The sequence below is a fragment of the Dipodomys merriami genome, unplaced genomic scaffold (assembly GCF_024711535.1).
Source record: "Dipodomys merriami isolate MVZ:Mamm:240054 unplaced genomic scaffold, mDipMer1.0.p SCAF_45, whole genome shotgun sequence".
Lineage (NCBI taxonomy): Eukaryota > Metazoa > Chordata > Mammalia > Rodentia > Heteromyidae > Dipodomys > Dipodomys merriami.
In genome coordinates, this window is record NW_027206013.1 from 11,703,679 (window position 1) to 11,824,901 (window position 121,223).

Genomic DNA, 121,223 nt, shown 5'->3' on the forward strand with positions numbered 1-121,223 from the left:
CTTTATTCATAATAGCCAAAACTTGAAAGCAACCAAGATGTCCTTCAGAAGGTGAATGGATAAACTGGAAAGCATCCAGCCAATGGAATACTATTCAGCACTAAAAAGAGGTGAGCTATCGAGCCCTGAGAAACCATGAAGAGATCGTAAATGCATATTACTGGGTGAGGAAGCCCATTTGAAAAAGTCCATGCTTCCAACTGTATGGAATGAAAAAACAAAACAAAACAAAAAACTATAGAGACAGCGAGAAGACCTGACGGTTGCTGAGGGCTAGGATGGGGCAGGTAAAGAATGGATGAACAGAGAATTCCTAGGGCAGTGAAATCATGTGTATGTCACTATAATGGTGGACACGTGTCACGGTATGTTTTTCTGGTCCCATGGAATGTACACCGCCAACAGTGAACCCTAATGTAAAGTATGGTCAAGTGACAATAATACAGGGAAACTATTTGTGTGTGGTTGCTAGAGGTAATCAGGAAATCTCTGGACCTTCTGACCAATTTCATTGTGAACTTAAAACTATTCTAAATATGATTTTTAAGTGAGGGGAAGTTTCTAAAATGGGATGATTATTAATGGAGGTTCCCAAGCAGCTTATAATCGAATTTTCTTGCTCCTGTACAGGTAAGAATTGAGACGTTCTGGGTAATCCAGGGCTTTGCCTTATATTGTATTTTCAAAGAACGAGAACAGAGTGAAATACTTCCAACACTCAAGCCACACATACCCTAATTTGATCTTCAGGGTTTTTTGTTTGTTTGTTTGTTTGTTTGTTCTCAAAGTCACTAGTAACTTTTCAAGCAGTGTTTCTCTAAGAGTAATCCAAACAAAACCCCAGTCAGGAGTATCAACTGATAGAGAGGAGTTTGTTTACAAAATGCGGTGTTGGGAGCCCATTTGCATATTTAGGCACACCAAAATTTGAGAACCAGTTTTAGTGTAGTGAAAGTCAAATTCAACTAGCAGTGTTTGCATTCAAGAGATGGCAGGAGTTTGCTGAATGGATAATTCAGCAGAACGGCATATATACATATGTCCTCCCCTTCAAGTCTTTGCTAATAATCATATTCCATATGAGCAATTTCCTGACCTAAAATTGCATATATCACCCTTCCCCTGAGCCTCCTGCCCTTCCCACCTCCCCCACCCTCATTGCCCTATTCCCTCTCCTTCTGAACTGCTTTGTATTTACTTCTCTGACTTTTGTCCCTAGAAATTAAGCTGTGTGATGATAAATGCTGAAAATAAAGCACCCAGGACAGTGTGTGCAATGAAGAAGGTGTTTCATAAATATGTGTGATGGATGATTCTTATCATCTTGGTTGGTTGGGCATAATGTCATTTGTCCATGGTCTTTCTCAAGATGATTTTTTTTAAGTTACAAAGTTTTGTTCCTCACACAATGTGCTGTGTATGTAGTCCACGAGAGAAAGAGCTGGAATGCATCTCCAATATCTGGGGAAAAGGATTCGTTTTCCTGAATACACATGAGAGTCTCAGTTCGCTATGAGGATAATGCATTTACAACTGCCTTGTCCTGTGAGGGCTACCCCTATCTAGAAGGACTCGCTGCCCACTTTGTTGAACAAATCAAAATGAAGCCTCAGTTTGAGCTAGGTGCACCTGCCTGAGGAAGGAACTTCCCTGAAGTCTTTCCCTGAGTCACTGGGCTACAAATCAGGCATTGGCAAAAAGGAAGTAGATGCCAATAAATGGAGCCTAGCTCAAGCCACTTCTGACACAATCTCCGCTACCTCCGATCAGATGACCCTCACCGTTTCCCAGTCAAACCACCTTCCAACGGCACCAACACACATGAGTGATTCTGGACACTTGGAATTTCGCTCTCCCAGCCGTGACTCTCCATGAACACAAGGAACCTAGCTTCAACCCAGCGTCGTGGGAATCCCTCACACTTGGGGATTACCACCTTGCCAACCTTCATCTGTGTTTCTCCCAGGACACACATCTCTCTCACACACACACACATCTGGGAGGGAATGCCCTGGGTGGGATGCTCCCCGCCCCCACCCCTGGGGATGCTGAGGAAGTGTGGAATAGAGTAGGAGGACACAAACAAGAAAAAGCTAGTTGGTTGTGTGTTGTGCTCAGAGGGCGGCAGGATGAGCCTGCTGAGCATCTCCGCCAGGTCCCCAAGGAGACCATTATGGAGAGTCTCTCACGTTCTCCTACGTGTGCTGGTTGGGGGTCTGGGGGTGGGGAGGGATGGGAAGTGTGCTACCAGGCGGAGGGTGGTCTCCAGACCTGGAGCCGGACGGTCATCGAAGGTGGCTGAACACTGGACAGGTGTGAAGGTGCGTCGTGTGTCTGGTTATCTGGCTGGGCTGAGGGAAGGAGTGGGAGGTGAGGGAGGGGCGGGGTGGCACTGACACCAGCCCCCTCCCCCAGCAGGTACAGGGGTAGGGGGTCAGTAGTAACTGTCTCAGACCCCCAGCTTTCACCCTCTCTTGGCTGGATTTCAACCAGGGATCTTTGAGGTCTTCAGGCTCGGACACAGAGAGAGGCAAGGTGGCCTCCGCCCCTTTGAACATCCTTTCTCAGAATCATTCTTTCCTGGCTGACCTGAGCCGGTTTGAGGTGTTAGGGGAGATGGCTTTGGGTAAGGATCTCAGTGAACCCAGAAGTTAGGGGGTGGGGCGGGGCTGTGGGAGAGATGAAGAGAGAAGTTTGTCTTCTTGGGGAAGTGGTCTCAGGATGAGATCGACCCGGGGACGTAACTGAGCACGCAGTGGGGAGGGAGCTCGGCTTCTCCCAACGCGGTTCCACCGAGCTAGAACTCTGCTCTGGGGGTGGGGTGGGGTGCGGCGATCCGGAGGGGAAGGGTCCCAGTGGGGGGGGGGGGGACACCGGGCTCCCCAGCTGGAAGCGGGGAGGAGGGTCTGCAGGGCCCCGCCTTCCTCCCCAGCTTCCTCGGCCCGGGTGGGGAGCGGGCGGCGGTGCCTGGGACCCGGAGTCGGAATGGGGCAGGCAGCGCGAAGCAGGCGGAGCTGCACACACGGAGTTGGGGACGCCCCCCCCCAAAGTGGAGACCAAGGCTCGGGACGGGGGGGGGGTTCTTTTTCTCAATGGACTGTAGAGGGACCACGAGTGTGGAAAGATAGGTTGTGGGGGAGTTCGGAGGACAGCCGAGGCATGGGGGGACTAAGCGACTCCTACCGGGGTGCTGCCGCTGTCGGACGCGAGGCGCTGAGAGGGCTCCCCCAAACCGGATACCAGAGCCGCCGGAGAGGGACCCTAAATCAGGCTCAGAAGAAAACTGGGGGTGGGGGGTGCTCCCAAGGCGGCCTCGGGTTCTGACAGGGGGGAGGGAGGAGGGACTGTCACCAGTTGGAATGGGTGGGGGTTGGGGCGCACCGGGGCGACCTCCAACCTGACCCCAAGCAGATTGTGGGGAGGTCCCGTCCATGCTGGCTAGTGGGGACCTGAGAGAGAGAGGGGGCTAGGAGGGGTGGGGGGGTCCCGATCCCCGGAACCGAGCTACCTTGAAGGCACGGGGCAGCGCTTCATCCCGGGAGGGCGTTCCCGCGGCCCGGCCCCCGCGCCGGTGTGGGTGGGGGCGCGCGGCCGCGCCCCGACCCCGGCCCGCACCAGGGGGGGGTCTCGAGGGGGGAGGGACCCGCGATCACGGCGGGAGGGGGGTCCCGGCGCTGCCGCCTCCGCGGGCGCCCGGGCGCGCGGGTGAGCGCGGGGCTTTATGCGCGCAGGGCGGCGGGGGGAGGAGCCGGCAGGTCGGCCCCCGGCGGGCCCTCCCCTCGGCCGTCCCCGCCCGCCCGCCCGCCCGAGCGGGGTCGGGGGAGGGGGCAGCATGGCCTGTCCGTCCGGCCCCCTTCGCCGCGCTCCTCATCTGCCCCGCGCCGAGCGCCGCCGCCGCCGCCGCCGCCGCCGCTCCGCTGCCCGCGCCGCCCGCGGCTCCCGATGGAGACTGACGCGCCCCAGCCCGGCCTCGCCTCCCCGGACTCGCCGCACGACCCCTGGTACTGCCCGGCCCGGCCCGGCCCGGCCTGCCCGGCCCGCGCCCGCCCCAGCCCCGCCAACATGGCCGATCCGGGTCGGGCCGGGCCTCCCCGGGGCCCGGGCCCGCGCCCCCCTGCGCCCGGGCGCCCGGCGCTCACGCGGGCCCTTTGTGTCTCTCCTCTCCCCGCAGCAAGATGTTCATCGGGGGACTCAGTTGGCAGACCACGCAGGGTGAGCCAGCCCGGGAGCGCCTGCCGGCCCCGCCGGGCGCCCCGGAGCCCCCCCACCCCACCCCCAAGCCTGAGCCCGGGCCCCGGGCACCCCGGCCCGGCCCTCCGCCCCCGCTGACCCCGGGCGCCCTCGTGCCCGGGGGACCCCGGGGGCGCAGGGAGATCGCAGAGCGCGCACGGCCCAGCGGGCGAAGGGGAGCAGCAGGAAGGGGTTCGGGGGGGGCGTCGTGGGGGTGGGCTTGGCCCCCGGGACCCGCCGGCGGGAGCGCCAACTCCGCTCGCACCTGCGGCTCAAACTTTTGTAAGGCGGCTCCCGGGGCGGCGGGAACCCGGCCGGAGCGGTGTCCCCCCCACCCCCTTTACACCCTCCAGCCCCATTCGGGCCCTTGGTCTCCCGGGGGGGGGGGAGCCCGGTGGGCTCGGGGAGGCGCCCGGGGAGCCCAGCGCGTGCAGGGTGGCGGCGGAGGGGGCAGTGTGGAGCGCGCGGGCAGCTTGGCGCGGGGGCGGCCGGGCCGCGCCGGGGTCACCGGGGGCAAAGGACAAGGGGAGAGGGAAAGGGGGGGGCAGGGGAAGGAGGGCGCAGGGGCCGGGGCCGGTCCGAAGGCGGGGTGTGTGGTTTACAGAAGGGCTGCGCGAATACTTCGGCCAGTTCGGGGAGGTGAAGGAGTGTCTGGTGATGCGGGACCCCCTGACCAAGAGATCCAGGTGAGCCCTTCACCCCCTGCTCCTGCGCCCTCCCGCCTCGCCCGCCTCGGCCCCCCCCTCTCCACCACCGCCACTCGCAACCATCTGCCTCTCTCTCCCTAACGCGGGCGCAGGGGTTTCGGCTTCGTCACTTTCATGGACCAGGCGGGGGTGGATAAAGTACTGGCGCAATCGCGGCACGAGCTCGACTCCAAAACAGTGAGTGGCCTTGGGGGGGGGGGGAAGGGGGGTTCCTTAGAGAGAAAGAAAAGGGAGAGAGAGAGAGAGAAGGCTGCGGAGAGGGAGATGATCCTGATTCCCCCCACCCCCATGGCCCCTGAGGGGACAGTTGAATAAGAAGGCTGCCATGCTCTGAAACTTTTTCACTTGAGTTGGGGGGGAGGTGTGTTGCAGAAGAAGGAAGAAAGATTCCCAGGCCGGGGGTGAGCTGTGACCGCCTCCTCCCCCTCCCAGCACCCACCCACCCTCCCCGCAGTATGGGTGAGGGCATAAGCCAGCTAGCACCTCTGGCCTTCTAAAGTACTAATCTTGGTGCCTCGCAGTGTGGGGTGGGGCCGCCTGCCTCCCCTAACCCCAAGTGAGTGAGTCAGGGCTAGAGTGACCCCGCCGGGTGACTTCTCTGAACTTCTAACTAGTATGTGGCTCTTGCTGACGCCCCCCCACCCCTTTCCATTCCAGACCAATGGCAAAGCATCAGTGAGTCTCTCTGCCTCCTTTGCTCCCTTCCTCCCTCCCTCAGCCCCTGACTTTGGTCAATGAGCTTCTTGCTTTGTGTAGAAGACCCGACCCTGCTTCACTCACTCTCGCAGGAGTTTTATGAGAAGGGAGCTAGATGGTTTGAAGGGGTGCAGAAGGGGAGGTGGAGTGGGGGGAACCTTCTGAAGACTAGACCTTAGGAGAAACTCTTTGCCATTCAAACTCCTGGAACATTTTGCTCCTGCCCCACTGTTCCCCAGTGTCTTGGACCCTGCAGGGGGCGCTGGTGGAGGCCAGTTCTAGGGGGAGAAGGCAAAGGGGTGTATGGGGGGGAATCAAGTGATGGGGGTGTCTGTCTGCGAGGGGAGGCCTGGGACAGAGTGAGCTCCTGTCTCCACACACCCCTTCTTTCCCCTGGCCTGGGCCTCCCTTGCTTAGGTCAATCACTGGCTCCTGTTTACCTGCAACAATGGCTGGTTGTGCCCAAGAATTTGTTCAATTACCGCCTGTCCCGAGCGCCTGTTATCTCTGCCCAGTGGCTCCCACTTCTGCTTACAGTAATGAGCAAATGAGGCCAGGCCTCGACTTTGCCCGCTCTGAAAGGATCTTCTTGGCGCAGCCCGAGTGACCCAGGCTGGGAAGGGAGAGACAGTGGCCTATTGTTTTTTGGTGATTATCTGCCATCAAGCTGCCTGTTCTCCTACCATCCCCTGTCCTCAGAATGCACTGATGGCTCCTGCCGAACTCAGGAAGCCTGAGTTTAGGAGCTGGGGCCTGGAAGGGGGGGAGTGAAAGATTGATAAGGACAAGAGAGAGCAGGAGGAAGGATGGGGAGATGGGTATCCTTAGGATACCAGGACTGGCTAAGGGCAAGGGCTTTGTCTGTGTTTGGCATCTTTGGGTTGGAGAAGGGGGTGGGAGGGAGATTTGCTGTGGGGAGTCTATTTTGGGTTCTGACTTCCACCTTTTATTTACTTGTTGGGTTTTATTTATGTTGCCAGCTGTGAGTCAGAGTGGGCGGTGGGGAGTGTCCACGGCTGGCTACAGGTGAGTCAGGGGGAATGTGGCTTGGATACCATCTCCCTATTGGGGCCTGTGCAGAGGGACCGTCTGAAGTACATAGGTGTCTGAGGACGCTGCATCTGGGAGAAACAGACTGAAAATGTCCATAAAAGTGTGAAATCAAAACTTCCGACAGGGACCATAGGCATCTTGGATTTTTTTTTCTTTCCTTTAGCCCAGGGGGCTTTTGCTGGAGGAGGCATTGCCCTGGGCATGGATTTGGGAGGTACTGTCTTTATGGGAAGATTGCAGTAGGAAACTGGCAGAGGGCTCCTTCCCGGTCTGTGCCATTTTGAACAGAAGGAACTTTGGGAAAAGACACATCTTCCTTGTGATTGGCTACTCAACTTCTGAATGATGTGCATTCCTATGAGTGACAAGAAACTGTCTAGAATGACCCTGCCTTTAGGTCTTGTGTTGGTCACAATGTCTCATGCCCTGTCTCTTGCTGTTTGTCAGTTTCGCTGGAGTACCCAGGTCCAAGTGCATCTTGATTTTTCCCTCTGGTTGTTCCCAGCCAAGGGCAAAGGTGGCCTCCTGGTAATAGCTCTTTTGTTTGTGAAATGAAGGGCAGTTCACAAAGGGCTGCTTTCACCTGTGTGTGTGTGTGTGTGTGTGTGTGTGTGTGTGTGTGTGTGTGTGTGTGTACTGGGGCTTGAACTCAGGGCCTTATGCTCTCAATTGGCTTTTTCCACTCAAGGCCTAGTGCTCTACCAACTTGAGCTACACCTCTATTTCTGACTTTTTGGTGGTTAATTGGAGCTAAGAGTTTCACAGACTTTTCTGCCCAGGCTGGCTTCAAACCAAGATCCTCAGATCTCAGCCTCCTGAGGAGTTAGGATGACAGGTGCCTAGCTCCTCACCTATGTTATCTTATTTAAGGCCTCACAGCTGTCCCTGGGGAGAATGGCAGTGATTGTCCCCACTTTGCAGATGTGGGTACTGAGGCTGGGGGGGGGGTGAATGAAGTTACTAAGATCACAGACTTGGCAAGCAGCCCAAAGTTACTAAAGTCCAAGTCCTATGCCCTTTCATGTCATCAAAGACTTGAGGCACCCTGCCTCGCCCCAAGCCTGGCTTCATTATCGGGAGCTGTTTGCTTACCGCTTCTAGGAGGGTTGCTAGAGGCTGGAAGGATTGAGGAAACAGAACTAAGTCTATTCCTGGTAGTTCTGAACTCTCATCTTGTAGCTCTCTCTCTTTCTCTCTCTCTCTCTCTCTCTCTCTCTCTCTCTCTTTCTCTCTCTCTCTCTCCCAGGCAAAGTATATTTCCATTTGCAAGGCTTCTAAAGTCAGAGTTGAATGCCTTCCCTAGACAGATAGCTGTGTGAAGTCATTTAACCAAGGGAGGCTCTTGATGACCTGATACTTGAAGGAAAAAGATTTGGCTTACATCATTTCTGGTTCTTACTGTGAGTTAGACACCATGTCAAGTGCTTTGAATGTATTATCTCTGGTAATCCGCAAATGACCTTTTGAGGTGGGTATTATTCATTCGTCTATTTTGCAGGTAAGCTTGACTCTCAGGCTCGGAGAGGTTAGATCAACTTGCCCCAGGTCTCACAGCTGGGATGTGCTATAAGTGGGATTTGAACATAGTACCTTGTTTAACCACTGTGCTTTCCTGCCTGAGGCTGTTGTTGGTTCCTGTGCCTTCTGGGTTCCAGAATGAGAGAGGTGCTCAGAATGGAAAGCTGTAGGATGAGGACCAGAAGAAATGTGATAACGAAGACTTGTAAACGTCCCCCTTGTCTTTCAGATTGACCCCAAGGTGGCCTTTCCTCGGAGAGCACAGCCTAAGGTATGTGTTGCATCTGAGATTTGGGAATCACCTCGGGCGACTCTGGACATTTTTTCCCAGCATCACCTTCAGTGGCAGATGCTTCTGGATCTTGCGTGTGGAGTGTTTCTAGAATAGGCTGGGGTAGGAAGAGGGAGTGTCCCTGGCCCTGTGCGTGTGAACATCTGTGCTCTGGGGTAGACTGCAAGGGGGAGAGGGGGCGCTGAATGTGTGGGACCTCATGGGTCTTTCTGTATTTGAAGTTAGTACAGTCTGGGGCCCTGAGTCTTAATTCTGACCTCATAGATCACAGTCTTTATGCCTAGAGCTTCTGGGGGTCAAAAATAGGACAGGATTGCCCCCTGAAGCTGGGTTAGATTTTGACCAGGAGCCTACTCTGATGCCCCCTCCCACTTCCTGTCACCTCCTCCCTCTCCTGGGAGGTGTGCTGGGCTTGCAGAGGGGGAAGGTAACCAAGAAGCTGGTCACCTGTTATCCTTTGACTTAGGTTATCTGTGTCTGCTCCCTTTCTCTGGTGTTCCTGAGGAGAAGGGGCAGTGTAGACGGAAAGTGGATTTCTGAGCAGTTGAATGACGTAGCACTCCAAACTTGTGCTACAGGGCAGGTACCACAGATTCCAGGCCTATGGCAACTAGCCAGATCTTTCTTTCTTTCCTTTTTAATGCATTGCCTCTCTGGGACAGAAAGAAAAGCCAATTACAGGCCAGGGAGTCAGGATCCCCGGGTTTGTGGACATTATCACATGGTCTTCCCCAGGAAATGTCAGTTTCCCCCTTTGTAAAGGGGTGGTGAGAATGAGAGGGCTTGGAGATTTGGAGCCACTGGACTCCATCAAGGCCTCCGGGGTCCTGACAAGATGAAGGGACAGGAACAGTTTTAGGAGACAGGAAAGGGACATCTCTGGAAGGGGTCCAGCAGAGAGCCTGAAAGCAATTACCGAGCAGGTATCCGAAGGAAGCCGTACCAGGGAGCACATGGTCGGAATTGGGTTAATTCCATTAAGCAGTTTGGTGACAGAAGGTGCTTTAGTGTTAGGATGGGGTTGGGAATTGCTGTGGATTAGCCATGCGCTCCTGGGGTAATTAGGACCATGTGTTCTTCCTAAAACAGGACTGGGGCCACGGGGCTGCCAGAGGTTGGGTGGGGAGGAGGAGGCTGATGGGGAAAATGTCGGAGTTAAGTTCAGGGACACCCCCTCCTTTCCCCATGGCCTTGGCATCTCCCAGGAGGGCGGGTGGGGCTTTGGAGGTAGGCTGTGGATCTGGGTCATTAGTCCACCCCCCCTTCCCTTGTAGATGAGGACTTAAGGGAGGTTATTTTCCAGGCCCAGACCCCAGAGGGGGAGGGGGGAGAGGGGGCAAGAAGGAGGCCTGAGTGAGGACTCGTGTGCCACGGTGTGGGGTACACAGCTGCCTGTGTTCCAAGCGGGAGCTTGGCGGGGGAGGGGGTTCCCTTCTGAGAGGCTGGGGTCACAGAGAGCTTGTCAGCTGGCATCCTGGCGGGGGTGGGAGGGAGGCGCGAGCCCCTGCTGGTGGCGGTGGGCCACAGGACTCAGATGCCCACTCTCGCCTTCCCTGCCTTTAACAGATGGTGACTCGGACGAAGAAGATCTTTGTTGGGGGCCTCTCGGTGAACACCACGGTGGAAGATGTGAAGCAATATTTTGAGCAGTTTGGGAAGGTGGGTCTTTGCGGAGGGAGGGGACATGCTTGCTGGGATTGTGAACATGCTGGGGAGTACAGTAGCAAGGAGGGGACTGGAGCCAGGCTACCTCCCTCCAACCCCCACCCCGCCATCCTACCAAAGGTGAAAGAGGCACTAGGTATATTCTGTGGGTTGAGATCAGGCCAGGCCACTGTTCAGGCTCCTGGCCCATCTGTGGGCCTCTGACTGGACATCCCCAGGGGAAGGATGCCACACAGTAGTGTTCTTTTGTTGTCCTTCCCCGGTCTTTTTCTCCTGCTTATCTTCATTCTCCCAGGGGAGGACATGCTCCTGTAGCCAGTTCAATCTAGTCACCACCCCCACCACCCCCACTTTGGTCTCCTGAGAGTTTGCACCTGTCCAGGCCACGGGCAGCTGTACCTCCCCACCACCCCTTCCTAGTGGTGGATGATAAGGAGACAATAAATATGATTTTCCCGGGCTGGGAATGTGGCTTAGTGGTAGAGTGCTTGCCTAGCATGCATGAAGCATTGGGCTCAACTCCTCGGTACCACATACACAGAAAAAGCCAGGAGTTATGCTGTGGGCTCAAGTAGTAGCCTTGAGCACGAAGAAGCTCAGGAACAGTGTGCAGGCCTTGAGTTCAAGCCCCAGAATGGCAAAATAAATAAATAAACAATATGACTTCCCCATTGCACCCAGTACCCTGTGTGCACAGATGGAGAGACTTGCAAAGCAGGATCTGGGAAGGTTGATAACCCCCCCCCTTGTCCCCTAGCTTATGGGTGGGAAGTGAAGAAAACACCCCAGATTCTGATCTTGTCCAGAGGATTGGCTCTGAACTGTGAGGTGCATGGATCTTTTAACTTCTGGGTCAGTGAAGAGGTAGAGTATGAAAAGGTTAGGAGGCGTGGCACTGGCCGGACAATCAGGTGTCCTCAGACCAGGTGAGCAGTGTGAACGTCAAAGTCCTCTAGGGAGATGGCAAAGAGCCATCCGAATGTCAAGGTTAAAGGAGGTGGAGGCTCCATTTTCCCATGGAGGCATTTCAGGTTTCCCAGTAGGCCAAGGCTGGAAAAAGGTCTGGGGAAATGGGCGGCTGTTTGGGGCCAAGAGGCCTATGGACTCAGATCACTTCCATGGGGACCTGGCACCCCCTGACTTGGTCAGGTCGGGCCTGGGCCCCAGAGACACACGGACACATACACACGGACACACACACACACACACGGACACACACACACACACACACACACACACACACGGAGAGACCGAGAGAGACAGAGAGAAGGGCGCTCCTGGGAAGCAGCAGGCCCGGGCTGGGCTCCGGCGGGGTGTCTTTGTGTCTGAGCGCCGAGCATTAGAGCTCACACTAATCTGATCCAGCAGCTGTGATTGGAGGCCGCCTGCCCCCGGGGCCGGCGTTGCCACGGCAACCGGGCCCCAGGAGAAGCCGTCAGCGGCCGCGTCTTTTGTTCGGGCCTAAATCGGCGTTGGCATGTGAAACCGGCCCGGGGAGGCCAGGGGGAGCCGGAGAATAGGCTGCCAGGGAGCGAGGGGGACAGCCGGGAATGCCAAGGGCCCCGCGGCAGGGGGCCACCCACCACCTCCCTCCCTGGCCCGGATCGAGGGGCCCCTGCCGCCGCCGGGGTTGGGGAGGTGGGGGGGTGGGGGGGAAACAATGGTCAGCCGCCATGGCTGCCACTCAGGCTTAGTGGTCGCCGAACTTGGCGGCTCCCACTGGTCAGCAGGCCTCGGTCGCCTCCCCTCCCCCCTGCATGAGCCCCCCTGCCCTTGGGTTCCCATGGAGACCAAAGCTTATTAAGGACACTGGGCTGAGAGCCCTCCCTCCTCTCAGCTGGCCCCAGGAGGATGGGGGGGGGGTGAGGGTGGAGGGGGGACACCGATGGAGGTACCCTGGATCCCTGCCATTTTCCTTCCTCTCTGCCCTGGCTTCAACCCCAGTACCACCCGTTACCACCCCAATGGGGTGTAGGCCCAGATCTGTCCAGCCAAGGCCCCAGTTGGAGGATGTTAAAAGATCCAGGTACATACTGAGTTTGGAAGATTGCATAGAAAGAGGGGAGGTTTAAAAAAAAAAAAAAAAAGAGGGCCGGAAAGACTGGATTTGGCCTCCATCAGTTTGTGGGTCGGGCAAGAACTCAAAAGCTGTGGGATTAGGGATAAAGGTGTGGCTGTTGCTTCTGTTCATTCCCTTGCGTCCATTCAAGAAATAATTAATGGAGCCCAAGGTGCTCCATCGAGCAGTGACCACAGATCTTCTCACAGAACCTTGAAGCCATTCAGCCCTCTAAGCTTTGCCAGCCTCCTCCATGTGATTGTGGGCCAAGTCCCTCCACGTATAAAAGAAAAAACAGCAGCTGTTAGTTATTAAGCATTCACTAAATCCCAGGTACTTTTTAAAGAGTGTTGCGTGCACTATCTCATTTAACACCTTGCTAGGAGATAGTTGCTGTTCATACCCATTTCACAGATGAAGAATCCAAGTCTTGGAGACCTAAAGCTACTTGCCTTGCCTCAGGTCACCTAACCTGCCAGTGTACAACCAGGATTCCAACTCAGGCCTGCTCTACTGAAAAACCTGAGCTTTGATCAAAAGCCGCCTCTGTGTCTGTTTTCCAGGGGGTTTAAACAGATAGGCAGAAGCCTGAAGTGCTGGGGTGGGGGTGAAGGTGGTGCTGTGCTGTAGGGCCCAGGGCTGGAAGTTCCTTGGGGCAGGGGAAAGGGGGCCATCATTTCCCTCTAAGATGCTCCTGGGATCTGGCTTGATGCTAAAGGCGAGCTGGAGGAGCATTGTAGCTCAGGGTCAGCACCGTCCACTTTTAACAGGGTACAGGAAGGTCGGTCTGGAGATGGGAGGAAGGGAAGCCAGGGATAGACTGTGCCCACAGTCTGAGGAGTTGACCTTTGGTGAATCAGACAAAAAGGCCAGAAGGGCTAGTGGTTCACTCCTGTCATCCTAACTGCTCGAGAAGCTAGGTGAGATCTGAGGATCGAGATTCAAAGGCAGCCTGGAAAGGAAGGTTTCTGAGACTTAGCTCCAGTTCACCACCAAAAAGCTGGAGGCCAAGCTATGGCGTAAGTGGTTGAGCATGAGCCTTGAGCAAAAAGTTAAAAGTCACCCAGATCCCGAGTTGAAGCCCTAGTGTTGGCACAACAAAAGAAAAGAAAAAAAGAGGCAAGAAGTGCTGGAGGAAGTAGCAAGGAGCTATGACTGGCATTTAAGAGAGGGAAACTGTAGATCTTCCCTCGTCCCTTCCCCACCCCACCCCCCAAGTCAGTGGAAGGCAGGCAGCCCAGGCACTGAGCTCTACTTGCTTTAATTACAGCCTCTAGCGAAAGGAAACCTCAATTAGAGAAAAGATCTGTACCAGGAGAGGGGAGTTGAGTCTGACTGCTGTCCTGTTGGCCTTGCCTTTTTGCATTTCATAATCTTGCTCCCCGTATTTCCTTCTCTTTAACATCCATTCCTTCTTGGTTTGGTTCAGGATGGGCTGTGTGACCTTGGGCAGGCAATGGCACCTCTCTGTGCCATTTTTTTTTTTTAATGTACACCATGGGGGATTTTTTTCCCTACAAGGAAAGTGCAGATCATGGGGACAAAGTAGCCGGCACATATTGGGAGCTGAAGAATGATGGACTGCGAATGTTGAGTCAGGGTACTGAGGGGAAACTTGTCCACTGAACCGAGAGCGGATATAGAAGGCCCTGGTGGCTCACACCTGTAATCCTAGCTACTCACAAGGCCTAGATCTGCAGATCATGGTTCAAAGCCAGCCCGGACAGGAAAGTCCGTGAGAGTCTTATCTCCAATAAACCACCAGAAAGCCAGAAATGGCTCTGTGGTTCAAGCGGTAGAGTGCTCGCCTTGAGCTGAAGAGTTCAGGGACAGCGCCCAGGCCCAGAGTTCAAGCCCCACGACTGATTAAAAAAAAATAATAATAAAGAAGGCTGGTGTGGGCCGGGAGCGGGTTGTGGGGGCTCTGGTGTCTGGTGGATCCCCCACGGCAGGGCTGTATTTCAGGTGGACGATGCCATGCTGATGTTTGACAAAACCACCAACCGGCACCGAGGTGAGTGTGCCCCCTCCCCCTTCTGCAGGCTGGGCCAGGGGGCCTGTGGTCAGCCAGGGGGGCAGGTCACAGCTGCCCTTTCATCTTTGCCTCCTGACATTCTATCCCCAAGGATCTGCATCCTCTCCAGGGCCTGGCCTTACAGAAGGCTTTTGTCCCGCCATTTCCTGTGCTAGAAACTTGCCCAATTACAGACACTGAGAGGAGCAGGGGACTGCCTCCCCCCTCCTCATCGGAACCCTCCACCACCCACCGCTGCCCCCCACCCCCCTTCCCTGGGCCAAGTCTGCCTCTGCTGGTGGTTTACCTTGTGGCTGGTAACTAGAGCTGAGGCCAGGCTGCCCCAGGGCTGGGCTGACTCCACTGTCCCAGGCACTTTGCTCTGCGGCTGCCCCCTACCCTAGGCCAAGCTCAGTCCCCTAGCCACTTTGGCCCTGAACCTGTGGTCATCTGGATCTTGGGAGTACTCGGGTCTGGTTGTTTATCTCCCAAGGGCCTTCCCTTCTGAGAAATCCATCCAGATGCTGGTGATACTCTGGAAGAGGCTAGGCTGTTCCTTCAATGGCTGTTTCTTCTTTGGGCCTTTGTGGGGAGTGGCTATGGGCTACATATATGTATATGTATATATGTGTGTCTGTATATCTGAGCACAAGGATATATTTGGGTGCTCTTTTTTTTGAAAAGCACTGAAGGAAAGAAAAGGCATGCTAAATTACAGCCTTCCTGAATTCCCCTACCCCTGTTCCTATGGGTTTTACATTTTCAGGTTCAAGGAATTTTGGATCAAAAAAAAAAAAAAAAAAAAAATTGAAAGGGCTGAGGATATAGTTCATTGGTAGAGTCTTTGCCTAGCATGTGCAAGACCCTGGCCTGTGTTCTTGGAAATTACACCCGTACTAAGCCGACATTTCTCCTCAACCATACAGCATGACAACTATTTGCCTAGTATTTACATGGGTTTTAAGTAATGGAAGTCATCTAGAAATGGTTTAAAGTATACAGGCTGGGTGTGTATAGGGGGTACATGCAAATACTATCATATTTAATCCAAGGGACGAGGGCACAGTATAGATTTGGTATCTCTGAGGGTCCTGGAATTTGTCCCCCTCTGCTCCTGAGGGACTACTAGGTTCTTGTGGCATCTTGGCCGCTTTCTAACTTGCTGTGTGACTCTGAGCAAGTTCCTTCACTCTGCTGAGCCTTGTTTTGCTCATCTGTAATTTGGGACCTGAAACCCTGTGTCAGCTGGTAGTTGAGAGGCTCCTAGGCTGTGGCTAGAGCCTTTCATTAAATCTCAGACACTTGCCCACAAACGAGGAGCTGTGGTATCTGTATGGCCTGGGGCTAGGTGTTGACCATCAACCTGCTTCTGACCCTACCCTTGCCCCTTGTCCCACCTCTCCAGGGTTCGGATTTGTCACGTTTGAGAGTGAGGACATCGTGGAGAAAGTGTGTGAAATCCACTTCCATGAAATCAACAACAAAATGGTGAGCTGAGGTTAGAGGGAGGCTGGGGTGCTGAAAGAGTGAGTAGGACTCCAGAGGCCTGGAGGAGGGCTGCTCACCGCGAGCTGGGCGGACACCTGTTCCCCTGACACCATATGATGCTGTCACACCATGGTTAAGTGGATCTCCCCATGAGTCTCAGTTTGGGGAATCTGTAAAATGGGACTCACTCAGTTCAGTGCGAATGCTTGTTCCATGGAACTGGTGTCTGCAAAACCTTTTGCATACATAACGAATGCTCCATAAATGTGAAGAATGAGGCCCAGTGTGGGATGGGGGGAGGGGGACAGTGACCCTAGCCCTAAGAAGGGACTGACTGTCAGGTCTCATTGCAGGTGGAATGTAAGAAAGCTCAGCCAAAGGAGGTAATGTCTCCCACGGGCTCAGCCAGGGGAAGGTCTCGAGTCATGCCCTATGGAATGGACGCCTTCATGCTGGGTATCGGCATGCTGGGTACGTTGCTAGGCCTGCATCTGCGGCTTCTTCATGCCCGGAACTGCTCCCCAGGCTACCAGGGGGGTGCGTGGGTGTCACATCTCTGTGGTTTGCCCTCCTGTGTGAGTCATTGGGCAGGAGTGGAGGCAAGGCATCTCATTGGGTCTGGCAGACCTGCCCTAAGGTGGGGTGGTTTGGTTGTCAAGTTCTGCCCCCTTGTGGCAGCTGGGAAAATAGTCCAGCTGCCCCATATTGATTGGTCCATCTATCCAATCTCTTATCCATCCATCTATCCATCCATCCATCTGTCCATCCAGTAAATAGATATTGAGCTGGGCACTGTGTCATGGATCTCAACAGTGCCTTTCCTAAGATTTAAAAGTCTTTTAGAAAAGACACCTAAGTAAGAAGGTAAATAGATTTAGGTTGGAGTATATGATACCAAAGGAGTATGGCCACAGAAGTTGCACTAAGACTTAGAGAAACTGGAAAATAAATTACATTTGTGCAGAGTAGACTCTTCAGGTTGAGGCAAAGCCAGTTATGGGCAAGGAGGGAAGAAAAGAAAACTGTTCCAGACAGAGGGGAAAGCATTTACACAAAGGCCGTTGGAAAAGCAGAAAGAAAATTCCTCCTTTTTGTCATTCAGATAATTTTTAGGTGGGGGGGGCTGTGACTGTGGCGGGGGAGGGGGTGTGCGTGCATGCACCAGTACTGGAGATTGAACTTGGCTTTGCCCAATTGCTGGGCTCAGTTATTCACAGCTGGTGCTCTACCACTTAAGCCATGCCTCTAGTCTGTCATTTTGCTGGTTAATTGGAAGCCTTCAAAACTTCTCTGCCTAGGCTATCTTTGAAGGGAGATCTTCCCAGGTCTCAGCCCCCTGCATAGGTAGGATTATAAGTGTAAGCCACCAGCACACAGCTTAGGGGGTGGCTTTGGAGGGACAGGACCTGTCCTCATGGGACTGTCCTTCAAGCAAGAGAGGAGTGAGTGGGCATTGTCCCCACAGAGTGCTTGCGGGGTATGGGAGACTTAAGGAGGTACCTAAAGAAAACTCTATAGGGGCTGGGAATGTGGCTTAGTGGTCAAGTGCTTGCCTAGCATGCATGAAGCCCTGGGTTCGATTCCTCAGTACCATACAAATAGAAACAACTGGAAGTGGTGCTGTGGCTCAAGTGATAGAATGCTAGCCTTGATCAAAATCAGTTCAGGGACAGTGCCCAGGACTGGCAAAAGAAAAAACAAAAGGAAAGAAAGAAAGAAAGCTCTGTGGAAGGGCTGGGAAGGTGGCTCAGTGGTAGAGTGCTTGCCTCGCATGCATGAGGCCCTGGGTTCGATTCCACAGCACCACATAAGCATGAAAAGCCAGAAATGGCGCTGTGGCTCATGTAGTAGAGTGTTAACCTTGAGTTGAAGAGCAGAGGGACAGTGCCCAGGCCCAGAGTTCAGGCCCCAGGACTGACCAAAAAAAAAAAAAAATGCTCTGTGGAAGTTAGAAAGGCTCCCAAGATGAAGCTGGGGTCCTATTGCTCACACCTGTAATCCTAGCTACTCAGGAGGCTGAGATCGGAGGATCGTGGTTCAAAGCCAGCCTGGGCAGGAAAGTCCATGAGACTGTTATCTCCAATAAACTACTAGAAAACCGGAAGTGGCTTTGTGGCTTAAGGAGTAGAGCGCTCGCCTTGAGCTGAAGAATGTAGGGATAGTGCACAAGCCCAGAGTTCAAGCCACACGACCAATAAAAAAGGAAGGAAGGAAGGAAGGAATTGGGAGGAAAGGAGAATAGAGGGAAGGATGGAAGGGAAGGAAAAGATGCAAAGAAGAGGAAGAAAGGGCTAGGAATGTCGCTTAGTGGTAGTCTTTGCCTAGCATGCATGAAGGCCTGGGTTTGATTCCTAGTGCCACATAAACAGAAAAAGCCAGAAGTGGCGCTGTGGCTGAAGTGGTAGAACCATAGCCTTGAGCAAAAAAGAAAGCTCCGGGAAGTGTCCAGGCGCTGAGTTCAAGTCCCAAGACTGGCAAGAAGAGGAGGAGGAGGAGGAGGAGGACCCTATGCTAAATAGATTTGTGGTTGAGAGCCTCAGGGCTAGTCAGACCTGAATTCAACTCCCAATTCCACCAACATTACTAATTATAGGATTTTTTTTTTCCCTTGAGAAAGACAGAAAGTTGGCATTTATGGAAACCATGAGTTATTCTTGAACAAAGACCTCAGTGCTGTGTAAGGGGCGGGGAGACAGATGAGGGAGGGGGAATGAGAAGACCTCATTCACTTAATGAGGTCTCATTCACTTAATCACTGGGTGGGACTTGGAGCTGAGGCACCTGAACAGCAGGTGCAAAGGCCCAGAGGTAGAAATGAGTTTGGCAAATTTGAGAAGCCCCCAAAGAAAGCCCTGTGGCTGGAGCCCAGGGAAAGAGAGACTCAGTATATAGTTGATAAAGGCAGGAGGAGGGTGAGGACTGGAGCACAGAGGAGTTTGGTCCAGGTGTTGGATTGTTCTCAGCCAGTTTCCAAGTCTATAAACCAAGGCTTCCAATAGTACCTAGCTGTGACTGTGCTTAAGAGGTTTAATGAGATAACCAAAGTGTACTCTGGGTTTATCATGGGGGTTGACGTGCACCAGGTATTTGGAAAGCAGGCCTGGGGGTTTTCCATGATATCACTGCGGGAGGGAGGAATTTATGTGGCTCAGATCCACAGCCACGGTCCCAGGGAGGGGTGGGAGGAGGGGTGGGAGGAGGGGTAACGGATCTGACAGATCTGACACTGCCCCTTTGCTCCTGTCAGGTTACCCCGGTTTTCAAGCCACAACCTACGCCAGCCGGAGTTACACAGGCCTTGCCCCTGGCTATACCTACCAGTTCCCCGGTAAGTCCTCCTTGTTGTCACCCCGCCACCAGCATGTCCCTCATTTTCTCAGGCAATTTGCAGATGGGGTCTGGGGTGCATGACTTGGGGTGGGGGTGGGGTGTCTGCCTGCTGGAGGCTTGGAAGGAAGGGCGTGTCTGCAGAAGGAGGGCTTTTCCCATTCTCCATCACTCCCTCCACGGCGCTGTGTGGCACTGTCATCTCTCAGGCTGTTTGTCCTCTGTCTGCGTCCTGCTTTTCTGTCCTCATGGGTCCAGAGGTATCATTCTCACCCAGGGAGGGTACCCAGCTTGCAGTGGGTGGGGGTCCCTAAGAGCCAGAGTGGGCCCTACCTTCCCTGTCACACCTACAGTGGCCAGGGTGCTGTGCTGAGTCCTTGCAAGATCCCAAAGCACTCTGGAGATACCAAATCCACCCTCATTTGTAATTGGACATGAAGCCAACACTAGAGTGTGAATAAGGTCCTGTGATTATCCAGTGTTGTTTTCTTTCAAGCATAAAATATCAAACAATTATAAGACTCTCATTTACTTATAATGCTGAGCCAAAATAGCCAGGCTGTAGCCAGGCACCAGTGGCCAGCTGCTCAGGAGGCTGAGATCTGAAGATTGTGATTTAAAGCCAACCCCAGCAGACTTAATCACCAGAAAGCTGAGGCTCAGGTGGTAAAGTGCCAGCCTTGCAGGGAAAAAGCTGCGGTCAGGGCCCAGAGCCTGAGATTTAGCCTCAGTGCCAGCACCAAAACAAAACAAAAAGCAGGCTGGGTGCATGGTTCAAGTGGTAGAGCCCCTGCCTTCCAAAACTGAGGCCCTGAGTTCCAACACTAGTATTATAACAAATTAATTAATTAATTAATAGCTGGGCACCGGTGGCTCATGCCTGTAATCCTAGCTACTAAGAAGGCTGAGATCTGAGGATCACGGTTCAAAGCCAGCCTGGGCAAGAACATCCATGAGACTCTTTATCTCCAAAATCACTAGAAAACCAGAAGTGGCGCTGTGGCTCAAGTGGTAAAGCGCTGGCCTTGAGCTGAAGGGCTCAGGGACAGCACCCAGGCCCAGACCCCCCCAAAATTTTTAATTAATTAATAAAATAATAATAAAAAAGAGAATGAAATAAAAACCAGATGCCAGTGGCTCACATCTATAATCCTAGCTACTCAGGAGGCTGATATCTTGAGGATCGCAGTTCGAAGCCAGCCCAGGCAGGAAAGGCCATGAGACTCCTTATCTCCAATTAACCACTAGCTAACTGGAAGTGGTGCTGTGGCTCAAAGTGGTAGAGTGCTAGGCTTGAGCAAAAGGGGCTCAGGGATAGTGCCCAGGCCCCTGAGTTCAAGCCTCACGACTGACCCAAAAAGCAAAAACCAAAAAGCGCCCAGAATTGTGGCACCACCACTGATTGCCCTGGGCCCACGATGTAGGTGGTGACTGCCTGCTCTGACTCTCCATCTGTCCTCTCTCTGTCCCCTGCCCCCCACCTGCCTGCTGGGGCCTGTGCTCACCCACCCCCTCCCTCAGTACCCCGTGGTTGCCCCCTGGGCCACGCCCGAGAGGCTCCCCTACCTCCTCCTAAGCTGTTTTCCGTTTCATTTTAGAATTCCGTGTAGAGCGGACCCCACTCCCGAGCGCCCCAGTCCTCCCCGAGCTTACAGGTCAGTTGCTCGGGACCCTCCCGGGGAGAGCTCAGTGGGACCCTTTCCTCCTGCCCACCAGCCCCTTGGCTGTGGGGCCACAGCGGACTGGGCCCCGGGCACTGACCAGTCTCTGTAGCTCCATGGCCCTTCAGAGTGAGGCACTGAGCCAAGCCAAGCAAATGGAGGTAAAGTCACTCATTCATCCATTTGCAAATATTGATCTAGCACCTTCCAGGCGCCAGGCACCACAGAGGCTCTGGGATCCAACAGTGAACAGGTCAGGATCGCAAAAGCAGAGCAGAGTGGGCCTGGGGGATGGGGGGCACGGGGGGGGGGTGGAAAGTGGCCCCATGCAAGCCAGGATGCATGCGTGTACTTGGCGCCGTGGCCCTGCTGAGGGGTGTGGACTCAGAACTCTGGGTCTCTCGTTCCCAGACAAGCCACAATCCCAGCTTCTGTTTTTGTAGGTTTTTTTTTTTTCTTCTTCGTTTTTTTTTCTTCCACTCAGTTTTAAATATTGGCAACAAATTCCAAATTACCAAGACCCTATGATAGGCTTGTCAATGTATGCCATGGATTGTTGAATTGCTGAAGCAGCCTTTGGGGGCCCCCATTTGTGACTTCTGGAAAAGTGGGGTAAAGGTGGTTGGCCAGTGGGAGCCCACTGGGGCTAGCTGAGGAGTGGGTGAGTTGGGCCGGGCTGGGGAGCTGGGTGCACACAATGTAGGGTGTCCTGGCTTTCTGTCCAGCCTGCTTCTTCCCACCCCACCCGGGCTCCTCTCTGAGACCTGACCGTGTATGGAAGATATTGAGCGTGGATACTGCTTTTTAGATGAGACCTTCCTTCCAAGGGGTGCTCAGGGGTCCCCCAAAGTGAGAGAGGGAACAGATAAACATGGGGCGAAAGGGACAGAAGGAAGAAACCGACTACCGTGAGCTGAGTTGCATTTAACCTGGAACCTGGATGGGGAGGGAGACTTTTTGATTGTGTAAAGAAGTCTGTGCTAGGGGCTGGGAAGGTGGCTCAGTGGTAGAGTGCTTGCCTTGCATGCCTGAGGTCCTGGGTTCGATTCCTCAGCACCACATAAGCAAAAAGAAAGAAAAAAAAAAGCCAGGAGTGGAGCTGTGGCTCAAGTGGTAGAGTGCTAGCCTTGAGCTGAAGAGCTGAGGGACAGCACCCAGGCCCAGAGTTCAGGCCCCATGACTGGACCCAAAAAAAAAGTCTGTGCTAGCTGGGCGCTGGTGGCTCACACCTGTAATCCTATCTACTAAGGAGGCCGAGATCTGAGGATCAAGGTTCAAAGCCAGCCCAGGCAAGAAAGTCTGCAAGACTCTTATCTCCAATAAACCACTCAGAAAACCGGAAGTAGCACTGTAGCTCAAGTGGTAGCACTAGCCTTGAGCTGAAAAGCTGAGGGACAGCGCCCAGGCCCAGAGTTCAAGCCCCATAACCGATTTAAAAAAAAGTCTGCGCTAGGGGGTTGGAGGTGTGGCTCAGTTGATAGAGCATTAGTCAATAAGCAAAAGCAAAGCAGCAGGTGCTGAGCTCAAGTCCCAGTCTTAGACCTAACAACAAAAAAAAAGTCTGTTTCTAGAGCCAGACACTGGTGGCTCAGGCCTGTAATCCTAGCTATGGAGGAGGCCAAGATCTGAGAATTATGCTTCAAAGACAGCCCGAGCAGGAGAGTCTGTGAGACTCTACACTTCTATTACCAACCAAAAAAAACCAGAAGTGGGGCTATGGCTCAAGTGATAGAGTGCTAGCCTTGAGCAAAAGAAGCTCAGGGATAGTGCCCAGGCCCTGAGTTCAAACCCCAGGACTGGCAAAAATAAATAAATAAATAAATATTTTTTAAAGGCTGTGCTAGCCAGCTGTCACTGGCTTATACCTATAATCTTAGCTACTCAGGAAGCTGAGATCCGAGGATTGTAGTTGGAAGCTAGCCCGGGCAAGAAAGTCCATGAAACTCTTGTCTACAATTAACCAGCAAAAGCCAGATATGGAGCTGTAGCTCAAGTGGTAGAGCTCCAGCTTTGAGTGAGAAATCTCAAGGATAGTGTCCATGTCCAAGCCCTGAATTTAAGCCCCAGTACTAGCATACAAAAAAAGAAAAGAAGGAAGGAAGGAAGGAAGGAGGGAAGAAAGGACGGACTGTGTTAAGGATCTACTATGTAACACACTACCATCAGGCCCTTGGGGCAGGGAAAGACAGCTTTCATGGAACGTACTGCCTAGAGAGAGAAACAAATATTTATCACTAAAAGAAGTAACTCTTTACTCGGTGATAAGCACTCCCTAACACTGGTTCCTCTTTGAGTTTGCGCTGTGGAAATGGGCCAGAAAAGGAGACCTCAGTGCCCAGCCCCTGTCCCTGCCAGCTCAGCCATTCTTGGGCATCTGGCATCTAAACTTTTCTCTTGCCTGAGAGAAAAGGAGAGTTGGGCTGGGCACCATGGCTCACACCTGTAATCCTAGCTATTTCAAGAGGCTGAGATCTGGGGCTGGGAAGGTGGCTCAGTGGTAGAGCGCTTGCCTTGCATGCATGAGGCCCTGGGTTCAATTCCTCAGCACCACATAAGCAGAAAAAGCAGAAAGTGGTGCTCTGGCTCAAGTGAGCTGAAGAGCTGAGGGGCAGCATCCAGGCCCATAGTTCAGACCCCATGAAATCTGTGGATCAGGGTTTAAAGCTAGCCCAGGCAGGAAAGTCCATGAGACTCTTATCTCCAATTAGCCACCAAAAAGAAGTACAGCTGTGGCTCAAGCGATAGATGCAAGCCTCGAACAAAAAAAGCTCAGGGACAGCACCCAGGCCCTAAGTTCAAGCCCGGGACTGGCACATACACCAAATTGGGGGAAGGAGGGCGGGTAGGAGAATTGGCTGTTTTCTTCCTCCTCCTGAGTTCAGTACATATTTATTGTGCCAGGGTTGGGTCTGGTCCTGGGACACAATAAGTCAGATAAGGGGGCTGATATTCTAAAAGAAAAAAGAAATTAAAGGGGGGGGGGTAAAACAAACCAGTAAGTAAGAGATTTCAAAAGGTGAGAAAGTCAGAAGGTCTCCCCCCACCCCTAGGACTGGCTCAGAGCCTGTATTCTGGGAGCGCTTCTCAGAGGAGGTAATGTCTAAGAAGGAGCCAGCTGTCTGAGTATCTTGGGAAAGACCCCTCCCGGATGTAGGAACCATGAAGTTCTGCATTTGAATCCTCCCCCCCCCCCCGCCTCCCCCCTGCACACACAGCCTGATGGCTTTGCTGAGGATCTAAAGGAGCCTTGTCTGGGTCACTTAAACAGCTCCAAGTGGTGATGGTTGAGATGAGAGCTTGGTATCCCACAGACTTACCAAGTGCAAACCCTGAAGTCTTCAGCCCCAGGAAGCCACTCACCGGCTCCAGCCAACACAATAGTGAAACAGAGCTCCTGGCTGGGCGTGGGTGTATATTCCTATAGTCCTAGCATTCAGCAGGAGGAGGATTGTCAGTTGGAGGCAGCCTCCACTACATGGTGACACCCTGTCTCAAACAAAACAAAAGCAAATGGAAAGCAAATCCCTTCTGCTCCTTCAGCAGACATGAACCCCCATGGTTGGACCCAGAGCGAGGCTCTGTGGAAGAGGTTGGAGGTGGACAGAGGGCAGAGCAAGGCCCCTGACTGGAGAGGCTGATGGAAAGGGGGACTGAAGGGGCTGGGGGAGGGGGTGGCCATATCTGGCTGGCTCTGAGGGGTGCTGGGGTGGGGAAGAGGAGCCTCATCTTAGCCTGACCCATGGGACATTCTGGAGCCCCAGGACACATCCCTGCGCTGAGACCAGGGACAAGCTCTCCCAGCCCTTCCAGGTCCAGGACTTAGAGAGAAGAGAGAAGTATAGCCAACAATCCCTCCATGAGTGTTGGAGTATGTTCTTGAGTCTAGGGGAGAAATTGAGGCTGAGATACTTGCTGGGACCTTCCCCCCTCCCTTTTTTCCCATCCATAGAGTGAGGTCACAAGATGGTGGTCCAAAGGTGACCCCTTGGGTGCAGAGTCAGGCGGGAGATGATGATGATCATGCCCAGATGGCAGAGGCCTCCTCCAGCCACGCTGAGTGTGCCCACGCCTTGTCTTTCAGCCATTCCTCTCACTGCTTACGGACCAATGGCAGCCGCCGCCGCAGCAGCAGCTGTGGTTCGAGGGACAGGTGAGGCCTCCTGGGAAGGGAATGCAGGGGACAGAGGAAGCCCAGAGGAGGGAGGAGGGACTACCGACGATGCCCCTCCCGCCCCTGTCAACAAGGCTCATGTAATCCCTCAGTATTAACTGAGCATCTACTCACTGCTGGGCACGGTGCCATTCCTGATGAGCCAGACAGGAGTTACACACACAGGGGGTCTGCCTTCCAGATCTTACAGACTGGGGCAGGGAGGGGGACATCACAGTTCAAATGGCCATAATTCTGAAGGGTAGCCTGCTGCTCAGAAAGCAGAGGAGCTCCGGGCTGGGGCCTCTAGAAAAGGCCAAAGAGGAGGAGAAGGAAAAGTGTTCTCGGGGGAAGGAACTGCATGTGCAAAGCGTTGGGAACCAAGTTAGCATGGAAGAGCCCAGGTCGGGGCGGGGAGGGGGGCAGGAAGGGGCAGAGGACCTTCAAGGCTATCACTGTCTTCTTTCTGGGTTGTCAGGCTCTCACCCCTGGACGATGGCTCCTCCTCCAGGTTCGACTCCCAGCCGCACAGGGGGCTTCCTGGGAACCACCAGTCCCGGCCCCATGGCTGAGCTCTATGGGGCGGCCAACCAGGATTCAGGGGTCAGCAGTTACATCAGCGCCGCCAGCCCTGCTCCCAGCACTGGCTTCGGCCACAGTCTTGGGGTGAGTGGCCAGGTTTAGTGATCTCAGATCCCAAAGGTGAGGGGCAGCAGGAAGCCTCTTCTGTCCAAAGTAGGAGGAGGCAGATGGAGACAGGAAGTGTCACTTCCCAGTGGCTCCCATTGGGGTGGCGGGTGCTTACTCATCACCTGCTCCATCTCTGACCGCACGGAGGCCAGCTCAGGGATCCCCTGGGAGGTGGTGATGTGTCGATCTGCAGTGGGGGGGGGGGTACTGTGGGCAGGGTGAAGGGCCTGTGCCCCATCTGCCCCACAGAGCAGGAGACCTCAGACTGTTTCCAGGATTCAAAGAGTCTCATTTTCCCCCCCTCTAGGGTCCCTTGATTGCCACAGCCTTCACCAATGGGTACCACTGAAGCAGGGGACAGGTGGCAGGAGGTGAGAAGGGGGATTGTGGGCATAAATCAAACAAACAGGGGATTGGGAAGGTGGCTCAGTGGTAGAGCGCTTGCTTGCATGCATGAAGCCCTGGGTTTGATTCCTCAGTACCACGTAAGCAGAAAAATCCGGAAGTGGTGTTGTGAGTCAAGTGGTAGAGCGCTAGCCTTGAGCACAGAGAGGTCAGGGACAGTGCCCAGCCCCTGAGTTCAAGGCCCAATCAAGTAAACAAATAAGCATTCCTATGGGAGGAGGGAGCTGTTGGAAATGAAGGGTTCAGGGATGTCCCTGAGAAGGTGACATTTGGCTGGTCTTGGTGGTCATGCCTATAATCTTAGCATTCTGGAAATTGAGACAGGAAGATTGTGAGTTTGAGGCCAACCTGGACTACACTGTGAGATCGTCTCCACTCCTACACACACACACACACACACACACACACACACACACACACACACACACACACACACAAGAAGCCCGGTGCCAGTGGTGCCAGTGGCTCACACCTATAATCCTAGCTACTCAGGAGGAGATCTGAGGATCGCAGTTCAAAGCCACCCTGGGCAGGAAAGTCCGTGAGACTCTTATCTCCACTAAACCACTAGAAGACCGGAAGTGGCGCTGTGGCTCAAGCGGTAGAGGGCTCGCCTTGAGTGGAAGAGTGCAGAGACAGCGCCCAAGCTCAGAGTTCAAGCCCTACGACTGACCAAAAAAAAAAAAGAGGAAAGAAAAAGGAAAGAGTAGGCACTGGTGGCTCCCACCTACAATCCCTGCTACTCAGGAGCTGAGATCTGGGAATTGGGGTTCAGAGCCAGCTCTGGCAGCAAACAAAGTCCGTGAGACTCTATCTCTAATTATCAGAAAATCCCAAGTGGCACTTTCGTTCAACGTGGTAGAGTGGGGGCTGGGAAGGTGGCTAAGTGGTAGAGCACTTGCCTTGCATGCATGAGGCCCTGGGTTCGATTCCCCAGCACCACATAAGCAAAAAGAAAAAAAGCCCGAAGTGGCGCTGTGGCTCAAGTGGTAGAACGCTAGCCTTGAGCTAGCTATATACATATATATATTATATATATGTATATATAGAGAGAGACTAAGCAAGAGAGAAAGGGTGGGGGGAGGGAGAGTCTGCAAACAAAGCTCTTTTGGGAAGGGAACTCTGAGAGGTCTTAAGAGAGGGAGAAGTTGGGGGGTTCATGTCCCCATAACTGCACCCCTGTCTTCCAGCACCCCAGCCTGCAGCTGACTGAGGACCAGAGCGAGCCAGCCAGGGGGCGGGACACCTCAGCCACAGCCACCCTGCTCCCACGCGCGACTCCACCGCTACTGCCTGCCCCCTCCTCCCCCGCCAGCCCCTGCCCTGCTGCCCCAACATCTGACTCCCCTACTAACTTCCTTTTTTCTGCCTTTTCCCCCTGTCCCCTACCTGCCCCTCTCCCTACCTGCTTTTATTTATTTTGGATTAGCCGGTTGGTCCCAGACCCCTGGATGACCCCCTCACCCCAACTTCTCTTTCCCCTCTAGGACCTTCCCCGCCCCCCAGTTCCCACTCCTTGTCCCCAAGGCTTTTGTATTTGTGCATAGTAGACTGAGCGGAGGGAGCCTGCTACAGGCCACAGCCTCAAGCCCTGGTTTTTAATTCTGATATTTTTTTCCCCTCCTTTGCTCTTTACTTTGTTTTTGTTTTTCTTTTTGTTGTTGTTGTTTTTGTTTTTGTTTTTTTAAGAAACCGTTTTTAAAACTATTTCTAGGTTTGTGAATGTGAAGCCCCAGGCCACAGGGGGCAAGGGGCCAGGTACCCCCCCCACACACACACACACTGGCTGAGAACCAAGTGTGTCTGTGGGTGTGGACACCTGGCCGGCTCCCTCCAGCCCTGGAGGGGAGGGCAGGGCTGTGGGTAGGCCAGGCCGAGCCCCTGGAACAGCCCTGTGTCCTGTATCATATGTAAATACTGTGAGGTGAAGCGCCTACCCCTCTCTTTAAGACCCCTGGGGGGGGGTAAGGAGGGAGGCATAGCCTGATTCCGCTGGGCAAAGTCTCCCCCTGTCCCCCTGTTTCTGCCCCCTCCTCAGTCACCGTTACTGTAAGCTTACAGGCCTCAGCTCTGGCCAGTCCTCTCTCCCAAGGTCTTGGGTCTCTCCCCCACTCCCACCCCCGGATGAGGGAAGAGATGGGCTTACCCAGAGCCACCCCCTGGAAAGGAATTGACTCTCCAAAGGTCTTCCCTGTCATCCCCTCCTCATCCCCCCCCCCCGTTGCCTAGATTGGACCTGCTCCTCCTCCATTTCTGCTCTGAACCCCCCCCTTCCCTCGGGTAGAGGGTGGGGGGCATTTTGGTATGGAGCAGATGCCAAGGGAAACGCAAAGGGCTTCTCAGGGAACCTCCGCATTGTCTCACTGAAGTAGCCCACCAGAATTGTCCTGTGCCAGAGCCCCTTGGCAGTTCCTTACCCCACAGCGGGCTCCAAAGGAAAAAGACAGAGAGGCTCCAGGTAGAAAGCCAAAGCCACACCTGGCTGAGGCCCACCTATGATTGCCCCCTTCTGTGTCCCGGGCCTGAGCTTTCTCCCCCTCCCTCAGCCCCATCCCCCTTTGGAGAGAGCTCATTGTGAGGTGCTCAGCCCCAAGAACTCAAAGCAATAATCTTTGTTACTGAAAAACGATGCGCGGCTGTTTGTGTTTGGGTTTTTTTTTTTAATTGTTTCCTAATAAAAGAGAAGCTGCATTTTATTGATTTTTATTTTATTTTATTTTTGTTTTCTACACATTTGAGCTGAGTCCTAAGAGATTTAGCTTTCCATTCCTGGATCCTCTCATCCAAAGGGCCCAAACCATGGGTCTGTCTTCTGAATTGTTTGTTTGTTGTTTTTTTTTTTTTTTAAAAAAGATGTTACATGGTGTTTCAAAGCCAGCAAGATACCATCCCACCCCTCCAGTGTCTCTTCTCTCCACATCTGTAACTTCTTTTTCCAGGTTTTATTTTGTTTTAAATTCCTAATAAATTATTTGAAAACGGTGCTAAGTCTGTGAGTGTCTTGGGTCTCATCTATCCTGGCCGGGGTGACCTGGGGCACACTTCATTTTCCTGGTAGAGGTGTGGCACAACTCCATCACCTCCTCCATCTTCTTGGGGTCATGGATGGTCCAGAAAATGAAAATGAAAAAAAGTTCTCAAGGGCTGGGAAGGTGGCTCAGTGGTAGAGCACTTGCCTTGCATGCATGAGGCCCTGGGTTCGATTCCCCAGCACCACATAAGCAAAAAGAAAAAAAGCCTGAAGTGGCGCTGTGGCTCAAGTGGTAGAGCGCTAGCCTTGAGCTGAAGAGCTGAGGGACAGCGCCCAGGCCCAGAGTTCAGGCCCCACGACCGGACCCAAAAAAAAGAAAAGAAAAGAAAAAAAAAGTTCTCGGGACCATAGCTCAACCATTGGCTAGGTGCAGTGACAGACACATGCCTGTCATCCAGAGAGACACGGGGATGGCAGATAGGAGGATTGCAGTCTAGGCCAGCTCAGGCATAAAGCAAAACTCTACCTTGAAATTAACAAATGGAAAGAGGTCTAGAGGAGTGACTCCAATGGTAGCAGGCTTGCCTACAATCACCAGGTCCTGAGTTCAATACCCAGTGCTGCATCTCCCCCTGTGGGGGGGGTGGGGAAGAGACATGACAGACTAGTATATGAAAGGCATATTGATGTATCTGATACAAGCCTTACATAGCTAATGGATACCTTAAAAAATGACTAAAAGAGCTAGCGGGGACAAGGGGGGGTCAAACCTATGTTCTAACTGGAGTCTAAGGCTAGAGGACCTCAAGTTCGATGTCCACCTAGCTATGTAGTGAGATTTTTCTCCCATTTCCCAGGTTTTCTGTTGGCTCTAGTAATTGTTTTGTTCTTTTTGTGTATGTACAGAAACTCCCCCCGCCCCAGTACCAAGGTTGGAACTCAGGGCCACGTATTTGCTTGGCTTGCTAGCTGAGCTAGCTAGGATATTTCCACCTGAGACACACCAGCGTGCATTCTGGAAGTAAAGTCTCACAGAGATTTTTTTCCCCCAGGCTGGCTATGAATATCTATCCTCCGGATCTCAGCCTCCTGAGTAGGATTACAAGCCTGAGACACTGGTGCCCAGGGATACTTTGTCCATTATTTGTGCTTTTTTTCTGAGACATGGCATTCTATTCAGAAAACAATTACCTGTGCCTAACTTTCAAGTTTTCCATGTTTCTTGTAGTAAATCCAAGGTTTCAGGTTCTGTTGTTGTTTATCTGTTTTGGCTAGTCCTGGGGTTTGAACTCTTTAAACACTGCCCTGTAGGCTCTTTTGCACAGGGCTAGCATTCTACCACTTGAGCCACAGCACCACATGTGGCTTTTTGGTGGTTGGAGACAAGAGTCAGATTTATCTTCCTAGGCTGGCTTCAAACCATGATCCTCAGATCTCAGCCTCCTGAGTAGCTAGGAAGACAGGTGTGAGCCTTCAGTGCTCAGCTTCCATCACTTTTGGGGGGGGGGTGACAAACATGGGCAGCAATAAAGCTGAAGATGTGTTGTCAGGCTGGGAGACACTGCCCATAACAGTCAGAGCTGGCGATCTCAAGCCTGTGGACGTACTTGGCCAATGGCAACAAGCGGCTGCTTTGGAGCAGTTCCTGGAGGTAGGAGGCCTATCCTGTAGGGGCTCAACTGACTTGACCTTGCTCAAGTGTGGGTACGCTATCACCTGAAGGAGTAGAGAAGCTATTGATAGCTGTTCTTTCCATTGGAGATTGTGTTTTTCCCGAGCTGAGGGGGGCCGGGCCACGCACACCTGTGCATAGCCTTATGTTAGCAGAAACTCAAAGCACCAAGGATTCAGAGATTTGGTGCACTCCCTCCCCACTCTCCCATCAGGTCCAGTCTTCTGCAGGGACCACACAGGTTTGACCATGTCTGTGTGAACCTATATCAGGCATCCAATGCAAAGAACACTAGCAGCGCCCTCCTCTTCCCCCACCAGCCATTCTGCCTGAGAATTTGTCTAGACTGACTTTGTGGATGATTTCCAGTGGATTTCCAGTGGGACCTTCAGCACTCCCTGTCCCCAAACTCTTCTGAGGTGTAATAATCACCAAAGCTAACGAACACCTTGGTTCTGCTGTGTGATGTTGAGACAGCCACTGTACCATGAAGCCTCTGATCCATCTCTGCAAGATGGAAGTCTTTGCCACGTGCAGGTGGCTCACGCCTGTCATCCTAGCTACTCAAAAGACTGAGATCTGAGGATTGTGGTTCAAAGCCAGCCTGGGAAGGAAAGTCCATGAGACACTTACCTCCAATTAACCAGAAAGAGCTGGTAATGGAGATATGGCTCCAGTGATAGAGCAGCAGCATTGAGTAGAAAAGGCTAAAAGAAAATGCCTAGGCCCTGAGTTGAAGCCCCAGTACTGGCACACACATGTACACACACACACACACACACACACACACACACACACACACACACACACACACACACACACACACAAGGGAGGAAGAGCCGCTGCAGGTGGCTCACTCCTGTAATCCTAGCTACTCAGGAGATTGAGATCTGAGAATCACAGTTCAAAGCCAGCCTGGGAAGGAAAGTCTATGAGACTCTTGTCTATTAGCTACCAGAAAACTAGCAGTTGAACTGTGGCTCAAGGTGGTAGAGCAGGGCTAGGAATGTGGCTTAGTGGTAGATTGCTTGCCTATCATGCATTATCCCCGGTTCGATTCCTCAGTACCACGTAAACATAATGAGCCAGAAGTGGCACTGTGGCTCAAATGGTAGAACACTAGCCTCGAGCAAAAGAAGCTCAAGAACAGTGCCCAGGCCCTGAGTTCAAGCCCCACAAGGGTGGAGGGGCAGAGTAAGGAAGAAAAGTAGGAAGGAAGAAATGGAGGGACAGGAGGACGGAGGAAAAGATGGGAGGAAGGAAGGAAGGAAGGAAGGAAGAAAGGAAGGAAAGGAAGGAAGGAAGGAAGGAAGGAAGGAAGGAAGGAAGGAAGGAAGGAAGGAAAAGCATTCCTTAGGATCAGCTAGACTAGACTTGAGCCCTGCTCTGCTATTCACTAGACGAGACATGGCGGTCGCCACCATTTCCTCCCGTGTCCCCTTTCCACCCAGGTGCCCATCAGGATGGATGGCTCTCTGCCACAGCAAGGCTGCGCCAAGTACAAAAGGGCAGGGGAGATGGTTGAGCCAAAGATCTGCAAACTCCAGAAAGCATTCCTTTAGTTACACAGTATGGACTGCAAATCCATGACATTATTTCCAGTAATCCCTTGCCGGCCGGCAGCACCTTCAGCCTCAAGGCCAACGCAAAGCTGCTGAGAGCAAAGCAAACAGCCTTATCTTGGGGGGTACAGGGGCCCCAGACTATAAGAAGGGACACCATTGCTCACTTCAGTGCTTTGTCCACTCAAGATGAAATTCCTTGTGCTGGCTGCTCTGCTCACAGGTAGGCACCCCCTGGACCCCCTTTCTGGGCACTCAAATCCCCTGCTATTCCAACAGCGATCTGGGGACACAGCACATAGGACTGGCTGGAGGCTCAGTTCTAGGCTCCCTGTGCAGCACATGAGCTCCTGGGTTGGGGTTTATTCCTCAAGTCCCCCCAATAGTTTCCACGATTTCTACCTCAGCTGAACTCAAGAGAACCCTTGTAGGCTGGGAATGTGGTTAGTGGTAGAGTGCTTGCCTGGCATGCATGAAGCCCTGAGATTGATTCCTCAGCACCACATACACAGAAAAAGCACGTAGTGGCGCTGTGGTTCAAGTGGTAGAGTGCTAGCCTTGAGCAAAAGCAGCTCCGGGACAGTGCCCCGGCACTTAGTTCAAGCCCTAGGACTGGCAAAAAAAAAAAAGAAAAGACCCCTTGTAGCAGGTTCTATCTTCCCACCAACTCATATAAGTAAGTCCCTCTTTTTTCTCTCTACCATATGTGCTATATTTATTTATTTATTTATTTATTTATTTATTTATTTATTTAATTTATTTATGCCAGTCATGGGGCCTGAACTCTGGGCCTGGACACTGTCCCTCAGCTCTTCAGTTCAAGGCTAGCACTCTACCATGTGAGCCACAGCGCCACTTCTGGCTTTTTCTGCTAATGTGGTGCTAAGGAATTGAACCCAGGGCCTCATGCATGCAAGGCAAGAAGCACTCTACCACTGAGCCACCTTCCCAGCCTTTTTATTTTATTTTTATTTTTTTATTTTTGCCACAGCTCTACTTCCAGCTTTTTCTGTTTATGTGCTACCAAGGAATTGAACCCAGGGCTTCATTCATACTAGAGAAGCAGTAAGCCACATTCCCAACCCTTGCTTTTTTTTTTTTTTGGTGGTGTAAGTATTGGGACCTGAGCTCAGGGTCTGTCCCTGGGCTGCTTTTGCTCAAAGTGATCACTCTACCACTTGAGCCACAGCACCACTTCATGCTTTTTCTGTTATGTGATATGAGGAATCAATCTCAGGGCTTCATGCATATCAAGCAAGCACTCTACCACTAAGCCACATTCCCAGCCCTCCTTGCCAAATCCTTTTTTAAAAAATGTTTTTGTGCTGGCTGCCAGTGGCTCATGCCTGTAATCCTAGCTCCTCAGGAAGCTGAGATCTGAAGACCACAATTCAAAACCAGCCTGGGCAGGAAAAGTCTGTGAGACTCTTACCTCCAATAAACCCCAGAAAACCAGAAGTGGCACTGTGGCTCAAGTGGTAAAGTGCTTGCCTTGAACTGAAGAGCTCAGGGACAGTGCCCAGGCCCAGAGTTCAAGCCCCCAAAACAGCAACAAAATTAGCAATGTAAACAGTATATCTGTGTGTGTGTGTGTGTGTGTGCGTGCGTGCGTGCGTGTGTCTGTGTGTGTGTATGTGTGCTGGCACTGGGGCTTGAACTCAGGGCCTGAGCTCTGTCTCTTTGGTTTTTTGCTCAAGACTGCCACTCTGCCACTTAAGCCACAGCTCCACTTCTAGCTTTTTTCTGGTTCTTTGGAGATAAGAGTCTCTGGACTTTTCTGCCTAGGCTGGCTTTGAATCATGATTCTCAGATCTCAGCCCCTGAATAGCTTGGATTGCAGATGTGAGCCCGCAGTGCACACATGACTAGCAGATTTCTCTTTCTGTGGGTCAGGATGGGGGTATAACTGAGGTGGGTCTGCCTCTCTGGCTCAAGATCTTTTCCAGAGTTATGATTGGGAGATAGTCTTAGCTTCATGTCTCATCTGAGGCTTAATTGGGAGTGGAGCTGCTTCAAGATGCACAAATGGTTCTTGGCAGGATTTGATTGGTTCGCTATGAGCTACTGGACTAAGAGCTGGGTTTTCTCCTGGCTGTTGGAGGAGGCCACTTACACAGGCTGCTCCACAGGGCAGCTCACAGCCAGTGGCTGACCTCCCATTGGGGGAGCAAGTAAGAGGACCAAAAAGAATGAGCAAGACAGCCGGGCGCTGGTGGCTCACGCCTGTAATCCTAGCTACTCAGGAGGTTGAGATCTGAGGATCGCGGTTCAAAGCCAGCCCGGGCAGGAGAAACCGTGAGACTCCTATCTCCAATAAACCACCAGAAAAAAACCGGAAGTGGCGCTGTAGCTCAAGTGGTAGAGCGCTCGCCTTGAGCTGAAGAGCTGAGGGACAGCGCCCAGGCCCAGAGTTCAAGCCCCACGACCGACAAAAAAAAAAAAAAAGAATGAGCAAGACAAAAGTCAATTTTTGGGTATTGATAGTCCAGCTGGGCATGGTACCGCATGCCTATAATCCCAGAACTTGGGAGGCTGAAGCAAAAGGATGGAGTTCAAGACTAGCCTGTGCTACACAAGACCCTCTCAGTAAACAAAGAGCTGAGAATGTAGCTCAGTGTTAACAGTGCTGCCTAGCATGTGCAAGGTCCTGGGTTCTGTCCCCCAGCACTGCCAAAAACAACAAAAAGCAAAAATGCATGCTAAGTGAAAGAAATCATAAAAAGGACACCCACTGCATGATCCATTTATAGGGAATATCCAGCATAGACAAATCAAGACAAAAAACAGACCAGGCTGAGCACTGGTGGCTCACGCCTGTTGTCCTAGCTGTTCAAGAAGCTGAGATCTCAGGATCCTGGTTTACAGTCAGACCGGCCAAAAAAAGTTTGTGACACTTTAATTTCTAATTAACTGGCAAAAGTGCCAGAACTGGAGTTGTAGCTCACATGTTAAATAGCCTTGGACAAAAAAGCCAGATAAGCTGGGAATTCATGGCTCACGCCTATAATCCTAGCTACTCAGGAGGCTGAGATCTGAGGATCACGGTTGAAAGCCAGCCTGGGTAGGAAAGTCCATGAGACTCTTAACTCCAATTAACCACCAGAAAATCAGAAGTGGCAATGTGGTTCAAGTGGTAGAGTACTCGCCTTGAGCTGAAGAGCTCAGGGACAGCACCCGGGCCCAGAGTTCAAGCCCCACGACCAACAACAACAACAACAAAAATCCCTGATTTGGGCTAGGAATGTTGCTTAGTGGTAGAGTGCTAGCCTTAGGCAAAAAGCAGCTCAGGGCCAGTGTCCAGGCCCAGAGTTTAAGCCCCAGGACTGGCAAAAAAAAAAAAAAAATCCTGTTTTACCAGGTTCTGCTCCCCACCATGCTTTTCTGAAGCAGCAACTGGCAGGGGTGAGAAATACAGAGGGCAGGCAGTGGACCCCTGGGTCCCAGAGCCACTGAGGATGAATTTGATCTGGCTGCTTTCTTGCAGTGGGTGCTACTGCACACAGCATCATCCCTCGGGCTGTGTGGCAGTTCCGCAACATGATCAAGTGTACCATTCCTGGGAGTGACCCCTACAAGGAATACAACAACTACGGCTGCTACTGTGGCTTGGGGGGCTCAGGCACCCCTGTGGATGATCTGGACAGGTAACAAGCCATCTGTGTGTCTGGGGGGGGGGGGCAGTAGACAAGGCAAGGATTTCACAGTGCATAAATATGGACAAAGCATAGCCTATGTTGGCCCTTGCATCCTGTAAAGAAAACCTCCCCAAGAGGCCCCTCCAGCCAATGTCACCTCTGGAAATGGAAAGTGGAAAATCCAAGATGTAAAATAGCATGTGATTCTGCCCTCTAGTGTCTGGATAGAGCAACTCCAACTGCCATGATCACAATCCAGGTGTCAGAAGCTCTTGTTTAAAAAAAGTGAGGGGGCGGGGGCGGGGAACAAAGGAGGAGGCAACAATGATTGATAAGAAATGCACTCATTACCTTGCCCGGGTAATTGTAACCCCTCTGTAAGGTATTTTCACAATTTAAAAAAAGTGTCACAGGTGGGACACTGGTAGCTCGCAGCTTGTCATCCTAACTATCCAGAAGGCAAGAAAGTCCATGAGACACTTATTACCAATTAACCACCAGAAAAGCTGAAAGTGGAGCTGTGGATCAAATGGTTGAGCACTAGCCATGAGCACAAAAGCTCAAGGACAGTACTGAGGCCCTGAGTTCAAGCCCCAGAACCACCACCAACAACAAAAAGTTTCATGGCAGAATGTATAGGCACAATTATTTGATGGATGTGATTGTAATTCCCTTGGAACAGAATGTCATCTGTGGAATTGGAGAACTTCATAAAACTGTTTTAAGGCCTTAATTTGCTCCTATTTTTATTTGGGAGGAAGCCAGAAATGATATTTTCTCTGCTTCTTATATGACATCTAAGTTACACATGTAAAACCAAAGAAAAGTCCAGTTGAAAAAAAAAAAAAAACTGTATGGGCTGGGAATGTGGCTTAGTGGTAGAGTGCTTGCCTAGATGCATGAAGCCCTGGGTTCAATTCCTCAGTACCACAAACACAGAAAGGGTCAAAAGCAGTTCTGTAGCTCAAGTGGTAGAGTGCTAGCCTCAAGCAAAAGCAGCTCAGGGACTGAGTTCAAGCCCCCAGGACTGGCAAAAAAAAAAAAAAGTGTCACTGTATCTCCAGCATATATCTTTTTTTTTTTTTCTGTGTTCCTTAATCACATCTACTGAACATGTGGTTAAAAGTAAGTAAGCCGGGCGCTGGTGGCTCACGCCTGTAATCCTAGCTACTCAGGAGGCTGAGATCTGAGGATCGCAGTTCAAAGCCAGCCTGGGCAGGAGAGACCGTGAGACTCCTATCTCCAATAAACCACCAGAAAACCGGAAGTGGCGCTGTAGCTCAAGTAGTAGAGTGCTCGCTTTGAGCTGAAGAGCTGAGGGACAGCGCCCAGGCCCAGAGTTCAAGCCCCATGACCGACAAAAAAAAAAAAAAAAGTAAATAAATAGGGGCTGGGAAGGTGGCTCAGTGGTGAAGTGCTTGTCTTGCATGCATGAGGCCCTGGGTTTGATTCCTCAGAAGCAAAAAGAAAAAAGCCGGAAGTGGTGCTGTGGCTCAAGTGGTAGAGCACTAGCTTTGAGCTGAAGAGCTGAGGGACAGCGCCCAGGCTCAGAGTTCAGGCCCCACGACTGGACCCCCCCCCCAAAAAAAAAAAAAAGTAAATAAATAAAGAGGCCAGCCACTGGTGGCTCATGCCTATAATCCTAGCTCCTCAGGAGGCTGAGTTCAGAAGATCGCAGTTCAAACCCAGCCTGGGCAAGAAAGCCCATGAGGCTCTTATCTCCATTTAACCACCAGAAAACCAAAAGTGTCACTGTGATTCAAAGTGGTAGAGTGCTAGTTTTGAGTGAAAAAGCTCAGGGTCAGTGCTCAGGCCCTAAGTTCAAACTCCATGACCAACCAACCAACCAACCACCCAACAAATAAATAAATAAATAAGGGCTTACCATTTACAAGTTGTATGTAAAACTATTTCTCCTGGAGCATTTCAGCTAAGTTATGTATACTTCCCCAAAAGACAAGAGGTGACTCAGACTGCTACCAAGCCACGATCCTTGATTGATTTTGTTCCTCTTCTTCAGATGCTGCCAGAGACATGACCATTGCTATACCCAGGCCAAGAAGATGAGCAGCTGTAAATTCCTCGTGGACAATCCTTACACCAACACCTACTCCTACACGTGCTCTGGCTCCCAGATCACCTGCAGCAGTATGTCTACCTTCTGTCTGACTTTCAGATTCTGCTAAGCCTGGGAAAAATCATAGCAATGATAGTCACAATTAATTGGTCATTCTCTTGCTCTCATTTTAACCTCATAACAACCCTGGGGGACAGGATACTATCTCGATTTTTTTTTTTTTTGTCATGGGGCTTGAACTCTGGGCTTGGGCGCTGTCCTGCCCGGGCTAGTTTTGAACCCGCGATCCTCAGATCTCAGCCTCCTGAGTAGCTAGGATTACAGGCGTGAGCCACTGGCGCCCACTATCTCGATTTTACAGATGAGGAAACAGAGGCTCAGAAAATGAAGTCAATTGTCTGAGGTCACACAGCCTGTAAGGTTTGGTTTTGGAACAGAGTTCTGTAGAACTCCAAAGCTCTGCCTTTTTTTTTTTTTTTGGGGGGGGGGGTCCGGTCATGGGCCTGAACTCTGGGCCTGGGCGCTGTCCCTCAGCTCTTCAGCTCAAGGTTAGCGCTCTACCACTTGAGCCACAGCGCCACTTCCGGCTTTTTTCTTTTTGCATATGTGGTGCTGAGGAATCAAACCCAGGGCCTCAGGCATGCAAGGCAAGTGCTCTACCACTGAGCCACCTTCCCAGCCCAAAGCTCTGCCTTTAACTGCCATGTTTTATTGCTTCCTAATGTAATAAAAAGCTGGGAGCTATATTATTAAGAAACCTGCTATTACATGGCAGAAGCTGGGCTAATAATGTATACAGGATAGGTTTTATTGTCCCCATTTTAAAATCTGGGAAACTGAGGCTCAAAGACAGTCATTTGGGCTGAGGGTGTGGCTCAAATATTAAAGCATTTGTTTAGTAATTGCAAAGCCCTGAATTCAAGCCTCAGCACATGCACTCTCTCTCTCTCTCTCTCTCTCTCTCTCTCTCTCTCTCTCTCTCTCTCTCTCTCTCTCTCTCTCTTTGAGTCATTTACTTCAAGGCATATACTTTGGTAAGTAGTAGTTGATATTTAAACCTGGTTTTGGACTGGGAATGTGGTTTAGTGGTAGCGTGCTTGCCTAATATGCATGAAGCCCTGGGTTGGATTCCTCAATACCACAGAAAATGCTGAAAGTGACATTTTAGCTCAAGTGGTAGAGTGCTAGCCTTGAGCAAAAAGAAGCTCAGGGACAGTGTCCAGGCCCAGAGTTCAAGCCTCAGGACTGGCAATAAAAAAATAAATAAATCTGATTTAATCTAATTTATAAGGCTCTCATCTTTCTGGGCAAGGGTAGCTCATGCCTCTAAAATCTAGCTACTCACGAGGCTGAGATGTAAGGATCTCAGTTCAAAGCCAGCCCAGAGAGGAAAGTCTGTGAGACTCCAATCTCTCCAATTAACCATCAGAAAAATGGAAATGGAGCTGTGGCTCAAAGTGGTAGAGTACTAGCCTTGAACAAAAAAAGCTCAGGAACAGGGCTGGGAAGGTAGCTCAGCGGTAGAGTGCATGCCTTGCAAGCATGAGGCCCTGGGTTCGATTCCTCAGCACCACATAAACAGAAAAAGCCGGAAGTGGCGCTGTGGCTCCAGTGGTAGAGCGCTAGCCTTGAGCTAAAGAGCTAAGGGACAGTGCCCAGGCCCAGAGTTAATGCCCATGACCAGCAAAAAAAAAAAAAAAAAAAAAAAAAAAAAAAAAAAAAAAAAGCTCAGGAACAGTGCCTAGGCCCCAAGTTCAAGCGTCATGACTGATGGCGGGAAAAGGCTCTCATCTTAAGCACTAAGTTCAGAGTCTGAGTTTGTGCTTTCTTTTTTTTTTTTTTTGTCGGTTGTGGGTCTTGAACTCTGGGCCTGGGCACTGTCCCTCAGCTCTTCAGCTCAAGGCGAGCGCTCTACCACTTGAGCTACAGCGCCACTTCCGGTTTTCTGGTGGTTTATTGGAGATAGGAGTCTCACGGTCTCTCCTGCCCGGGCTGGCTTTGAACCGCGATCCTCAGATCTCAGCCTCCTGAGTAGCTAGGATTACAGGCGTGAGCCACCAGCGCCCGGCTTTGTGCTTTCTTATAAGTACTACGTGCTAGCCAACTGAGCCTAAGCTCCTACGTTTTTGCTTTCTTTTACTTCTTTCTTTCCTCCCTTCCTTCCTTCTTTTTCATTCCTTCTCTTCCTCCTTACTACTTCCCTCCCTCCCTTCTTTCACTCTTCCTATCTCTTCTTTCTTCCTTTCTTTCCTCTTTTCTCTTTCCTGCTATTCTTTCTTTCTCACTTAGGGCCCATATCCTGTCCCTGAGCTTTTTTTTTTTTAGTAATACATGTGGCTTTTATTTATTTTTTTAATTTAATTTCATTTTATTTGTGAACATACTGTACAGAGGAGTTACAATTACATGGGCAGGATAATGCGTACATTTCTTACCAAGCATTGCAGCCTCCTCCTTTGTTTACCCTTCACATCCCCTGAGCTTTTTTTTTTGTTCAAGGCTAGCACTCTACCACCTGAGCCCCCTTCCAGCTTTTTGGTTGTTAATTGGAGATAAGACTCTCACAGACTTTCCTGTCTAGGCTGGCTTCGAATGGTGATCCTCAGATCTCAGCTTCCTGAGTAGCTAAGGCCTTGAATTTCAAATCCCAGGACTGGCACACACACACACACAAAATTAAAGCCAAATATAACTAGGCACCTAGTTTGCTTGGTTTCTCAACTGAAAATTTGTACCAGTGTGATAGCTAGAAGCTTATTCCAACTAACTCTTCTTCCTGGGTTGTACAAAGCAAGAAGCAGCTTGGCTCACCCCACTTTTTGTCCCTTTCAAGGCAAAAACAATGAATGTGAAGCTTTCATCTGCAATTGTGACCGTGAAGCTGCCATCTGCTTCTCCCAAGCCCCATACAACAAGGAGCACAAAGACCTGGACACCAAGAAACACTGTTAGGATTGTCACCTTTGAAAAGCAGCACCCTGCCTGCTGTATTGCCTGCATCTTACATTGTGTCTTCCAATAAAGCATCTCTTGAAAGATCTCATGTTTGGAGATTGTGGTATTCTCTGTCTACTAAACATAACTAGATGTCAGTGAAGACCATTCAAGTTAGGACATTTTTAGGAAGCAAATTCTTTGAAATGTGAGTCATCATCAGCCACCATCAATTATTTACTCTCCCAGGGCTGCATGTCTCTAAATTTCCTGCTAGTCCTAGGAGCTATTCCTAGAAGCTAGTCCTAGGAGGAGATCTTATTTTCTTCTTTTTCCCCAGAGCTAAGGACCGAACTCAGGGACCTTGCACTTACCGGGCAAGTGCTCTTCCACTGAGCTAAATCCCAACCTCAAAGATCTTATTTTCTAAGTTGAGGCCCAACAGGAGAAGTCATTTGCTCACTTCCATCAGCAACTACGCTCTGAGCTTCCTCCTGAAGTTGTTTAACAGATCTCACCTGCTTTCATTCCTCTTACTCCATTGCCAACTGAGTTAAACCACTGCTTTCTACAACTCTTGCTTTTTTCTCAATACTGAGGTTTGAGCTCAGGACCTTGTGATTGCTACAGCCACACTCTAGCACCGCTCTTCGTTGAGACAGGGGCTTACTGTGTAGCCCAGGCTGGCCAGAGCTCTGTGTGTGTGTGTGTGTGTGTGTGTGTGTGTGTGTGTGTGTGTGTGTGTGTGTGTGTCTGTGTGTCTGTGTGTCTGTGTCTGTGTCTGTGTAATTGGAGAGTCTCACAAACTTTGCTATCCAGGCTGGCCTCGAACCGCGATCCTCAGATCTCAGCCTCCTGAGCGGGTAGTATTACAAACGTAAGCCATCAGCGCCCGGTTAATAATCTTTTCATGAGCGTCTGCTGGGCGCTGAAAACTGGATAAAGGAAATTCTATTACTGTGGCCAGGAGGGTTTGAGTGGAAAAAAAACTGAAAATCATTTGAGAGAGGATTAAGATCGCAGCAGCCACGGGGTCTGCACGGTGCCCGACGTGGGCACGGGCTCGTTACGGAGCGCGTCACCTTTCACAGCGGGGGGGGGGGGCGGGGAAACGGGGGACGGGACACGTGGCTGTATTTACCTTCCCACCTCACGGGACTCCGCCTGGGCCCGGAGAGATTTCGGAGTAAGATGTCATTGGTTGGTGTCATAACACGTAACTATCCGCCTGTCTTTTCTATTGGCCCGGAGCCCGCCCCCTGCGCCTGCGCGAGCCCAAACCCGCGCTTGCGCAGTGCCTGAGAATAGTGCTTCGGAGGTCTTCTGTGCTGTTTGCACGTTTGCAACGTGCAGAGTCCCGCAAGACGAGGAACTCCCGAGCGTGTCTCAGTGGGGCCACTCACCTGCCTCTCTGTTTTCTGCTTGGCAACATCATCATCATCATCATCATCATCATCATCATCATCATCATCATTGTCATCATTATTCCTAGGAGCGTTGCGTGAATGCAGGAAAGGGAGAGGCTGAGCCGCAAAGGGGAGACCGCGCCAACGCTCACGTCTCTAATTCTGATTACACTGAGATCTGAGGATCAAAGTCCGAATCTAGCCCGAGCAGGAAAATCCGAGAAACTCTTAATCTCCAATTAACCACTAAGGAGGCCGGAAGTGGAGGTATTTCTCAAGTGGTAGAGTGCTATACTTTAACATAGAAGCTAAAGGACAGCTCCCCAGACCCGGAGTTCAAGACCACACACAGCCACTGCCACACACAAAGGATGGAGGGCAGACCAGTGGGGCGTAGATGTGAGATCCTATTCAAAGAAAGGCTGGGGGCATGGCTCAGGTATTAGGCAGTCACCTAACAAATGCATGGACCTGATGCAAATGCCAGAACTGAAAAAGAAAAACACCTAGAGGAATGCCAGGTTGGATTCTAGTCCTGGCTCCAAAACAATGTAATGTGACCTTAGGTAAATCTGGATCTTAGAAGTCAGGCACAGTACTACATACCTACTCTCCACATTTGGGAGGTGGTGGCAATTTCAAAGGATTCAATTTTAAAGCTAAACTAGGCTGGGTTACATAGTAGAGTTCTGTCTCAAAAAGAAAAGAAAAGAAAAAAGTAGACTGCTTACCTAGCATGTGAGAGGTCAGTTTAACTTTTCTCTTTTTTTATTTATTTTTTTTATTGTCTTTTTTTTTTTTTTTGTCCGGTCGCGGGGCCTGAACTCTGGGCCTGGGCACTGTCCCTCAGCTCTTCAGCTGAAGGCTAGTGCTCTACCACTTGAGCCACAGCGCCACTTCCGGCTTTTTTCTTTTTGCTTATGTGGTGCTGAGGAATCGAACCCAGGGCCTCAGGCATGCAAGGCAAGCACTCTACCACTGAGCCACCTTCCCAGCCCAGTTTAACTTTAATCTGTCATTGTATATACGGTATTTCCTAGTAGAGAATGGGTGGGGATTGAACAGGGCTCCAGTGGCTAACGCTTGTGGCTCATGCCTGTAATCCTAGCTACTCAGGAGACTGAGATCTGAGATCATGATTAGAAGCCACCCTGGGCAGAAAAGTCTAGGAGACCCTTATCTCTAACCACCAGAAAACCAGAAGTGGCACTGTGGTTCAAAATAGTATAGTGCCGGGGCTGGGAAGGTAGCTCAGTGGTAGAGCACTTGCCTTGCATGCCAGAGGCCCTGGGTTCGATTCCCCCGCACCACGTAAGAAAAAAGCTGGAAGTGGCGCTGTGGCTCAAGTGGTAGAGCGCTAGCCTTGAGCTGAAGAGCTGAGGGACAGTGCCCAGGCCCAGAGTTCAGGCCCCATGACCGGACCCCCCCCCCCCCAAAAAAAAATGGTACAGTGCCAGCCTTGAGCAAAAAGGGCTCAGGGACAATGCTCAGGCCTTGAGTTCAAGCCCCAAGAACAACAACAACAACAAAAAAAATGTGGCACCATTGGGAGATGATCATAAATGACTGATTTTTATTTATTTTTGTTGGTCCTGGGGCTTGAACTCTGGGCTTGGGTGCTGTCCCTCAGCTCTACAGCTCAAGGCAAGCACTCTACCACTTGAGCCATTTCCGGTTTTCTGGTGGTTAATTGGAGATAAATGTCTCACAGGATTTCCTGTACTGGCTGGCTTTGAACTGTGATCCTCAGATCTCAGCCTCCTGAGTAGCTAGGATTACAGGTGTGAGCTACCAGCGCCTGGCAAGACTGGTTCTTACTATGCAGCATAGGCTTGCAGAAAATATGGTCTTCCTCTACTCCCCACCCCCACCCATTCTTTTTTATTTTCAGTCCCAAATTTCAATACAATGGTGAATACTGACAAAATCTGTTCCAGAACACCTGCCCCCCCCCACCCAAAAAAAGCTAGAGACTCTCAGGCTTACACACCTTCAGAATGAATGACTCTGAACAAACCTATAGTTGTATAGAAAGAACTGTGTGTTTTTGAGACCTTGGATTACCCTTGAGAACAGAAATTTCCTTCCAAGGCAGGTGCAGGGCAAGCATGTATAGTCTGCCCTAATTTTAGACAAAAGTTCTTTTTAGAGCTTTTGGATTCTTCCATTCACCTCACTTTTTCAAGGGTACCCTGGTTCTTTCTGGCTAACAAAGTAATCAAACAAGTCTCATTGCTTTCCTCAGCAGAAATAAATCATCTTATCAACCTACATGAGAACTGTTTTCTCTCTATAAGCCAGATTCAACACAGGTGTCTGACAGCTGACATCAAGTAGAAATCCTTAGGTGTCATAAAGCCCTTTTGAATTGTTTTTAAGAACATATGTATGTATGTATGTATATATACATAGAAAAGCCACACACCTGGTGTGTTATTAAAAATGATTATTCTTTGGTTAATTAAAAAAAAAAACCACTTAGCAGCTGGGCGCTCGTGGCTCACACCTGTAATCCTAGCTACTCAAGAGGCTGAGATCTGAGGATCAAGGTTCAAAGCCAGCCCAGGCAGGAAAGTCCGTAAGACTCTTATCTCTAATAAACCACCTAGAAAATCAGAAGTAGCACTGTGGCTCAAGTGGTAGAGAACTAGCCTTGAGCTGAAGAGCTGAGGGACAGTGCCCAGGCCCAGAGTTTAAGCCCCATGACTAACCAAAAAAAAAAAACAAACAAACAAACACTTATCCAGCCTCTGGTAGCTCCTACATGTAATCCTAGCTACTCTGGAGTCTGAGACCTGAGGATCATGGTTCGAAGCCAGCCCAGGTCCCAGGTAGGTGTCTGTTAGACCATTATCTGCATTTAACCACCAGAAAACCAGAAGTAGCACTGTAGCTTAAAGTGGTAGCTTTGGGCAAAAGAACTCAGGGACAGCACCTGGGCCCCCAGTTCAAGCCTCATGACCGAAAAACAAAAACAAAACAAAAAAAAATCCAACTTACACCATTGCTCATTGTGTCAAAAATATATCAAAATAGTTCAGTTAAAGATACAACCATTTGGAATTATAAGTCATTTCCTTCTAGCCCTACTCCACAAATTAGTGAAATCTCTGGGTTAGCACTGCAAAGACCACGCCAGTCTATACATTTCCCAGGCCATTTCTTCTACTGGTTGACATAAGAATGGAATGAGTGCAGTTTTCCCATCAAGAGCAATTGTTTCTTTGAAAGAGTCTCTTCAGAGGTTGACTCTCATCTGTTCAGAGATAGGCTATTGAAGAGATGGTAGCTTGCTGCCCTCTATAGCTTGCAGTGAGCTTAATTTAGTTGGAGGGAAAGGGGCTGAATCCTTAGGGATCTGAAAAGAAATGAGGGGGAAAAAAATCAATGGTATGGTAAACTCAGACTAGGGCAGAGGAAATAATGGTGAACTTTAGCCACCCCATCCAGAAAAACAATGACACAGTGAGAACATGATCTGTACTAAATATATTGAATAAAAACAGGATATAGGCTGTGTGCCAGTGGCTCTCTCCTGTAATCCTAGCAACTCAGGAAGCTGAGATGTGAGGATCAACATGACACACTTATTTTCAATTAGCCATTTAAAAAGCCAGAAGTGAACCAGGTGCTGGTGGCTTACGCCAGGAATCCTAGCTATTCAGGAGGCTGAGATCTGAGGATCTGCAGTTTGAAGTCAGCCCAGGTAGGAATGTTCTTATCTCCGATTAACCAGCAAAAAGCCAGAAGTGGAGCTGTGCTCAAGTACTAGTATGCTAGCCTTGAGCAAATAAGAGTTCAGGGACAGTGCCCAGTCCCTGAGTTCAAACCTCTGGGACCCAAACAACAACAAAGAAAACCAGAAGTGGAGCTATAGCTCAAGTATCAGAATGCCAGCCTTGAGCAAAAGTGCTAAGACAGCACACAGACCTTAAGTTTAATACCAGCACGCCACACACACACACACACACACACACACACACACACACACACACACACACACACACACACACACACACACACACACACACACACACACAATACAGTTTTAGTGGGACACCGGCTGAAGTCCCCATGAGACTCTCATCTCCAACGAACCACCAGAAAGCTGGAAGTGGAGCTGTGGCTCAAAGTGGTAGAACACTAGCCTTGAGCTAAAGAGTTCAGGGACAGCCGGGCGCTGGTGGCTCACGCCTGTAATCCTAGCTACTCAGGAGGCTGAGATCTGAGGATCGCGGTTCAAAGCCAGCCCGGGCAGGAGAGACCGTGAGACTCCTATCTCCAATAAACCACCAGAAAACCGGAAGTGGCGCTGTAGCTCAAGTGGTAGAGCGCTCGCCTTGAGCTGAAGAGCTGAGAGACAGTGCCCAGGCCCAGAGTTCAAGCCCCACGGCCGACAAAAAAAAAAAAAAAAAAAAAAAGAGTTCAGGGACAGCGCCCAGAGCCTGAGTTCAAAGTTCCAGTCCCACAACCGGCCACTCCCCCCCCCCCAAAAAAAATGGCCCTATGTTAAGAATCCCAGAACCTTTGTCTCATTGGCCTCCATTACTATTCTCCAGTAGGAATCAGTATGTTAGGTATCTGAGAAGACCTTTACCTTCAGCAGCAGGATTCAAGGGAACGTTCCAGATTTAGGCTCAGGACGATCAGGCTGTAGTCAGTGTGGAACTATTAAAGGCAACAACTCTCCACAGCGAGAATTTAGTTTCAGACATGCCAAATCATCTGATCGTGTGGGCCCAATGTTCAGTATGGCAATTGGTAGCTTCTTCTCCCGGGCAGTGAGGATAAACCTGTAACCAGAGTACACCTGCCCAGACCGGAAACAAAGTGAGATCCAGGAAAAGCTAGTCCAGATAAGAGGAAGCAAAGGGCAGTTACCACCTTGACTGAGTCAGGTACCTGCAGAGAAGATCCTACTACCAGCAAGGAATCAGCTTCCCTCACACGCCTGTGCACAAAGTCAACCTTATCAGGGTTCACTGTGTCCCCGAAGAAAACGACATCTGGTTTCAGAGGGCCTCCGCACCGCACGCAGGACGGGACCTGGAAAGTCTGGACCTGCTCCTCGGAGAGAAACACATCTCCATCGGGAGCCACGCCCTGGGCCTCCGCACTCCAGCTGGGGTTCAGGTCTTGAAAGCGTTCCTGCAGCAACCCCCGAGGAGTCTGCTCACCACAATTCAGGCAGAGGACCCTAAAATCAAACGAGACCTGCTTATCACTGCATTCTTGGGACCTGCAAAGCTGCCGAAGTGCTTAGTCCCCAACTATTTTCAGACCCTCTTATCATCTTCTCTTCTCCTCATATCCACATTTCCCATTCTCCTCCCTTATTAGGTGTCTTTTTTTTTTTTTTTTTTTTGGTCAGTCATGGGGCTTGAACTCAGAGCCTAGACATTATCCCGAAGCCCTTTTTGTTCAAGGTTAGTGCTCTACCACTTTGAACCACAGTGTCACTTCCAGTTGTTGAGTGGTTTATTGAAGATAAGAGTCTCCTGGACTTTCCTACATGGGCTGGCTTCAAACCAGGATCCTCACATCTCAGCCTCCTGAGTAGCTAGAATGACAGGCATGAGCCAGCAGTGTCCAACTAAGTATCATTTTTTTTTGTAATGATTTCTTGTTTCCTTACTCCCTACTTACCCTTCTGTTCAATTATTTTATTATGTGTGTGCCATTCCTGGAACTTGAACTCAGGGACTGAGCTGTTCCAGTTTGTTTTGTTTTTCTCTCAAGGCTAGTGATCAACCACTTGTGCTCAGCACCACTTTCAGTTTTTTGGGGAGTTAATTGGAAATTAGTCTCTCATGGATTTTCCTGCCTGGGCTGGCTTCAAACCTCCATCCTCTTTTCTTCACCTCCTAAGTAGCTAGGATTACAGGTATGAGCCACAGGCTCCCGGCTCTACTAGACTGCTTTTGTCTTTAATAGCAAATGCTTAAAGTAATTCCTTTGATACCTAAAACCAGTGTTGTTGTTGTTTTTCCCCTCTATGCTTTGCTCAGTTCATCTCTGTAATGATCAGTATCTCTTTTCTTGGTTTAGGGGCATGCTTAGCACTCATGGGGCCTTGGGTTGCATACCCAGCCACAACAACAAAAGTCATGCTCCCTGCTGGTTTCCATGCCAACGCCCTCTGCTTTCTCCACTCTACCCCTGATCAGGTCACAAACCATTTCCCATTCCAGCCATGCCCACTTCCTGCACCTGTGCATGCACCCATGCAGCTCCGTCAAGCGCTGATTGCCTGCTTTGGTGTGCAAAGCGTCCACATTTTGAGTCACCAACCAGTGCAGCTTTCCTCTTTTCTCCCAGTTGCTCAAAGCCCAGTGGGCAGGATTTGGCTGGTGGGCTGAGAACTGCGGCCAGCCCACAAAGTTTCTTGCCCAGTAGCGCTGGCGGATGGGAGCACTTCGTACAAAATCTACATGCTGGATAGGTCGCCGGTCCGTTCGAGCATACAGTCCCACCTTTTCTGACCGGTAGTCTGGGATTCCTGATTCAGTTGAGATTCCTGCTCCGGTCATCACTAGAAGTTTCTTGGAAAGGGTGATGAAGCGTTGTAACTCTTTGACCTTCTTAGGGTCCAAAGGAGGACTTGGTGGCACAAATAATCCCATGGGTCCATGTGAGCAAGGCCGGCTGAGTTTTGTGATCCAACGGCTTTTCATTGACCTGTAAGTCAATCCACAGCTCATCCTCATTCTACAGAAAAAAAGAACCCTCTTGTGAGAAGCTACGTTGTGCAAACAGAAGTTAACCACCAACTGATGAATGGATAAGCAAAATGTGGCCGATCTATATTGTGGAGGATTATTCAGCCATGAAAATAACAATCTGATATATGTACGTGGATGGAGACGTATGTTAAATATAAGAAGTCGGTTATAATCTGGCTGTTGGTGGCTAGCTACTCAAGAGACTGAGATTTGAGGATCATGGTTCTAAGCCAGCTGGGGCAGGAAAGTCTGAGAGGCTCTTATCTCCAATTAACCAGCAAAAATCCAGAAGTGGAGCTGTGGCAGAAATGATAGAACACTACCTTTGAGCAAAAAAGTTCAGGGACAGTGCCCAGGCCCAGCCCCAGGACTGGCAAAAAAAAAAAAAAGAACCAGTGGAGTCACAATGATAGACACAAAAATAAAGAATTGTCTTATTGTCTTGGCAAGGCAAAACTTACTTCTGGGATGAGTATGCCATCAGCCAAAAACCTAGCAAGCAAGCACAAGAGCAGGCAGGCTGCTCCCCTATTAATCCCTAACACTGCTGACCCCACCCCTCTGCTCAGTTTGGTTGAGCTCAGGTTCACAATCTGCTCATGACTGGCTAGTTTGAATACATAAGATGTATTCACATAAGGCTACATTGAAATAAGATTAACAGTACACAAGTAATGCCAAAATATACTGGCACCCCATGCTATTTCTTTTTTTTTTTTTGCCGGTCGTGGGGCTTGAACCCGGGGCCTGGGCGTTGTCCCTCAGCTCTTCAGCTCAAGGCGAGCGCTCTACCACTTGAGCTACAGCGCCACTTCCGGTTTTCTGGTGGTTTATTGGAGATAGGAGTCTCACAGTCTTTCCTGCCCGGGCTGGCTTTGAACCACGATCCTCAGATCTCAGCCTCCTGAGTAGCTAGGATTACAGGCGTGAGCCACCAGTGCCCGGCTCCCATGCTATTTCTTTAACAATCTGAGGTGTGCCTTAATTCCACTTTGAAGAGAAACAAGTTTAAGACAGAACTTGGCATTTCAAAACCTTTTCCTTATCCCAAAGCAATTCCTTTTTGCCTTAACAAGAGCCAAGCCACCAGGCGAAAACTAGAATGTTTAAGCAACACACTTTGATAGAAAAGACAGGTTTTCTCACATTACAAAAACTTACTTCCGATTTTATAAATCTGAGTTCTTTTATGGCTCCTTAAACTAAGAGAAACACATTGGAATTCCAATATGTCAGGTTTCCCAAACACCAGCACCACCCAGTACAGGGGGTTGAACCAGGGGCCTCTTGCATATTAATTAGCCAGTGCCTACCTCCCACCCAGCATGTCAAGTTCATGAAGCTGTTCAGACATTTCAGGCTTTTGCTTTTACATACATAACTAAGCTCAACACACACACACACACACACACACACACACACACACACACACACACACACACACACCTACCTTTTATTCCTTCATTTCCTCCAGTTATTCCATTGCAAAATTTTGTCACTAGGACACAGACAAGAAAAACCCTGCCTGACAACTTTGCTAGCTCTAAAAAAAAGAGAGAGAGATTTTGGCATGTTATTTGACATAACACAAATTTTCTCTCTCTCTCTGTCTCTCTCTATATATAAACATTATATATTCCAATCCTAGGGCCTGGGAAGGTGTGGTAGAGTGCTTGCTTTGCATGAGGCAGAAAAAGCCGGAAGTGGCGCTGTGGCTCAAGTGGTAGAGTGCTATCCTTGAGCTGAAGAGCTGAGGGACAGCACCCAGGCCCAGAGTTCAGGCTGCACAACAGACCAAAAAAAAAAAAAGAGTTAACCCTAAACATTATATACTCCATTATTTCTATATGCAAACATTATTTTATGCTTAGCTTTCTAAACCCAAGTTCAGGACCCCAATTTAACATGGCACAATAACTTTGGAGTAGCTAAACACACAGTCCAAAGGTCCAGGGAAACAACTGCTGTCTTCCAGATCTCCCCCTCCACACCTCCAAGGACAAAGAGGAGAAATGGACTTCCTTACAAGAAATTCAGGATGTCAAAAAAAAAAAAAAGGCAATTCAGGATGTCCAGAAAACCTAGAGCCCGCATGAAATATGCTTACCTTTCACAATTTATGGCACGCCTCAGCCACAAGGCTGCAAAAGCATCTTGGGAAATGTAGTTCATGAAGCAGATATGCTGCAAATAAAACTACAACTCCCCGAATCCCACGTTTCTCCTGTTTGAGGGACCTGGAGTCTCACAGAGCGCCCCCTGCCGGTCTTTCCTAGTAACAAGAGTGGAACCTTAGTTCAGCTTAGTACAGCTCTCACCTGAGCTAAAGACTCTTCACAGAGAAGCAAGAATTTAAGTACCAATGAACCCAAGCAAAATTTTGGATGCAAAACAGCATTTAAACAGCGTTGTCCTAAGATTTTATGCTGTTTTAATAATGGATCTATATCTGATCCATCTTTACCTTTGGTGTTTAATGTTACATTGGACACAATGGAATCAAGATCCTTGCTGTGTGTAAAATAACCTTGTAGGGGTTGTGAAGAAATGCGTTCACAAACATCTGAAAATTGGATGTATTATGTTGAATAGGGATAATTAAGTATTATCAATGCACTCACTAATGCACTCACCCACTTGGCTTCTTCAATGTTTTTTTTTTTTTTTTTTTTTTTTTTTTTTTTGTCGGTCGTGGGGCTTGAACTCTGGGCCTGGGAGCTGTCCCTCAGCTCTTCAGCTCAAGGCGAGCGCTCTACCACTTGAGCTACAGCGCCACTTCCATGTTTTTGTTTTTTTAAAAAACCAACATAATAGGTATTTTTCACTTGCAGAAATTCTGACTTTATTGGTCTGAGGAGAGGCCTGGGAATCAAATGTTTACTTACTTCCTCGCTGTTCTTGGTTGTTTCCAGTGATAAAAATAGAAGGAAAGAAAGTCTTAGGTTCTATCACCCCTCAAAAAAAAATTTTTTTTTGCCAGTCCTGGGGCTTGAACTCAGGGACTGGGCACTGTCCCTGAGTTTCTTTTGCTCAAGGCTAGCACTCTACCACTTGAGCCACAGTGGCACTTCCAGCTTTTTCCGTTTTGTGGTACTGATGAATCAAACCTAGGGCTTCATGCATGCTAGGCAAGCACTCTACAACTAAGCCACATTCCCAGCCATTGTACCTTTGTACAATGTGTGTGTGTGTGTGTGTGTGTGTGTGTGTGTGTGTGTGTGTCAGTTGGGGCTTCAATTCTGGGCTTGGGCACTATCCCTCAGCTCTTCAGCTCAAGGCAAGCACTCTACCACTTGAGTCACAGCACCACTTCTGGTTTTCTAGTGGTTTATTGGAGATAAGTGTCTCACTGACATTCCTGCCTGGGCTGGCTTCAAACCACGATCCTCAGATCTCAGCCTCCTTAGTAGCTAGGATTACAGACGTGAGCCACTGGCACCTGGTTCACTTTTTTTAGTATGTGTAAAAAACTATAAAAATATCAAAATATTTACATTTCAATATTATGAAAATTTTCTAACAGGTTACTTTTTTCAGTTCACGAGGTGGAATACACATCTTTTGTAGAAACTGTCTAGAAATGCAGTACACTTGGGTTCATGACGCAAATGGCAGAATATCTAACTACAAAGGAGGAAGTGCTGAGTTCAAACCCTAGTACTGATAAGACAAAAGGGAAAAAAAGCTACTGAACCATTCAGTAAAGACATCCTCTCTCTCTCTCTCTCTTTTTTTGGCAATCATGGGGCCTGAACTCTGGGCCTGGATGCTGTCCCTCAATTCTTCAGCTGTAGACTAGCGCTCTCCAACTTGAGCCTCAGCCCCACTTCTGGCTTTTTCTGCTTATGTGGTGCTGAGGAATCGAACCCAGGGCCTCATGCATACAAGGCAAGCACTCTACCACTGAGCCACCTTCCCAGCCCCAGTAAAGACATCCTCAAAAGCTAGGAAGTTTCTTTGAACTTATGAAATCAATTTGATTAATTTAGATTATTTGACATTGATCCAGTCTTTTTTTTCCAGCTGGTTATCCTACCCTACCAGTTTGTGCTGTGTCATAAATTTAAAAGTAACATATACACATCAGCACCAAATAGACCGAATTTTCATATCTATATGATAAGCATGTAAATGTTCGGAGTCATTATTTAAGCCTCTTGTGTCTGTTTTTGGGGGGGAGGTCTGGTTGTGGGGCCTGAACTCTGGGCCTGGCACTGTCCCTCAGCTCTTCAGCTCAAGGCTAGCGCTCTACCATTTGAGCCACAGTGCCACTTCCAGCTTTTTTGTTTTTGCTTATGTGATGCTGAGGAATTGAACCCAGGGCCTCATGCATGCAAGGCAAGCGCTCTACCACTGAGCCACCTTCCCAGCCCTGATTTTTTTTTTTGAGTGTTACTATGTATCCTGGGCTGGTCTCAAACTTGCAATCCTGCCCAATCTTTTCAGTGATAAAATTACAGGTGTGCACTACCAAACTCAGCTATGCTTAATTTTTTTTTTTTTTTACAATAAAATGGTGGAGGGAAGGTCACTTTCTCAGAGACTGCTGTTTCATTTTTAATAAATAGAAAAAGTCAAAATCAAGATATGTTGAGGAATATAGTTCAAGGAGGAAAGAAATTCATAAAGAGGTTTCAAATAGCTATTTGCAGTGTAAAGCAGTCAGTGAGGGAGAGACAATTGCTTTACGTTGCATATACATTGCATTTCCATGGGCATAACCTTTCAGCTTTTTTCTGAATTAAAAAGTTTTTACAGCCGGGCGCTGGTGGCTCACGCCTGTAATCCTAGCTACTCAGGAGGCTGAGATCTGAGGATCGCGGTTCAAAGCCAGCCCGGGCAGGAGAGACCGTGAGACTCCTATCTCCAATAAACCACCAGAAAACCGGAAGTGGCGCTGTAGCTCAAGTGGTAGAGCGCTCGCCTTGAGCTGAAGAGCTGAGGGACAGCGCCCAGACCCAGAGTTCAAGCCCCACGGCCGACAAAAAAAAAAAAAAAAAAGTTTTTACAAGGGGCTGGGAAGGTAGCTCAGTGGTAGAGTGCTTGCCTTGCATGCATGAGGCCCTGGGTTCGATTCCTCAGCACCACTAAGCAGAAAAAGACAGAAGTGGTGCTGTGGCTCAAATGGTAGAGTGCTGCTAGCCTTGAGCTGAAGAGCTGAGGGACAGCACCCAGGCCCAGAGTTCAGACCCCTGACCGACAAAGTTTACACTGAAAAGTGCTGTATGTGGGTGGATGGTAGAGCCCTCACTTAGCATGCAGAGAGCCCTGGGTTTGATCCCCAGCATGAAAAAAGTGAAAAGAAAAAGGTTACAGAGAACTCTTTTGAAATGAACAGGACTGACATATGATCCAGCAGCATCACTTTGACTTAAGTATCCAAAAAAAAAAAGGAAACTAGAAACTCAAACTGCTACTTTATACTCAAGCAACTTTGTCTACAATAGCCCAGGGAGGAAACAGCCCCACGCACTGAGGAGGAACGATTGGATAAACAAAATCCACTCAACGAGGTCATTCAACCGTAATGAAAGGAGATCTAGACACGCAGCACCACGTGGACGAGTATCATGATAAGTGAAATACATCAGAACCCCCCAAAGGCCAGATATTGTATCATTTCATTTATGTAAAGTTTCTAGCGTGGTCAAATTCATGCAATAGGAGTGTGTTGTCAGTGGCTAGGGTGAGAGAATGGAGAATAGAAATTAAGGAAGACAAATAGGTTCTGGAGCTGGGCTCCGGTGGCTCATGCCTGTCATCCTACCGACTCAGGAGGCTGAGATCAGAGGATCTCGGTTCAAAGCCAGCCAGGGCAGGGAAAATCCGTGTGACTTTTACCTCCAATTAATCAGAAAAAAACGGGAGTGGCGCTGTGGCTCCAGTGGCAGAGCGCTCTCCTTGAGCTGAAGAGCGCAGGGACAGCGCCCAGGCCCAGAGTTCAAGCCCCACAAGACCAGAAAGGCAAAAAAAAAAAAAAGAGTCTGGAGGTGAATAATAAGTGATGCTTGCACAATAATCTGAGTATATTAAATGTCATTAATTCACCCTGAAATCACTTAAAATGGTACATTTTGTTGTATATACTTTATAGATTTTAAACAGCAGCAGCCAAAACGCTTTGGAGAAAGGTTTACACTGTGAAAGGTGAGCCACCAAGGCCAATCTCCGCAGGCACCCATCCCTGTCAATCTTCCCTCTGTCTTTGCATTAAAATCTATTAGCATCTGTTCCTCCCATAGTGCTTTGCACATTCTCCACGTAAACCTAGTGAGTGAATCACTAGTGAATCACGCTTATGTAGTCTCAAAAGTTCCACGTCCGATGGCGTTTCACGGCATAATTTTTAAGATAGATAAATAACGGGAGTTTACTTTTCCCCCCTTCAGACTTAAATTCACCTTTCTGAAATAGGGACCTCACTTATTGGGAATGATGGCCAGGAGGCGGAGCTCTTCAGCTTTGCGCAGTGGCAGTATCGTAGCCAATGAGGTTTATCCGAGGCGCGATTATTGCTAATTGAAAACTTTTCCCAATACCCCGCCGTGACGACTTGCAATATAGTCGGCACTGGCAATTTTTGACAGTCTCTACGGAGACTGAATAAGTCGTGTTTAAGAAGAGTCCCTTCGGTCCTAACTGTGCTCACTTGTGGCTGTGTGCGGGTAGTTTAGTTGGGTAAGTTGTAGTTTGAACTCTCTCAACAACTTTTAGTAGCATTTTTCTTACTTTGCTTGTTTTAAGTTGTGGTTTTCACTACCCATGCTTGTTTTCTTTTGCCACAATTAATACTGAAGGTTGCGATGCCTTCCCTTATAATTATTTTCATAAAAGCAGTTCCACTCTCTCCTTAAGAACACCCCTGTACTCAGCCCCATAACGTATTCCCCCGCAACACACACCACCTCCTTTGTCTCCCTTGCTTTCCTCCCTTACTCACCCAGGCTCTTGTTGCGGCTTCTGTTCTAGAAGTCAAACCCAGTCATCTCTGTGACGTCAGGCTTATTTGCATAAGAATCCCCATCATCCCTAGCGATCGTCCGGCTAGTTCACAAATCGGGATATATGGGCACCAGATAACCATTAGTAGAGAACTTCCCGCGCCGAGGGATGGAGATAGAACTATGCAAATAGAAAAGGCTTTATACAGTGAATGTGTGGGTAAGTAACTCACCCTCATTGTAAAGGGCGATGTCATCCCTGAGAGAGGAGAGTGAGGCATGCTGTTCTTTAGCTTTGCGCAGTGGCAGTATCGTAGCCAATGAGGTTTATCCGAGGCGCGATTATTGCTAATTGAAAACTTTTCCCAATACCCCGCCGTGACGACTTGCAATATAGTCGGCACTGGCAATTTTTGACAGTCTCTACGGAGACTGAATAAGTCATGTCCTAAGAAAGAGGATTTCATTTGCAGTTGTACTACGTTTGTTGCGCCTGTGTGCTGATGGCTTTCTTTACAGTTTTTTTTGTAGTTCTGAAACTCCACCGCGAACTCTTGCTGAAATTTTTTTTATTTTGCTTTCTAAGTTCTGGTTTTCATCTCCCGTGTTTGTTTTGTTTTGCCACACTGAAGGTTGCGACGCCTTCCCTTTTATTTTCATAAAAGCAATGACTAACCTCCTTAAGAACACCCCTGTACTCAGCCCCATAGTGTATTCCCCCGCAACACACATCACCTCTTTTGTCCCCTTTGCTTTCCTCCCCCACTCACCCAGGCTCTTGTTTCGGCGTCTGTTCTAGCAGTCTTAAACCCAGTCATCTCTGTGACGTCAGGCTTATTTGCATAAGAATCCCCATCATCCCTAGCGATCGTCCCTCTAGTTCACAAATCGGGATGTATGGGCACCAGATAACCATTAGTAAAGAACTCCCCCGCATCGATGGACGGAGATAGACCTACTCAAATAGAAAAAGCTTTATACAGTGAATATGTGGGAAGTAACTCACCCTCAATGTAAAGGGCGTTGTCATCTCTGGGAGAGCTGTGAGGGGCCTTACTTTTCAGCTTTGCGCAGTGGCAGTATCGTAGCCAATGAGGTTTATCCGAGGCGCGATTATTGCTAATTGAAAACTTTTCCCAATACCCCGCCGTGACGACTTGAAATATAGTCGGCATTGGCAATTTTTGACAGTCTCTACGGAGACTGAACATAACTGGTTTGCAACAATAAGTGCGGGTTTTAGTCTGCTCTAAATTACTGTAGACTATGCTTGTTGGATTTGCAGATATATAGCAATCCCAGATGTTCGTAGTTGCAGCTGCTCGCAAGAGAAGATCTGAGCAACCGGCTGGGAAGGTGGCTCAGTGGTAGAGCGCTTGCCTTGCATGCTCAAGGCCCTGGGTTCGATTCCGCAGCACCACATAAGCAAAAAGAAAAAAGCCGGAAGTGGCGCTGTGGTTCAAGTGGTAGAGCGCTAGCCTTGAGCTGAAGAGCTGAGGGACAGCACCCAGGCCCAGAGTTCAGACCCCACGACCGGACCCCCCCCCCCAAAAAAAAAAAAAAAAAAAAAGATCTGAGCATCTTTGAAGCGGTTCTGTGGCCCAAGTAGAGCTCACCCAACCCCGCCTTAAACAAAAGAGCTCTGGGACAACTCCCAGGCCCTGAATTCAAGCTCCACGACCGACATTATGACAAAATAAATAAAATTGGGTCTGGGAAGGTGGCTCAGTGGTAGAGTGCTTGCCTTGCAATGCATGAGGCCCTGGGTTCGATTCCTCAGCACCACATAAGCAGAAAAAGCAGGAAGTGACGCTGTGGCTCAAGTGGTAGAGCGCTAGCCTTGAGCTGAAGAGCTGAGGGACAGTGCCCAGGCTCAGAGTTCAGGCCCTACGACTAAATATAAGCGGTTAACCACCAACTGAACTATTCAAATAACAGGAATTGTGCAGCTTTACTCAGGTCCTTTATCCTGTTCCTACTCAGGAGCTGGTATCTGGGCCTGGATCAGCTTTGGCCTACATTCCTGAGAGACACTCCTCCAGCCCATAGCAAGAGAATGTTCATCCAGGCATATCCAGGAGGCCCAAGTCCCTTCTTTATAAAGAGCTCATGGTCAGGAGAGAAACCTCAAATAAAGGAGCAGCTCAATAAACAGATTATTTCAATGTTGTGAGGATGAAAAAGGAGAGATGCCGAAACCATCCGGAAAATTAATGCTCACTGTGTACCTGGTTCTGTTGAATGCTCACTCTGTACCTGGTTCTGTGCAACATGCTTAATTTGCTTTATTCCACTCAACTCTTGCAGAAGCCATCCCTTTCCCTCCCTTAGCCAGAGAATTGAACACAACTTCCTTCCCCACCTGCCCAACCCTCCTTCCCCAAGCTTAGGGCACTGTCCCTACGTCCCTAAGCTTTTTTGCTCAAGGCCAGAACTCTTCCACTTGAGTTACAGTACCGCCTCTGGCTTTTTAATTGTTAATTGGAGATAAAAATCTCAAGGACTTTCCTAGATTGGCTGGCTTCAAACCTCCATTCTCAGATCTCCACCTTCTGAGTAGCTAGGATGACAGGCGTGAGCCACTAGCCCCAGCTGCAAGATCTAATGATGTTGAGTTTGAACACCTGTTTAAGGTAGCTAGCAACTATTCCCTAACTATAAAGGTACAGGCTTCCCTAAGTAATAAATAATCTGTGGAATAACCTTTGGACCTTTGGCCTAGAAACCATTTGACACTCTAGCCTTTTGCTTGCCACAATCACTCCTCAAGCCACTTCCTGATCAGGCATCAAGGTATAGTCAAAGCAGTAGTACCTGTCTGGGAGGCACAGTATTCCTACTGTGTAGAAATAAGAATTCTAGCCAGGCACCAGTGGCTCCCGCCTATAATCCTAGCTACTCAAGAGGCTGAGATCTGAGAATTGCAGTTCAAAGTGAGCCCAAGCAAAGAAAGTCCATGAGACTCTTATTTCCAATTAACCACCAAAAAATCAAATGATTGAGGTGCTTACTTTGGGAACATAATTTAGACAGATCCCAAAAGCTTAGTAATGAAGAAAAGTACTATTTTTATGTGTAACAAGGCAAGTAAAGACTGAGACTGAAAGGAATAACTTAGTCTTTCCTGCCCAGGCTGGCTTTGAACCGTGATCCTCAGATCTCAGCTTCCTGAGTAGCTAGGATTTACAGATGTGAACCACTAGCACCCTGACAGCTCAGATTCTTTTTTACTGAAAATGTTGACATTTCATTATTGTGGAATTATTCTTTTTCATTTTTGGTTCCAGTCCTGAGGCTTGTGCTCAGAGCCGTGGGGCACTGTCCCTGTGCTTCTTCGGCTCAAAGCTAAGTACTCTGCCACTTGAGCCACAGCACCACACCACTTTCAGCTTCTTCTGAGTGCTTAATTGGAAATAAGAGGCTCATGACTTTCCTGCCCAGGCTGGCTTTGAACCACAATCCTTACATCTTAGACTTCTGAATAACTAGATTACAGGTGTGAGTCACCAGGGCCCTGCTATTTTTAGCAGTACTGACTGAGGCTTGAACTAGTTACTCAGCTTGCTTGTTCTATGTACCATTTCAGCCACACGGCCAGCCAGTCTGACATTTTGCTGGTTCATTAGAGATGGAGTCTTGCAGACTTTTCTGTCTGGGCGAGGTGCAAACCATGATCCTCTGGATCTCAGCCTCCTGGAGTAGCTAGGATTGCAGGCATGAGCCAACCTTCTGTGCTTTCATGTAACTCATAGGAGCTAGAAAAGGGAAGTAGGAGGAAGGTAACCCTCACCTACTCTTCTGAGCTGGGTCTGAGTTCAGACCCAACCTTTGTCCTCCAGCTCTTTCCCAAACAGGATTGTAGGACTGGGTGAGGCAATGGACCAATCTGGGCCCATCCCCAACTGACCCTTTCTTCACCACCATGTATGGAAGTAGCCTCAGATGTCCTTGGTCCTGATGAAACGCAGTCCTATCCCGGACCTACTTCAGCTCCAGGTTGGAAAAGCGCATGTCTGAAGGCTACCTCAGCAGAGAAAGACCTCCACAAGTCCCCAGACAATCTGCTCAGTGTTTAAACACTAGAGCGTGTTTGAAAGAACCACCAACTGTAGTTTAAAAATATCCTGCACCCAAGGGGCCCACAGTGTCTGTCTGAGAACAAAGCTGCCTCACAGATCCTAGACTTCTCCATCACCAGGGAAATTAAATGAAAAGCCAATGGATTGTCCTTTTCCCTTAGCACTTTCAAACCAGATTTTCTTAGCAGGGTGCCAGTGGTTCATACCGCCTATAATCCTAGCTTCCCAGAAGGCTGAGATCTGAGGATCATGATTCAAAGCCAGCCTGGGAAGTCCATGAGACTTTTATCTCCATTAACCCCCCCCCCAAAAAAAAGCCAGAAGTGGAACTGTAGCTCATATGGTAGAGTGCTACCCTTTAGCACAAAAGTTCAGGAACAGCCGGGTACTGTTGGCACACCCCTGTAATCCTAGCTTCTCAGGAGGTTGAGATCTGAGGATTGCAGTTCAAAGCCAAGACCAGGCAGGAAAATCCATGAGACTCTTTGTTGGTGGTGGTGGTAGTGGTGGCCGTGGGGCCTGAACTCTGGGCCTGAGTGCTGTCCCTCAGCTCTTCAGCTCAAGGCTAGCACTCTACACTGAGCCACCTTCCCAGACCCCATGAGACTCTTATCTCCAATTAACCACCAGAAAACTGGAAGTGGCACTGTGGCTTAAGTGGTAGAGTGCTCGCCTTGAGCTGAAGAGCTCAAGAATAGCACCCAGGCTCAGATTTCAAGCTCCAGGACCAGCAAACAAGAAACAGACCTTTTGAGTTCTGAGTCTTGGCTCCATTATTCTCTACCTGTATGAACCCATGCCACTCATTTGCTTACTCTGTGGGGTATCAGGGAGGATAGTTGTAAATGGAGGAGTCTTGATCATCTTTTTTTTTTTTTTTTTGGTCATGGGGCTTGCACTCAGGGCCTGGGCGCTGTCCCTGAGCTTTTTCATTCAAGGCCAGTCCTCTACCCCTTTGAACCACAGCACCACTTCCAATTTCTGGTGGTTCATCGAAGATAAGAGTCTCATGGATGGGGCTGGGAAGGTGGCTCAGTGGTAGAGTGCTTGCCTTGCATGTATGAGGCCCTGGGTTCGATTCCTCAGCACCACATAAGCAGAAAAAGCCCAAAGTGGTGCTGTAGCTCAAGTGGTAGAGCTTTAGCCTTGAGCTGAAGAGCTGAGGGACAGCGCCCAGGCCCAGAGTTCAGGCCCCATGACTGGCAAAAATGAAAGGAAAAAAAAGAAAAAGAAGTTCCCAGCCCTTTTTTGGGGGGTGGGGCTGGGATGGTGCTGGTCCTATGGCGTGATTGGTCCTCAGGCCCTAGGCACTGAGTATTGTGCTGCTCAAGGCTGGTGTTCAACCATAAAGCACAGCTTCACTGCAGGCTTTTCTTTTCTTTTCTTTTTTTTTTCTTTTTTTTTTTTTTTTTTTTTTTTTTTTTTGTAGTTTATTGGAGATAAAAATCTCACAGGCTTTCCTGCCTGTGCTAGCTTCAAACTGTGATCCTCAGATCTCAGCCTCCTGAATAGCTAAGATTATAGGTTTGAGAGCCACTGTACTTGTGTCTGAACCTAATCCTTTTCTTCTCTTTCCTTTCCTTCCTTTCTTCCTCCTCCTCTTCTTCCTCTTCCTTCTCCTCCTCCTCCTCCTCCCCCAAGTCCTGGGGCTTAAACACAAGGCCTGAGCACTGTGTTTGAGCTTTTTTTTGCTCAAAGCTAGCACTCTACCACTTGAGCCACAGTGCCACTTCCAGCTTTATGGTGCTGAGGAATGGAACCCAGGGCTTCATGCATGCTGAGCCACATGCCCAGCCCTCTTTCTTCGTTCTTATCTTTTTTTTCTCCCCCCCCCTCTTGCTTTCATTCTCCTTCCTTTCTTTATTGCTGTGTGTGTGTGTGTGTAACCCAGGGCTCCAATCACTGAACTTTGAAACTCCTCTAGTTGCTTTATTTTTATACAATTTTTCCTTTTTGCTGTTGAATCCATATAAACAGAAAGTATATATATTTTCTTCTTTCTTTCTTTCTTTCTTTCTTTCTTTCTTTCTTTTTTTTTTTTTTTTGAACTCTGGGCCTGGGCACTGTCCCTCAGCTCTTCAGCTCAAAGCAAACACTCCACCACTTGAACCATAGCTCCACTTCCAATATATATAAATTTCAAAACCAAGTTTTACAATCAATGCGTCTAAGGGGCAGAGTGGTTAAGTTTGCTTGCTCCAAACCGCCAACTACTAAAAGCTCCCAGCTATAAGCCTCCCTCCCACTGTGTGAATGAGAAAATGGTAGCTCAGTTGGGTGCAGAGTCACCGGACACTGCACAGTTGGCAGATGGCAGAGACAGGATTTGAACTCCTACATCTCTGGCAACCCTGGGGATTTCCCTCAGAGGTCCCAAGTCTCTGCTAGGATACTCCCTTTGAGTCCTATGACTCCTTGAAATAAACATTTAATCTTTGCTGCATCTATGCTGGGGCCCTCTGCATACCTTTCTGAATTCCAGTCCCTCCTTTTAGAAAGCCTTTCCCAAAGGTTCCGAGCCTCAGAAAAAGAGGTCATGGTTGGCTCTTTTCCAGAATGTGTGTGTGTGTATGTGTGTGTGTGTGTGTGTGTGTGTGTGTGTGTGTGTGTGTGTGTGTGTGTGTGTGTGTGTTGCTAGGGATGGAGTGTCACACACACTAAACAGGCATTGTACCATTGAGCCATCCCCAACTCTGTGGGCTCTTTTATTTATTTATTTTTCTTGGCAGGTCCTGGGGCTTGAACTTTGGGCCTGGGCACTGTCCCTGAACTCCTTTTTGCCCAAGCTAATGCTCTACCACCTGAGCCACACCACCACTTCCAGCTTTTTCTGTGATTCATTGGAGATCAGAATCTCAAGGACTTTCCTGCTAGCCAGGCTGGCTTTGAACTTCCGTCCTCAGCTCTCAGCCTGCCGAGTAGCTAGGATTACAGTGAGACGCATGGGTTCCCAGCTTGTAGGATCTTTTTTTTCTTCCTTCCTTCCTTCCTTTTCTTCTTTCCTTCCCTTCCTTCCTTCCTTCCTTCCTTCCTTCCTTCCTTCCTTCCTTCCTTCCTTCCTTCCTCCCTCCCTCCCTCCCTCCTTCCTTCCTTCCTTCTTTTCTTTTCTTGTTGTTATGGGGCTTGACCTCTGGGCTTGGGTGCTGTCCCTGAGCTCTTCAGCTCAAGGTGAGCATTCTACCATTTGAGCCACATCATCACTGCTGGTTTTCTGGTGGTACATGGGAAGTAAGAGTCTCACAGGGACTTTCCTGTCCAGGCTGGCATTGAAACATGATCCTCAGATCTCAGCCTCCTGAGTAGCTGGGATTACAGATGTGAGGCACCAGGGCCTAGCTCAGATCTTCTGTTTTAAATGTAAGGTTTTATTTTGCTTTTGGTTGTACATGGATTTGAACTCGGGGCCTCATGCTTGCTAGGCAGCCATTATCACCTGAGCCATGCTCCCAGAGCCAAATGTTTAGTTCTAAAATATTAATTCATTTTAAAGACAGGTTAAATTATATGTGTAGTTCAGGGGCTGGGAAGGTGGCTCAGTGGTAGAGCTCATGCCTTGCATGCCAGAGGCCCTGGGTTCGATTCCTCAGCACCACATAAGCAAGAAGAAAAAAGCCGGAAGTGGCGCTGTGGCTCAAGTGGTAGAGCACTAGCCTTGAGCTGAAGAGCTGAGGGACAGCGGCCAGGCCCAGAGTTCAGGCCCCATGACCAGACCCCCCCCAAAAAAAAATTATATGTGTAGTTCAAAAGTCAGGTGACTCAAAGGCTGTATTTAAGTAGATGGGTGGGGTGGTGCATGTCTGCAATCCAAGCTCCTGGGTGGCTGGGGCAGGAGAATGGACAATTAAAGGCTAGCTGGTCTACATAGTGGGAAGGAGATGCAGGGTGGAAGAGCACCTGCCTAAACGAGCTGGAGACCATGATTTCCTGCCCACACTACCAAAACGGGGTAATGAGTAAAGTCTTTCTGTCTTACCCCTACTTCTTCAGGTAACAATTGCTTGTGTACTCTTCCAGAGTCTTCCAACATGAATATGCATGTCATAAACAAATACATGACTTCTTCCTCCACAACAGATATATATCCTGTTACTATTCTATTCCCATTTTTGTTGTTTTTGTTGGTTGTGGGGCTGGAACTCTGGGCTCTGTCCGTGAGCTCTTTAGCTCAAGGCTAGTGTTCTACCACTTGAGCCACAGTGCTACTTCTGGTTTTCTGGTGGTTAATTGGAGAGAAGAGTCTCATGGACTTTCTTGCCTGGGCTAGCTTTGAAATGTGATCCTCAGATCTCAGCCTCCTGAGTTGCCAGGATTACAGGCTTGAGCTATTGGTGCCCAGCTATGATTGTTTTGTTTATTTTGCTACCAGTATTGGGGCTCAAACTCAGGGCCTGGACACTGTCCCTTAGATTCTTTTTTGTTGTTGTTGTATTTTCAAGGCTAGCACTCTACCACTTGAACCACAGAGCCATTTCTGGCTTTTTTTTTTTTTTCTGAGTAATTTATTAGAGATAAGAGTCTCACAAGCTGGGAACTGGTAGCTCAAGCCTGTAATCCTAGCTACTCAGGAGGCTGAAATCTAAGGATTGTAGTTCAAAGCCACCCTGGGCAGGAAAAGTCCCTGTGAGACTCATATCTTCAATGAACCACCAGAAAACCGGAAATGGAGCTGAGGCTCCAGTGGTAGAGCGCTAGCCTGGAGCAAAGAGCTCAGGGACAGCTCCCAGGCCCTAGGCTCAAACCTCATGCCCAGAAAAGAAAACGTCTCACAGACTTTCCTGCCTGGGCTGTCTTTGAACTGTGATCCTCAGATCTCAGTCTCCTGAGTAGTTAGGGTGACAGGTGTGAGCCACCAGGGCCCTTCCCATATTCTGCTTCTATCTCACCTTCCACCCAGGTGAAATTATACCACATCTGGGGAATCCTGCATAGCATCACTCTACAGTGACCCCTGGTCAAGTTGGTGCTTGTGAACTATATATTGTATATTTATGTCGATGCAGCTGTTAGGGACAGTACTTTGTCAGCACACAGCAAAAGGACTAACAAGACACTAACAAGACCCCTGATACAGCATTTCCACATGCAGACACTGATCATCAGGAAAGAAGCAAGGGTGTGCTCCAAGACTACAGGGATATTCTCCTCAGCATTGATAATTACAGTGGAAACATGGAAAGAATTATGTTTAACTAGAGAATTGATTAGGGAGATGTTCGTATAGGTATGTGATATAACACTATTTTATCCCAAGGCAATGGTGACTAGAAAGAATATTGACTGCTCTGAAAAAGTATTCACAGAATCATGGTAGGTAGGTATAAAAAGCAAATTTCAAAGCAATGTGTAAATTTATTCATATATTATATATATATATATATATATATATATATATATAGAGAGAGAGAGAGAGAGAGAGAGAGAGAGAGAGAGAGAGAGTGTGAGAGAGAGAGAGATGGGGCTTCAATTCTGGGCCTGATTACTATCCGTGAGCTCTTCAGCTCAAGGCTAGCACTCTACCACTTTGAGCCACAGTGCTTCTTCCAGTTTTCTTGTGGCTAATTGGAGATAGGAGTCTCATGGATTTTCTTGCTCAGGTTGGCTTTTTTTTGGGGGGGGTCCGGTCGTGGGGCCTGAACTCTGGGCCTGGGCGCTGTCCCTCAGCTCTTCAGCTCAAGGCTAGCACTCTAACACTTGAGCCACAGCGCCACTTCCAGCTTTTTTTCTTATGTGGTGCTGAGGAATCGAACCCAGGGCCTCAGGCATGCAAGGCAAGCGCTCTACCACTGAGCCACCTTCCCAGCCCCCCCCTTTTTTTTTTGGTCAATTGTGGTTCTTGAATTCTGGGCCTAGGTACTGTCCCTCAGCTCTTCAGCTCAAGGCTAGTGCTCTACTACTTCAGTCACAACACCACTTCCGGTTCTCTGGTGGTTAATTGGAGAAGAGTCTCACAGACTATTCTGCCCAGGCTGACTTTGAACTGTGATCCTCAGATCTCAGCCTCCTGAGCAGCTAGGATTACAGGCATGAGCTACCAGCGTACCCAGTCTCCCTTAGTTTATTTGCTCAAGGTTGATGCTCTACTATTTGAGCCATAGCTTCATTTCTGGCTGGTTAGTTGGAGATTAATAGTCTCATGGAGGGGCTGGGAATGTGGCTTTGTGGTTGAGTGCTTGCCTAGCATGCATGAAGCCCTGAGTTCCATTCCTTAGTACACAATAAACAGAAAAAGCTAGAAGTGGCGTTGTGGCTCAAGTGGTAGAGTGCTAGCCCTGAGCAAAAGAAGTTCAAGGACAGTACCCAGGCCCTGAATTCAAGCCCCAGGCCTGGCAAAAACAAACGAACAAACAAAACAAAATTTCCATGGACTTTCCTACTGTGGGCTGGCTTCAAATGACAATCCTCAGATCTGAGCCTCCTGAGAGGATTACAGGTACCAGCACCCTGCATCTCAAAGGAAATTTAGATAATAACTATAGAGTATCTGTTTATCAAACACTGGATAAAGGTCAGTCATTATCATCTAATTTCTGGGTGTGTGAGAGCAGAGCCCCCTCAGGAAACTGCTTGGCACTGGGTGTGACTTTTCTGTAGTTTTCCCTTTCCTCTCTAATGTGAGGTCCTTCCTGCTCATGTAGAATTTTAGCCAAGCCTCTCGGGAGGTAGACATTATGTAAAAATTAAAGAGTGTATAACCTCAAGAGTACTGGAACTGGAGCTGGATATGTCATGCATCCCTTTAATTCCAGCAGTCAGGAAGCTGACTGGGCTTCATAGCAAAACAGTCTCAAGAAACAGACAGATAAATAAAAGTAAAGGGCTTGGGAGAGGAAAAAAGAAAAGAAAAGAAGTACTGGTTCTAGGACCCACAGTCTGGCCTGTGCCCTGTACTGCTCTTATCCAGAGGACAACCCCAGGAAAGGCGCCTGGGCCTTGCCTGTTACTGATTTAGGCTACCTAGCAGGTGACCTCTTGGGAGACAGAAGGACAGGTGGACCAATCCGACTTTGCAGTCCAGTGGAAAGTGAGGCATGTGATGACCGAATGACTGATGAGTAAGTGGACAGACAGCCATCTGCCCGAAGGTCAGGCGAGTGACTTTGCGACTGACCAGAGACTGAAGGGAAGCGCTGAAGTTCCTACGAGCCGCCATAAGCTCTCTCTGCCGCTAGGGGTCGCCACTGCCACGTCCAGCACGGCACGCTCGCGGATGGCCCCGGGGCGGGGCCGACAGTGGGGCGGGGCCATCGCGCACAGGGGGCGTGGCCATCGTGTCATGGACGCGCCAGGGGGCGGGGCGCAGGCGCGAGCGCGGGCGCGGGCGCGGGTGCGCGCAGCAGCGGCGGCGGCCGTGGCGGCGGCGGCGGCGGTGGTGGTGGCGGCGGCGGCGGCGGCGGCGGCGACGCGTTCTGTTCCGGGCCGAGAACGAGCGTCTGAAAAGTTGCGGGGCTGAGGGGAACGGCCGCGGGACGGGCAGCCGGTGCCTCGGTCCTCGCCATGGACGACCTCGGTGAGTAAGCCGGAGGCTGAGAGAGAAGCGGCGAGGGGCGCGCGGCCCCGGGCCGGGCGGGCGGGCGCGAGCGAGCGAGCGAGCGAGCGAGCGAGCGGGGATCTCCCACCCCGGGTCCGGGCCCTGCCGGCCGGGGCTCCACGGACCGCGGTCCCACCCCGGGCCTGAGTGCGGGGGTGGGGGGGGTGGGCGGGGGGAAAGGGCCCGACCCCCGCCTCGGGGTCCCCCCAACCTCGGCCCGGGGGCCCCAGCCGCCTGCCTCCGGGACAGGACCGTGGGGCGGCCCATCCCCTCCGCCCTGCGACCCCGCAGCTCCCCGCCCCCACCCGCCCGGCAGCTGCTTCATCTCTTGGGCTTCGGCCCTGCTTTCACCGACTCGTCCCCCCCAACCCCTCCTTCAGGACCACCACCTTCCTGTGCCCGACCGACATCCCCCACACACACTTCAGGGGAGATAGAACCCTTCCCCACCCCACACCCCTTTTCTTTTCCGAAGGTGAGAGTTGAGCTCGCCATGACCACACACACACATTCCCCCCCCCCCCCGTTCGAAGATAAGTTTCTCAGAATTCTCCATTAACTCCCTCTCCCCCTCCTTCCCCCCCCCATCTCCTTTCAGGTCTGGGTCATCTTAGTAGCTACTGCATTTCTCTGTATGGACCTAGTTCTCCATTTACAGACTGGATCTCTTTTTCATATCCAAACCTGGAAGGGCAAGTTGGGGAGTGATGATGTTCTCTTCCCTTCCCTTCCTCCCCCCCCCCCCCCATCCCCAGGCCCTGGTGTAATAAATGCCAGAGGAATGAGGTGGGCCTCAGAGTTTGGCCATCTGTGAACACGTCCCGACTGGTAGCCCTCTCCCCCCCCAACCCCCCTTCCAGCCTCAGGCGGTGAGCACACAGGTAAAAGGAGGACAGGATGCCCAGAACAGAGTTTTACTGTCTTCCTGTTATTGGAGCCCTGAGGCTGCGCTTTCCAGTCTAGTCTCCATCTGGTATTAGGACAGGGGGAAGAGTCACCTGGAAGCTGACTCTTACACCCAAATTGGTCGGTGCCAGGGTTCTAGGAATGCCTTGGGTGCTGCGAACCCCAGAGTGGAACGGGGTTCTCTGTTCCCTTCATGCCTCAGAGCTGCGGAGGTGGGGGGAGGGTTTCTTCTATGAAGGAATCTTGTCTTCCTCTCTGCACTGTGGTGGGCTTGTGTGACCGCTGCTGATGTGCCTCCTCTGCCCCAGGCTCTGAGAAGCAAATTCACCAGGCAGGAGGAATGAGGGGCTCCTCTCACAAGCAGTACAGGGCACCAAGTGAAGGCTGGCATTAGACTTGACTGCTTCCCTGCAGCTATTGATTTATTTATTTAGTGGGGTGTGGGGCTTGAACTCTGGGCCTGGGCGCTATTCCTCTGCTCTTCAGCTCAAGGCTAGCACTCTACCACTTGAGCCACAGCACCACTTTCGGCTTTTTCTGTTTATGTGGTGCTGAGGAATTGAACCCAGGGCCTCATGCATGCGAGGCAAACACTCTACCACTGAGCCACCTTCCCAGCTCAGGCAGTCTCCCCCACCCCCAAACAATCCTGGGGGATTACAGGGTCCTGCTTGTTTTGCAGAGTAGAGTGGCTGCAGAACATACTTTTGCCTTTGGGTCAGATTTGGCACCCATTTTTCTGGCATACTCAAGGTTGGTATGGCTTCCAGGCAGGTATTATAACTTAAGAGGAGAAGAGGCTGAGGGATGTGTGTGGAATTAGGATTTGAAAGTCTCATTGCTTCTCTAGTGGGAGCCAGGAGCAGAGTTACAGTTGTAGCACCCTGGTGGGGCTCTGTTGCTTCTGGACAGTCCCTGTGCTGTTTGAAGAACTGAGAAAGGCTTTGTAGAGTTTGCAAAGTCCGGAATTCCTGTCTTCTGACCGTCTTCCATTTAGGGCCAGGAACTGAGCTCTGAAAGGAAAGAGTATAGTGGGTTGGTGTGTGGGGGGTTGTAGGAACTGTAGAAACTGAAATTTGCTGTACTTCCCCATTCCTGGATTTTACAATCCTTTTCTAAGGTCACTCTACGGCCACTGCCATCATGACTACCTGCCTTTCACAAATTGAGAAAATTTCTTCTTGAGAAAGGCTGATTCTCTTGCCCAAGACTGCCTAGCCACAGAATGACCAATCAGTGACTGGATACCTAGTATCTAACCCCTTGAGCATAGCTCTTGAATAGGGAGAAGCAGGCCGTGAAAGGTGGTGTGGTCGCTGGGGCCATGGCTGCCACCTGTGACTTTTGCCACCTCCCACTCAGCATAGGCTGTCCAGTTGCTTGATCTGAGCTGCCTGACTTCCTTAGCCTGAGCTCCCAGGGGGCCAGCCATGCCTGGCTGACTGGGAGACTGGGGGGGGGGGTGGGGAATGGGGTGTGCAGGAGGGGTGAGGAATTTGCCTCTGAGCCTAGGCCCTGTCAGCTGTCTGGATGGCTGCTCAGCACACTGCCGTCAGCTGTTTTCCTAAGTTGGGATGGACACACAGGCCAGGGCTCTTGTTTTTATTTTTCTTCTGAGAGTGTTTTCAGCTGTGAGGCTCCTGGTCCCTAACACAGGAGAGAGTTTATGGGGGTCTGCCCTGTGGTAAGGCTGGTGGGGGGAGGGAAATAAAGCCTCTGTAATGACTGTTGGGGTTTTGTTTTTTTTGGGGGGGGGACTGAAAAAATATGGAGAGCTTGTTCCCTCCCCATAGTGGCCAGTGACAGAATCACCATGTGCTATTTAATAAGTTACAAATTTATAGCTCTTTTGGCAGAAAAACATAAACACAGCATGTCCTGCCCTTTTCCCTGTGTTCTCTCTACTTTTTGTGCTGCCCAGTGGCTGCTTGGTGGCTTTGCTCATTACTGTTTAGATGCTGGTTTGGCCGGGAGTTGGTTCTGTACAAGTTCTGGCCAGAGTTTCCTGGACAGAGTTTCTATAACACTGTGATGTACTCTGTTTACGCTTTCTGCACTGACTCCTCTCTCTCCTCGTTCATGTTCCTGATGTATTTTGAGAGTTGGGGTTGAGGGGGGACTTTGGCTACAACTGTGGTCTAACAATGATCATGCTTGCTGGATTGGAGGCAGGTGCTGGACTCAGTGCTTTGAGTGGTACTGTAACCATCCAAGAGGGAGGTGCTTTATCTCTGACTCCCAGATGGGGAAACCTGACCTCAGGTATGGAAACCTGACTGGAGGGAAGTTAAACAGTGGAGCTGGAGTTTGAACCTAAGCTAATTCAATGGCAGACCAGGTCTTTTCTTTTTTTCTTTTTTTTTCTTTTTTGCTGGTCCCGGGACTTGAACTCAAGGCCTGGGCACTGTTTCTGAGCCTCTTTGTGCTAGTGCTCTTGAGCCACAGAGGCATTTCCAGCTTTTTTGAGTAGTCTATTGGAAATAATCTCATGGAGACTTTTCTGTTCTGTTTAGCAGGCTTTGAACCTCCCATCCTTAGATCTCAGCCTTCTGAGTAGCTAGCATTACAGGTGTAAGCCACCAACACCCAGCTCAGTCCAGGTCTTTCTTAAACCTAAAACAGTAAGTGTTGTTAGGGGAATAATTGATAGTTACCTTTAAAGTTTTTGCTCTGCTCTAGGGGCTGTCCCCCGGTAATAATAGCCTGTGTGGCAGAGGGTAGGACCAGTTCAAGACTTAAGAGCTTTGCCTTCCCATCCACTAGCAGAGGGCACAGCCAGCTGTTGGCAAGGCCTAGCTGCTTCTGGAATCTGGACTTGCCTTTCAGCTTCTCTGCAGTCTTGACCCTTGGAAAACAGTGCCTCATTGTCCTTGGGGGTAAAGCTAGGGGGGTAGGGGAGTTGCCTGGGGCAGATCCACACTATGGATCCTCCCTGTTTCCATGGCAAGTCTGGATTTTGGGTTTGCCTGTCTGTGGTGCCTGTGTGTGTTAGGCCAGGTTCAGGGCACCCAGCTGCTGGGCCTGTGGCAAAGGCTAGTATTTCAAATTCAGATCATCTGAATGTAGAGGGACTTGTAACCAACCACTCTTTACATTTCTGTTCATGATACTGTATTTGATCTTGGTTGCCTATTTGATTGCTTTCCATTTCTGGAACACCCCAAATCTTTCCTGTCCCCTCCCCATACTCTTCATTCTCCCCCACCCCTTGCCAGTTCTAGGGCTTGAACTCAGGGCCCAGGCACTGTCCTTGAGCTTCTTTTGCTCAAGGCCAGCACTCTACCACTTGAGCCACAGCAATACTTCTGGCTTTTTCTGTTTATGTGGTACTGAGGAATGGAACCCAGGGCCTCATGCATGCAAGGCAAGCTCTCTACCACAGCCACATTCCCAGCCCTCCTCATTCTCTTTTCAGTCTCCCATGGCTATGCTTCCCTGTAGCTGCTTCTCTCTCCTTTTTATTTTTTCTCTTTGGCAGTATAGGGGTTTGCGCTCATGACATCTTAGTGCTCTGCCACTTGGGCCATCTCTCCGCCCCTGCTTTTTGTTGGTTATTCTGGAGATGGAACCTAGGAAACAGACTTTGCCTGGGCTCACCTCAAAATCCTTCAGATTTCAGTCCCCTGGATAGCTAGCATTATAGATGTGAACCAGTGATAGCTCTTCTGTCCTTTCTTGGAGGTATTACATTCAGGATGGGATGGATTTGTGGTGAGAGCCCTGCTCTCCTGTAATTGGCCACCTGACCAGCCACCTGTTACCCTTGAGACAACACCGTGGGCTTACAGCACAGCTGCTAGGAGAAGCTGGGTACTTCCTGAAAGACCCTTTCCCCATTACTTCTGATTGGGAGTCAGAAGCCTTCTTGTGCCCCACCACTTGTATTTGTTCAGGTATTAGGTGTACTTTGGAGCAGTCCCATTTCCAGCAGAGAGAAGTCATTAAAAAATGTCAAGGTGATGCCGGGCACCGGTGGCTCACGCCTGTAATCCTAGCTACTCAGGAGGCTGAGATCTGGGGATCACGGTTCAAAGCCAGCCAGGGCAGGAAAAGTCAGTGAGACTCTTATCTCCAATAAACCACTCAGAAAACCGGATGTGGTGCTGTGGATCAAGTGGTAGAGCGATTGCCTTGAGTTGAAGAGCTAGGGACAGTGCCCAGGCCCAGAGTTCAAGCCCCACAACTGACCAAAAAAAAAAGAAAAAAAAAAAGTCAAGGTAGAGAATGGCAGCTATCCTGTGGGAGGGTAAGAATTAGAAATATCGACCAAGCAACTTATTAAAACAGAGGTCAGGGTTTGTCTTCCTCCCAGGTGTTCATCTCTTGCCTCATGTCTGGCCTCAGCATACATTCACATCCTGATAAGTCTCCAGCTAACTGATGCCGTAGCCAGTGGGGCTCAGGGTCGACCTCTCCAGGGAGGCTCTGGACACTGGACCAGTGGCGGGCACAATGTGTGGTTGGCCAGGCCTAGCAGAGCCCAGTGACCAAGTCTTCCCTTAAAGGCGGCCTTCTAATGCTCATTTCTTGTGTGATTGTGGTTTTATGGGAGAATATTGTTACTGTTAGGTGCATGCAGAAGTATTTAGGACTGAAGTGTCAGGTTGTCTGCAACTTAGTTTTAAGTGATAGAGCAAAAAAAAAGACACACATTCATCCCTTGCTGTCTAATTGGCTCTTGCTCTTCCCCTGCCCCTTCCCCCCAGTCCCTTATTAAAAATGCACTGTATTTGCATAGGACCTTCACACTCTCCTATTCCTTCCTTCCTCCTTTCCCCTTTCCCTTCTCCTCCCCTCCCTCCCTCCCTCTCCCTCCCTTTCTCTCTCTCCGTCTCTGTCTCTCTCCGTCTCCCTCTCTCTCCCTCTCTCCCTCCCTCCCCCTCCCTCCCTCCCTCTCTCTCTTTCCTTTCTTTCTTTCTTTCTTTCTTTCTTTCTTTCTTTCTTTCTTTCTTTCTTTCTTTCTTTCTTTCTTTCTTTCTTTCTTTCTTTCTTTCTTTCTTTCTTTCTTTCTTTGTCAGTCGTGGGGCCTGAACTCGGCCTGGGCGTTGTCCCTCAGCTCTTCAGCTCAAGGCTAGTGCTCTGCCACTTGAGCCTCTGTGCCACTTCTGGCTTTTTCTGCTTATGTGGTGCTGAGGAATCGAACCCAGGGCCTCAGGTATGCAAGGCAAGCACTCTACCACTGAGCCACCTTCCCAGCCCTCGTCCCTCCGTCCCTCCCTCTTTCTCTCTTTTCTTTCTTTCTCTCACTCTTGTTTATTCTCTTTCTCCTTTCTTTCTTTGGTCAGAGACCAGAACTTGAACTCAATACCTGCTGCTTTTAATCTTTGGCTAGCACTCTGAACCACATCTTCAACTTCTCTTGTTTAAACCATCTCTAGGTTACTTGAATTACCAGATACAATGCTGTGAAAATTGTTATACTGTGTTGTTTAGAGAATAAAGACAAGAAAAATAATTATTGTACATATTGTTCAGATGCAATCTTTTTCTTTTTGGTGCCATTCTTAGAGCTTGAATTCAGGTCCTGGGCATTGTCCCTCAGCTCTTTTGCTCAAGGCTAGTGCTCTACCACTTTGAGCCACAGCTCCACTTCTGGTTTTTGGTGGGTAACTGGAGATAGTAGTCTCACCCTTATCCTCAAATCTCAGCCTCTTGAGTAGCTTGGATTACAGGTGTGAGCCATGGGCACCCAGCTGCATAGTACTATTATTGGTGAAAAACAACAACAACCTTGATCAGGCCACAAAGACAGGGTACAGAGATTAGGCACAGGAGTAGGTGGGGTGACATTGGTCAGACTGGTTTGGGACAGGAGAGAAGCTGTCCCTGGTTGGAGTTTGGAAGGGCTTGTCTGGACTGGTGGGCTGCAGAGCAAGACTTTACATAATGCCTAACAATCCTGGGGAAAGCTCAAGCCCTGAAGGTGCGAAAGAGATGCCTTTTGCTTTACTTCCTGAACCGTGGCCAAGGAGGTTTCTAGGCTTGCCACTCAGATCTGGCCCATCCAGTTCTCCAGCTGCATAGTTCCTCTCCTAGATTGTCCACTCTCTCCAAGGTCCTTCTTTTGTATAGTTTGTACTGACTCAAAGCTGGGCTTCTTAGTCTTACATCTTTTGGGGGAAATAGTAGGACTCTGGCACCAGTGGCCTGCTAGTCTCAGAAGCAGAGTTGAGGGCTCTAGTGTCTACTAGAAACATTCTGGGCTACTAGCTGGCTTGCAAGAGGGGAATGCTTTGTGGAGGGTCTTCTTTGAGCCTCATGTGTGTCTGTCAGTGAGCAAGGATGCAGACAGAGTCTGGCCACTTGGAAGGGATCATGGGATCCTCCTATCCAGGTCTTGGAGTGGGGAGTCAGGGCCTTACTTTTCTTATGTGAAAAGCAGCGAGATGTGTCTTTTATGGGGGAAGGGGGTGGTGCTGGAGGAAGCTTTATGTAATTCTTGGCTGGGGCTCAGGTAATTGTTTTAATGAAATGGAATGCAGCTTATTCTGAACTCACTTGGCAGAAACAGCCATGTTCTGTTCTGTTTTCTTGTTGAGAGAGCAGGGCACACATTTCCAGCTGTTTTGAATTGTAGGTCCCTGAGTGAGCATGCAAGGTGGGCAGAAACCTCCAGGGAGTGTCTTCCTAGTGTAGTTCTAGGTTTGACCTTATTCTTCTGGGCAGAGGTGGCTTCTTGTTCCTCCTCCTCCTTCTCCTCCTCCTCCTCCTCCTCCTCCTCCTCCTCCTCCTCCTCCTCCTCCTCCTCCTCCTCCTCTCCTCCTTCTCCTCCTCCTCCTCCTCCTCCTCCTCCTCTCCTCCTTCTCCTCCTCCTCCTCCTCTCCTCCTCCTCCTCCTCCTCCTCCTCCTCCTCTCCTCCTCCTCCTCCTCCTCTTCTTCTTCTTCTTTTTCTTCTTTTTTCTTCGTTGTTGTCATAGTTGTGTCGTCGTTGTCGTCGTCGTCGTCCTCCTCCTCCTCCTCGTGCTGGTCATAAGGCTTGAACTCAGGGCCTGGGTGGGCGCTGTCCCTGAGCTTTTTTGCTCGAGGCTAGTGCTCTACCACTTGAGCCACAGCTCCAATTGAGGCTAGTGCTTTACTACTTGAGCCACAGCTTTTTTGGTGGTTAACTGGCTGCCCAGGCTGGCTTTGAACTGTGATCCTCAGATCTCAGTCTCCTGAGAAGCTAGGATTACAGGCCGAGGAATATATACCAGTGCCCAGTCACAGGCTTCTTTTCTTACTCCCCCCTCCCTTGTGTATGTGTGTGTGTGTGTGTGCGCGTGCGCGTGCACGCGCGCGTGCAAGCATGAACTCAGGACTCACATGCTTACTTGGCTTTTTCCACCATGATGTCAGTTCCAGCTTTTGACAGTTAATTAGAGACAAGAGTCTTGGAAATTTGCTTTGGCTGGCTTCCAACTTCAGTCCTCAAATCTCAGCCTCCTGAATGGCTAGGATTATAGGCATGACCAACAGCACCTGGCTCTTTCCTAACTATTTTGCTTCTGTTTTTAACAAAATCTGGCCAGTTCTTTCAAATCTTCTGCCTCAGATCTTACTCTAGTGGCCGTATTTTCCTTTTCCTTCCTTAGGCTGGGCTTGGTTCTCTCTGTTGAACCTTCCCATCTTCCGTTCTCACTTTGTTTTCCCAAAGGATTTCTTTCAATTCCCTGTAGTTTTCCCTAGGTATCAGGCAATTTGTCTGCTTGCATGACCTCTGTTAGAACTTGTGTACTGACCACTCCTAAATTTCTATTTCCTCCCCTGACGTGGATTCTATTGTTCAGATTCTTCCGGTTTGCACACCAGAAAAGACCTAACTCATTTCCTTTTTATTCTCTCTTTTGAGGCTTCATCTGTGGTCTTGATCTCTCTGTTACAGCCCCATTCTTTGGCCTAAATTAAATAGTGGATTTTTCTGAACCTTAATAAGGTTGAGGGGACGTTTTCTTGTCTTTCACTATTTTTGCTATTCTGACAATAACCCTGTGAGATAGATAGCAGTACAACTGCCAAATGGAGAAGCTAAACCGAAACTCAGAGGAGTTAGGGAAAAGGGAACACTCATTGTCAACACTGATAATGTTGCAAGAACTTGCAGGTCTTCTAGTTCCTAGTATCTTTTTGTTTGTTTTCATACTGCAAATCCAGAAGCATGTTAGATTTGACTTGTAAACTTGTGTTGCTTGGTTTCCTGTATTTAAAATGTCAGTGCTGGCTCAGGGCTGGCAAGGTGGCTCAGTGGTAGAGCACTTGCCTTGCATGCTCGAGGCCCTGGGTTGGATTCCTCAGCACCACATAAGCAAAAAGAAAAAAGCTGGAAGTGGCGCTGTGGCTCAAGTGGTAGAGCGCTAGCCTTGAGCTGAAGAGCTGAGGGAGAGCACCCAGGCCCAGAGTTCAGGCCCCACTACCAGACCCCCCCCCCAAAAAAAAAAAAATGTCAGCGCTGGCTGGGAATGTGACTTAGTGATAGAGTGCTTGCCTAGCATGCATGAAGCCCTGGGTTTGAATCCTCAGTACCACATAAACAAAAAAGTCAGACGTGGCACTGTGGCTCAAGTGGTAGAGTGTGAACCTTGAACAAAAGAAGCACAGGGACAGTGCCCAGGTCCTGAGTTCAAGCCCCAGGACTGGCAAAAAAAAAAAGTGCAGGGGCTGGTGGCTCATGCCTATAATCTTAGCTGCTCAGGAGGCTGAGATCTGAGGATTGTGGTTCAAAGCCGGTCCAGGCAAGAAAGTCCATTAGACTCATCTCCAATTAATCACAGAAAAAGTTGAAAGTGACTCTGTAGCTCAAGTGATAGAGTACTAGCCTTGAGTGTAAAAGCCCAGGGACAGTGCCCAGGCCCTGTGTTCAAGTCTCACAACTGACAAAAAATATATACATACACACATATCAGATGAATTGTCAGTAGTTAAAACATTTGGAGTGTACCTCAAAATTTTATGGCATAGAGCTGGGAAGGTGGCTCAGTGGTAGAGCGCTTGCCTTGCATGCATGAGGCCCTGGGTTCGATTCCTCAGCACCACATAAGCAAAAAAGAAAAAAAACTGGAAGTGGCACTATGGCTCAAGTGGTAGAGCTGAGGGACAGCCTGTTGCCCAGACCCAGAGTTCAGGCCCCACGACCGGACCAAAAAAAAAAAAAATTATGTCATTTCTTTTGAAAAATCTGATTTGCCCTCCTTGGGTATATGTTGTTCATTGCAGTACTTATTTGACCCCATAATTCCATCCCTAATTTCTGACCCTCTGTTTTTCCATTGGGTGTAGCTGCCCTCCTGACTTTTGTTCTGGGGGTTCTAAGAATAACCTCTGTTGCCCTATATGCCCTATATAATAAACACACAGTTGCCTCTCTGAGTTAGATTGACTTCTGGTCAAAAAAGCATTCCGCTGTGCCTTGGGTCTTCATCTTGGTCTAAATTGAACAAAATAGCTTCCTCCTTGTTTGTCTCCATACCTTCTCCCTTTAAGAACTTAGTGAAGTGGTCTTTCTGAGTTGAGCCCCTGTCCCCATTAAAGCTAGCCCACCTGATGGCCCATCACTTAGACATAGGTTGGCAGAACTGGGCAAATTAGGTTTCCTTTTGTTTCCCCATAACCCGGTAAGTAAGCTTCTTGAGGACAGGGATTTTATCCTCCTTTCAAGCATCTCATACTGCCAAGAACCACTATTCCCCTTTGTGGTTGCTTGATAAATATTTGATGGTGGTTGATGATTAAAAGGGTATGTGGACACCCATTGCGATTCCCAACCTCCAGCAAACCACTTCCTCCTCTGGAGAGCCTTAGTGAGAAGTTTTCTAATCCAGGCTAGGTTGGCCACCTGATGCCACAGTCAGAACCCAGGTGCCCAAGCAACCCCACCAGGGTCTCTACCACTTGCTACCGTGTGACCTCAGCCTGTCACTTGAACTGTGAGCCCTCATCCTTCCCCTATCTTCATCCAGCTGCTTCAAAGTGCTGGGCAATGGACGTGGTTAGCATTGGTTCTTGGATCCAGATCTAGACACTCCTTTGAGGAGTAGGCCTCTGGTGTTTCCCCTCTGTGTTCTAGTACACATATCTGCTGATCTTGGCAGTGGGCATTTAGTGCACATTTGCCTGTTTGCCATCCTGCTGCCTAAGGAGGAATCTAACTTCTGTTGTTTTCTGTAACTTGGGCCACTTCGTGGCCCTGTGGATTGGAGAAGGTGCAGTGGTCATATAGTGCTGGTGATGTCAGGTTGGGTCTTGGTTCTGTGACATTAATTTCCCTCGAGTCTCTTTGGCGGCTTTGAGGAGGAAGTGGTGCAGGGAGGAGGTTTCTCAGTGGCTTGGCTTGTACTAATCACTCATCTAATGCTACTATTTGAGAGCTGCCACAGTGAGCCGCTGTGGAATCCATTCCTGTATCAGCTGTGGGCTTCTCCCAGTCCTCTTAGGCCATGGTGACATCCGGGAACCTCCCTGTGTGGGGTGGCCATGGAGGATCCCAGTAGCCAGAGAATAAAGGAGATTTCTTTTTCTGGCCTGTGAACCATCTATTGACTGGACTCAGTCATTTGATGGAAGCTGGCCCTGGGGACTGCCCCTTGTCCAGGGCCTACCCTTAGCTCTTTGGGTGTCACAGGCTTTCCTGTTTCCAGGAGTGTTCTTCTTCCTTAGGTGGAAATGGGAGGGTCCAGAGGCCCACACTTGGTTTTTCTGGATCTGCCACTTCCTCTGTAGACTCCAGGCTCTGCTGGCTGGAGGGGGGTGTGTTTCTCACCCCCAAAAGCTCTGGGAGAGCTGGGTCAGGCTTGACTTCTCTACGGTGAGTGTGAAGGAGCAGCCAGTGTCTGGAGTACTATACTCGTTCTTCACTATCTCAAGTTGGCTACCCTCCTAAGCTCATTTGGTCATTTGCTACCCATCCTGCCAACTCCTCTGTACCCAGGAGTATGTATGGTTGCTTCACCCCTCCTTAGTGCCAGCCTCGCCGTATCTCTGGGGTGAGGTTGCTGTTGGATAGCTGGGTGATTGTCCTCTGCTTTTCCCTGCCCACCCATCTCAGATGGCCCTTTCTGTTGTATCCTGAACTTTCAAAACTTCCTGTCCCTTCTTGCTCTTTGGAAGTCAGCACATGAAATTATTTTGCTTGATGTGCTGAGGCAGCTAAGCTGGAAACAAGCTGGGACAGAAGAGCGTCACCTGGAGGAGGTTGTCATGGCTTCCTGTGGTCACTTGTGGTCATCTGCTTCCAAACATCCTGTTTATGCCCCTAGAGTAGCAGGAACACTGACCAGGAGCCAGCTGTTCTCTGCCTAGCTTTGGGATAAGCTTGGCTCTTAGTGTCCCTGTCCATCTGCCCCCAACAAATGGCACGTGGTTTGCTGGTTGCTGGCTGTTGAAGACATTGCCTTGTGCTTCCTCCTCTCTCTGCCTTGACTGCCTGTGAGGCAGTGGTCCCCTGAAAGTGCTCAGTTGGCTTTTAGATTGATTATGCCCTTCCACTGTGCTCCAGAAGGAGCCACAGAACCATGTCATCTCCTCTGGCTGGAGGTCTGTGCCACCACCTCTTTCACTCAGAGATGCTCACTTTTTTGGGGGGGGAGGGGGGTCCGGTCGTGGGGCCTGAACTCTGGGCCTGGGCGCTGTCCCTCAGCTCTTCAGCTCAAGGCTAGCGTTGTACCACTTGAGCCACAGCGCCACTTCTGGCTTTTTTTCTTTTTGCTTATGTGGTGCTGGGGAATCGAACCCAGGGCCTCATGCATGCAAGGCAAGCGCTCTACCACTGAGCCACCTTCCCAACCCCACATTTTATTTATTTTTATGCTGTCCTGGGCCTGAAATTTAGGTCTTGGGTGGGGCTGTCCCCTGAGCTTTTTTTTTTTTTTTTTTTCTTTTTCTCCCTTACGGTCTTGACCTCAGGGCCTGAGCACTGTCCCTGAGCTTCATTTTGCTCAAGGCTAGCACTTTACCACTTCAGCCACAGTGTCACTTCTGATTTTTTCTGTTTATATGGTGCAAGGAATCAAACCCAGGGTACTCTACCACTCGAGTTATAGCCCCACTTCCAGTTTTCTGGTGGTTTATTGGAGATAAGAGTCTCACAGACTACTTTCCTGCCCAGGCTGGCTTTGAACCTTGATCCTCAGCTCTCAGTCTTCTGATAGGATTACAAGCATGAACCACCGGTGCCTGGCTTTTCTTTAATTTTTGAAAAGAAAAATGTAAAAACACTTGTCATGTGGGAGGGTGATACATAGACTACTTCTGGGGAAGAGGAAGAGAGGGAGGGGACAGGCTAGTCGTGTTTATATTTGCATTTTGTGTCTGTGCAAATCATCTGTGGAGCACAGGCAGTGTGCCTGGTCTGCAGCGGTGGTGAGAAATGTCAGCCAGGTGTGTTGGAGGATGGGTGTTGAACACTGACCCCTGCCCGGATTATCAGGGACTGCAACTACGCTTGGGAAGTGCAGCTTGAGCTGGTGTGTAGAGGGGAGGGGCAGGGAGGTGCAGAAGGAAGGAGCATTTCTGCTGTGTGCCTGTGCCTTGGACTTCAGTGAACAAAGCCCTGAGCTTCCTCTTCTTGTTCCTCATACCAACCTCCTGTGGGTCCTCTGTCCTTTTGCCAGTTAGTTCTTGTGTTATTTGCTTTTCTCTTTAGCTTCATTGTGAAGGGCTTTTCTCAGTTCCTGAGTGCTCTCAGTTGGAGAGTTGAAACCTCCATGTCCAGCTACAAGTATGTATGGATTCGTCTCTTTCTCCTTCTAGTTCTGTTCACTTTTGCTTTCTTGCCTTTGAAGTACTGTTACTGGCTGTGCTGCATTCGGAATGAGTATTTCTTTGTGATGAAGTGATCCTCTTATCCTCATGGATGTCCCTCTTCTAGGAATATTACTGTCTAGAAGTCTACCTTATCAGCTATTAAAAGAAGCGCCTCAGCTTAGCTTTCCTTTCCTTTTCTCTCTCTCTCTTTCTCCCTCCTTCCCCTCTTTCTTTTTTCCTTCCTTCCTTCCTTCCTTCCTTCCTTCCTTCCTTCCTTCCTTCCTTCCTTCCTTCCTTCTTTCCTTCCTTCCTTTTTTTGGTCAGTCGTGGAACCCGAACTCTGGGCCTGGCACTGTCCCTCAGCTCTTCAGCTCTACCACTTGAGCCACAGGGCCACTTCCGGCTTTTTCTGCTTATGTGGTGCTGAGGAATCGAACCCAGGGCCTCATGCATGCAAGACAAGCACTCTACCACTGAGCCACCTTCCCAGCCCTCCCCTCTTTCTTGATACTGGCTTTAATAACGGAAGTTGATTGGAGCACCCACAGTAGTGACTTGGGCAGGCTGATAGATTTCCAGCTCAGTCCAGATGGCGTCATCTGTTTAATGACCTGAGAAGGACTGTGCAGGTCAGGGTTGTGCCTGCAGATTCTCATCTGGAAACAATCTCACATCTTAGAATGTTCCCCACAGGAGTTTTTCTTGCAGTGGTTCTCAGAGCATCTGAACTTGGCCTTCACTTTGAGGTTCTATTCCTTCATATTCTGAGCGAGTCAGCAGTTACCTCCAGGGATCTTTCACCGTGGCTGATAGAGTAATTCTGACTCGGTGAATTGCTCCCTCTGCTTCCATGGTGTCTTGCAGAGCTTTGGCTGTAGTGTGGTGTGGCACCCTGACTGACTTGTTCCTAGGTGAGAACGAGCAGCTGACCCAGTCTTCCTCAGAAGACCTCTGAGCTTTTTTGTTTTTCTTTTGAGAAGACAGTCTCACTGTGTGGCCCAGGCTGGCCTTCAAATCCGAGGCTCAAGGGAGCCTCAAGGGATCCTGCCTCCATTTCTTATGTAACTGGGACTATAGGCACTTGCCAATTATGCCTTTTATATTTTTTTTGGTGCTAGTGATAGAACTCGGAGCCATGCTCATGCTAGGCAATCACTCAGCTATGGAGCTGAGTCTTACCCTATGATTTGACCTTTATTCATTTATTTAGTTAGTTAGTTGTTATTGGTGGGGCATGAACTCAGGGCTCTTTTTGCTCAAGGCTAACATTCTAGCACTTTGACTCACAGCTTCACCTCCAGTTTTCTGGTAGTTAATTGTAGATGAGAGCCGGGTGCCGGTGGCTCATGTCTGTAATCCTAGCTACTCAGGAGGCTGAGATCTGAGGATAGAGGTTCAAAGCCAGCCGAGCAGGAAAGTCCGTGAGATTCTTATCTCCAATAAACCACTGGAAAACCGGAAGTGGTGCTGTGGCTCAAGTGGTAGAGTGCTGGCCTTGAGCTGAAGAGCGCAGGGACAGCACCCAGGCTCAGAGTTCAAGCCCCACGATCAACCAAAAAAAAAAAAAAATTGTAGATGAGAGTCTCACAGACTTTTCTACCTGGGCTGCCTTTGAACCATGATCCTCAGATTTCAGTCTCCTGAGTAGCCAGGATGACACGCATGAGCTATGAGCACTCAGCTGTTTGACTTTTTAAATTTTTTTTTTTTTTGTCAGTCATGGAGCTTAAACTCAGGGACTGAGCACTGGCCCTGAGCCTTTTTGCTCAAGGATAGCACTCTACTACTTTAAGCCACAGTGCCACTTCTGATTTTCTGGTTGTTAATTGGAGATAAGAGTCTCATGAACTTTCCTGCCCAGACTGGCTTTGAACTGTGATCCTCAGATCTCAGTCTCCAGAGTAGTTAGGATTATAGGCGTGAGCCACTAGAGCCTGACAACTTTTTTGATGTTAATGTTTACATGGCATATCTTTATGGCTTTCTAGTTAGTTTTTTTTTTAAGTCTACATGTTTTTTTTGGGGGGGGTCTGGTCATGGGGCCTGAACTCTGGGCCTGGGCACTGTCCCTCAGCTCTTCAGCTCAAGGCGAGCGCTCTACCACTTGAGCCACAGTGCCACTTCTGGTTTTCTGAGTGGTTTATTGGAGAGAAGAGTCTCACAGACTTTCCTGCCTGGGCTGGCTTAGAACCGTGATCCTCAGATCTCAGCCTCCTAAGTAGCTAGGATTACAGGCATGAGCCACCATTGCTGAGCCACTGGCCTCAGTCTTTCAAGTAACTGGGAATAATACATGTACTACTCAGCTGCTTGGTAAATTGAGGCAGACGAAGGGTCCCTTGAACCCAGAAGTTCAAGGCCTAACTTGTCCATTTACCAAGACCCTGTGTCAAGATAGAGAGAGAGAGAGAGAGAGAGAGGGCTGAGAATGTGGCTTAGTGGTGGAGTGCTTTCCTAGCATGCATGAAGCCCTGGGTTCAGTTCCTTAGTACCACATAAGTAGAAAAAGCTGGAAGTGGTAGAGTGCTAGCCTTCAACAAAAGAAGGTCAGGGACAGTGCCCAGGTCCTGAGTTCAAGCCCCAGAACTGGCCAAAAAAAAAAAAAAAGAGTGGGAGAGATGGGGGGAGGAGGGGGGAGAGAGAGGGGGAGAGGAGGAAGAGGAGGAAGAGGAAAAAGGAGGAGAAAAGAGGGAAAGAAGGAAAGAAAGAAGGATCATGAGAAAGAAAAGAAGTGAAGCAAAAATATAAATAATGGTTGGGGGTATAATACCTACTTAACATGTGATAGGCCTGGTGTTTAATCCCTAGCACTAGAACCAAAATAAAAGTCTGAAGAAATTTACTCATGTTGGGAAAACATTTTTCTCTTCCTTTCCTTTCAGTTTCCCTTTCTCTTCCTATAAACTGAGGCTTCCTCCCTGGGGTTCCGGTGAGCCTGACTGATAGGAGCGTGCTTTGTGGATCATCTCATCTGCTTGGCAGTTACGGTTATCAGTGATGCTATCTAGACTATGAAGCCCAAAGTGGGTGTTGCTAACAAATTCCAGTAGTGTACTTCCTGCTCACATCTGCTGCCTGCCCTGCTCCTATGGGAGAGGTGTGACCCTATCTTCAGGAAGCTGGAGCTGCCATTCTCCTTGTTCTTTCTTATTGCGTCACTTGCAGATGCCCTCCTCTCCTTCTTCTCCAGCTTCAAACTGAGATAGTGCCTGGCCCAAGGCCCTAACCCTCTCTGGTGCCTGAACTCCCTCCCATTGCCTCATTCCTGAGCACTGATCCCACCTAACACAGCTCCAGCTCCCCTCCCCCACTGCAAAGAAAGCCAGGCAGGCCACACAGTGAGCTGAAACCTTACGTGCCCACAAGCCTCTGTGTCTGGCCACGAAGTCTTGTGGAGTATTCCTTTGATTTTTTTTTTTTGATAGGGTCTTATATTTTTGACTAGGTCTGGCCTCAGACCTATGCCACCTATGTGTCTGAGATTAGACATTATAAATGTGCATTAGCACATCTGGCTTGTTGGATTTTTCTTGAGGTCTTGCTAACTTTTTTGTCTGGGGTGTCCTTGAATTGTGAACTTCCTGATCTTCCTGCCTAGCTGTTTTTGGGGGTAGGAGTAGTGTGGTTGGAGGACCAGGAGATGGCATGAAGATCTCAGCATCAGATGGCCCAGTGAGGTCATTAGTTCATGTTCAGTGTCATCCACAGAACACCTATTACGCGTGAGGCTCTGCTTGATGCTTAGGAGAGGCAGATGGGTATAAATAAGCATGCTCCCTGTCCTCCCCCTGCCTGTCCTCACTAGATGGTTTAGGGGCGGTAGGCATCAAAGTTTTTCTTTTTTTGTTGTTGATCATGGTGCTTGAACTCGGGGCTTGACTCAGGGTTTCGGTGCTGTCCCTGAGTTTTGTGCTCAAAGCTAGTGCTGTACCACTTTGAGCCACAGCTCCACTTCCAGTTTGGGGGTGGTTTATTGGAGATAAGAATCTCACAGATGGGCACTGGTGGCCCACGCCTGTAATCCTAGCTACTCAGGAGGCTGAGATCTGAGGATTTCAGTTCAAAGCTAGCCTCAGCAGAAAAATCCCCATGAGACTCATTTCCATTTAACCACTTATATCCAGATGTAGAGCCATGGCTCAAACTTGTAGAGCCTTGAGCACAGAGAGGTTCAGGGATAATGCTCAGGCCTTGAGTTCAAGCCCCACAACTGACAAAAAACTGACAGACTTTTATGCCAAGGCTGGTTTTGAACTGCAATCTTCAGATTTCAGCCTCCTGAGTAGCTAGCTTTATAGGTGTAAGCTACCAGTGCCCGACTTTGGGGCATCAAATTTTGACAGATATTTTGTACCAGTTTGACATGTGCTCTCAGTTGGAAAGTACATGAGGGTTTGGGAACCCAAAAGTGGTATGTCTTAGCCAGGAGGTAGAAGCTCACACCTGGAATCCTGGCCACTGTGGAGGCTGAGACCTGGAGGATCGGGCCTCCAACCAGGGCAAACAAATCTCAAGTTAACCAGCAAAAAGCCAGACTGGACATATGCCAGCTGTGCACAAGAAGTTGTGAAGAAAGGGCTGGGAAGGTGGCTCAGTGGTAGAGTGCTTGTCTCGCATGCACGAGGCCCTGGGTTCAATTCCTCAGCACCACAGAAAAAGCCAGAAGTGGCGCTGTGGCTCCAGTGGTAGAGCACTAGCCTTGAGCTGAAGAGCTGAGGGACAGCGCCCAGGCCCAGAGGTCAGGCCCCATGACTGGCAAAAAAAAAAAAAAAAAGGAAGTTGAAGAAAGCTGTGTGCTGATGATGTCTCACTTCTGTAATCCTAGCTACTTAGGAGGCTGAGATCAGAGGATTGCAGTTCAAAGCCAGCCCAGGCAGGGAAGTCCATTAGACTCTTATCTCCAGTTAACCACTAGAAAACTGGAAGTCATACCGTGGCTCAAAGGAATGGTGTCCAGGCCCAAGTTCAAGCCCTATGACTGACAAAAAAAAAAAGTTCAAACCTTGGTATAACAACCCTCCCCCCCCTCACTCTCTCTCTCTCTCTCTCTCTCTCTCTCTCTCTTTCTCTCTCTCTCTCTCTCTCTCTCACACACACACACACACACACACACACAAACGCAGAGGCACAAACTAGATTGCAAACTCTGTGTTGAAAATGAAGAGGTCCCCCGTATAAAACCAAAACATTTCTTTCTTCTTGCTTTTGCAAAGTAGACCCTTTTTATCCTTGTGTTGCAGAAGAGGAAACTGTGCTGTATGAGCCCGGGGGATAAGGATTCCTCTTGGTAATGAAAATAGGAGGTGTACAGAAAGGGCGGGCAGCAAGTGCATGCTGAGTCCATGGACTATGATTTGGTCCCTGTGTCTTTCAAATTGTATCTTCCAAGCAAATCAGTCTGAACCACAAGACTATCTAACCAAGGACTGTCATTGGTCTCTGCTTCCTCTGTAGAATGACCTTTTTGGGGTTGCCTTAGTATGGTGTTGAGATGGGACTGGGACTTTGCTGTCTGTTTTCCTTAAGTAAAACAACAAGTGTCTCTGGGCTCAGCTGTACTTGGGCATTTCTGAAGGGCATTCCTACCAGAGCGTGGGGCCTGAGATTGGGCTCACACATGTGACAGGAAGGACTTGGCTCCCCTGATTACCTGTTTGGCCTAATCCTTCCTCCTGCAGGAGGACTATGGAAAGGTAACGGGCTTTGTGTGGGGGTTTTAAGACAGACTTCAGTGCAGATAGCAGCAGGCAATAGAGGGAGCCTGGTATTCCGAGTGCTTTCAGAATTCCTGGAGGGGGGCTGGGAAGGTGGCTCAGTGGTAGAGCGCTTGCCTTGCATGCATGAGGCCCTGGGTTCGATTCCTCAGCACCATATAAGCAGAAAAAAAATTCCTGGAGGGAATGGCATGCAGCCTCCAGAGCTTCTCCAAAGCCTGGCAAGAAAAAGACTTTTTTTAGCAGAAGGGCAGACTGGAGTGGGAACCGGTATCATTTTCCAATCAAATTGCTACTTTCCAGGCTCCTGACAAATTCATAGGAAATATGGCAAGGGAAAGAAAGGCTCTTGAGCCCTGCCCTATCACCTTGTGGCTCTGCCTGTCTTTGATCTGATGCTCTCTTCACCCTGACCCATCTCATAACCACCTTTCCCCAGGCCCTGCTTCCCTCCTGTCTCCCCTAAGTCATTTGGTGGTTGTTCCGCCTGCAGGAAACAAATGTGGAGAGCATCCTGCACTCCTCCCTCCTTGTTGATTTTACCTCATTTCATTTAGAGCATTGTAACTCTTGGTCCTCCTCACCTGCATGCACACACTGGCTGAGTGATCCAAAGGCAGGCCTGATCCTGCTGCATTCACCCAGCCACCTTCTATGGCTGCTTTTGTATGTCTAGGCTTCTCCGCAGCCTCTGGGCTCTGGACTCCCTCCGCCAAGCTGAGACTTGTGCTCTGAGCTCCAGTGCTCTCTGTCCGGGCACTTACCCAGGTTGTTCCTCACTTCTTCCTGGAAAGCCCTCCCTCCCTCTCCCCCTGCCCTTCTGCTGACCCCTGTGTGCTCTGTGCTTATGATGGTCTCTCATTAGTTAGTGCTCGATGGGGACAGACACTCTATCCCTCTTAGCTCAACTCCTATTGGAGGCTAGAATTGGAGCCACCAGTGGTAAAGGTGAGGCTGCCCTGCTGAGAGGGATGGGGGGATGGAAGAGCGGGATGGTGAGGCAGGTGTGAGGAGCTCTACCCTTTTTCAGGGACAACGTTCTGAACTATGATGGCCTCTGGAGAGGAGAGCTGGCCAGGGCACAGATAAGTCCTGGTCCAGAAACCCTAGTTCCCTGGGATTGATTTGGCCTCAGGAAATCAGACTTGTCCTCAAAGGTCCAAGCCATGAGCTGAAGCAGGGGTAGTGTTTCCCCATGGGGGAGTCCCATGTCCCCAGAGCTGTGACTGTTGGGATCCCTCTCCCACAGTGAAGTGGTGAGGACCCACACATGACATTTTGTGTGTGGTTTTGGGTGATTCACAGTTACCCAGAGGTCATGTCTGGATGTCAGACCCAGTCTTCTGGTATAAGAATTAACTCCCTTCCTGAGCACAGGGTGGAGACTGGGGTGGGTGGAGCTCTTTTCCTTTGCCCTGCACTGGGCAGACTCTTGTCCCGGGGTGGGGAGCTGAGCTGAGCCAGCAGAAGGGAGGATGGTGAGAACCTGAGCAGTTCACACTATTCCCATTGGGAGCAGATGTTTGTTGGGAGCTTCCTGGGGATGGGAGGTTGGCCTGTAGACCAGATTCCAGGAGGATCAGCCTTGTGCACTGAGCTCCTCATACCTCTTAGCACAGGGTCACTTGGTGATCCTTTTTATTTATTTATTTATTTATTTTTTTTTTTGGGTCCGGTTGTGGGGCCTGAACTCTGGGTCTGGGCGCTGTCCCTCAGCACTTGGTGATCCTTTGAACTTAGAAATATCTTTGAAATCAGGGAGAGAGATCAGAATTTTGGTTGCTCTTGAAAAACCTGTCAGCATTTTAAGAAATTTTTATTTTGTGTGTGTACATGCATGCATACTGGTACTGGAGCTTTGACTTAGAGTCTTCAGCTCTTGCTTAGAACCCCCCCTCCCAGGCTGGTTGTCTACTGCTTGAATCAGTTTGAATCAGATGCTTTGGAGATAAGCCAGATTTGTCTGTCCAGCCTGGCTTTTAACCTCAACCCTTGGATCTCAGCCTCCTGAGCAGCTAGGGTTATAGGTGTGAGCCATTGGCACCTGTCCTTTTTGGGGGTGGGGTGGGGATGGGGTCAGTCGTGGGGCTTGAACTCTGCACTGTTCAGCTCAAGGTGAGCGCTCTACCGGTTGAGCCACAGTGCCACTTCTGGTTTTCTAGTGGTTTATTGGAGATAAGAGTCTCATGGACTTTCCTGCCCGGGCTGGCCTTGAACTGTGAACCTCAGATCTCAGCCTCCTTAGTAATTAGGATTACAGGTGTGAGCCATCAGCGCCCAGCTTTGGCTCAGTCCTTAAACATGTATCATTCTTATTTTACCAAAAAGTAGGCTGAGGGCATAGCTCAAGTGGTAGAGCACCTGTGTAGTAAGTACAAGTTCAAACTCAGGTTTTTGTTTGTTTTTTGTTTTTGCCAGTCCTGGGGACTGAACTCAGGGCCTTGGTACTCCTCATGCATGCTAGGCAAGCACTCTACCACTAAGCCACCTTCCCACCTCCAAACTCAAGTTTTATCACCAAAGAAGAGAGAAAGGAAGGAGAGAAGGAAAGAGGCAGACCCAGAAAGGCAAGAAATCCTAGAGCATCTGGTAGCCAGGAGAGAGATCTACACTCTTGAGTCTGTGATTGTGAAGTAGAGTGGAGTGGTCTTAGTTCAGGTTGGGGCTCTGTCTGGCCCTCCTACCAGCTCCCTGGACTCCTGTTTCCACTGCTACAGGGCTATGAGGACTTCCTGCTATCTGTCACCCCCACACTGTGTTGTCTTTGCTGTAAGGACGACAAGAGTCCCCAGGATCTTCCCTCAAAAGACATAGATACCAGGAGAACATCGTGGCTGATTCTTGAGCCTGGATTTGAAATTTGTTTCTGTCAGATGGAAGCAGAGGTATTGCTCATGATCAAAAGGATGAGCCCATCTCCCATTCTTTAGGTGTGGGGGAGGAAATGGAGTGGAGCCCTGTATCCATGGAGGTTCACATTACAGTTTGGGGTGCAAGAGAGAGAGGTAGAAGACAAGAAACTGCCCCCTCCCCCTCTCTCTTTCTCTCTTTTCTCTCTTTCTTTCTCTAGTGCCTGGAGCTTGAACTTGGAGCTTGAGCACTGTTCTTGAGCTTCTTTGCTCAAGGCCAATATACTACCACTTGAGCCACAGCTATACTTCCTACTTTTTTTGGTAGTTTATTGGAAATAAGAATCTCATAGCCGGGCGCTGGTGGCTCACGCCTGTAATCCTAGCTACTCAGGAGGCTGAGATCTGAGGATCGCGGTTCAAAGCCAGCCCGGGCAGGAGAGACCATGAGACTCCTATCTCCAATAAACCACCAGAAAACCGGAAGTGGCGCTGTAGCTCAAGTGGTAGAGCGCTCGCCTTGAGCTGAAGAGCTGAGGGACAGCGCCCAGGCCTGGAGTTCAAGCCCCATGACCGACAAAAAAAAAAAAAAAAAAAAAAAAGAATCTCATGGACTTTCCTGCCTGGGGCTGGCTTCAAACTGTGATTTCAGAGCTCAGCCTCCAGGGTTGCTAGGATTATAGGTGTGAGCCACCAGTGCCAGGCTGAAACTTCCACTCTTTAAAAATACATCAGAGGGTGGGGGGGGGGGGGAGAGGGAAGGGATGGTATGGGGAAACAAAGGAGGAGGCAACAATGCTTGATAAAAAATGTATTCACTATCTTGCCCACGTAATTGTAACCCCTCTGTATGATATTTTCACAATAATAAAAAAAGAATTCACAAATTAAAAAAAAACAAACCCAAAACAAAACATCAGAAACAGTAGTGTGACCAGTGCTTGATGAGCTCACTTCTGTGTGAGCTGATCATTTCTGTGGTGACCATTTCCTATCTGGGCCTCAAGATGGGCAGGAGAGGCAGCAGCCCTACTGACAGTCTTTTTTCTTTTTTTTTGGGTCCGGTCGTGGGGCCTGAACTCTGGGCCTGGGTGCTGTCCCTCAGCTCTTGAGCTCAAGGTTAGCGCTCTACCACTTGAGCCACAGCGCCACTTCCGGCTTTTTTCTTTTTGCTTATGTGGTGCTGAGGAATTGAACCCAGAGCCTCAGGCATGCAAGGCAAGCTCTCTACCACTCAGCCACCTTCCCAGCCCCCTACTGACAGTCTTGCTCTGACCCAGGCTTTCTGAACTGCACACTTGCAAAAGGGTGGAAGCAGAGGGTTTCTTCTCCTATTGTCCTGGGAATATCTAAGACAACTGTACTCCATGCTTAGCATAGAGCAGAAATGAGGAGTTCAGGTGTTGAGGGCTCAGGCCAGTATGGCCCAAGCCCAGGTGAGTTTTAGAGAACAAAGCACTGCCAAACTAGTGCCCATTGGCACAACTGAAGGGAGACTCTACTCAAACAGTTTACTCAAACAGTTGCATGTATCTTCCTGAGAGTGTTGTTCTGATACAAGACCTCCTCTACCATTCAGAATCCAACTTCCAAACAAACTTTTGGAATGCTCCCTCTGTGTACACTGGGACTTCCTGTGTGATATTTCTGGGCATTATAGCTGGGTGTTGCTGTTGCCATCTGTCTTGGCTCGCTGGATTGGATTCCCAGAGCCCCAGACTGTCTATGCAATACAACCCAATTCAGGGATGGGGTGGCTCCTGTCCTTCTCTGTCCCCATCAGTTTCCTGGTGTAGCCAGCTGGAAGGCCAGTCCAGACCAAGCCAAGAGCCCTAGAACCTTTTCCAGGCTCAGCCCTAGAGTTGTTGGGTTTCTTTTTGGAGGGACAGTATCGGGCTTGAACTCAGGCTCTAGGCACTATCCCTTAGCTATTTTGCTCAAGGCTGGCATTCAGCCAATTGAGCCACTCCTCCACTTCTGGCTTTTTGGCTTGTACTTTTTTTTTTTTTTTTTTTTTTGCTGTCCCTCAGCTCTTCAGCTCAAGGCTAGCATTCTACCACTTGGGCCACAGCACCACTTCTGGCTTTTTCTGCTTATGTGGTGCTGAGGAATCAAACCCAGGGCCTCATGCATGCAAGGCAAGCGCTCTACCACTGAGCCACCTTCCCAGCCCCAGGCTTGTATGTCTTGCAGGCTGACTACTAGGTCTTGAGCCCCTATTTCCTTTTTGCTTTTTTTTGTTGTTGTTGTTGGTAGTGGGGCTTGAACTCAGCCTGGGTGCTTTCCCTCAGCTCTCAGCTCTCTTCAAGCACTCTACCATTTGAGCCACAGTGCCACTTCCAGTTTTCTGGTGGTATATTGGAGATAAGAGTCTCGTGGACATTCCTGCCTGGGCTGGCTCTGAACCTTGATCATCAGATCTCAGCCTCCTGAGTAGCTAGGATTACAGGTGTGAGTCACTGACGCCTGGCTCCTTTTTGCTTTTTGAGACTGGATTTTGCTGTATAGCCTAAGCTGGCCTCATACCCCCAGTCCTTCCATCCCAGCCTCCTACGTGCTGGAATTATAGATGTGTACTGCCACACTGGCATACAGAATCTTTTTTTTTTTTTTTTTTTGCCGGTCATGGGGCCTGAACTCTGGGCCTGGGCGCTGTCCCTCAGCTCTTCAGCTCAAGGCTAGTGCTCTACCACTGGAGCCACAGCACCACTTCTGGCTTTTTCTGTTTATGTGGTGCTGAGGAATCGAACCCAGGGCCTCATGCTTGCAAGGCATGCACTCTACCGCTGAGCTACCTTCCCAGCCCCGCATACAGAATCTTATGTAGATTCTCTTCTACTCTATGCTTACATGCATCTTCATGTCCCTCCTTGTCAGCCAGGCTGAGAGCACAGGGGTCCCTGTGGATGCATTTTGTTTCAAGAAAGTCTCTTTTCCTGTCATGGCTTCCCAGTGAGACTCTGCAGCCACCATCTGCTTCTTCTCTGTCTAGGAAGAGAGGCAGGGTCCCAATGCAGAGATTTGAGCTTCTGTTGAAATCAGTCTTGCCCTCTTTGGCTGGAAGCATCCCTCCTTTTTTAGGTCAGGGCCTCATGTTCAGTCAGGCCTACCACTTGTAAACCAGTACGGGGGTGGGGGGACTGAGATGGGCCCTTTTTCAGGAGGTGTCAGCTGTCTGTGGTGACACCAGCTATCTAGGGCCCCAGCATTTCCTGAGGACCTGAACCTAGCAGATGACTTTCAAATCTTGTGTGACTGAGAAGACCATGGCTGGATAAGTGTTAGTTCTTCTGAGGAAGCACAAGTGTCATTAAGGGTCAGCTGAGGGCGTGCTGTGGGGTCCGTTAGCCTCTTTCTTCCTCTCCCTTCCACACTTTTTTTTTTGTGGTACTGGGGTTTGCACTCAGGGCTTCCTGCTAGACCTGCATCCATCACTTAACCCCTTTTGCCCTTAAGCCCCCTTTTGCCACTTCTTCCCAGAGCACCTGACCATCTGAGATAGCGGTTTTGACTCCTGTTATGCTCCATAACTGACATCCAAGGTTGTGTCCAGGATTCCATGCACCTCCCAGCTTTTTCTTATTCAAGAAAGGACTTGATGGCTGGGGATGTGGTTTATTGGTAGAGTGCTTGCCTAGCATGTATGAAGCCCTGGGTTCGATTCCTCAGTACCACATAATCAGAAAAAGCCAGAAATGGCACTGTGGCTCATGTTGTAGAGCGCTAGCCTTAAGCAAAAGAAGCTCAAGGACAGTGCCCAGGCCCTGTGTTCCCAGGACTGGCAAAAAAAGAAAGAGAAAAAAGTACGTGGAACACATTTGGGTGGGGCTGGCCATCATGGAATCATCTGGAATCCATACCCGGTGGTTTTCTGAAAGTAGAAATGCAGATTAGCTGCACATATCAATACTTGATTATTGCTAGCCAAGGACAGGTGGTGGCGTACTTCATAGTTGATGGGCAGCACATCAGAACCAGAGGCTGAGGAGAACTCCCTGCTCAGACCTGTGTTTCCCAGAGTGCTGACCCCAGGCATGGAGCAGGTGCGCACAACATTTATACAGGAAGAAACCCACACCACCTATTTCTTTTTGCTCAGTAGTGCTTGGGTGTAGCATTTCGAACATCCAGGTTGATTCTGGGCTCGGAGTCCAGGTCAGTCAATTGTCTGTTTCTGCCTTAGATGGCTGAATTAGTGTTGTACACTGTGGAGCCCTGTCTTCTGAGGATTCTCCTGCCACCTCTGTGAGGGTGCAGCTCTGTGCCTGGGGCAGCCCTTTCTTGTATGCCCACACGGGAGCAGCAGCAATATGAATAGAGCTCAGGAGGAAAACACTTGTCAATACACAGCAATACATTACACTCAAACTTACAGGCTTCCAGCCTGCCTGCTCTTTCTTTTTTTCTTTCTTTCTTTCTTTCTTTCTTTCTTTCTTTCTTTCTTTCTTTCTCTCTCTTTCTTTCTTTCTTTCCTTTTTTCCATTTAAAAAAAATTTTTTTTTGTGAAAATACCATAAAGAGGGGTAACAATTACATGGGCAAGGTAATGAGTACATTTCTTATCAAGCATTGTTTGTTGCCTCCTCCTTTGTTTCCCCTTCCCATCCCCCTCCCCCCCCCTTTTTTTGGTCAGTCATGGGGCTTGAACTCTGGGCCTGGGCGCTGTCCCTCAGCTCTTCAGCTCAAGACTAGCACTCTGCCACTTTAGCCACAGTGCCACTTCCGGTATTCTGGTATTTTATTGGCGATAAGAGTCTCACGAACTTTTCTGCCTGGGCTGGCTTTGAAGTGTGAACTACCCGTGCCTGGCTCCTCCTTGAATTCTTTTGTGCAGGTCCTGCAGCTTGAACTCAATGCCTGGGTGTTGTCCCTGAGCTTTTTATGCTTAAGGTTAGCACTCTACCACTTGAGCCACAGCTCCACTTCTGGCTTTTTGGTGGTTAATTGGAGATAAGAGCATCATGGACTTTCTTGCCTTGGTTGGCTTCGAACTATGATCTTCAGATCTCAGCTGCCTAAGTAGCTAGGATTTACAGGTGTGACCCACCAGTACCCCGCTCCTTCTAGGATTCTTGTTGTTGTTGTTGTTGTGGGGCTTGAACTCTGGGCCTGGGCACTGAGCACTTCAGCTCAAGGCAAGTACTCTACTGTTTGAGCCACAGTGCCACTTCCCATTTTCTGGTGGTTAATTGGAGATAAGAGTCTCAAGGAGCTAGGAACTGGTGGCTCACGCCTGTATCCTAGCTACTCAAGAGGGTGAGATCTGAGGATCGAGGTTCAAAGCCAGCCCGGGCAGGAATGTCCATGAGACTCTTTATCTCCAATTAACCACCAGCAAACTGGAATTAGTGCTGTGGCTCAAGTGGTAGAGTGCTCACCTTGAGCTGAAGAGCTCAGGTATAGCGCTCAGGCCCAGAGTTCAAGCCCCACAGCTGACCAAAAAAAAAAAAAAAGTCTCATGGACTTTCCTGCCTGGGCTGGCTTTGAACCACAATCCTCAGATCTCAGCCTCCTGAGTAGCTAGGATTACAAGCACGAGTCATCAGCACCCGGCCCTTCTAGAGTTCTTGAACCCTTGTGTCATCACAAGGGTTCATCCCAGGCTCTGCGTAAGGCAGAGCATGAGGAAAAGAAGGAGGAGGAAAGAGGACATGGGCCAGCATAGGCAGAGGTGGGGCAGCCTGCCTTTTTTGTTTCCCCACGGGGCTCTGGAGACTGGTGTCAAAGAACTGGAGAGTGGTGACAGACATATGAGGGACAGCTGCTGTGTGGTCCCTCCTTTCTCCAGGGGTGTCCTGGGATGGATAAGCATTGCAGGAAGGCAGTGCTATCCTTGTGGGAGACCCTCCTGTCTGCAGCGTTCACTGATTGAACAGCCCCGGCCTCTGCACCCTGACTTATAAAATGGGGTCATGGAGCCAGGTTCCTAGGAGATACTTAGGAAGGGTTATTTCACTCCTTCCCTCCTGAGCTCCATTCTGCCACACAGCCCTGCTTTTGGTCCCAGTGTCTCTCTGATACAGGCTTGCATTGGAGCTCTGAGCCCCTGTGGTAGGGGCAAAGGCTCCTCTCTGCTTCTTTTTCCTGGGCTTGTTTCTCTGGGCACATCTGTGAAGCTTAGGCAGCTCTGGAATCAAAGTGACAGGATTGTCAGGCAGCTGTGACTTCCCAGCAGGCGGTAGCGATGGGGAGAGCATTGAAGCTCTGCAGCTTCTCTGTGTTCCTCTGCCCTTGCTGGGCAGTGAGTTGGAGGCTGCTGGCTCAGCTGATGTTCTTCAAGGAGGACTTGGAATGAACCCCAGACACAGAGGGGTGAGGTCAGTGGTTTGCTCAGCAAGAAGACCCAAGTTAGTGACGGCTTGTCATAGCTCCCAAGATCCCTGGCTGCTATCCCTGGCTCCAGCCCCTCCCTTTCCCTGTCTGCAGGGAGATGAAAATCAGTGATGCGGATATATTTATCACGTGTCGCCTCTGTGTCAGAGTGGGAGGCCCACGTTTCTATCATCCCCAGCCACCATGATGACGTTCGCATACTTTTTCATTCATTACTCACCATGTGCCCTATGAGGTGTCTGAGTAAACCTCAAGTCCAGAAAATTCTCAACAGGCTGGTGAGTGGTGGATTTGAAGCCATCTGCCTCTCCCCTGGGAGGTCCGTTCTTTCTACTCTACCATGCTGACAGGCAGGTGGGGTTCCAGAAGGGCGCACAAAGAGCTATGTAACTGTCCTAGCTCCCAGCAACACCAGAGCAGCCAAATCTGTGGTATGGATAGGGGTGGCTTTATGTGTGGACAGTGAGGGCTTTGTGGTGCTGTGAAAAACCATCCACTGAAGTCCCCAAGTGCTTGTGCAAAAAGCCTCTTGGAAGCCTGTCTATCTCACAGTCTCATTTGCATTTTGCATTTGGCTCTGTCACGTAGGCTTGCTTTTGATTAAAGACAGTGATTTACATTTTTTGCTCTTGTTTAAATTTGACCCCCTCAGAAGGAGTTCTGCATTTGTCCTAAAGTGACTTCCTATGTCTCTGGCCTCCTTACATTCCCTGGATACGTATGTGTTCTGGATGAAAGATGGTGGTGGTGGTGGTGAGGCACATTCAGAATTAAGGGTAAGAGGACACAGCTGGGGAAAGCAAGGGGCGATGTAGACTGGCTAGAGACAGGTTGCAGTGAGAGGGCCAAGTGCAGAATGAAGGCTAGTTTGGGAGGGCGGTGTGTCTTTTTAGAGATTTTTTTTCCCTATGGTCAGTCATGAGACCTGAACTCTGGGCCTGGGCAATGTCCCTCAGCTCTTCAGCTCAAGGCTAGTGCTCTACCACTTGAGCCACAGTGCCACTTCTGGCTTTTTCTGTTTATGTGGTGCTGAGGAATCAAACCCAGGGCCTCATGCATGCAAGGCAAGCACTCTACCACTGAGCCACCTTGCCAGCCTCCTTTTTAGAGATTTTAAAGACAAGAATGTCAACTCCAGGGGTTCTTCCCCTTGCTCTTAGGCAGAGAGGCTGTTGGATAAGAATAAGCTGACCCTCTATAGCAAAAATAGAAAAATGAAAATAGGCTAGTACCAAACATAGACTTTTTCCATCGGTATTCTCTAAAACATATAACCATTTATTGCAGGGTACTGGTGGCTCATGTCTGTAATTTTAGCTACTCAGGAAATATCTGTGAGACTCTTACCTCCAATTAACCACCAAAAAGCTGGAGGTGGAGGCATGGCTCGAGTGGTAGAGTGCTAGCCTTGAGTGGGGAAAAAAAGCTTAGGGGTGGGCTGGGAATGTGGCCTAGCATGAATGAAGCCCCTCGGTTCGATTCCTCAGTACTACATAAACAGAAAATGCCAGAAGTGGCACTGTGGCTTAAGTGGTAGAGTGTGAGCCTTGAGCAAAAAGCAGCTCAGGGACAGTGCCCAGGCCCTGAGTACAAGCCCTAGAACTGGCCCCCAAAAAAGCTCAGGGGCAGTGCCCAGGCCCTGAGTTCAAGCCTCAGTACTGGCATACACAAACAAGCAAAAACGTGGATTGGTAGATTTCCAGGAAGCTCAGACAAGCAGTATCTGCAGAAAAGGGTATCTATGACAGAACTAGAGTGGGGGTTGTGTGTGGATTTGGATGCCAGTCCATGTTGTTGGTTGAAGAAGAAGAGGCACATGAAATGGGGAGAGGCCCTGTGAAGGGTTAATGAGACTTGGGGCCAGTGAATTGTAGGTACTTGGAGAAGGAAAAGTTGATCAGAGGGAACTGACCACCTAGCTGTCTGAAGAAGGGAGAAGCTCTGGCTTGTACTGCAGCCATTCTGGGCTGTGTTCAGTAGATAAAACTTGAAAATGGGTGCCCTAAAATCAGTAAACATCGCAAAAAAGAAAAAGAAGACAGCTCATCCCAGGAACACAAAGCAAACTTTTGAACTTTTTGTTCAGGTCTCTGTGGGGCTGGTGATGACTCACTGCTGAGCCCCTCCTAACCTCTGTTGGTGATTAGCAGAAGAGAGGCCCAAGGAGCCGCCCTGCTTTGCAACAGACCCCCTTGCCTGGAAGAGCCCAGATTGCAGGAAGGGCCTGGGGTGGATTTGGAACGGCTTTGGAACGGCTGAGGACATTTCCAGTACATGAGTCTCCTGGGCTTGAGGCTGCCTGTCTTTTTGTATATGAATCTGTGTTTTACCCATTGAAGGAACTGTGGGATGGGCCTGGAATATAGCCCTCAACTTGACCTTAAAAGGTGCAGAGTCCCTGGGTGAGCTGGAGAGGTGACTGTAATGTGACTAAGAAAATGCATCCCTGGTATTCTTTTTCTTTTTCTTTTTTTGTTGTTGTCATGGGGCCTGAACTCTGGGCCTGGCTCTGTCCCTCAGCTCTTCAGCTCAAGGTTAGCACCCTACCACTTGAGCCACTGTGCCACTTCCGGCTTTTTCTACTTATGTGATGCTGAGGAATCAAACCCAGGGCCTCATGCATGCAAGGCAAGCACTCTACCACTGAGCCACCTTCCCAGCCCACATCCGGTATTCTGGAACCTCTGTGGAAAGGAAGGGCCGCTGAACTTGGCCATGAAAACTAGTTCTTCTTTAAAAGTTATTATTTATTTTTCTTTTCCTGGTGCAGGGGCTTGAACTCAAAAGGTCTGGGCGCTGTCGCTGAGCTTCTTTTTGCTCAAGACTAGTAGTCTAGTACTCTACCATTTGAATCACAGCACCACTTCCAGCTTTTTTTATGTGGCACTGAGGAATTGAACCTAGGGCTTCATGCATGCTAGGCAAGTATTCTACCACTAAGCCACCTTATCGGCTCCAAGACTAATCGTTTATGGTGTGAGACTCAGCTGCTCGGACAGCCAGAACTGTGGCTGAGAGCGAGCGTGTGCACATGCTCAGAGAACCTAGGCCTCTCCATCTCCTATTTCCTGTTACGGTGCAACCTCCAGAGTTCAATCAGATAAGGAAGCCAAAGCCAGGGGCCTACCCACTGGATGATTCATGGGACCTGGGGGCCCGGTGCAGAGGGGACTGGCACAGTGGTGTCTGCCTAGAGCTCAGGGTGATCATCACAGTTACCTTTCAGTCTTTTATTCCCTTGGATCTCTGCTTACCTGTGCCCTGTGACCTTGGGCACAAGCTGGATACCAAATAAAGTGAACCTGTCGGCACACTCATGTGTCAACCTCTCAAGGTAGGGCCTGGCAGCAGGCAGACCAGCCGCCCTATCAAGTGGGTATCTCCCCTCTCTTCCTTCCCTTCCCTCCCTCCCCGCCAGCAGCAGGTTGAAAAATGCTCCAGACTTCTCCCCTGCTTTCCTGTGTGTCACCCCAGCCCATACTTCCTTGGGGGATATGAGAGTAAGATGGCAGTTCCTGTTGAGTGAAGCATGAGTCAGCGAGGAAGAATCGGTGGCTGAGTCTTCATAACCTCCAGGCATGACTATTAAATATTCAAATGGCACTATGGTATTGATTGCTACTTGCCCATCCCCTGGAGGAGTGCAGTGCCCATTGGGGATTCAGATAATAGGGGCATCTTGGATTTAGACAAATTCCTCCAGAGCTCAAATGTCCTTTGTAAATCCCTCTGTCCCCCGTCATCATCCCTCCTCAGAGCTTGCTACCAGGAATGGTAACAAATCAGATTCTCCCTGTTCTACTGATAGAGAAGACATCCAGAGAGAGAGGGTGGCACATGGGCTCCCATCTTCCCTTTGGCACTGGCTGTCTCCTCTGCTCATTGCTCCATCCCCTTTCTTCCCATTTTCAGTCATTAGGTCGCTCAGCAGTTCATCCGGCTGCTGGGAATATGGCATTGAGCAAGACAGACATGGCCCCTGCTCTCTTGCACTTAATTCTTGGAGAGGAGACCATTGACAGGAACTTGGCTTGGCAGGGGAGGACCCTTCAGAGGTGGAGTTCCTAGTCCAGGCCCTAAGTCCCTAGGCTGGGTGAGGGCAGAGTGATCTGGTCTAATTGTGGATTGCCCCTTACTTGCCACTAATCTGCCTTTCCTCCAGGACTGGACAGGACGGTTATCAGGATAAATATACCCAGCTCCCCATTCCTGGGGAGTTACTCACCCAGTCAAAGCACCCTTTGCGGATTAGATTACCTCTGTTCTAACAGCTCAAATGCTCAGGCCTGGAGGAGGCGTTAGGGGCTGGGGGCAGGGAGAGGGTGCTGCCTTCCTGCTCTCTTCTTCCTAATCTGGAAGAGCCTCACCAAAGGGGCCCTGAAGAGACCATCCTGAGCTAGTCCAGCTGTTTACATTGCTTCTTCCTTAGGAAGGGCTGAGTCCCACTCACTGCAAACAACCCCAGCTCACAGAACTTTAAGGGGCCAGCAACTCTTCTGTGACACTGGTTGCCACCAAGGCTGCTCAGGCAATCAGCACTGTTGCTGCATCCTCCATTGCCCATAGTTTTGGACTCAACAAGATTGGGGGGGCGGGTCTTAAGGCTAGGCTTCTGTAGGTGCTCTGTGGGAGGGGACTTCAGGAGTTTGGGTTTCACAAGACACCACAAGCAAGCACAGTGTTTGCAATCATGGACCGTGATCATAGTCACAGACGGGCTGGCCAGGGCTGTTGGGAGGGCCCTTGAGCTGTAGCAGTCACTTGCTACCTGTGTGAGGGCTTGGGAACTGTTTGCTGTTCCTTCCTCCTATTTCTCAGCTCCAAAGGAAACTGCCTGGGGCCATGAAAACTGAGTTCAGCTGGCCTACAGAAAGAGGGCTTTGAAAAGAGTATGCTTGCTGTGGACCTCTGTTAGGCCTCCAGAATGCAAGGCCTGGTGGAGTGAGTCTTCCTCCTAGCTAGAGCACCATCCCTCTCCTAATGCCTGGGGCTGAAGCTAGAAGGTCTGGAGTCTTGAGGTCTGGTTAGTGGGTGAGAATTCAGGCAGGGCAGCCTGCCAATCCTGGGAAGAGAGAAAATTGGCCCAAAGCTCAGTATTTACCTGTCCTAACCCTATTCCCGCCTGGGGTTTAGAGGTGGAGATCTGGTGCTCCAGGTTTTGTTTTGGCCAGAATGGGGCCCTTCCTGCTGGCTCAGGATTGCATAGAATGTTGACTTGGGGAGGGAGTTGCTTTTCTTTCAAGGGCTGAACACTTCTGTGAAGGATCTCCCTGGCCCAGTACCTCCAAGTTACTGACAGTATGCTGTTTCAAGCCCTGTGCTAAATGGACACTTTATGTTTGCCTTCTTGTCTGTCTGTCGGTTGGTTGGTCGGTCTGTCTGTCTGTCTATCTATGCTGGTCCTGAGGCTTTAACTGAGGTCCTGGGCACTGTTGTTGAGCTTCTTTGTTCAAGGCTAGTACTCTACCAATTGAACCACAGCTCATGGACTTTCCTGCCCGGGCTGGCTTTTGAACCTCACTCCTCAGATCTCAGCCTTCTGAGTTGCTAGGCTTACAAGTGTGAGCATCACTCTGTTGAGTCCTATGAATAAAATGGTCATTCCTATGGGGCAGGAGAGGAAATATGAAGCACTATCCAAACAGCTCAGCCACTGACTGGATAGCATGTGTTGCTCTGAACCCCTTTGTGCAAATTGTAACGTCCAATATCCTCAGAACCTGGGAGGAGAGAGTGGAAGCTCTGAGTCTTGTGTTTCTCTCCCTCATCCCCCCACACACTTGAGCCATCCTGGGTGAAACTTTATCTCATCTCTCTTGGCACCTGTCTAGCACTAGGCCTCTGGTCTTGACAGTCTTTGTCACATACTAAGATGTGGTGGCCATAGGTAGGAGGAAGCCTGGCTGTGAAAGGGCTCTTACTTGTTTCTTTGCTCCATTCGCAGTGGAGGTAGAAAGGTTTGGCCTTCTGTCGGCCTCTCAGGGTCTGTCTTTCTCTGTCTCTTCTCTTTTTCTTTCTCTTGGTGCTGGGTACTGAACCCATGGCTTTATAAATAACAGGCTCTGAACTGAGCTCCACCCTCAACCCTACTTACTCTCTATAGCGCATTATTGAGTGCTGGGTGTTAGTGAGCCAGCCTGGTTTTCCAGAGGGTGGTATGGGGATGAGGGGACTCCAGTCTCCCTCCACTGAGCTGGTGTGGGAACTTCAGGGGCACTGACAGCTGCAACACTGGGAATGTGGGTGGACTGGCCCCTCAGGTTCTTCTCTGGCAGGCTGGAGATGTCAGCTGCTTAACCCTCTCAAGGCTACAGATCTTAGGCTTCCACCCACTTCCAGAGGATTACAGTGGTTGCTCAGGCATAGGAAAGGGCCTCTGCACGGTGTGTCGGTGTTGCTCAGGTCAGACAAAGCCGGGAAGTGGAGATGGGGTGCCTGCAGATACCACTGGAAATGAGGGAACATGTCCCTTTGAGCAGGTGAACAACTACATGTCCTTGGGTTGCACCTCCAGAAGATAGTGTTACAAGCGCAGCCTCAAAGTCTTGGCACCCAGGAGACTTTGTGTTCCACTTAGTAGCGTGCTCTACTTCTGCAGCTCAGCCAACTTTTCTCAGGATTAAAACTCATGTGGCTCAGAGCTCCCTGGGTCTTCCCCAACTCAGTTGGAAAACTCTGAGATTGTCTGCCCAGTGGCAGGAAGCTGATAGGACAATGGCGCCCTCTGGTGGTTTGTGGCAAATGTCTGCAACTCTCCCTCAGCTGAATATAGCTATGTGGCCTGACTGGGGACTTCGTACCACATAGATTGCCCCCAAGCTTTGAGCCTGTTCTCCCTCAGGCTTCAGTAGCTCTTTCTCTCTTCTGTGGGTGCAAGTGCCAGGGCCTATTTCTGTTGGGCCTCAGAGGTAAGACAAAAAGAGGCTGAAAACCCCCCAAAAGAGCTTTCTCCTGCAGAGTGACTTGAGTTTGGATGGTCTCAGTCTAGATCCAGAAACTTAGTGATGTTGAAGAACGTTTGAGGCCTCATTAGCCTAAATGAGTGTCCTCAGGCACCACCTGAGGACCTGGAACCTGTCCTAGCATGTGGGAAAAGGTGTGTTCCAGAGTTCTGGTGGTCTCTGACACTTTCCTTGGGGTATGAATAGAGTTTCTGAGCATACCCCTTTGGATATTTTGAGCTGGGCAGAAAGTTGAAACTATGGCTAACCTATGGGGAGCCTCTCTGGAGGAGGCTTTATCTGCTGGTGGGCTGCTTTCAGTGGCTGTGTTCCTGGATCTGTTTACTCAAGCCAGGGAAGGAGTTTGTTGCACTGGCAAGGGGACTTTGGCCCTTAACCATTTTGCAACCTGTGAGGAACTGTCTGGCATCTGCACCCTTTAGAATTCAAAGTAAAGTTCAGAGTCTACACCTTGTCTGCCCCCTGTACTCCTGTCTTCCTTGGGTGCATCATGGGCATCTTGGGGGATAGTGACCGTAAGTCCTGTCCACATCATCAGGCAAGGACTAAGGATGGAGAGGGAAGAGGAAGATGTAGCAGAGGTCCTGTGCTGGGCTTCCTCTCTCAGCTAGAAAATGATTTGGAGAAAATTGGGAAATGATAGGCCTTCTCCTTGACATCTGCACAGGCTGTACTTGGAATGTTACTTTATTACTTTATTTTTCTAGTGAAGATTGTCATGTCCACATCTCGCCCAGATCCTACCCTTCTTGGAGGAGGATCTTCTCTTCTCTTCTTTTTTTTCTGGATTTCACAAAGTAAATAAGTTCAGATGTTTGCAGTTCCATCTGTTACCTCTTATAACCCTGACACTGATCCTGAGGTGTAAGTTATGCACCAGATCTTACCAAGGAAAGTAAGGGTCGGAGAAGCTGAGTGATTTGCCCTCCAGAACTGCAGATCACTTTTCCACTTCTCACCCTCCCTCAGGACCAGTGTGATCTGTTGTCTCAGTGCCCTAGGACTGCACCCTCAACCAGTAATCTAACCAGTTTGTGTATCTGTTGAAAAGGGCCTGTGGAAATCACAAGCCAGCATCCAGTCTGTAACTCAGTGCTTGTGGGGCTTGATGAGTGGGCAGTGGAATCCCTAATTCACAAGTGTTTAGCAGGAAAAGCTGACCATCTGATTTCAGCTGAGTGTCTAGAGCCTAAGAGACTTTGTTCAGAGCCCAGCAATGTCATTTCATCCATCTTTGGCAGCAGGAGACAAGCCTGCCTCTGGACCTTTGTTTTGCTAGTGTCATGGTGGGGAGGAAGGCAGGTAGGACAACTTACTGCTGCTCCTATCAGGGTTACACTTGTTGCCTGCCCTGAGTAGTCTGGGGAGGTTTCCCAGTTGGCTCTGCACATCTTGGAGGAGGAGGGACCCCACCCTTGTGGGGTTGGGCCCAAAGGAAGTAGGGACACTGTGGAGCCAAGGCAGCAGGTGTGGCCCTAGAGAAACCACAGGGATTGGCCTTCAACACTAGTTCCTTTTCTGCTGTTTCCTAGACTCCCTGTAGTTCCGGTTTGTTGGATGCAGGAAGTCAGACCTCCTCCAGAGGGCCTGGAAGGGAAGGGGGTTGCATGAATTGACCTTCAGAAGTAGGAGACCAGGCCCTGTGGTCGTGATCTTAGGCCTTCTGGGCATCTGTGGCCAGCCTAGGGGGGTTAGGCCATCAAGACAGGCAGCCACGGCAAGGTGTGGCCCCACAGTCTTGGGTAAGAGCCTTGCTTCCTTCTCTCTTCTCTTTTCTGGGTGGGAGTTGGACTGGGGACAGGGTTGCAAGGAAGGATTAGACTGGCAGCTCTCAAAGCTTGGACCTTCTTGCCATTATTGACGTCAGACTCTAAATCTGAGGTCATCTTGCTGTCACAGCAGCCTCTTGCAGGCTTGTGGATTCTGAAGAGTCTTGGAGTCCTGCCCTCCCTCCACCTCAAGCCTAGCATCCAGTGGGACCCTCCAGTGCAGTGATTTGCTAGCAAATGGGGAATAAATGCAGCTATTGCCTTTTTGACTATTATCCTGAGCACTGGGGATTGGAGAGTGAGCAGGTTCTGGAACACAGCAGGAATGAGGGTGCAGCACCTGGGGCTGGCTGGGCTGTGCCCTGGGAGGGTCCTGGGTAGGGAAGGAGGAGGTGGGAAGGTCAGCAGCTCCCACCCTTGCCCTTCTAGCTGTAACCTTCATTGTCTGCAGACGGGGAGACACAAGGTTCCTACTGGGGGCTGCTGGGGGCTGGGGTAGCGGAAGCTTGTTCTTAAGGGCCTGTGCTGCTGTTAAAAGCAACTTAACGGGGCCTTGGAGCCTCTGGGGCTGGGCCACTTGCCAGGCTTTGGAACACAGCCAACAGAGCAGCAGAGCAGACCTGTGAGAGCCCCCACCCCCTGCCAAGGGGATAGCGACTATTGCACTACTTCACTCCAAGCTCCCCCTCCTCCCTCCCGCCCCCAGCACCCACACACCTTACCCCATATCCTGGAGCCTCAGGAGGAACTTGGAGCTTGGGGTTCTGCTTCTACTTGGTCGAGAGGGCAGGGAGAGAAGAAGGGGACCCCAACTGTCTTTGGGCTGAGAGAGCCTAAACGCTGAGAGTTCAGTGAGGTCCTGGCACTGCTGGGCCCCTCCCTGTGACGTGGGGCCCCTCCCACCCATTCTCCTCCGTGCCCTGCGGAATCGGAGTTCCAGGCAGGCATTTCTCACTTGGCCCAGCCAACAGCACAGCTCTGTCAGGAGGAACGCAGAGCCAGGCGCCTGACACCCAGAGGTAGGAGAGTCCCAAGCACTTTCAGGCTGGGCTTGGGGAAGAAGAGAGCAGTTTTAGGAGCCAATTCTTTGCTAGGCTGGTCTGTGCTGGCAGCTTCCTGTCCTGAGGCTAGTCATTTCTCCCTGGGGTGGGGCAGGTGCCCAGCAGTCATTAGCTCTTGAGGTATAGGCAGGCGGGGCACTGCCCCTGGAAAGTTTCCAAGAGGCCTGGCGCTCACCTTCTCCCTGTACTTGCTCTTCACAGACGCCCTGCTGGCGGACTTGGAGTCCACCACCTCCCACATCTCCAAGCGGCCCGTGTTCCTGTCCGAGGAGCCTCCCTACTCCTACCCAACTGGAAACCATACCTACCAGGAGATTGCAGTGCCGCCGCCCGTCCCACCACCCCCCTCCAGTGAGGCCCTCAATGGCACCATCCTCGCCCCCTTAGACCAGTGGCAGCCAAGTGGCTCCCGATTCACCCACCAGCAGGTAAGGTGCCCCCCAAAGGAGCTTATCTAGCAGGGGCTTGGGGAGCTGAGGCAGGGGGGCATGGCTGTTCCCAACCGGACATTGCCCTTCCTACTCACCATGTAAGGGGGGCAGTGACCAATTATTAATCATCTAGCCAGACTGGAAATTCCCTGATCAGACTGGCTGTGAGCAGAAGCTGCCTGGAAGGCGGGGCGGGGGAGAGGAGGGAGGATGAGCACTGGGGCTACTTCTGTTCCCTATTGCTGTCCTTCCCTTGGGAGAATTTTCAGTGCTTTTTTTTTCCTTTCCCTATAGCCTCCATCCCCATCACCTGTATACGGCTCCAGTGCCAACCCTTCCAGTGCCTCTGACCCCGACGGTGTTGGCTCTCCGTGCTCCCGAGCCGGTGAGGAGGAGCACGTCTACAGGTACCACCAGCCCAGCCGGCCTCCTGCTAGGAAACCTGGCTTGGGTGGGAGGTAACGGCTTTCAGGGGTTCTGTCGCCAGAGTCATTGGTTTAACTCCAGAAGGCCGTGAGGTTCCTGGCCGCTCCCTGCCCGCTCCCCTGCCTTTCAGCTGGCCCTGGTCTTGTCAAGGACATCTCCATATAATGGAGTGACCACGCTGTTACAGCATAGCTGTTACAGCTGCTGAGAACCTGAAGCAAGACTTCCTTCAGGCTCCTCACCACATCCTTTCCCTACCCTCTGCTTGCTTGTCCAGAGACACACTTTGTCTGTTCTAACTTACGGGCCTTGGGAATTTGGGGAGCAGTAAGCCAGCACAAGGCTGAGGAGCTCCTCTCACTTAACTTCCTCTGCTCGTTAAAAGCTTCCCCAACAAGCAGAAATCAGCTGAGCCTTCACCTACCGTCATGAGCTCCTCCCTGGGCAGCAACCTCTCGGAACTCGACCGCCTACTGCTGGAACTCAATGCCGTGCAGCATAATTCTCCAAGTTTCCCTGCAGGTAGGCTTGGGGCCCTAGGCTACCTGTCGACCTCCAGGTCCTTGAAGGGCTCAAGGGTTGAGCAGCCTTTTTTTTTTTTCTCCTTTCCAAGATGAGGCCAACTCAAGCCCCCCACTCCCTGGGACCCTGAGCCCTCACTATGGCATCCCAGAGAATAACAGTCCCCTGGGGACCAAAGGTGGGCCTCTGACGAAGGAGAAGCCAAAGAGGAATGGAGGCCGGGCCCTGGAGGATGTACGGCCCAGTGTGGAGAGCCTCTTGGACGAACTGGAGAGCTCTGTGCCCAGCCCTGTGTGAGTATCCACAGCTCTCCTCAGGCTGGCGAATGTTTTCCCCAGCCAGGGCCCAGGCTCCAGTGTCCCTAAGTGTCTGTTGTTTCCAGGCCCTGGGTTTACAATTTAGTCCATGGACACCATTCTTGCTGTCAGCCAGCCATTACTAATCAGAAAAGGCAGGCATTGTTCATATAGAGGCTACCTGTGTTTAGCGGCTGTGAGTTCAGGCTTTGTAGCCCATAATAGCATTCAAATTATGGCTCTGCCAGTTGCTCTTTGTGAGTGCTCAGGCTCTTTCCAAAAGCCTGGGGTGGTGGTTTATTCCTGTAATCCCAACATTCAGGAACTTGCAGCAGGAGGATCAAGAGTTTTGAGTCTGGTCTGAGCTATACAGTTGTAACAATCCAAAAACCAAAAATGGGACAAGCAGATAATTCACCTTGATAGAGGTGAAACCAAACAATACATGTGAATGGTTTTGGGGTCCTAGCTGCTGACCACCCACCACCCATGGTGTGATCCTGTTATTGTAGTAGGTTTACATCCATGTATAGTTGTGGAGGATACACCCGGGTGCTTGGATGTGTTTAACGTGTGAACTTCCCTTTTGGGCCAGAGGCAGAGGAGCCTTCCTGGCAGAGGTTCTATTTAAGCTGCCCTATCTTCTCCCTAGTCAGTTCACCTCAGAGCACTGTCTCCTGGCTGACAGACCCCCCTCCCCCCAATGATGGGCCCCCCAGAATAATGGACTCTGGTGGTCTCCTGTGGGGTAGGCATCAAGACCGCAGGGTCAGAGCTGAAGCATTAACCTGATCCCCTGCCAAGCCTGGGGCTGGCTTCCGGGCTCCCCCCTGACCCCATGCCTGCCCCTGCAGCCCCGCCATCACTGTGAACCAGGGTGAGATGAGCAGCCCACAGCGAGTCACATCCAGCCAGCAACAGACGCGCATCTCCGCCTCCTCTGCCACCAGGGAGCTGGACGAGCTGATGGCTTCCTTGTCAGATTTTAAGGTGCCCTTGGCCCCCCTGTCTTCCTTACCTCCCCCCTCCCTTTCTTTTCCTGCTTACCTCTGTGTGAGTAGCTGTACCTTGGTACCTAGGTGTTGGGGTGCTTTACCTGAGTTAAAGATTCATAATGTCCCTGGCCTTGGCAGGACAATATGATGCCTGGGAGGGAGGCCAGGCATTCTTCGGGGATTGAGCTCTGAGGAAGCCAGTGAAGGCAGAAAAGCCAGGAAAGTGCTCAGCAGGGACATTCCTTCCTCCCTTGGCAGCACCCAGGTCAAGGGGGTCAGGAGGCTGGGACATAGAGACAAAGAGCCCTGTGTTGATGGCTAGTCTCAGTGGGGGAGGGGATGCTCTACTGGGCGCTGGGGGCCTCAGGATCCCATGCCTGGGAGGTCACTTCCCCCAGAGCCCCATCTCCCACGCTAGCTGTCCTCAACACATCCTCTTTCTTTCTGTCTCTGGAAATTGAGTCCACAGGCCTCTCTTGCCTGCCTCTTCCTATCCTCCCTTCCTTCCCTCCAGGCCTGGCTGCAGGGGCCTGAGTTCCCAGGAGACTTGTCTGGGAAACCTAACCTGCCCAGCCTTTGGGCCTGGCCTGCACGGGGGACCCCACCCCGTCCCTTCCGGGCCCCTCCAGTCCTGCCAGCCTGCGATATTTTATTTAGAGGATGCAGTGTCTCCGCAGGCATTGATATTGACAGAACTCTCCAGTAGTTGCTGACTTCAGCTCCACATGGGTCAGCTAGGGACCTTCAGAATACAACTTAGGGAATATGAGAAGGGAAGCAAGCTGTTGGTGCATTCTTGGCCCCAGTGGTGCCTCCTGCCTCCCTCCAGCTGGGGCTTGCATGGTGGGTTGAATCCAGGCTTGTGAACCTTGCTGCCATGATTCTGAGGAGCCAGCAAGAGGCAAGACAGTGGATTTGGTGGTGCACTGGCCTGTGCTGGTGTGCTCCAAAGGTTGCTTGCTTTCTAAGACAGCTGGTGTCCCACGCCCCGTGAGGAGAAGCTGCACTGCTTCTGGCTGTGCCCAAGAGCAAGGACTGGAGACGGGAATCCTCTGGGAGGGCGGCACAGCAGCTGCTTCACATCTGGGGCTGACCTCCCTGGTTGCCTCACCTTAGTCTTCTTTACATCTACCCTGGTGATCTCACAAGCTTGGCTTTGGGGCTGCTTCCTGTTGCCTAGGTTTCATGAGGTCTGAGGAAGCCCAGAAGAGCTTTTTGTGGGGTCTGAGTTTTCAGAAAACTCTAAGCTGTCGTGTGTGTACTGTGGGGCAGTGTGGATGGGGGCTGTCCAGACCATAAGGCCATGCCCTCCCCTTGCTGAGAGCATCCTTCCTCACCTGTCTTCATCTTGTTTCTCTCCTTTTTCCCTCTTCCTTTGTCTTTCTCCTCCAGACTAGCTCCTCTGCTGTGGCCCTGAACTCTCTGGAGCCACTTCCCCACCCAGATCCCTCCCCACTCCACTCCCTTCCTTGTCCATCTTCTTCTCCTCTGCCTTCTGAATTCCTGCTGTTTACCACTCAAGCCTCCCCTCAAGTCCAAAGCCATACCCCAGAGGTTCTCTGTACTGGGGAAAATAGATGGGGCCTTCTACCTCCTGTGGCCTCTAGCTGGCTTGATTTGGCCAGTCTCGGGGTGACGTCTGACACCCACAACTCAAAACCTCCCTCTCTAGAGGGTTCTTCAGGGTTACTTGATGCCAAGAGCCAGCCTCAAGTTAGCAGGGACCTGCTGAACCCCACAAGTGAGCCCTCTGGGGCTTCCCTTTGCAACACCCTACCCTCTGGTGGGAGCACAGGAATCCAGGAGCCTGGAGATCCGCAAGGGCCACCAGCTAACTCTGCAGGTCCAGAGGTGGTTGTGGCTGCCACCTGTAAACGCCCATCGGCTTTGGTGGCCTCCAGGCCTGAGATTCAGGAAGTAACTGAGCCAGCAGTTGTGGCAGTGGACCGTCAGACCATCTTCCCAGATACCTGGAGTCTCACAAAGGAACATGGCCAGCAGGAGGAGCCACGGCCAGAGCCAGGGGGGGTGGAAGGCAGCTGCCACACCCCAGGTGACAAGGAGCAGCAGTTAGGCCGAGTGATGCCGCAGAGGGGAAGCCTGGGGGGACTGACCCAGGGACTGGAGACCCCAAGGATCCCAAAGAGCACCACCGAAGCTGCTCCTGAGGCCAGAAAGGAGCAGCGGGAGCCTCTACATGCCATGGTCACGGGCATACCCAGCACCACGGAGAGGATTTCCACCTCTGGCCAGGCAGGCGCAAATTCAAGCAGTCACTAGGCATGGGCCTTGCCCGTCTGAATGTGGGCCACTCCCCGCTAACTGCATGCAGCCCCCACTGCACGGTGTGTCTGCCTGAGCAGGAAGCGCTGGGGGCCCTGGCTCCAGGGATGAGCGCTTGGCAGTGGGCCTTGTAGGGCCAGCATTGCTGTCTGGATGCTACCATTTCTCACAGCAATGACCCGCCTCTTGCTTGTGCAAGGCTTTCCCTTTAGACAAGCTGCCCTCAACATTCTGATGTGCAGAATGGCTAAAGCATGACCTCTGGAACTATGTAGAGCCTCAATAAGAACTGCCAACATTTGCTACTTTTGTGATCTTGGGCAACCGCTCTCAGTCTCAGTTTCCTCATCTTTCAAATGGTGGTAATAATAAACCATTTCCCATCAAGGCTGTGCAGCGGATTAGATGAGATAATCCCTAGAAAGTGTGGGACCCTGTGGCTCCAGGTCTGCTACCCTGGTGTTAACTTGTTACATGCTTGACTCAGAAAGCAAGAAACCCTTTTCCAAAGCAAGAACAACAAAAGCCCCTCAAATATGAAAATAAGTAGCTTATAATGTAAAGAAAAAAATGGGTTAAAAAACAGAGCTGGGTGCCAGTGGCTCATTCCTATAATCCTAACTATTTGAAGTTGAGAGATGAGGATCAAGCTTCACAGCCAGTCCAGGCGGGAAAGTCCATGAGACTCTTAGCTCCAATTAATCACCAAATTAATCACTAGAAGTGGCACTTGAGCTCAAGTGGTAGAGTGCTAGCCTTGAGCACAAAAGCTCAGGGATAGTGCCCTGAGTTCAAGCCCTAGGACCAACACACACACACACACACACACACACACACACACACACACACACACACACACACACACACACACACACACACACACACACACACACACACACACACACACACACACACACACACACACACACACACACACACACACACACACACACACACACACGTGTGTGTGTGCGCAAAAGGACTTACAAAAGATGAAAAGCCTATTTTTCTGTTGAGAAATCAGAAGAGAAAGAAAAAGACTAAAGCCCTGTTAAAAGCATCCATGTATATTCTTTAAAATTTGTTTGATAACCTTGTGAGGTGAGCCAAGAAAATACTGTCCCCCCCATTTTAAGGATGGAGAAGCTGAGGTCCCTTCAAGCTAAATGCCTTGCCAAGGTCAGAGGCTGATTTGGAAGAGAATGCCAGGCCAGGGGGCTCTTTTGGCCTATGCTCCTGAGCCAGCCCCTGTCTGTCTCTTCCCTCTTTCCTTCTCAGCTTGGCTCTTTCCTGGCTGTTGCGTTCTGCCCTCTGCTCCTCTGGGACCCCTGCGTGTGGACTGAATGGCATGGTATCCTGCATACATGGGACAGTGACAGCTTCCCCCTCCGCCCCCAGATCCGATCTGTGATCAGGAGGAGCCGGGAGACAGGCCATGCGCACCCCATGTCCCGGGAGCCCTCCCCTCGCCGCCGGCTGGACCCCGCCACCCTGAGCAGGACCCCATCCCAGGAGCGGCTCATCGCAGAGCTGCAGGGCCGGCTGGGCATCCAGCCGGAGGCAGAGGAGGCAGCAGGGCCAGGAGGGGCCTCCACCCAAGACTGGCTGACTGAGGGCGTCGTCATCACTGTGCAGCCACGAGGGAGGCGGGCTGGGGGGCAGCTTGTAGAGAAGGTAGCCAGGAGCTTCGTGTCAGCCCAGAGCCTGGGCAGCAGGCGTCTAGATGCTTCCTCTGCCCCAGCTCTGGCTAGAGGAGAGATCTGAGTGTGGGGGTGGGGTGGGGGTGGGGGGTACGTCCTGTGACCATCTAAAGCTGGCCTTGCTCTTAGTTCCAGAGTGGGAAGGCCCAGGGGAGCCTGGGGACATTATCTGTCCACTCACTCCCTTTGTTCCCTGAGCTGATGATTTCTTCTGTCTTCCTTACCTCTCTCCCTCCTTTTTTTCCCAGGTTGTCTTCCCACCTGACTCTCCCATTCCTCTGAGAAGAACCATCTCTGTTGTGGCTTCTCCTCCTCCTGTCTCTTTGCTCCAGCATTACCCAGATGCCTCAGGGGCCTTGGCCAACAGCTCTTCTCTCCCCCGGCCGCCCTCCCCCTCCTACCTGGGACCCTCAGCTTGTATCCATGGTTCTCCTGGGGGCCAGAGCTCAGGGGATGAACTCTGTGATGAGCATGGACAGGGCCCCAACCCTCCCGCTCCTGCACCCTGTACTGTGAGGTCCGTGGGCTGCCAGACGGACGAGGACCCGCTCTTCCCCTTGATGCAGGCAGGCCTCTCAGGAGCCCCGGCCCCAGTCCTGCCTGTCCCCTGCTAGCCACGATGCCAGCACGTTAGCCACAGTCTTTCTTTAGATCTTGACCCTAGTGCTTCACTGATGTCCTGATGTCCAGGCCCCACTCCTCAGGAACTCAGCTGGCTTCTCGCCTTCCCCTGAGGCTCCTCTCCACTGCCCCTGATACTGCAGACCAGAAGCTCACCGCCCCCTTCCAGCCCCCTGGCCAGCATCTGGTGAGGCCTCTGGGCTCACCGCCCCTTCCCATGCCCTGTGCTGTTGGGTGGCTTATCTCCCTCTCCCTCTCTCTGGACTTCTCTGTGTCTGGATTACCCCAAGTTATTCTGCTCTAGGTTTTTTTTTTTTCTCTCCTGATTTTGGTATTGCCAATGGGGAAAAACACTCTTATCCTGAATTTCCTTGTGTGAAATGGTTCAAAAACAAGGTCTTTTATTCTTTTTTTCCTTAAGTTTTTTTTTTTTTTTTGAAATTTCGTTTCCTCCTTTCCTCCCTTATCTAAGATGCACGGCCTGGAGCAAAGAGCGGATGGAGAGCAGAACTGGGTGGCTGGCTGGCCTCCGAGCAGCAGGCAGAGCAGCCCTGAAGGGCAGGACGAGGGAGGGGTCAGTGCTGGGCTGCTTGTCGTGTTCCCTGGGGCTTGGTCATGCAGCAGGGTGCCTTGAGCTCTTCCTCTAACCCTCTGGGAGCCCCCCTAACCACCAGCATGGCCTGCCAGTGTCACTCCCACCTTTAGGACTCTCAGGACCTCCTGGAGCATATTGTGCTTGTGGCCTGGGTCAGCCCATTGCCTGAGGAGGGAGAAAAGGCCTTAGGCCCTGGTACTGTGCCATACCTTCCCGAGTTCTGATTAATCCTCTCCCCATCGCTACAGTTCATGGCCCAGGGGAAGACCGGAAGCAGCTCACCTCCTGGGGGACCCCTGAAGCCTGGAAGCCAGCTGGACAGCATGCTGGGGAGCCTGCAGTCTGACCTGAACAAGCTGGGGGTCGCCACGGTCGCCAAGGGGGTGTGCGGGGCCTGCAAGAAGCCCATCGCTGGGCAGGTGATGAATGGGGCAGGTAGGCACCAGGCAGGACCTACCCCTCTCTGTCCCTGCCCTGAGCCACTGTCCCTTTTCTCTTAGGTTGTGACAGCCATGGGGAAGACATGGCACCCCGAGCACTTTGTCTGCACCCACTGCCAGGAGGAGATCGGATCCCGGAACTTCTTTGAGCGGGATGGACAGCCGTACTGTGAAAAGGACTATCACAACCTCTTCTCCCCGCGCTGCTACTACTGCAATGGGCCTATCCTGGATGTGAGCTCCTGCACGGGCTGGGGAGGGCAGCTGGGGTTCTCACATGGGTACTGTGCCCCCCTCCCACTATTTGATCTTTACTGTACCCCTCACTTGGAAGGGCATGTCACATGCCTGAGGTTCACGCAGTGAGAAAGTGCCAGGAGTGGGAGTTGGGCTGAGGCCTGAGCTGTAGTCTGCCTCCCGTCCTAAATTCCTGCAGAGATCCCCAGGGAGATGTCTCACTCTTCCTGTGTGTCTTGGCTATGTGATCTGTCCAGCAGGGCACAGCTTGGATTTGATCCCTTCCTTTGCTTTCACAGAAAGTGGTGACGGCCCTCGACCGGACATGGCACCCTGAGCACTTCTTCTGTGCCCAGTGTGGGGCCTTCTTCGGTCCTGAAGGTATGACAGACCTGGTGGATAAAGTCACCACCTCCCGGAGGGGAAGGAGGAAGGCTGGGAGACTGTGCTGATAATGGAGTCAGGGTGGATCCACCTCTGGAGGCCCTAAATCTGCCACAATCCCCCCTACTTCTCAGGGTTCCATGAGAAGGATGGCAAGGCCTACTGCCGGAAGGATTATTTTGACATGTTCGCACCCAAGTGTGGCGGCTGTGCTCGGGCCATCCTGGAGAATTACATCTCCGCCCTCAACACCCTCTGGCATCCCGAGTGCTTCGTGTGCCGGGTAAGGAGCCCCCATTGCAGCTGGAGGGGCTGGGAGCAAGCAGGAGTAAGGGAAGGGCCTCCCTCCCTTGGCCTTCTCTTGTTTGGGGTGCTGATGGGGGAGCAAGCAGGAGTACAAGACCTCAAGGCCAGCAGGTCATGGGCTAGAGCTAGGAGAAACCAGGAACACTGTCTCCCATCCGCTCTCAGTCTTTAATACCTCATGTGCAAGACAGAGAAGGCAGCGGGGACACGGAGTCCTGCAGCTGGTCGTATCTGGAAGAAGAGCATGTGGGAATTAAATGAGATGATACAAACACTGCAGACTCAACAGAAATGTGCAGTTTCTAAACTGTATTGCGGGGCCTGAGGATCCACAGATGTTACTAGGGACCCAGCAAGGGTTCTCTTGACTGAGTTAATTTTAGAAACAGTCTCTGCCTAAGTAGTCTCACATCCTTTCATCTGTGCATGTGAATCTCCAGAGGTGACCCTAAGACACAGAGTTTGGGTCAGATCCTTTTTTTTTCAGCCCCAGGGTTTCTGGCACTTGCTGAAGTGCCCAAGTCAGACCTATCTTCAAATCCAGACTGTGCTACTTAGTAGCCACTGACATTGGACAGGTTACTTGTAAACTTCAGATTCTTTTTCTCCTAGGAGAATTAAGGATTTTAGGCCATGTGCAGTCATTCATACCTGTAATCCCAGCTACTCTAAAGGTAGAGCAGGAGGATGACAACAGCCCGGGCAAACTAAAAGCAAAAGGACTGTGGTTGTGTGGCTCAAGTGGTAGAATGATTGCCCTGAGTGCAAAGCCACAAAACAAAACAAAACCCACAAAAACTCGACCATCCCCTCAAACCCCGGGGGATAAAAGAAACCCCCAAACCCATGCAGTTAGCCCAGAACATAGTGTGGAGAAAATGAGCAAGTGGGAGTCATTATGAGAGGATGAGGGTTATCGTGCCCTGCGCGTCACGCTGCAGGCGGGGCCATCCCCTGAGCCCCGTTCCTCTGGCCGCCCCACTTCTTGTCTGGCAGGAATGCTTCACGCCTTTTGTCAACGGCAGCTTCTTTGAGCACGATGGGCAGCCATACTGCGAGGTGCACTACCACGAGCGGCGCGGCTCGCTCTGCTCCGGCTGCCAGAAGCCCATCACGGGCCGCTGTATCACCGCCATGGCCAAGAAGTTCCACCCGGAGCACTTCGTGTGTGCCTTCTGCCTCAAGCAGCTCAACAAGGGGACCTTCAAGGAGCAGAACGACAAGCCTTATTGCCAGAACTGCTTCCTCAAGCTCTTCTGCTAGTGCCCCTCCTGGCACCCGTCCCCTCCCTAGCCTGTGTCCCCAACTGCTACTGTGACCCAGAGACCTTGCCCAGGTGCCATGGGCAAACCCAATGGAAACTGGAACCTTGCCCTCAACTGGTGCAGCATGGGAAGGGGGTGGCAGGGGCTCTTGCCTGCTTCTCACCCCCACCAGAGCCTCGGGACCTCCTTCCCCCCTCCCGAGGTCCTCCCCTGAGGTGGAAGGTGGACCCACCCCCATAGCACATGCCGTGCGTCCCCACAAATGGTCACCCCACACTGGAGCTATCTCCCACTCACAGTTCAGCGGCGGAGCCAGGGCGGGAGGAGGGGCAGGGCCACTAGGGGCCCACTTATCCTTATTTCTTCCCGATCTAATTATCTGAGAGTATTGAGGGGATACCTGGACCCCTCCAGACAACGCCAGCATAAACCTGTCCATCCAAGGGTAGGAGCTCTGCAGGGGCTGTGGAAAGGTCCTTCGGCTCCAGTCTTTCAGTCTCCCTGGGCCTGGGTGACTGTCCCCTTCCCTTGGCCACCCATTTTATACTTGTTCCAGTTCTACTGAGAAAGTTCTCTCCAGCAATAATGTTATCTAGCCACTTCTCCCGTCTCCAGGGACGGCGTGAGGTGGCGAGTGTCACCTGTGCCTGGTCACTGTACTGACTTTGATAAGATTTCTACACTGAGGTTTCAATTCGTATTGCCCAACTTGCTTTTACTTCTCTATACGAGATGATTTTGAAGAGATTTTTAACTATGTTCCTTTTTGTATTCTCTCTGTCCACTGCTGCTGGTTCTGTCGGCGGCTGTGGCTTTCGTATGGACTTTGCTTGCTTTATACTTGGGGTGGGGAAACAATTTGTATTTTATTTTTTTTCTTAGCACAAGCAGGTTAACTGTGACTACCCTTCTATAACATCACAGCTCACCAGGACTGGTTGTTGTTGTTTTTTTAAATATATAAACTGCTGTATTTTGAAACCTCTTCCTTACTGTTCAGGCCAGCAAGCTCTTCATTACATAAGTGGCCTAAGGGGGTGTGGTCCTTCAGACCTGGAATTCTGAACCTCAGCTGTCCTGTTCCCAAGGGAGAAGGGGCAGTCAGTCCAGGTGGGGCGGGGGTGGGGGGTGAGGGGGGTGGCTTCCTGTCTAAGCCTCTTCCCCCCTCTGAACTTTTTGGCAACAAAGAGAACCCATTGGACACCCTTTGCCTCCTCGCTGCTTCTCTGGGGCTCTTTCTTCTACCTTCTCAGGAAAGCTAGTATCTGATTCCACTCACAACGACCACAAGGGCCTCTGGTCTTACAGACTCTACTGTGCCCATTACTTCCTCAGCTTCCCTACCCTTCCTGGAGACCTGGCCCAGTTCCTCCCCTTTCACAGGTGGGATCTGGGCTCAGGAGGTCTAGGGAGAAAATGCCTAGGTTGGAACACGGGGCCACAGTCAGATTTGAGGCGGAAGGACAGGCCTCTGCCAGTGTAACAGGAAGCCAGGTGCTGTCTTTTCTCCAGAATGAAATAGGAGCAGCCAGGCCAGTGTTCTTGAGAGAAGGGGTCCCTGAAGGGTCGCTTGGAAAGGATCCAGACCATTCCACCAGCCTCCTAGCAGAGACTGCGTGCTGGGATCCCAGAAGAGGGAGTTCCCCTGTAAGGACAGGGCTGGGACAGCCCAGGTCTGGGGAGGTCAGCCCAGGCCCTTGAAAAGTCGGACATCTCCACCCACAGGCCTTATAGCTCTGTTTACAGTGACCCACCCTAGACTGCTCCCCAAGAGGGACTAGGGTTTCTGGGGTCCATCGTCTGGGTCAGTAGTTCAATGATCATTTGATTTTGATTTTTTTTTCTCTATAAACTTCTAATCTGGCTTTTTCCATTTCAATTCCTGTGATTTATGCCAATAAAGTTTGCCATTATTTTCACCTGTGCTAGTGCCATTTCTTGGTCTGACAACCTAATGGGCCCAGCAGAGAAACTAAACCCTTTTCAATCTTCCAAGGAGCCCCAGGTGTAGAGTCTGAAAGCCAGAAGCCCAGGGAACAGGGTCCTGGGCCTGGACAGTGGCTGCAGGTCCTGCTGACCCCTGTATGGGCTGTACTCAATTGGGAGGTTGGTGAGCGCCTGTGAGCTGCTACAGGTGGCAGTCCTTGCTCTGGGTTTTCTCTTGACTCCCATGAGAGCATCCCCTGAGGGGCTGTGGGTGGCCTTCCACTCACAGATAAGGAAAGAGGCTTGAGACCATCATGCTCAAAGTAATCGCTGCAGTATGAGCTCAGGACCTGCTCTACCTGTGTTCTGCATGGAGACATCCACAGCTTCTGGATGTAGTGTGGGACTACCAGGGACTTGCAGTTGCAACTGCGTCTCCACTGCCTCCTTGTGGTCACGTCTATATTTTCATGCTTCCTCAGCACTTGTTAGATCCCAGATCCCCAAAGCTGTTCGAGTTTTATTTTTTTTTTAATTTTTTATTGTAATGATACTATACAGAGGGTTACAGTTACATGAGCAAGGTAATGAGTACACTTTCTATTGAGCATTGTTACCCCCTCCATTGTTTTTCCCCCTACCATCCCTTCCCTCCCTTTCTTCCCCCAGTGTTCAAGAGTTTTATTCAACCTCGAGCCTCACTATTTTCCTCTGATTTGGAGTTACCATGTTGATTTCTAGTCTGAGCCCAGAAACATACTATCAAGCCGGGTGCTGGTGGCTCACACCTGTAATCCTAGCTACTTAGGCTGAGATGTGAGGATGACAGTTCGAAGCTAGCCCAGGCAGGAAAGGCCATGAGACTCTTATCTCCAATTAGCCACCAGAAAATGATGTGGCATGTGGCCCAAAGTAGTAGAGTGCTAGTCTTAAGCAAAAGAGCTCAGGGTCAGTGTGCTCAGGCCCTGATTCAAGCCCCACGATCAGCAATAATAATTATAAATATAGGGGGCTGCTGGGAAGGTGGCTCAGTGGTAGAGCACTTGCTCGAGGCCCTGGGTTCGATTCCTCAGCACCACATAAGAAAAAAGCTGGAAGTGGCGCTGTGGCTCAAGTGGTAGAGCGCTAGCCTTGAGCTGAAGAGCTGAGGGACAGTGCCCAGGCCCAGAGTTCAGGCTCCATGACCAGACACCCCCCCCAAATTTATATATATATATATATGTATGTGTGTATGTATGTATATATATATATATATATATATATATATATATACACATATGTATTAATAGCCTCAGCTTTTACCCCAAAATAGTGACAGCTTGTTTTTCCTGTTCTTGCTGGATTTTTTTCCTATAGGAATGGGGATAGCACACACCATTGTGATATGCTTTTTTTTTTTTTAATCCAATTGTGCTTTATTTTCCCATGTTTCTGAATATAGGTCTGCATCATTTTTTAAATGGCATGATGTTTGTTACATTGATGTAACAATTATAGATGATGCTCATATTGACAGAGCCAGGATGTCCTTGGAAATGTATAGGGATAGTGCATATATACTTGAAATGTGCACTTAGGAGACAGACTTAAGAGTCAGAGCCTATAACTGTACCATCGTGAAGCCCATGGGATTTGAACTTGCTCCTAGAGTTCTGGAATCATCATTTGTGGACTGAGAGACATGAATGTATTATTTAACCTCTCAGAGATTTCTTATGAGTAAAATGGGATAGCTAATATTGTATGTCCTTGAGGGATTGATGGAAATATTAACATCGGAAATGTGTACAAAGTACTTAGCACAATGCTGAGTGGGCAGAAATACATTGTCATTAAAGAAGGATATTAGCAGTAATTCACTCCAGCAGTTCTTGAACTGGGCTGATCATCAGAGGACCCAGGAGGCTAGGTTGGAGCTGGGAAGGTGAAACTCAGTGGTAGAGTGCATAAGGCCCTCGGTTCAATCTCCAGCACTACAAAAAGTATTTTTAAAAATACAAGAAGGGCCAGGTGCTGGTGGCTCATGCCTGTAATCCTAGCTACTCAGGAGGCTGAGATTTGAGGATCGAGGTTCAAAGCCAGCCTGGGCAGGAAAGTCCATGAGACTCTTATCCCCAATAAACCACTTAGAAAATCAGAAGTAGCACTGTGGCTCAAGTGGTAGAGTACTAGCTTTGAGCTGAAAGGCTGAGGGACAGCGTTCAGGCCCAGAGTTCAAGCCCCAGTAACAAAAAACAAGAGCTGGGAACGTGACTTAGTGGTAGAGTGCTAGCCTAGCATGCATGAAGCCCTGGGTTCAATTCCTCAGTACCACGTAAACAGAAAAAAACCAGAAGTCGCGCTGTGGTTCAAGTACTAGAGTGCTATCCTTGAGCAAAAAAGCAGCTCAGGAACAGTGCCTAGGCCCTGAGTTAAAGCCCCAGGACTGGCAAAAAGAAAAAAATAAATTATAATACAGGGAGCTGGAAGTGTACTATGGTGGTAAAGTGTTTGCTCATGCTGAGTTTCAATAGGGACTATAGACTTTGACTAGGTAAGACCTAGAAAGTTATTTTTATTATTTATTATTGGTCATGGGGTTTGAACTCAGGGCCCAAGCACTGTCCCTCAGCATTTCAGTTCAATGCTGAAACCACTTGGGCCACAGTGCCACTTCCAGTTTTCTGGTGATTTATTGGAGATAAGAGTTTCACAGACTTTCCTGCCAGGGCTGGCTTTGAACTGCAATCCTCAGATCTCAGCCTCCTGAGTTGCTAGGATTACAGGAATGAGCTACTGGCACCCGGCTCTAGTTATTTATTTTTTTATATAAAGCTTCTAGAGTGATTTTGATATATAGTTGGATATGGGAACTGTGATGTGAAAAGATGGCATCATGAATGAGTGTTTCAAAAAGATAACAAAGTCAGATGCAGGCCTCTACCCTTAGATCATCCTTGTTGGGCAAAAGTTTTCAGAAACACAACTGGGTACTGGGTTCCACATACAGTTATAACCAACTCTTGG

At 50.2% G+C, this 121,223-nt stretch overlaps 4 protein-coding genes and 3 non-coding genes across 19 annotated transcripts; 6 read left to right on the top strand and 1 right to left on the bottom strand.

Moving 5' to 3' along the window:
* The first annotated feature begins 2,232 nt into the window (after positions 1–2,232).
* LOC138808468 (RNA-binding protein Musashi homolog 1-like) lies at positions 2,233–28,938 on the top strand. Of its 8 annotated transcripts, none has more exons than XM_069994727.1 (15): positions 2,233–2,313; positions 4,172–4,212; positions 4,835–4,916; positions 5,030–5,114; positions 8,434–8,475; positions 10,063–10,155; positions 14,186–14,234; positions 15,640–15,722; positions 16,076–16,193; positions 18,970–19,050; positions 20,648–20,704; positions 24,792–24,860; positions 25,339–25,526; positions 25,858–25,921; positions 27,146–28,938. In XM_069994727.1, exons 2-14 carry the CDS (start codon positions 4,176–4,178, stop codon positions 25,897–25,899), a joined length of 1,026 nt encoding a protein of 341 aa, XP_069850828.1. In that variant the 5' UTR covers positions 2,233–2,313; positions 4,172–4,175; the 3' UTR covers positions 25,900–25,921; positions 27,146–28,938. The 8 variants fall into 8 exon arrangements, with proteins under 8 accessions (XP_069850828.1, XP_069850827.1, XP_069850829.1 ...); XM_069994726.1 differs by having other exon boundaries at positions 2,246–2,321; XM_069994728.1 differs by having other exon boundaries at positions 2,246–2,321; positions 25,372–25,526.
* A 3,410-nt stretch (positions 28,939–32,348) lies between these two features.
* On the top strand, positions 32,349–40,838 carry LOC138808523 (phospholipase A2). The gene is made up of 4 exons (XM_069994805.1): positions 32,349–32,383; positions 35,645–35,804; positions 37,816–37,943; positions 40,706–40,838. The coding sequence occupies exons 1-4, from the start codon at positions 32,350–32,352 to the stop codon at positions 40,822–40,824; spliced, it is 441 nt and encodes a 146-aa protein (XP_069850906.1). The 5' UTR covers position 32,349; the 3' UTR covers positions 40,825–40,838.
* A 4,385-nt stretch (positions 40,839–45,223) lies between these two features.
* LOC138808524 (NAD-dependent protein lipoamidase sirtuin-4, mitochondrial) lies at positions 45,224–55,923 on the bottom strand. Of its 4 annotated transcripts, XM_069994808.1 has the most exons (5): positions 51,042–51,161; positions 48,423–48,920; positions 47,115–47,409; positions 46,810–47,022; positions 45,224–45,570 (listed from the first exon to the last, which is right to left on the bottom strand). In XM_069994808.1, exons 1-4 carry the CDS (start codon positions 51,104–51,106, stop codon positions 46,870–46,872), a joined length of 1,011 nt encoding a protein of 336 aa, XP_069850909.1. In that variant the 5' UTR covers positions 51,107–51,161; the 3' UTR covers positions 45,224–45,570; positions 46,810–46,869. The 4 variants fall into 4 exon arrangements, with proteins under 4 accessions (XP_069850909.1, XP_069850910.1, XP_069850907.1 ...); XM_069994809.1 differs by lacking the exons at positions 45,224–45,570; positions 51,042–51,161 and adding an exon at positions 55,875–55,923 and having other exon boundaries at positions 46,875–47,409; XM_069994806.1 differs by lacking the exon at positions 45,224–45,570 and having other exon boundaries at positions 46,875–47,409.
* On the top strand, positions 55,393–55,533 carry LOC138808538 (U4 spliceosomal RNA). Its single transcript, XR_011366487.1, has one exon. It is a non-coding gene; the product is annotated as a U4 spliceosomal RNA (small nuclear RNA).
* Positions 55,924–56,166: 243 nt separating the features above from the next.
* On the top strand, positions 56,167–56,307 carry LOC138808539 (U4 spliceosomal RNA). The gene has a single exon (XR_011366488.1). It is a non-coding gene; the product is annotated as a U4 spliceosomal RNA (small nuclear RNA).
* Positions 56,308–56,937: 630 nt separating this feature from the next.
* LOC138808540 (U4 spliceosomal RNA) lies at positions 56,938–57,078 on the top strand. Its single transcript, XR_011366489.1, has one exon. It is a non-coding gene; the product is annotated as a U4 spliceosomal RNA (small nuclear RNA).
* A 10,250-nt stretch (positions 57,079–67,328) lies between these two features.
* Positions 67,329–118,210, top strand: LOC138808469 (paxillin). Of its 3 annotated transcripts, XM_069994737.1 has the most exons (15): positions 67,329–67,461; positions 105,992–106,218; positions 106,516–106,628; positions 107,033–107,169; positions 107,261–107,462; positions 108,320–108,455; positions 109,853–110,713; positions 112,142–112,417; positions 112,692–113,009; positions 113,537–113,638; positions 113,908–114,078; positions 114,160–114,333; positions 114,636–114,717; positions 114,855–115,003; positions 116,023–118,210. In XM_069994737.1, exons 1-15 carry the CDS (start codon positions 67,449–67,451, stop codon positions 116,287–116,289), a joined length of 3,228 nt encoding a protein of 1,075 aa, XP_069850838.1. In that variant the 5' UTR covers positions 67,329–67,448; the 3' UTR covers positions 116,290–118,210. The 3 variants fall into 3 exon arrangements, with proteins under 3 accessions (XP_069850838.1, XP_069850836.1, XP_069850837.1); XM_069994735.1 differs by lacking the exons at positions 109,853–110,713; positions 112,142–112,417; positions 112,692–113,009 and having other exon boundaries at positions 67,333–67,461; XM_069994736.1 differs by lacking the exons at positions 109,853–110,713; positions 112,142–112,417; positions 112,692–113,009; positions 113,537–113,638 and having other exon boundaries at positions 67,333–67,461.
* The last annotated feature ends 3,013 nt before the right edge of the window (positions 118,211–121,223 follow it).

Bases quoted from the DNA above. Each gene is read 5' to 3' on its own strand.
- LOC138808468 (XM_069994734.1), top strand. From the start codon at position 3,943: ATGGAGACTGACGCGCCCCAGCCCGGCCTCGCCTCCCCGGACTCGCCG. The intron at 4,002-4,171 runs GTACTGCCCGGC...CTCTCCCCGCAG, and splicing joins GACTCGCCGCACGACCCCTG to CAAGATGTTCATCGGGGGAC. The intron at 5,115-8,433 runs GTGAGTGGCCTT...CTTGTCTTTCAG, and splicing joins ACGAGCTCGACTCCAAAACA to ATTGACCCCAAGGTGGCCTT.
- LOC138808523 (XM_069994805.1), top strand. From the start codon at position 32,350: ATGAAATTCCTTGTGCTGGCTGCTCTGCTCACAG. The intron at 35,805-37,815 runs GTAACAAGCCAT...CCTCTTCTTCAG, and splicing joins CCTGTGGATGATCTGGACAG to ATGCTGCCAGAGACATGACC. The intron at 37,944-40,705 runs GTATGTCTACCT...GTCCCTTTCAAG, and splicing joins CTCCCAGATCACCTGCAGCA to GCAAAAACAATGAATGTGAA.
- LOC138808524 (XM_069994806.1), bottom strand. From the start codon at position 51,106: ATGAACTACATTTCCCAAGATGCTTTTGCAGCCTTGTGGCTGAGGCGT. The intron at 48,921-51,041 runs GTAAGCATATTT...TTTTTTCTGTAG, and splicing joins CGTGCCATAAATTGTGAAAG to AATGAGGATGAGCTGTGGAT. The intron at 47,410-48,422 runs GTGCAGGAAGTG...GTTTGATTTTAG, and splicing joins CTGCATGGGTGCATGCACAG to GGTCCTCTGCCTGAATTGTG.
- LOC138808469 (XM_069994737.1), top strand. The intron at 110,714-112,141 runs GCAGGCGCAAAT...CTCCGCCCCCAG, and splicing joins GGATTTCCACCTCTGGCCAG to ATCCGATCTGTGATCAGGAG. The intron at 112,418-112,691 runs GTAGCCAGGAGC...TTTTTTTCCCAG, and splicing joins GGGGGCAGCTTGTAGAGAAG to GTTGTCTTCCCACCTGACTC.